The sequence below is a fragment of the Astyanax mexicanus genome, chromosome 2 (genome assembly GCF_023375975.1).
Source record: "Astyanax mexicanus isolate ESR-SI-001 chromosome 2, AstMex3_surface, whole genome shotgun sequence".
NCBI classification, from domain to species: Eukaryota; Metazoa; Chordata; class Actinopteri; order Characiformes; family Acestrorhamphidae; genus Astyanax; species Astyanax mexicanus.
The window spans coordinates 26,389,647-26,533,825 of record NC_064409.1 but is presented as its reverse complement, the minus strand read 5'-3'; the positions used below and the strand labels follow the sequence as shown (position 1 = coordinate 26,533,825).

At 41.2% G+C, this 144,179-nt stretch overlaps 5 protein-coding genes across 5 annotated transcripts in view; 2 read left to right on the top strand and 3 right to left on the bottom strand.

The window, feature by feature from the left end:
* LOC103034868 (cAMP-regulated D2 protein) overlaps window positions 1-12,192 on the bottom strand; it is a 24,627-nt gene extending 12,435 nt beyond the window's left edge. The window contains exons 1-7 of the mRNA XM_049474104.1: window positions 11,497-12,192; window positions 11,121-11,319; window positions 10,886-11,019; window positions 8,562-8,689; window positions 1,615-1,733; window positions 1,394-1,534; window positions 481-653 (exon numbers count right to left, since the gene is read on the bottom strand). Coding sequence (XP_049330061.1) covers window positions 481-653; window positions 1,394-1,534; window positions 1,615-1,733; window positions 8,562-8,689; window positions 10,886-11,019; window positions 11,121-11,319; window positions 11,497-11,895 — 1,293 coding nt within the window. The 5' untranslated portion in view covers window positions 11,896-12,192. The remainder of the gene's footprint in view (window positions 1-480; window positions 654-1,393; window positions 1,535-1,614; window positions 1,734-8,561; window positions 8,690-10,885; window positions 11,020-11,120; window positions 11,320-11,496) is intronic.
* Window positions 12,193-13,965: 1,773 nt separating this feature from the next.
* krr1 (KRR1 small subunit processome component homolog) lies at window positions 13,966-23,951 on the top strand. The gene is made up of 10 exons (XM_022674288.2): window positions 13,966-14,094; window positions 15,681-15,853; window positions 16,259-16,393; window positions 16,491-16,616; window positions 17,548-17,631; window positions 18,354-18,410; window positions 18,773-18,943; window positions 19,093-19,170; window positions 22,238-22,334; window positions 23,077-23,951. The coding sequence occupies exons 1-10, from the start codon at window positions 14,007-14,009 to the stop codon at window positions 23,226-23,228; spliced, it is 1,161 nt and encodes a 386-aa protein (XP_022530009.2). The 5' UTR covers window positions 13,966-14,006; the 3' UTR covers window positions 23,229-23,951.
* Window positions 23,952-37,283: 13,332 nt separating this feature from the next.
* glipr1a (GLI pathogenesis-related 1a) lies at window positions 37,284-43,034 on the bottom strand. The gene is made up of 6 exons (XM_022674289.2): window positions 42,753-43,034; window positions 42,308-42,547; window positions 38,467-38,585; window positions 38,225-38,310; window positions 38,114-38,140; window positions 37,284-37,999 (listed from the first exon to the last, which is right to left on the bottom strand). Exons 1-6 carry the CDS (start codon window positions 43,017-43,019, stop codon window positions 37,845-37,847), a joined length of 894 nt encoding a protein of 297 aa, XP_022530010.2. The 5' UTR covers window positions 43,020-43,034; the 3' UTR covers window positions 37,284-37,844.
* Window positions 43,035-46,142: 3,108 nt separating this feature from the next.
* cmah (cytidine monophospho-N-acetylneuraminic acid hydroxylase) lies at window positions 46,143-95,473 on the bottom strand. The gene is made up of 14 exons (XM_049474103.1): window positions 95,278-95,473; window positions 91,510-91,601; window positions 90,257-90,366; window positions 89,981-90,171; window positions 79,746-79,826; window positions 79,556-79,622; window positions 79,123-79,204; window positions 73,269-73,406; window positions 72,656-72,791; window positions 65,871-66,008; window positions 61,925-62,096; window positions 61,508-61,624; window positions 48,279-48,394; window positions 46,143-47,495 (listed from the first exon to the last, which is right to left on the bottom strand). Exons 1-14 carry the CDS (start codon window positions 95,466-95,468, stop codon window positions 47,318-47,320), a joined length of 1,809 nt encoding a protein of 602 aa, XP_049330060.1. The 5' UTR covers window positions 95,469-95,473; the 3' UTR covers window positions 46,143-47,317.
* A 30,127-nt stretch (window positions 95,474-125,600) lies between these two features.
* On the top strand, window positions 125,601-135,288 carry ccdc107 (coiled-coil domain containing 107). Its single transcript, XM_007239445.4, has 6 exons — window positions 125,601-125,877; window positions 127,375-127,586; window positions 130,411-130,483; window positions 131,231-131,321; window positions 131,595-131,704; window positions 134,294-135,288. The coding sequence occupies exons 1-6, from the start codon at window positions 125,760-125,762 to the stop codon at window positions 134,632-134,634; spliced, it is 945 nt and encodes a 314-aa protein (XP_007239507.3). The 5' UTR covers window positions 125,601-125,759; the 3' UTR covers window positions 134,635-135,288.
* Window positions 135,289-144,179: the final 8,891 nt, after the last annotated feature.

The following is a 144,179-nucleotide window of genomic DNA, read 5'->3' as shown; positions in this document are numbered from 1 at the left end:
GTGATTGGCCGCTGTGAGCTCGATTAGCTCTGCGCTTGATTGGTCATTCTGTGTACCCCGGATGTTTCCCTGAAATTTTTCGACCTGAATTTTTACAACCTGAATTTTTACAACCTGAATTTTTATAACCTGAATTTTTTCGACCTGAATTTTTATAACCTGAATTTTTACAACCTGAATTTTTAATCCCTGAATTATTTTTTTGCTACATGATTTTTTTTTTACTTAAAAATTTTGTACCTGAATTTTTTAAAACAGTCCTTATCTGAAATTTCAATACCTGAATTTTAAATATCTAAATATTTGAAGGTAAATTTTTCAAGAACACCAGATTACACACTCTTTATTTTCAAGAATCATGTTTTTTTGTTTCAGGTTCTGGTGACACTGATTTAACTCCATATACCACTATTCCACTCATCAGCCTTAATAATCCAGACTTTTCAATCAGAACACACATTTTTACACATCTACTCTCACCTGTGCGAGCAAGTGGCGGTGGTCTGGGTGGGGGTACAGGGGGAAGTACTTGTGCAGGATGCGGAGTGTGTGATGTTTGAAAATGGCAGTGGTGTAAACAGAACACTCCAGCGCCGACACTGCCTTTCTGAAAACCCCATACACAAACACCACCCCCTCCGCAGCGGTGGTCCCTGCACTCACACACACACACACACACACATGCAAAGAGGAGAAACATTTTTAGTTAGCAACCTTATAATTAGATTCAGCAGTGTATGTAGGTCAAGGGTCAGTGAGCTCACCAAACTAATTTTGTGTTCCAATAATTGCTAAATATATTCAAATCAATAAAACAACAAGGGTGCCCAAATATATGCACCTGCCTGATTTTGTTTAAATAATTATTGCACACTTTTTGTAAATCCTATAAACTTCATCTCACTTCTCAATTTTTACTGTTTTCATCTGCTATATGATATATTTTACTAAAATTGCTGATCCGAGCAACCAATGATTTATAATTGAAAATCATGAAAATTATCAGGGGTGCCCAAATTCTTCATACCACTGTATTTATTCTGTGTTTTATTGGGCCACAGAAAGCTCATAATCTATACACATCAGTCATCATGGTTCAGAACTCATGAGGACAGTGAAGTATTTTGTAGTCAAAAGGGGAATGATGTTAAAATGTATGTGTGTCTGAGTGTGAGTGTGTGTGTGTCTGTATGTGAATGTGTCTTGAGTGTGGGTGTGTGAATATGTGTGGCTGTTCGCTTGTGTGTATGTGTGTGAGTATGTGTATGTGTCTGAGTGTGTCTGTATGTGGCAGTGTGTGTCTGTGTATGTTCTGAGTGTGTATGTGTGTCTCTGTATTTGTGTGTATGTGTGTGTCTGAGTGTGTGTCTGAGGGTGTGTTTGTATGCATTACCCAGAAGCACTGGTTTGTCAGTCTGCCAGTGTCCCCTCTGGAAGGCACTGACCGCCTGTTCCTGGATCAGCTCTCCATCTAAATATGGCCCCCAGGTCTCAAACACTTCCAGGAACCGGAATGGGTTCACCAGCTTGGAACCTCCAGAACCACAAATCACAACAATAAACAAACAACCTACAATACATCACAACAAGTGAGTAATAAATAAACAGGCATACTGCACTGGATCTGAGCGCTGAGGACCGTCTGCGCACTGAGAGCCTGGAGACACAGCAGATCCTGCAGAGAGCAGTTCACCAACTTAGCAAAACTCCGTCCCAACTTCAGAGACTCCCGCCTACAAACCACAGACCATATCACCATTCACATGTCACAATGACTACATTTATACTATTAATATATATTCACCCTACATTTAGAGTGTTATTAATTCAAGATTCAAGATTTGCATTGTCACGTCACATAGTACAGGTGTACGTGTGAGGAATAAACTTCCCACTGGTATGCAGACAACAATATTTACAAGTATAGTAATAAAATAAAATAGAAATATACAGATAACTGTACAGTATACACAATATAGACAATAAAAATACACACAATAACTTACACTGTTATATACATATACATATAGACAAGTGGTATTGCATGGATATATGTTGAATATGATTAAATATATAAAAATACACTCCTGTATAGATGTCTAGATATGTGGAGTATGTGTGTAGAAGTCAGGAAATAGTCCAATAGGTAGATCCAATAGAGTAATTATGAGTGGGAAGTGCAGGGGGCAGAATGCTGTATGTAGGATCATATGGGAAAGTCTGATAGGTGCAGTGTAAAGTAAAGTGCAGGGTGCAGAGTTTGTATAGATGACAGTGGGGTGGGTTGGGCAGAACACTGTTCTACTGGCTGGTCCACAGCCTGGTCGCCTGGGGGAAGAAGTGGCTGGTTTTGGTCTTTAAGCTTCTGAGCCTTCTTCCACTCTGAAGCTGTGAGAACAGGGAGTGGCTTGGATGGGAGGGGACTTTTATTATTGTTCTAAATTTCCTCAGGCAGCAGTTGGTGTATAAATCCAGAAGGTTATGGAGCTGAACCCCGGTGATGTACTGCGCTGTACGCACTACCCTCTGTAGGGATTTCCACTCCAGAGCAGTACAGTTCCTGTACCAGGTGGTGATGCTGCCAGTCAGGATGCTTTCCACAGTGCAGGTGTAGACAGTCCTGAGGATGGTGGGGTTCAGACCAAACCTCCTCAACCTTCCTCCTCAGGAAGTAGAGGCGTTGTTATGCCTTCTTCACCACCTGTGTGGTGTGTTCTGTGCATGTCAGATCCTTGGTCTTGCTGACATTTAGAGAGAGGTTGTTCTCCTGGCACCAGATTTCCAGGATGTTAACCTCCGGTTAACACGGTGGTATACCGCTTCATACGGTATACTGTAGGGGTAACTAGAACTGATATGCATTTTTCACATATCGCCATACCTCTGGAGGTGCTGTGGAGCGATGTGTAGAAGTGTAGAAGAAGCACAGTATCGGCAGCTGAGCTCAGTTAGCTGAATGCAGCCTCCGGGCGAGCATTCATCTGCTTGTCGGTGGCCTCATGTAGCTTCCTGAGTGCGAGGTCCAAATCAGTCAGCGGGTGAATGTACACCGCTGCTAGACATAAGGTGTCATGGCAAGGACAACTGTCCTCAGCCCTGCTAACTGACCTCCCGGCCTGCGTAGTAAAACCACTCCAGATGATTCAGAATGCAGCAGGACGTCTGGTCCTCAACAAGCCAAAAACGGGCATGTTACCCCACTGCTCACTGAGCTCCATTGACAACCAGTTGCTGTTCGTATCAAATTCAAAGCCCTTACAATCGCCTACAAGGTGATGACAGAACAGGTTCCTTCCTACCTGCATTCACTCCTGAAAGCTTACGCTACCTCCCGGCCGCTGCGCTCCTCCAATGAACGTCTCCTCGCTTTACCAAACAAACATTCACACAAAGCAATCCAGACTGTTCTCATACAGAGTTCCCCAATGGTGGAACAAACTACCTTTCACTACCAGATCAGGTGAATCTTTAAGAAACTCCTAAGGACAGAGCTCTTCAAAGAGCACTTACTCTCCTAACACCTCTAACAAACTAACTACTTCTAACCTTATTTCCTTCATCCCCTTCTTTACTCCTCTATCCCATTATCTCACTTTGACCTCCTTTAAGCCCTATCTAAAGAGGTTTTAACTTTAACTTCTATTACTTTTGTACTTCACTATTGTAAGTCGTTTTGGACAAAAGCGTCTGCCAAATGTAATGTAATGCATGGGCGCAGATGGCACTGGGGACGGGGGGGACATGTCCCCCCCCAGATTTATAGTGACCTCATCCGAAATCTAGCATCTACAAGCATAAACATTGGAGTTTTAATTTAATTAACTGTACGTTTGTGGAGTTCTGTGTTCCACAATGCCCTCGTTTTTAAACTAGGAAGCGTTCAGTTCAGAGGTTACATTGTTCGGAGCTCCGTGTTCCAGTTCCAATGTAAATTTAACGCACCTTCTCAAGTCCGGGGTTCTAAGGAGCTGGTAACTGCCTGTAGACTACAGACACAGGCAGTTACCAGCTCCTTACGGTACGTGTCCACTGGCACTTTTTTTCAACGCAATCCGCTGCGCTGGATCTCCTTGCTCGTTTTTGAATTAAAATGAATAAGTCATAAGTTTAATATTTTTATTTTTTTACCAACCTCACTGTAACCTATAGCTCTATAAATCCATATTCTGCCGCTTTCAGCTTCTCTTCTGTGGTTGAAAGGCGCCTGATCTGTGTGTGTGTGTGTGTGTGTGTAAGAGGCTTGTGTGTGTGTGAAGACGCAGCCTGCTCTTCCCTCATTGGCTGGACGCAGCCTGCTTTTCCCTGATTGGCTGGACTGGACACAGTGCGGCGGCCGGATTTATTTGAATAAAGTTGAGCCGGAGGGCGGAGCTGCGTTAAACGCAACGCAACGCGGCATATGAAACGCCAAAAGGCCCAAAAAACGCCTGGACCAGACGCCTTTTATCGAAAAGAACGGCGTTCTGTGTGGGTTTTACGCCGTAATATACGCCGTATGATTTCAAGACGCCGTAATATACGCTGTATGATTTCACGACGGCGTTAAAAACGCCGCTAAAAGCACAGAAGACTCCGTTTCCCACGGCGTTTTTCGACCCTTTTGGCGCGCCGTACAGAGCGCCGTCTCAGTGCAATGAGACGGCGTAAAAAGCGGCGTTTTAGTGTCTCTCTTGACGCCGTAATTAGCGGCGTAAAAAGCGGCGTTTAATAATAAGATAATGAGCTCCACCTTCCAGTTTTGAAAGCCAATACATTTAAACTCTGTTCAGCCAATGCTCTTACAGAGAGACTCAGTCTAAAGCAATTCACTGCAGATCCGAGCTCCTGAGCTCGTCAGACACAGTTTTTTAGACACAATTAACAATATACCATCTATAGACATTCCCGCTGGAGCTCATGCCTTTTATTAGTCTAATATTTATGCTGTATCAATGTAAAAATAAACTCTAGGTTTAGGTGAAAGCAAAATGCTGTGCAGCTCCCCACTTTTTTTTTATCCAGACGGAAATCACATCACCTTGTCAGTATATCACACAAGAAGAACCCTATTGTTGCAAAAACATCAGGGTTTCAATAAATGAATTTATTAATTTATTAAATTAGTTACAAATTATATTAGGAAGCTGATTCTTCTTATTTTTATTCTTATTAAAATATTATAATTATACAGTATAATTATAATATATATATATATATATATATATATATATATATATTGTATTATATAAAATTATATATTATAATTATATAATATTATTATTATTATAAGATGTAAATTATTCTTAATTTACTATGAATATTATTGTTTTGTTGTTGTTTCAGCATAATATTATTAATATTAGTTTTTATGCTTAAGCAGATCCGGTAATTTTTCTATTTCCATAAGGAAACAAGTAATGTCATTTACAGACATAGACTTACAAGTTACATATTTATTATATTTATATTTATTATTATATTATATTTACTTCAGTCGCTTAGAAACCTTCATTAAATTATTAATCTGGCTCTTTACTTTGGAAAATCTATTCAATATCCAAACTCATTGGCAAGCCCCACGCACATTATGAGTGTCAACTTATCTCATCATATTCTATTATTATGTAACATCAATTAGCTGATACACATACAGGCAGTACAATACACAGTATTTATTATAAACACACAAACTGACCAACAGCACCACAGCTAGCCTAACTCACTCCAGTCTAAATGCTGGACAGCCTGGATCATTAGCTTAAAGCTCACCTTCCGCGAGAATCCGATTTTTCTTGTTTTTTGTGGAATACAGTAGGTCTCTCCGAGTTGAATGTGTACACCTGCACATTAAACTGTTTTGCAGCCCCCATTGTCTGCAGGAGCTAAGCAAAGAAATCCCCCCTCCGAAAAACGGGTGAATTTTGAATTATCTTTCTGCCTACGTAGGCAGAAACTCACAGACCAGCCCACCTTGGCTCGAGAAACTCCCAGAGGCGGAGCTGAAGCGACGCAGGTGGGAGGCAGTGAGCGGAAGAGCGGTGGAGGGGCGTCGCAGTGCTCCTAGCCAATCAGAGGAGAGATATTTGCATGCTGTTTGCATGTATGAATATTCATGAGCAAAGCTGGAATCCGGTCATTTTGGACACACCCCTAAAACAGTCAATTAAAAAAGAGCTATAAAGAGACACCTGAGCACTTTTTTTTTACAAAAACGGCTCACATGTCATTCATTCATACTAGAGACCACAACTAGACATTTTAAAATGAAAGAAAAAACGACGGAAGGTGAGCTTTAAAAAAGCGCTGTTTAATTTTGCGTGCGTGTATGCATTTTTCTTGACGCGGCTCCGAGACAAAGTGGATCAGATCTTTCGTGCTGCGTGGGGAGATTGATTTTGTTACTAAAATTCTTTAATTGTAGTATACTTTAAGATTTGAATATTTTTAACATATTAGAGAGACACTTCTGTAAAAACAATTAAAACATCCCTATTTTTTTTTATTATTTATTCTTATTAATTCTATTTTCTTACTCAATGTTGTCAGTCCCTTTTAAATTGTAAATGCTCGGCTACACTGGAAATGATGTACTCCCGAGAGGAAAAAAAGGTTTATTGATTGAATGATTGAATGATCGGTAAGTTGAGCTATCCAGTGATTGAGAGTGTTCTTCGTGGAGTATAAATTTAGCCGTCATCCTTCTCTCTACCAACACCTCCGTGTCCTTGAATATTCAGCTGTCGGGGTGTTTTTTTTAAAGTGTTTTTTGGTTTATCACTGTATATCTTATAAACATTTACGTTTCCTTACATTTTATGATTACTAACACTCCTGTTATTTAGATCCTTCAAATAATATAAATACTGATACAGTACCTGGCCAAATATTTAAGAGCTAATAAACCGAGAAACTCTTGTAATATAGCAGAATGACCCTATTCGCTATCATTTACCAAACGTAGCCTAAAAAGAAACACACTATTAATTAATAAAATTCATGCACAAGGGGCGTCCCTACTACTATTAATTTTATTTAAAATACATTGAACAGCATAAATATTAGACTAATAAAAGGCATCAGCGGGAATGTCTGAAGAAGGTATATTGTAAATTTGTATTTAAAAACTGAAGAGCTCTGGTTCAGGAGCTCTGATCTGCAGTGAATTGCTTTAGACTGAGTCTCTCTGTAAGAGCATTGGCTGAACAGAGTTTAAATGTATTGGCTTTCAAAACTGGAAGGTGGAGCTCATTATCTTATTATTAAACGCCACTTTTTACGCCGCTTATTACGGCGTCAAGAGAGACACTAAAACGGCGCTTTTTACGCCGTCTCATTGCACTGAGACGGCGCTCTGTACGGCGCGCCAAAAGGGTCGAAAAACGCCGTGGGAAACGGCGTCTTCTGTGCTTTTAGCGGCGTTTTTAACGCCGTCGTGAAATCATACGGCGTATATTACGGCATCTTGAAATCATACGCCGTATATTACGGCGTAAAACCCACACAGAACGCAGTGTTTTACGCCGTTCTTTTCGATAAAAGGCGTCTGGTCCAGGCGTTTTTTGGGCCTTTTGGCGTTCCATACCGGCATGCACCGAGGCATGCAGCGGCTCTCTCCATTGATTTTATGTATGATGTTATCATGATGTTATTTTAGTAAGCATTTGTTCTGGTTCTTATAATCTTATAATCATTTACATGAAGGCATGTTTGTGAATCATTTCAATTTTATTTTGTTATTTTTTGTTATTTTGTTATTATTATTTTTGCACATAGGTTCTTTGATTTTTTGTTATAATACAGTTTCTTTCAGTTTTTTTCAAGTTTCTGTGCTGAGATTGAGATTTTTCATCTTGTTGACATCAGCAAATGTTAAAATAAAAATTTGCAGAGGGCATGAAGTTTTGGTTTGTGATATGGAATAGTAGGCTGTCAGTGATTTGGCATCATGGTGAAAGAATGCGCGCAGATGGAACTGGGGACATATTGACATACCAGACCAATAACAGTTTCAGTATGGCTAGTGTTGATCAGAAAAGTGAATATTCTAAAGTTTATTGCAGCATATATATATATATATATATATATATATATATATATATATATATATGATTTTACAACTTGGTCCCCCCCAGTTCAAAATTTCCATCTGCGCCCCTGATGTAATGTAATGTAATGTAGACCCCATAATCACGGGGTAGCCACACTGGCGACATCTCAGCCTAATGAGCACACTTGCTCTTCTGCCTCTTTTCTGGCATTTTGTGCGTGGCCGGGCGACCCAGGTGAATGGAACTTCACAGATGTTTGCAAACAAAATAAAAATGAACTTTTTTATTTTAGTAAATGGCTGCAATTAAACAAAGAGTGAAAAATTTAAAGGGGTCTACATACTTTCTGTACCCACTGTATATTCACCCTATTAATGAGTGACTATTGCTCCACCTCCTCAGTGTATGATATCACAATACCTACATTTAGAGTGTTATTAATATATATTCACCGTATTGAGAGACTGTAGCTGCAGCTTCTCTGTGTATATCATCACAATACCTATATTTACAGGGCTGTTAATATTTACATACCGTGTTTTCAGTGGAATAGAGAATGGGAGGCTCTGGAGGATGGCCCGGTTGAACAGGGGTTTGCTGCTCTGGATCATCAGATGTAGACTGACAGACTGAGCTCCAGCACTTTCACCAAATATTGTCACCTGGAGAATGAACACACACACACACATCTAATTATTTAAGGAATTGGTCCATACTGGTGTATACTGTCCTGTTCTGATCTATATTCATGGGTGTGGTAGTGGGGGGAAAAGTGGACCTGACTACCCAGGGCCCGAGTAGGGAGAAGGGCCCATGAAAATCCAGATTTTTTTTTTCGCTCACCTTCCTTGTATACTGGCATGGATAGGGGCCCACTGACATTGAGAGTGTACAGGGCCCAGCATTTGCTGCTACACCCCTGTCTATATTCATCTATGCTGGTGTATACTGGCCTGTTCTGCTCTATATTCATCTATGCTGGTGTATACTGGCCTGTTCTGCTCTATATTCATCTATGCTGGTGTATACTGGCCTGTTCTGCTCTATATTCATCTATGCTGGTGTATACTGGCCTGTTCTGCTCTATAATCATCTATGCTGGTGTATACTGGCCTGTTCTGCTCTATAATCATCTATGCTGGTGTATACTGGCCTGTTCTGCTCTATATTCATCTATGCTGGTGTATACTGGCCTGTTCTGATCTATATTCATCTATGCTGGTGTATACTGGCCTGTTCTGCTCTATATTCATCTATGCTGGTGTATACTGGCCTGTTCTGATCTATATTCATCTATGCTGGTGTATACTGGCCTGTTCTGCTCTATAATCATCTATGCTGGTGTATACTGGCCTGTTCTGCTCTATATTCATCTATGCTGGTGTATACTGTCTTGCTCTGCTCTATAATTGTATATGCTGGTATATACTTCACACACTGTAAATACCAATGTTCTTCACCACATGTTTACCCTATTCATTTGATTGAGCTGCCCTGTACTGCTCTATATTCGTCTATACTGCTGGATACTGTCCTGTTGTGCTCTATGTCCGTCTGTGCCAGTGTACACTGTCCTGTTCTGCTCTATGTTTGTCTGTGCTGGTGTATACTGTACTGTCCTGCTCTATGTTTATCTGTGCTGGTGTATACTATACTGTTCTGCTCAATGCTTGTCTGTGCTGGTGTATACTGTCCTGTACTGCTCTATATTCATCTATGCTGCTGTATACTTTCCTGTTCTGCTCTTTGTTCGCCTGTGCTGGTGTATACTGTCCTGTTCTTCTCTATGTTCGTCTGTGCTGGTGTATACTGTCCTGTTCTGCTCTATGTTCATCTGCGCTGGTGTACACTGTCATGTTCTGCTCTTTGTTTGTCTGTGCTGGTGTACACTGTCCTGTTCTTCTCTATGTTCGCCTGTGCTGGTGTATACTGTCCTGTTCTGCTCTATGTTCATCTGCGTTGGTGTACACTGTCACGTTCTGCTCTTTGTTTGTCTGTGCTGGTGTATACTGGCCTGTTTTGCTCTATGATTGTCTGTGCCGGGGTATACTGTCCTGTTCTGCTCTTTGTTCGTCTGTGCTGGTGTACACTGTCCTGTTTTGCTCTATGTTCGTCTGTGCTTATGTATACTGTCCTGTTCTTCTCTATGTTCGTCTGTGCTGGTGTATACTTTCCAGTTCTGCTCTATACTCGTCTGTGCTGGTGTACACTGTCCTGTTTTGCTCTATGTTCGTCTGTGCTTGTGTACACTGTCCTGTTCTGCTCTATGCTCGTCTGTGCTGGTGTATACTTTCCTGTTCTGCTCTATGTTCGTCTGTGCTGGTGTATACTGTCCTGTTCTGCTCTATGTTCATCTGCGCTGGTGTACACTGTCCTGTTCTGCTCTTTGTTCGTCTGTGCTGGTGTACACTGTCCTGTTCTTCTCTATGTTCGTCTGTGCTGGTGTATACTGGTCTGTTTTGCTCTATGTTCATCTGCGCTGGTGTACACTGTCCTGTTTTGCTCTATGTTCGTCTGTGCTTGTGTATACTGTCCTGTTCTTCTCTATGTTCGTCTGTGCTGGTGTACACTGTCCTGTTCTGCTCTATGTTCGTCTGTGCTGGTGTATACTTTCCTGTTCTGCTCTATGTTCGTTTGTGCTGGTGTACACTGTCCCGTTCTGCTCTATGTTCGTCTGTGCTGGTGTATACTGTCCTGTTCTGCTCTATGCTCGTCTGTGCTGGTGTATACTGTCCTATTCTGCTCTATGCTCATCAATGCTGGTGTATACTGTCCTTTTCTGCTCTATATTCATCTATGCTGGTCTATAATGATCTTGGTTTATGCTGGTCTGTTTACAAGTATGTGTGTGTTCTTGCCTTGCTGGGATCACCCCCAAACACTGCAATGTTCTGCTTGACCCAAAGCAGAGCAGCCTGCTGGTCCAATATCCCATAATTTCCCACTGAATCTGATCTGGGGTTTGTCCCTGTAACCAGAAAACCAAAGGCTCCTACAGAAAAAGTGAGAGAGTTAGCCAGAGTAAAACTAATGTAACATGATGTATTGTGTGTGTGTGAGAGAGAGTGCGTGGTGGGTAAGGGGGTTTGCTACCCAGTCTGTAGGCCACGCTAACCACCACGGTGTGCGTGAAATTGCTGATGAGCCGAGAGTCATACAGCGGTTTGGAGGCGGAGCCTGCAATGAAGTCTCCACCATGAATCCACACCATTACTGGCAGCTGCAGCAGGGGGGCGCTAAAGTTCACACTCAGAGGAACAAACACATTCAGATACAGACAGTCCTCACTCACCTGCAGCCAAGCACACACAAAAAATTAAAATTAAATAAATAAATAATTAAATTAAATAACACTGCTTGTGTAACAACAACAACAATAATAATACTAATAATACTACTACTAATAATAATATTAATAATAATGTGTCTGTAAAATCTATAAATATGCCACACACACATGCCCTCTGACCGTTTTCGGACACTTGTCTGTGATTGGTCCAAAGCAGCGCTGCATGCAGGCCGGTCCGGGGGCCGAGGCGCTCCGCTCTCCTCTCCAGGGTGTGACCGGTCTGGGGTATCTCCATCGGTATGCCCCCACAGGCGGGTCAGCAAATGGGATTTTGTAGAATATGTGAGCGGAGTCAGCGGTCAGTCCTCTAATGATCCCATCTTTGGTCAGGACTCTTGGCCCAGTGGTCTGCGGGTCCCCAAGTGGCCGGCCTTGGACCAGGACCCCCGCGGTGACCCTGCGAATCACAGCGGCCACACTAATGTGCTCTTCGGAACCAGACACGGTCCTGTCCGTCACACACATCGCACACACCATCACACACACCACCAGGGCAGGCCAATATACCCCCATAGTCATCACAGGAACAAAGGTCAGCAGTGTTCCAGCAGATGCAGCAATGCTAGTGCACTCTGCGCTAATGCTGGTCTTCCACAACCTTCAGTGTGGGCTGGGTTAGCATCAGCGCGCATGATTCCAATTACAGATGGGGCAGTGCTACTGCACGGTGTGTGTGTGTGTACTTGTGTACATGTGTGTGTTTGTTGAGCATGTAATTAGTAGCACATGCTCTGTTTTACTTAACAGACTAAAGCAGATTCTCATGATCTCCAGGCTCAGTTCTGTTTCTGCAGATCGGCTCTGTTACTTAGTCCTCATCTATCTATCTATCTATCTATCTATCTATCTATCTATCTATCTATCTATCTATCTATCTATCTATCTATCTATCTATCTATCTATCTATCTATCTATTATTATTATTATTATGTTACTAAGAATATAATCTTGTTATTATAATTGTTATTATTGTATAGAACTGTTATTATCAATGAGTAATCTGCTATTTATGAGAGATCAGTGTGTTCAGCTGGAGCTGTTTAGTTCTTGACCAGTGTAGTTAGTGTGTACGGCCCCTGTGTGGGATAAAGTAAAAATAAAAAATCCCTGGTGTGACTGTCATAAAACTAAAACTGTCAGTTATTCACAAAAGTCTGCAGAAATTCTGTGTTCAGGTATACTAACATATATAATACATAGGAATGGATATCGCCACTAATTTCCTGAATCGATTTCAATCTGTCTGAGCAACAGGTTCCTATCATGGTGTTGTTCAGCTTTGTGTCCTTCATGAACACAGCAGACAGTCCTTGTGTTTCAAACAATCCTTAAGTGTTCTAAAGTCTGTGAGAAGATGAAACGGAGGAAAAGAGTGGATGGAAAGATCTTCTGGCCTGTGTGCGACTTTATACCGTGTAGAACAGGCAAGCGCTGGCTATCTGAGGAGAGGTTCCCAGCACTTCACTCAGATAGCTTGTTGTCTCCTAGTTCATATACACTGGTCCCAGAACAGCAGTGAAGCTTCTCTGCCACTCAGGGTCACGTCCTCCTCACAGCTCTCACTGTTGATGAAAACATTCTGACCTTCCTGATTCCTGAAAAAGTACAAACAACCTCCAAAGCTTGGTGTCATTGAGACAGTTAAGCTAAGCTCATTTATTAAGTAAACAGTAAAATAATATATGTATATATAAATGTATAAAAAGAGTATTAAGGTCTAATCAGCTGCTTGGGATTAAATGATGGATTTGTAAAAATAAATAAATAAATAAATAAATAAAAACAAATCACTAAAAACTATTTAAGTAATTAGAATAAAATAATATAACAATAATAAAAAGGAGAAAAGTTAATTGATAAAAAAAGTAAAAGAAAAAAAGTTGACATTAATATAATATTTTAAACTTAATAAGGAAAATGGCTTGTGATTTAATAAATTAAATTTTAATTTTTAAAGATATGTGTATTGTTTGTATTATGTTTAACATTGACGGTTTTAGGCTAAATGCAAAAACATAAACTGTGTGTACATCTTATTTTTTATTTATTATTTATTTTGGGTTTTCATTTATCTCCTCAATTTTCTAGTTATTAATTTATTAATAATTGTCTGCCCTGTACAATCTGAAATTCAGAGAAAATGTAAAAAAAAATATGTATATTAAAATATTTACTCAATCATCTAATGTTTCATGTTTGCATCTGGAAACAAACGTTTTCTGGATTATACCATTAGACTGGAAGAGAAAATAAGGAAATTTAGTAAAGATTTCTGTATTTTTTTAATGCAATTCTGATTGTGAGTGAGAGAAATTTGGAAAAATAATATATATATTTTTTTTCTTATTATGCTTAGCCTTAAACATTACACACTGCCCTTCTATCTGATAAGAGTGAAATCAGTTTAGTAAATAATTAATTTAATAACAAAATATTACTAATACAAATTCACACAGAACACAAATAAAATAAAATAATAATTTAAAAATATATAACACTACTACTACTACTACTACTTATAATAATAATACATAGTAGTTTGTCCTCTGACCTGAAGGGTCGCTGTGAGTCTCACTGCGTTCAAACACGCAGCAGCGCTAAAGGAAGCAGCAGAAGAAGAATCAGCAGTAATGGCGGCGCACGCAGAGGGCAGCGTGAGAGAGAGAGGCGATCAGAAACTCAACAGAAACAGAACCAGAGCCAACCAGCAGCCCTCCGGTACCGCTGCACACACACACACACACACACTACACCTCTACTCACCTGTACTGACCTTTACTGACCGGTACACACAGGGCCGGAGCAGTGTGCTGCTCTGTGTCCCCACTGTTTACCTGACAACATCTATTTAATTAAATTTAATCTATCTTTAAATTATTTTTATTCTTTTACTGATGATTTGGGCGTCTAGAGAAGGTTCTGTATAAATATTTACAGTTAGATCAGAAAATTTTCAGCAAAAGCTTTGCAGTTCTTTTTGGAATTGTCCGTTCCACCTTAAATTCCCTTAGCCTGACCCTGGAGAATTTAAGGTGGAACGGACCATTCTCAAAAAAAAAAAAACAAGCTAGGTCAGAAAGTTTAGTTAAATTGTATACCGAATTAGATGCAATATTATTAAATATAGTACTAGTAATCGATAAGCAATAATAATAATAATAATAATAATAATAATAAAAATAACAATAATATTAATAATAATAGAAAAGCTCAAACACGTCGTAATTAAAATAAATGTTTTTACTTGCATGTATTACTTATTTTGACATTTAATTGTATAATAACATAGTAGATCGTAGTCTGTATTTTCCTATAGACCAACACCAGCAGATGACATGGTTCTCCAAACCATCACTAACCATCAGTAACTTTCATTTGGAAATCAAGAGTGTCTGTAGGAAGAGTGGAGAATCACACAGTCCATGCTGCTTGAGGTCTTGAGTGAAGTTTTTACAATCAGTGATGGTTTGGAGAGACCTGTCATTTGCTGATGTTGATCCACTGTGTTCTATCAAGTCTAAAGTCAGTGCATTGTTTTCCCAGAAAATCTTACAGCACTTTATGCTTCACTCTGCTAACTGCTAACTTTTTTCATTTTCTAACAGGACTTGGCACACTGCCAAAAGTACCAATTGGTCTTATATAATATTCTAAGTATTAATTATTAAGACACTGATTTTGGTGTTTGATTGGCTGTAAGCCAACAATAAAATAAATAAATGCTTAAAACAGATCACTCTGTGTGTAATACATCTTTATAATATGAGTTTCACATTTTGAACTGAACTACTTAAGAAAAAAGTAACTTTTCAAACATATTCTATTTTTTAGATGCACTAGTATATTAAGAATGAGGTGGAAATCATTTTTGGTATATTAGAAAATATTGTTGTAGTTTAAGTTGCATTTCTCTATTATAAAAGTCCTTATTTGATCTGATTGTGATCAGGATAAAAAATAAATGATAAATTTACTAACACTTTCTAATAATTTTTACCACAATTGTATCTATTAAATGTGAATGATAATATTTTAACAGCAACACAATAAAAGTGCCTTTTTTGTATTTTCTGCCCAACATTTGCAGATGCTGAATATTCTGTGCATCTTTATTAATGAGGGGAAAACATTTATTTGTGTGAGCCAGATTGTGGACTATCTGCATTTTATTTCATTCTTTTTTAGATATTTAAACATTGTTATATTTCAATTAAATGTCTATAACTGCTCTTTAATAGAGTATAATTTTATTATTAGTTATTATGAAAGTAAATGAAATCTTCTGGAATATTAATGTGTAATAGATGATTTGGAGCTGTTGACTGTTCCGGATGGATGGAAGGAGCCGGAGTTTACGTGGGCGGATAACCCCCGGGGGCTGCTGGAGGAGAGCAGCTTCGCAACCCTCTTCCCCAAATACCGCGAGGCGTATCTGAAGGAGTGCTGGCCGCTGGTGCAGAAAGCTCTCGGAGAGATTGTGAGTGACCCAAAAACATGGATACCCGTTAACTGGTACAACATAGAACCAAAGCTATGAGGCAAATCGAGATACAAGATACAACGGAACCTTATATGACACTAACAAGCTTTGTTGTCACCTGTTGTGTAGTTTCTCATTTACCAACTGTTTAGTTATTTTTTTATACAATATACATTAGATAACACTGTGGGACACTAGGGTAGATGTGTGGTTAGTGTAATGGTTAAATGAGCTTTAGACACATTATTGCCAGCTTTAAGAAGGTGTAGAAAGATGGAGGATGTGCGGCTGTGTGTGAGGCAGATGCACTGCATTATTTAAGGTGAATGTGCTGCAGTTTGAAACTCGATCTTTAGAATGATCTAAACTGTGGATTTTTATTAATCTGATACTTTGCTGCAGTTTATAAATGCTTCACTGGATCTGATTGAGGGCAGCATCACTGTCAGCACCACTAAAAAGACCTTTGACCCGTACGCCATCCTCAGAGCGCGGGACCTCATCAAACTGCTGGCCAGAAGCGTCCCGTTCGAGCAGGTCAGTACACTCTGGATGCATTCAGGACTTTACACAGTAACTGCAGCTTATTTATTTTTAATGTTTCTCTATTAATATCTGATATCTGAATGTTCAGGCTGTGAGGATTCTGCAGGACGACATGGCGTGCGATATAATAAAGATCGGGACACTGGTGCGGAACAGAGAACGCTTTGTGAAGCGCAGACAGAGACTGATTGGACCTAAAGGCTCTACGCTAAAGGTGAGCTAAGTACTGTAACTTTGGACCTATGTGCTCTAATATAGGATTGAGCAGATATTAGTGTTGTAATATTGGACTTAAGGGTACACCATATAAACCACTTGGATAAATATTACTGTGTAATATATATATATTAGTGTAATATTACTATTATGCAAGGGATCTTTTTCTCAGCTGTTCCAAAGTGGTCAGTGCAAATGACAGTCAGTATAATTTCAAGTCATGACCCGTTAATTTTAAATCCAATTTATTAAATAAACACACCCAATGATAACAGTAATAATAAAAAAAAACTAAAAATGAGTTTCAAAACATTATATATGTTCTGCAAATGGTATTTTTTTTATTTGAAGCATTAAGTGGTCACATTTATTGAAATCAAAAGCTATTTCAATCAAAAATATCTTAACAGGCCAAGTTACATGTTAACATAGGAACTCTTCTTTAATATCAGCTTCACAATTCTTGCATCCATTGAACTTGAGTTTTTGGGGAGTTTCTCCTAAATTTATTTGCAGGATGTTAGAATCGCCTCCCAGAGCTGCTGTTTTGAGTTGAACTGCCTCTCACCCTCAGATATCTTGTGCTTGATGAAACTCCAAAGGTTCCCTATAGGGTTGAGGTCAGAGGAAGATGGTGGCCACACCATGACTTTCTCTCCTTTTTTGCCCATAGCAACCAATGACGCAGAGAAGAAAGTGATCAGTCAGAACGTTTTTGTACTTTGCTAAGGTCATTTTCACATCTTTAGGGACCCTAAAGAGGCTACCAGCTCTCTCTCCATGATTCTGGTCCAAAACACAACTCCGGCCCAAAACATGACTCCGCCCCCTTCTTGCTGACATCATGGCTTTGTTAGGACATGGTGGCCATCCACCAACCATCCACTACTCTGAAGGAAATAAATATGTTTGTTTGTTGTAATGTTTAGGCACTGGAGCTGCTAAGCAACTGCTATGTACTGGTTCAGGGAAACACAGTCTCTGTACTGGGACCCCACAGCGGCCTGAAGGAGGTACACAAACACACACACACACACTGTTACTGTGTAAATATGTATATTAAATAATAAATGGCGCACAAGCAGAGAGCTCATGCAAAAACGCAGATATAATTTGGCTCAGACTCTCTCTTCCTGTCCCTCTCCATCCCTCCCTATCTCTCTCTCTCTCTCTGATATTATAATACAGCACAAAATGCTCTAGTCTGCCAGACCTAAACCACCGAACCGTGAATTTTCTCCTACTGCCTAGATATTATCAAGAAACAGCAAGTCATTTAGGATAGCTGAAAGCAACTGTTTGTCAGTGTTTTTGAAAAGAATATCAACCACTTGGCAACCAGAGAGGCAAACAGTTGATGTTCTTCACAGTGTAAAATTCTAATAAAGCCAATTCCAGCCTGGTGAAAAGAGGAACCAGCTGCTCCATAATGATTCATAACGAGTCATAATGATTCATAACAGGCATGTTTAGGAACTGTGACCGCTGTACTGGTCTCCTCAGATCATCCCTCACTTCCCCTCGTTCTGTACAGTCAGCACTTTTTTCCTGCCCTATTTATAGGTTTACTCTTTAAACCTACACAGTACAGGTCATTATGATTTTACAGATAAATAATGTGATTGCTCATTGATAAAATAAACGTCACACAATTATTTGGGAAAATGTGAATAAAGCTGCAGATAACCGCACAGATAATGTGATGGTGTGTGTGTGTGTGTGTGTGTTACTTTAGGTGAGGAAGGTGGTTCTGGACACGATGAAGAATATTCACCCCATTTACAACATCAAGGTACACAAGCATTTCATTGAGATCATAAAGCTGTAGAACATCCTATTTCTTCCAGCACTCCCTAACAATCACAGATGATGTAAAATTATATTAAAACATTTAAAATCACCTTAAATATTGACAGTATTGTATCAGGTGATTGTTGGATCTTGTTGCAACATTTAAGGTGGAATACAAATGTGATTTTAGATAATTTACTGTATTAATTGAACCCTTTAAAGAAAATTCAGTTATCTCTAATAGACCTGAATATGTGGGACACGCTGTAATTCAGTTGACAATAGTAAAGCTATTGATCTATATTTTTAGATGTGTTTCACACGGAAATCCTATAATCTTTCTCTCTCTCTCTCTCTGTGTAGACCCTGATGATAAAGCGAGAGTTGGCGAGTGATCCTGAGCTGCGCTCTCAGAGCTGGGACAGATTTCTCCCCAAGTTCAAACACAAAAGTCTGGCCAAACGGCAAAAACCCAAAAAGAAGAAGGTTAAGAAGGAGTACACTCCATTCCCTCCACCCCAACCTGAGAGCAAGGTCAGTACATCTCCTATTTTACATACCTCATAACTATAATGTTTATCTGATTCATTTACTCATTGTGACCGACTGTAAAGGTAGCGCTATTATGCTATAATGGTCATATGAACCTGATTGTGTGCTGAGTGTTTGACTGTGATCTGCAGGTTGATCGTGAGTTGGCGAGTGGAGAGTTCTTTCTGCGGGAGAGCGAGAAGAGGAGGAGGAAACTGAATGAAATCAAGGTGGGTGGAGCATCACACCACTAATCTCACCACTATTTTCTCTCACTTTCACCTTACAGATGTGTTTAAGGATAATTTTTATTTAAACCTAACTGATACAGTGAGTAGCTTTTCTTTTGTTAAGCAACCATGACGTAATCTGTTACAGAAGGAAACAAAGAATGAGCATGTTTGCAGCATTTTATTAAAAACACACACCACAGCATTACTTGTGATTTGAGCTACAAATATTTTTTCCCCTAAGAAAATAGCTGGATGCATTTTAGTTTGTAAGAGTTTTAAGGATTATCAGCATTAAATTGGCAAAATTAAAATATATTTATATTGGTATGGTTTACTTCTGGCAAACTAGTAGGGGTGTCACGATTCTCTAAATCCTTGATTTGGTTTTATTTCCGATCTTATGGTCACGATTCGATTCTCGATTTTAGATTAGTCTATGGTCAATGGTTACAATATCTTATTTCAAAAGGTGGGCTTGATATAAGTGATGCAAAGTGATATTAGTGTTCTGTAACACAACACTAGAGGCACTAATGGTCAAATTTAAATAATTTAATTAAGATATATATGTAATGCCATCTAGTGGCTTTTTTTGGTAGCAGCAGTGTGCGCATAACAAAATAAATAATAATAAAAAACAGGAACAGTCATATAAAAAATAATGGAACAATTAGAGCCTTAACAAACTGAACTCTATCCTGCTATAACAGTTAAACATGAAAAATAAGACTTTAAGACTTTTCGGTTCCTGAGAATGACAAGTTTTTTCTTTAATAAAGATATATTATTAACTTTATCTGAGAGAAAGATGCTCCTTAAGGTACCAAAACTATTAACATATTTGAGGCTAGACAAAACAACTGTTCTTTTTATATTTTCAAGTTTTTCTTTAAGAAGATGAGAATGTCCACATTCTCTGGAGAAAGGGCTGCTCTTTGAGCTACAGCGTGCTGCGCCATTTGCGTAGCATGCTCTCACATTTTGCACCAACTTTAACTGTGAAGTGGAGGCCTGACCAACACCAGCATAAGGGGCATTACAATAATCCAGTCTAGATGAAAGAAAATCATAACCCTTTCAAAATCCTTAAAGGATAAGAAAGGCTTCACCTTGGTTAAAAGCCTCAGCTGGGAGAAGCTAGACTTGATGACCAAATTTTTTTGTTAATTCATCTTAAACTTGCTATCCATCACCACACCAGGATTCATCGCACAGGGTTTTACATAGTTGCGCAATAAACCCAGATCTACAGGGGGCGCCTCAGTGACCCCACTCGGTCCAAAAATCCAAATCTCAGTTTTACTTTTATAAAAAAAATAAATTATAAGAATAAAAAAATCAGTGCCATCCAGGCTTTAGTGTCCTCAAGTAGTAGCAGTGGAAGGGGATACCATATTTCTTTAGGATAGACCACAATGGAAGGATGTACAATGAGAATAAAACTGTCCTAAAAATGGAACCCTGAGTAACCCCACAAATAGGAGGTGCAGAGGGTGAGACAGTATTCCCAAGGCAGATGGAGAAACTTTTGTCTGAGAGATCTAAACCAGTCCAAAGCAGTGCCTTGAAAACAGACCAATTTTTTCAACCAAGAAATGAGGATATTACGGTCTATGGTCTCAAAACTCACCATAAGGATAGCAGAATCAACTAAGTCAGCAACTAATAGCAAATCATTAAACCCCCCTAATAGTGCAGTTTCCTTTACTGTGGCGAGCCTTACACCCAGACTGGAACTCTTCTAGAATACAATTTCTATCTAAAAGTCTTGTAACTGCATGAGAACAACCTTCTTTAAAACCTTTGAAAGAAACAGGAGCTTCGAGATGGGCCTAAAAAGAGACAGATGGATCCAAATTTGATTTCTTTAACAGTGGTCAGACTATCGTATGCTTGAGTTTAGCCGTTACATCTGCTGATGCAAGGCTACTGTTTACAATATCATAGATGCTAGGCCCAAGAGAATCAAGTACCTGTCTAAGAAAACTGCATGGGATAACGTCTAAGGGTGAATTTGAAGGTTTTAAATGACCAATAATACGCTCTAATGTCGAGAGAGACACCGGCTGGTTAAAAACAGCAGAGCATGTAACCTCTTTGGATGGGTCAAAGGAGGGACGTATAATAGAGTAACAAATACTTGCAACTTTATCTACCAAAGAAGTGTTGAAATCTTTCATAGGTTCCTAAGGAGACAACAGAACAGTTAGAATTGGGGGCATGTAGGGCAGCGTTTATTATATTAAAAAGAAATGTAGGCTTGTGGCTTGTGACCATTGTAAGCTACAAGAGCAGCTCTCTTTTCAGCTCTCACCACTGTCTGATATTGTTTCCAACTTTCTTTTAGAGCATCAAAAGATACCTATATTTTTCCACCTGCGCTATGCAATTTTTAAGAGCAACCATATCCAAAGACGATACACCCGAAGAATAAATACAGAAGTTAATCCATCAGTATTTAACATTTACATTTGTTAAATGCAGCCAGGAAACCTTGCAGCGTTGGAAGCATTGAAAAATATATTTATGGTTTCTCTTCTATTGAGAACATCTTTAACCGTACGTTATAGGTGCACAGCACCAGCTTCCAAATGCAAATGCCACACCTGGAATCAGCTCCAGACATTCTTACCTGCTTAACTGATTAATGAGGGAATTGCCCATACAGTCAATAAAATAGCTTTTGAAATAATTTGTCTAAGTACGTTTGAGATCCTGAATTGATGAGGCTTAGTCGAAAAATAACGGTAGTTCCTACATGCTTGAAAATATATTTTTGTTCAGCCTTCTGAGTTATTTATTTTAAATGTGGTCGTGTGCTAAGCCCAAATTATGAAGATTGTGTCACTGACCAAATATTTCTGGGCCTAACTGTACATGACACAAACATAATAGTGATTTTGTTCAAACAAAATTCAGTTAAACAGGATTGTAATGTTTCACCATGAGTTATTAAAGCATATGAAGATAAGAACTTTTGACAATACAATGAAATATTGTTATAGTGCCCAGCTCACAGTTACCTGAGTGATAGATCTTTGATGCTGTTCTTTGATCTCTGCAGGTGAAGCAGGCTGAAGCTCTGAGCCGAAAACAGGATGAGAGGAAAAAAGCATTTATTCCTCCCAGAGAGAAACCGGCCACCAAGAAAACGCCCAAAGGTACACATCGCCTTAACCACACTCACAACTACTATATCCACTATATACAAGTGTTTAACCCCACCTAGCCATTTAGCTTATGGCAACATATCTCCGCCTCACAAAGACCCCACAACAACATCCAAAGAACTGCAGACCTCATTTTCCTCAAGTAAGGTCAGCGTTCTTGATTCCACCGTAAGAAAAAGACTGGGCAAAAATGACCTGCATGGCAGAGTGCCAAGAAACCATTTCTGGGGAAAAAAAACATTATGGCTCATCTCAATTTTCCCAGAAAACATCTTGATGGCCCCAAGACTTTTGATATCCCTGCTTGGCTGGACACAGCACGGCAGCTGGATTCATTTGAATAAAGTTGTGCTCTGCTGAACTTTTTCACCGGAGGGCAGGGCTGCCTTTAAAACAATGCAAGCCAGCATGCAACAGGGCATGTGCTGACTCTCTCTATTGAAATGAATAGGATGCGTTGTGCTAGTGGACGGGGAGATGGTGTGTCTTTCTTGCGGCTGCACTAACACTAAAATTTCCTTTCAAGTACCGGGCCATGAAATATCATTCTGCTGGCCACAATTGGCCCGCGGGCCGCAAGTTTGTGACCCCTGCTGTAGAATTACCTTAAAATGGGAGCTTATGCTCAAAAACTCTTCAAAGTGGAGGAATTAGAACTATTCTACAAAAAAGTGGAGCCAGAAACATTTCACACCATTGTAAGTGTGAATTAATATTTAACCCTTTTTTTCAGCTCCTGCTGAAGAGAAACTGGACATCCAGGCCATTAAGGATAAAGTAAAGAAGGCTAAGAATAAGAAGCTTGGAGCTCCTCCCCAACTGAGCTCTGTGACCCCACCTTTTGACCTTGAGAAGAAGAAGAAAATAACGAAGAATAAAAGCTGATGCATCTCTGCAGGATGGACTGTTGTTTCTCTAATGGACAAATATGGCAATGGTGGAAAATCCAGGTCCTGAAAGCAAAAATCCATCTATGGACCTGGAGTAACCAACTCTATATTTTGTATGTTATTGATAGATGTTTGTTGTTGTTGTTTTTTTTTTTTTTTTTTTATGTAAATGTTCTGATGTGTGTTGTGCTGGTACAAGTTGATTAGACACAGCAGTGCTGCTGGAGTTTTTTAACACCTCAGTAAATATATTTATCCTTTCCTGTCTTGTGAGCATTGATGAGGGACTAGATGAAAAGCAACACAAACTGTGCAGTCCCAGATTCAGAGCTTCTGTCTCTGACTACATCCACAAGGTGGAGCTACAGGTACTGCTGTGTCAGATCCACTCATGTAACACCACAGCACACTAACACCTTGTACACCAGCATCATGCTAATCAGTGTTACTGCACCCAATATGCACCCAAATAATTATAGCTGCTCTTTGGTGATCTATCCTGTGGAGTCACGAGGGTCCTAAACATACAGGACTAGAGTCTGTTATAGAACTCCTATATGATCAGTGGATCTGATAAGTTTTATAATGGGTGCAGTAACACAGAGGTGGTCATAATGTCATGAATGTCTGGTGTATATACATGTCCGTTGTACTGTTCAGATGCTGGCTGTAATCTGAAGTGGTGGAGATTAAAGCTGAAGTGGTTTGTTTAGTTTGATTTGATTTTGCTTTTTACCTTTCTTTTGGAGCAACAGTGCAACTAATGGCTTTATTAGTGACCAGCAACCGCTTTTCACTAGGGTTATAAAAGAAATATCTGTATATCCAAATATTGAAATATTGGTGTCAGACGGTGGGTAATTTTCTTAGTACTATGCCCTGTCCACTAGATGTCGCTAGATAGCTCACTCTTTATGTACAAACTGTTAATAAGAGTTACTGGACTTTATTCAATCCGCGCCCATGTTAAAACAGTAGCGAGGCTGGGGGAGGCTTTTAAACTGGAAATTCTAAGGCAGGGAGGGAGCCGGCAGAATATACACCAGTTTAAATGGCAGCAGGCCCAGTGTGGCTAATCGGGAGATTCGGGAGGATTCCCGATGGGCCGGCTCATGTCAATCTCGAATTTGGGCCGGTTGGACGGAGAAATTAATTGACACTTATCTGTCCCTTATCGAATCTTATTCTTGCATTAATTTCCATTTAACTACGTATGCATTCTCTATTTATCTGACAGCACAGCCCCTACTTCACAGTAGATTAGGTGGCAGCGTATGTGTGGACAAATAATCTCCCTGAATTAATGATGAAAAATGGGCAGGATATCAAGATTCCCCAGGCTGTTTTACTAAAAGCCTACAGTAACTGGAATAAGAGTTATGTGCAGGATGTGGAAGGTCAGTAGGTTATTGCCTTTGTTTGCTGTATTGAAAACTTCCATGTTAGTTAGCTTGCTTGCTAGTTAGTTACTAACTTAGTGACTAAAAATACCTTGTAGTTTGTCTAACTATAGTCCTGTTTACAAGCTTCACTGAACCATCTGTTTAGGCAAGTAACATGGGCACGATATTGAAAAAAATTGACATGGCATTGTTTTTTTTTCGGTTATATATTGCAATATTAAACAATGCAGTACACGTGACAGCATTGGCGTAGGAACCGGGGGGATGTCCCACCCAATATTAGAAACAGGTGGATTTGTCCCCCCCCCCAAAAATTATATCGTTTCGCTCAGATCAGCTGTACTATTAATGAGGAGACAGAATCGACCAATCACGAAGCCGGTTGTACTTATTAAGTCCCGCCACTCAGTAGAAACAGCCAATCAGCTTGCTGGTTTTGCGGCGCGCGGAGGAGAGGCAGTTTGCTGTTGGGAAGCCCCTCCCCCTTGCTGTGAGATTTAGCAGCGGGATCGGGACACGCAGCCGCTTCAGCTGATTTTAAAACAGAGATGGATATAGACCGCTTCAGAGGAATATTCATGAGCGTAGGAATTGATGTAGCTGTTCCTAGGACACTGCCGTTTAGCGGTAAACAGCGTTCAAAATAGTGGATGTAACTTTTTAATTTAACATGAATGCAAACTACACCTAATCTGAGAGTCACAAACATTGAAAATCAGGTCAAATTGTTTTTTAAACAAGTAATTAAACTATGGAGGCCCAAAAATTACATAAGTAAAAATTAATTCACATATAAATGTATAGATACATAAATAAATAAATTAATAAATTAATTAATGTTGAAATGAATAAATATATAAATAAATTCACATATAAATGAATAAATATATAAATAAATAAATACATGCACAAATAATTGAATAGGTAAATAAATTAATAAATCCATTTCTTATTTATGTATTTATTTATTCATTTATATGTGCATTTATTTATGTCGACATTTATTTATTTATTCATTTATTTATTTATACTTATTTCATTGTTGGTCCTCCATAATAAACACACCTGCTTTCGTTTTTCACACTGCTAACCTGCCATGCAGTTACAGTGTCCGCTCACAACTTCTCCCTCCTTCTTAGCTACAAACCTACAAATATTCCCAACTTTTCCACTGAGAAAGTAATTATATGCGCCAAAACTGCAGTGCGCTTTCACTGCCTCCATTTTAACAAGGCAGTGATCAAATCTGGGTAGTTCACCTCTGGCAAGCATTTTAAATCAGAGGAAAAAAGTCCCTCTTAAATCCTTATCAAAAGGATCAGGAGAAGAGGTTTGATCACTTTTTACTAATTTTTGACCATATGTTTGCTCTGTTGTCGGGAGACTTGCGAAATATGCGCTCGTCATTTTGACAGCTGTATACCTGAAAATAGCTCCACCGGAAGCGTCGAAGGAACAGACATGCGCAGTAGCTTTGTTATTGTTTTCCTCATTGAAACGTCTATACAGAGACTTTTCTAAAAGAAAGGTAAGGATAGGCTAACCACGTCAACTGTGATGATATGTTTCTGATAGCTGGTTAACAATACACGTCTCTGAATCTGCACACAGTTTAAACCCACTGTGATTAATAAACTGCAGCTGAGTTAGTGAGTTAGCTTAACTTTGGAATTAGCTAGATTGGGAGTCAGGGTTAAAGAAAAAAAAAAAAAACTATATATGTAATGTTCAACTTGACCTGTACCTGATCAACTAATCACTGTTTCATTTTCAATTAATTTAGGATTACAGGACTTACTGTGAGCTATAATGAACGGAAATTCATTTAGCTAACTAGTTAGCTAGAAGCCAGGTGTAGTGGATAGCCAGAATTTAGTACAGTACTTTATGTTTGAAGTTTAGAGCAGTTTCTTAACCCTGATCACTGCCCCAAGTTTTCCACCTGACCCAGCTGATCAGCTAATAAACAGTAGTTTACTGAGTTTACCTGTTAAAATCCTTTAGACCCTATATGGAGCCTAAATAAATCATTATGTATATCCAGCAGTGTGTTAGACACATCATACCACCACTTACTTTATTAAATGCCTTTAAAGCAGAGGAAGCTCTGATATGCAGTGTTATCAGTGTTAATATGCAGTAGAATATGTAAGAACAGGGCTGAGAAACACTGCTGTAACGTGACTTCTGTTCATTTGTAGTTCACAGTGTCCTGATGTTTATAAAAATCTCTATGAAACGTAAAGTTACATTCTTTTACATAAAATGACACCATCTTAAGAAGAGCTCTCAGTAAAAAAAATAATTAAAAGTGCGGGAGAAAATGTAAATATACAACATAATTGAAATGACATAATAATAATAATAATAATAATAATAATAATAATAATAATAATAATAAACTAATCTGTTATATTATTTTAAATATTAGGTGATAACTGATTATTTTTGTCGTATGTATATAATTCAGACATTACATGCATATTTTTTTCAGTAACTGTAACGTGGAGTAACATGTTTAGGTTGTAAAATCACCCTATAATAATAATAATTTACTTTTAATTAAAAGTAAATTCCACAAATGTTGTTCTAGGAAACTATAGCGTGGGCTTGGGTTCATATTGGCAAATGTGTCCCCCGTCCAATATCAAGCAGTGTTGCCAACTCCTCAGTAAAAATGTCCTAAAAGTCGCTAGAAGTCGCTAAATGACGTCATCGCCTAATTTGCATAATACATGTTTTTGAAGCTGTAAAGGATTAGGGTTGTGGGAGAGAAAAAAGTGAGTAAAAAACACCATAAATATGTTAGACATGTTACAAATAAACAACTTCTGTTGCTTTTTAAATAGGATGTCACTTTTTTTTTTACAATAATTTTTACGTGAATTACATAAATTAGTTTTTTGACATGTCCTTAAATGTTATTATAAGAGCAGCAGTTAGCCGGAACTGTTATTCTACGTTTTTTTTTTTTGTTGTTGTTGTTTTTTTAGTTAGTTTGTTTTATTTTATTTATATATATTTTTTTACGTTTTCTTAAGTTTTCTTTATTTTTAAACCTATCATAGACACATTGTTGAATGGTTCAATAGATATTTATCTTTGTTTTATTTTATTTTATTTTTTTAGCTTTGTATTTAGCTTTGTTTTTATTTTATTTTTTTTACGTTTTCTTTATTTTTAAACCTATCATAGACAAATTGTTCAATGGTTTAATAGGTATTTAGCTTTTTATAAAGAGGCAGACACTGTGGAGGAGGTGAGTGACAGGCTATGTGGTGAATGAGGTAAGTGACAAAGTGAGTTAAATTCAGTGATTTCTTTTCGTGTCACACTGAAGACACAGTTATATTTATACTTCTGCTCTGTAAATACAGAGCGGGGTCAGTCAGCGGCGGCTGTGGGCACGCGCGATTCATTTACATTACATTACATTACATTACATTACATTACATTTGGCAGACGCTTTTGTCCAAAGCGACTTACAATAGTCAAGTACAATGTAAAATAAGTTTAAAGGAAAAACATCTTTGGATAGGGATAAAAGGAGGACTAAGGGTAATAATAGGATAGAGGAGTGAAGGAGAGGAAGAAGGAAATGAGGTTAGAAGTAGTTAGTGTGTTAGAGGTGTTAAGAGAGTAAGTGCTCTTTGAAGAGTTGTGTCTTCAGGAGTTTCTTAAAGATAGTGAGAGATTCTCCTGATCTGGTAGTGGAAGGTAGTTTGTTCCACCATTGGGGAACTTTGTATGAGAACAGTCTGGATTGCTTTGTGTGAATGTTTGGCAAAGCGAGGCGACGTTTACTGGAGGAGCGCAGCGGCCGGGAGGTAGCGTAAGCCTTCAGGAGCGAGTGCAGGTAGGAAGGAGCCTGTTCTGTCATTACCTTATAGGCGATTGTAAGAGCTTTGAATTTGATGCGAGCATCAACTGGTAGCCAATGGAGCTCAATGAGTAGCGGGGTGACATGTGCCCGTTTTGGCTGGTTGAAGACCAGACGTGCTGCTGCGTTCTGGATCATCTGGAGTGGTTTTACTACACAGGCCGGGAGGCCAGTTAGCAGGGCATTGCAGTAGTCGAGGCGTGAGATGACGACCGCTTGCACCAGGAGTTGGGTGGCCTGTTGCGTCAGGAACGGTCTAATTTTTCGGATGTTATAGAGCGCAAAGCGGCAGGACCGAGCAACTGAGGCCACATGGTGCGTGAAGGAGAGTTGGTCATCAACCATAACACCCAGGTTCCTAGCAACCTTTGTCGGTGAGAGAGAGAGAGAGTCGATACTTATAGAGAATTTGTGTTGAAAAGATGGTTTTGCTGGTATAAACAGAAGTTCAGTCTTTGAGAGATTTAATTGAAGGTGATGCTCCCTCATCCATGAGGATATGTCAGAGAGACACTGCGAAATCCGTGCAGAGATTGAGTGATCTTCAGGTGAGAACGACAGGTATAGCTGGGTGTCATCAGCAAAGCAATGGTAGGAAAATCCGTGTGAGCGGATAACCTGACCAAGAGAGGTGGTGTATATGGAGAAGAGAAGGGGTCCCAGTACCGAACCTTGGGGAACCCCAGTGGATAAGGAGCGGGCTGAGGACAGCTGTCCTTGCCACGACACCTTGAACGAGCGCCCAGTGAGGTATGATCTGAACCATGACAGCACATTATCTGCGATCCCCATGTTTGAGAGTATAGTTAGGAGGAAGTCATGGTTGACTGTGTCAAATGCGGCCGAGAGGTCCAGCAGAATGAGCACTGAGGACTGACCTGCAGCTCTGGCAGTTTTCAACGCTTCAGTCACAGACAACAGAGCCGTCTCGGTAGAATGTCCTTTTTTGAATCCAGATTGGTTCTGGTCCAGAAGGTCATTCTGGGAGAGGAAGCCAGAGACCTGATTTAAAACTGCTCTTTCTAGTGTTTTAGAGAGAAAGGGTAGCAGTGAGACCGGTCTGTACAGTGTGTTCGTGGAGCGGTGTGTGTGTGTGTGTGTGTGTGCTCTGAGTGTGAGAGAGTGGGTCTGCACTGTGAGTGGTGTGGGGCGGGGCTCACGGCAGCGCCCGCTGCAGCGCGGAGGACAGTAACTGAAGAGCGCGTGTTCATCTCAGAGTCGCCAAAAGTCTCCAATAACACCACAAAAACTCGCTAGATTTGTTGCTAGTCGCTTTTTTACCAAAAAAGTCGCTAGAGGGTCTGAAAAGTCGCTAAATATAGCGTCAAAGTCGCTAAGTTGGCAACACTGATATCAAGCCCGCTCCTACACCCTTGCGTGACAGCATCAACCCCGCCCCCACCCACGTGCTGTCTCACTACAGAGATCCAGGGGCTGGTTTCACTAGATGCGACGCTTAAGGCATTTTATTGAGCGCTTCACAAAGAAATTGCAGTAAATGAGCGCAAATCGCAGTTACATTTAACGTCTTAATATGAGCTGTAATTACTTTTTAACAATCAAGTCACTATTGTCCCAGCTGGCCGCAGCGTGAGTGTATTTCCTCCACGGCGGTGTACCGTGACCGGCCTCGGAGAGTGTTGCCAACTCCTCAGTAAGGAAAATAGCTATTGGCTGTCCTAAAAGTCGCTAAATGACGTCATCGTTTCTTTTTCAGAGTTTCTTTTCAGTGATTTCTTTTTGTGTTGCACTGAAGACAGTTATATTTATATTCCTGCTCTGTAAATACGGGGCGGCGGCTTTGGGCATGCACAGTTCCTTTACAGTGTGGATGTGGAGTGGTGTGGGTCTGCTCTGCACTGTGAGTGTTGTGGGACGGCAGCACCCGCTGCTTGCTTAGGACAGTAACTTAAGAGCATGTGTGTTCATCTCAGAGTCGTCAAAAGTCTCCAGTAACACCACAAAAACTCGCTAGATTTGTCGCTAGTCGCTTTTTTACCAAAAAGGTCGCTAGAGGGTCTAAAAAGTTGCTAAATATAGCGACAAAGTCGCTAAGTTGGCAACACTGGCCTCGGATTGTATATTGTATTGTATTGGCTTGGAATTATTGGTGTCAAGAGTCAAAATTACCGCAAGAGCGCAGCGACGACTCCTCCAAGAGGTCAAAAAAGACCCCACAACAACATCCAAAGAACTGCAGGCCTCACTTGCCTGAGTCAGTGTTCATGCCTCCACCATCAGAAAGAGACTGGGCAAAAATGGCCTACATGGCAGAGTTTCTAAACAAAAACCACTGCTGAGCAAAAAGAACATTAAAGCTCATCTGAACTTTTCCAGAACACATCTTGATGATCCCAAAGACTTTTGGGAAAATATTCTGTGGACTGATGAGACAAAAGTTGAACTCTTTGGAAGGTGTGTGTCTCAGCACATCTGGCGTAAAAGAAACAGTGCATTCCAGAAAAAGAACATTATACCAACAGTTAAACATGGTGGTGGTAGTGTGATGGTCTGGGGCTGTTTTGCTGCGTCAGGGCCTGGAAGACTTGCTATGATAAATGGAACTATGAATTCTGCTGTCTACCAAAAGATTCTGAAGGAGAATGTCCGGGCATCTGTTCATGACCTCAAGCTGAACTTGGGTTCTGCAGCAGGACAATGATCCAAAACTCACTAGCAAGTCCACCCAGTCAAAGTCCTGACCTGAATCTGATTGAGATGCTGTGGCATGACCTTAAAAAGGCAGTTTATGCTCGAAAACCCTCCAAAGTGGCTGAATTACAACAATTCTGCAAAGATGAGTGGAGCCAAAATTCCTCCACATCACTGTAAAAGACTCATTGCAAGTTATTGCAAATGCTTGGTTGCAGTTGTTGCTGCTAAGGGTGGCCCGACCAGCTATTAGGTTTAGGGGGCAATCACTTTTTCACACAGAGCCATGTAGGTTTGGATTTTTTTTCTCCCTTAATAATAAACACCTTCATTTAAAAAAATAATTTCGTGTTTACCTGTGCTGTCTTTGAGTAATATTTAAATTGGTTTGATGTTCTGAAACATTTAAGTGTGACAAACATGCAAAAAATCATGATATCAGGAAGGGGCAAACACTTTTTTACACCACTGTAACTGCTGCCAAAAATCTATAAAACTTAAAGTTACATTCTTTTAATAAAAGGACACAATGGTAAGAAGCAGGGGCGTAGCAGCAAATTCTGGGCCCTGTACACTCTTAATGTCAGTGGGCCCCTATCCATGCCAGTACGCATGAAACGTGTGTAAAAAAACAAATGTGTGAGTGGAGAAAATATAAGTACAGAACAAAATTAACATGCCAATTCATAATATTAATAATAACAAAATCTGTTATTATTTTAAATGTTAGGTGATAACTGATCAGTTTTTATCATACATGTATTTAATTCAGACATTGCATGTTTAATTTCTTCTGACAACAGTAAATGTAATGTGGCGCAACATGTTGAGGTTGGAAAGTCATTTTTAGATTGAATTAATAATAAACAGAAGTACATAAAAAAACTAGTTTTTTGTGATTACTATAATTCCAGGGTGGGCTTTGATTTATTTTAGCAAATATGTTCTTGGATTAACAGTGTGATTCTGACTGTAACTAGAAATATCTGCGCAAAACTGTGCGGAACTGAGGTGCAAAGCTTTTGACAGGCTGTCTGCGAGTCTCTCCCTCCCCCTCACGCTCCCCCTCGTCCTTCTCAGCTGTAGATGTATGTAGAGGAGGTGTGAGCGGGGGTTGCGCTCACTGTTCTGTTGAAACAGGAAACTGACAGAAATCAGCCACAGTGTCAGAACCTATTAATATCTGTCCCAACAAAACCTCATATCTCCACAGAACAGCTTTACAGAAAAACAAAACTATATAAAGAGATTTAATTATGCGTGAATTTGGAGTATTTCCATTGGTCAATATAAACAAAAACTGCTGTTCACATTACAAAGAAAAAAAGCAAGACCAGAGATTCATAAATGAAAGCTTTTAGGTTTTAAAGGTCTACATCAGGGGTGTCAAACTCATTTTGGCCGAGGGCCACATTGGCATATTGGCTGTCCTCTGAGGGCCAGATGTAACTTATAAATGTAATAAAATGTAACCAGATGTAATATAAAATTAATGTAATTACTCCTTAATGTTAAATAACTCTCAATATATTATTTATTCAATCAAATATTACAGTTGCATGGAAAAAAATGTTTGCTTGTTGCTCTATTAACATAAATCCTTTTAATTTGTCATGTTATGAAATCCAAAAACTCCACCAATCAAGAACCAAACTATTCAAGTGAATAGAAATGACATAAAATACAAGTTATATTAACTTTGATCAAAACGTTTAATACTGAAATAAGGCTTAATAAATATAAAATCAAAAATTGTGAGCTGTTAAGAACATGTGACAGATTTAGCATTTCCTCAGATTTAGCAGTTCCTCATCCAACCACTAGTGGGAGCTGCAGCAGCACAAGCCCACAGTCTTTACTGAGTCAGAGCTACAGCCCAGCCACGGGCTACAGGGCTCAGCTGAGCCAGTCTGGAGCGTTTTTACAGTTTTTAAAGTTCTTCTGTATAGGAAATAAAGGTTTTAACCGCACTAACCGGATAATACAGCTCTCTACAGTTCATCTTTCAGCCCAAGCAGCTAACAGCAGCAGGTTAGAACAGCCATCCCGGAGTCACTGCTCGGATTACATTATAAACAGGTCAGTTAGCGCGCTGCTAACCTCAGGATGTTTATAACTACGGAGTTTAGAACACACCACGGCTGCAAGGTTAGACTATAGAAGGCTCCTGAAGACTATTAAAGGCTATTGGAGGTTATTGAAAGGGTATTGGGGGCAGAAATCAGTACAGGCTGGTTAGATAAGTGATTCACCTCCTCGTCCTTTGCTGGGTCACAGTGATGTTTATTAACATCATTAAAACAGATTGTCAGGTATTGTCTTATAAATATTTACACATAACTTATATCTCTCCTAAAAAGCGTTTATTTTGGTCAGTAACACTCTTCGTAACACAAAAGGCATACCTGTCTTTCGCCTTGAAGCACAGCCGTCCGTCTGCATCAGCTTCTTTTTTTCTGGACATTATGGGATAAACATGTCTCAATTCCACCCGCGAAGTTACACCTTCCCTCCGGCAGGGTTTCCACATCAATGACTACACTGCCGTGTAGTGGCAGTAAGCCGTAACTTTGCGGGTAATACAATCGACAAGCATTGTGGGAAATGTAGTTTTTGGTCAAAGAACGCTTCTGACCTATTTATTATAGACACTAAGATTTTACAAGCTCTCGCGGGCCACATAAAAGGACGTGGCGGGCCACTTTTGGCCCGCGGGCCTTGTGTTTGACACATGTGGTCTACATATTTCTGTAGTGTAGTAGTACAGTACTACTACTAGCAGACTGGATGACAACACGTGCTGTCCTCGGTGCAGGTGCGTGGAGGATGTCCACACCACCAAAACTGTGAACTAGAAATCCTGGCTGAAAGCAAAGGTGTGTTCTCTGCTGAAAGCCAGTGATGCTGCCTTGGGTATTGCGACACACATGAATTCAGGAAGGCTAGAAGAGAGCTGAGGGCTAAATCTACATATGCTTTGAAAATCCAGGGATGCTTTTCCTCCCAGGATCCACAGATCATGTGGAAGGGCATCAAGTGCATTAATAACTATAAATCCAGTGTTGCACAAAGACACTTTACGAGGACAATCACATATTTAAAATAACACTGACACTTTACCCACACTGATGTTACTAACATGTTACTGCTCTTCATTCATACTCATTCACACTGCTACAGCATAGGTGAGCTATGCACTTGCACTTTGCATTTGCATTGCACAACTGGCCCCCACGTTTATGACTGACCCTTCCAAACCTGAAAAATCCACCAAAACTGTACTTACAGGCGGTCTATGAGCAGAGCTGAGCGCGCTACATCTGCTAAGATCCGCTGCATTTCCTGAGCCTACCAGCTGGAAGAGGGTTCCCCACAAGAGGTGCACAAGGAGCCGGAAGCGCGGTAATAGAGCCGGAGGCCGCGCTAAGCTTATGGCTAACTCCAGCTGGCCAGCGGTGCCATCCATCATCCTCTCCAACGTCCGCTCCCTGGAGAGTAAGCTAGTCTATTTCCGGTTCCAGTGGACAACCCAGCACGAGTTCAGGAACTACTGTGTGTTTGTTTTCACAGAGACGTGGTTAACTGACTCCATCCCGGACTACGCCATTGAGCTGAACGGCATGATATGCTTCCGCACAGACCGCGACGCCGACCTCTCCGGTAAGATCCGCGGAGGCGGGCTGTGTGTTTAAATCAACACAGCATGGTGTAACAACGCTGCGCTGGTCTCCAGCTACTGCTCGCCGCTGTTGGAGTTCGCTGTAGTCAGAGCCAGGCCATTCTACCTGCCCAGAGAGCTTAGCAACGTGTACATAATAGCAGTGTATGTAGCACCCAGTGCTAATGCTAATGCTCATGGTGCTCTGCAAGAACTGTTCACTGTTATCTCCAAACTCCAGAACTCACACACCGACGGATTGTTTATTGTTGCTGGTGATTTCAATCACAGGAACCTGAAGGCTCTGCTGCCCAGCTTTCACCAACATGTGGATTTTCCAACGCATGGAGTTAACATGCTAGATTGTGTTTACACTAACCTTCCTGGTGCATACAGAGCCCCGCCCCCACTACGGCTACTCGGACCACATCTCTGTGATGCTCATTCCACCATACAGACAGCTCATCAGACGTGCCAAATCAGAGAAGAATCAAGTGACAACCTGACCTCCAGGAGCCATCTCTGCTCTTCAGGACTGTTTTGAGCACACTGACTGGGACATGTTCAGAGAAGTCGCTACTTCTGATGACTCCATCAACCAGGAGAAGTACACAGATTCAGTGACTGGCTACATCAGCAAGTGCATTGATAATGTTACTGTCTCCAAAACCATCACAACCCGCCCCAACCAGAAGCCGTGGATGACTTTAGAGGTGCATGTGCTGCTGAGAACCCAAGACAAGGGTTGTCAGGGGACAAGGCTGGCCTCAGAACAGCTAGAGCCAAGCTCTCCCGGTGGATCAGAGAGGCAAAGCGTAACTTTCCTCCAAACAACCAGGTACTGTGCCTGTCCTCAGCTGATGTGCGGAGAACTCTACTCAGAGTCAACCCACGGAAAGCCCCAGGACCAGACAGCATACCTGGCAGAGTGCTCAGAGGATGTGCAGACAAACTCACGGATGTTCTCACGGACATTTTCAACATTTCTCTGAGCACTGCGTTCGTGCCGATGTGCTTCAAGATGATCACCATCGTCCCTGTGCCAAAAAAGTCCTGCCTCAATGACTACTGTCCCATTGTACCTACTCCCATCATCATGAAGTGCTTTGAGAAGCTGGTCATGAGGCACATCAAAAACTAGCTCCCCTCCTCACTGGACCCTCTGCAGTTTGCAGATCATCCAAACAGATCAACAGACGATGCCATCTCAACTGCATTCCACATGGCTCTCACCCACCTGGACAACAAAGACTGCTATGTTCGAATGCTGTTCATCGACTTCAGTTCAGCATTCAACACCATCATCCCTCAGCATCTGATCAGAAAACTGAGCTTGCTGGGCCTGAACTCCTCCCTCTGCAACTGGGTTTTAGACTTCCTGACTGAGAGACCACAATCAGACAGGATTGGAAACAACACCTCCAGCACCACTATACTGAGCACCGGCGCCCCCCAGGGCTGTGTGCTCAGCCCACTGCTGTTCACTCTGCTGACTCATGACTGTACTGCAAAGTACAGCTCAAACCACATCATCAAGTTCGCTGATGACACAACTGTAGCTGGCCTCATCAGCAAGAACGACGAGTCAGCATACAGAGAGGAGGTGCAGTGGCTGACGGACTGTTCGCTTGTGGTGAGAACATGATCTGGTCTCTATCCGACCCAGCTATCAAACCCCTGCTACTCTCAGCTGAAATGCAGGTGTTGATTGAAAGTTAATTATATCATGTAAGCGTATCTCCACCCCTCGGCTTGATTTTTAGCATCTACAGACTAAAATATCTCCAAACACACAACACTTTTACCGAAGGTGCTTAATCAAACTGATTAAACTGATAAAACATTAATGCTCTGTGCTTACTCTGAGACTGAAGCTGCTATGGACTGATGGTAAGCTGTGGAACTGGAATCCAGACTGATGGTGTGTCTCGTGTTATCTTTATGTTGGGTTTATGGTCCAGTGTGACCTGCATACTGGAACCTAGATTGGTCTGATATCTGATATTGGATTGGTCTACTGTCCAGAGAATTCTTTCTACTAGCATAAAGGAGGTCAGAATGTTGGATATTTACCACACATACTTTATTATTGGACGGAGCCCCACCATTCCAGACAACACAGTTCTACTGCTTCACAGCTCAATACTGGGAGTTTATACCCCTCTAGACCACACCCGGCATTAGGCATAGTGCCAAATTCTTCATACTCATTTACCTGAGACCTATTCTGTTGGCAATACAGGAGCTAGAGAAGTTGTGTTTGTACACTTACACATCTGTGTCAGCAATGGATGCAAGTAGCTGAATGCAACATTCATTACAAGGTGTGTCCACAAATATTTGGACAGATAGTGTATCTGACACATACAGTGGTGTGAAAAGGTGTTTTGCATGTTTGTCACTGTTAAATGTTTCAAATTTAAATATTAGTCAAAACCAATACAGATAAACACAAAATGAAGTTTTTAAATGAATGTTTTTATTATTAAGAGAGAAAAGGATCCAAACCTACATGGCCCTGTGTGAAAAAGTGTTGGCCCCCTATACCTAATAACTGGTTGGTGTTTACGGTAACTTGCAATAGTTCTGGGCAGTGTATATCTGAACATACACATTTGTAAACATGGTTATCCACCATTATGTCATATATATATATGACATACAAAGTGGGAATTATTTTTCCTTGTCATGCTGAAACGTGTTTTTCCTTTTTTTTTTTTCTCACACATTAGACAGAATGGTCTTTGTGTGTTTTGTGTATGTACGCTATATGAGCTCGTGTTAAGTGATTTTAGGGCAAATTAGGTGTGACTTTGATCGAGAGACTACAGCTTAAGCAGAGTTACACAGGGCAGGATTTTGTATCTGATATAGAGTGCAAAAAATGTCTACATTTTTAAACATATCTGGACACATGTGGACAGAGATATAAATAATGTTGACTAGTTTTAATTTTGATCAGCTGAAATGTCTCAGTAATCAGATGAGTGAATGATCTTGGCCGAGTATCTTTGGGTATCAGGTGTAGGCGAAGAGGTCCGGGTAGCGGCGCTGGATGCAGTAGACAGAGATGAAGATAACGAGCAGAGAGACAGGTCGAGTAATCAGAACAGCCTTACAAAGAGACCCGCACTCAGACAGGGCCGGGTCCCAGTCCGGGGTCCAGTTATAATCTGCACACACACACACACACACACACACACACACACACATATACATGCTGTGAGAGGTGTGGCCTTCTGTCAGAATCTCTGATTCTTTTATAGAGGATTTAAAAATGGACTCACTTCTCAGAGCGTCTCGATCAGTGTTACCTGCACAGACACACAGAAACACGGTCAGCATGGGTCAGACTGTACGCTGGTCCAACTCTGCTGATTTTATATCATTTGACTTACGGCAAAGCCGGTTCTCACACAGTTCTCCTGTGCAGTCTCTGCACTCTGGGCCGGTCCGGTACGGCTTCTGGTTGAAGACGTTTCCTCTGCAGAACACAGAACCGTTACATTGTTCCTCCAGCAATGAACCAGAACCACAGCCTCACAACAGACACTCTAAACACTCAAGATCTAGATGTGTAGTATTTAAGTCAATACCAAAACACTGTAGTAGTGTCTGTAAATGTACACTGTATACTTACGCTGTTCCATAGTTACACACAAATATAAATGCTTGTCTGGGATAGAAAGGGGTTTGTTCCACACCGTTCGGACAGTACTGGACAGCACAGCCCACTTTATACGTGTTCGCCCAAACAACCTGCAACACAACCAGATACATCACCGTCCGGAGCAGGTACAGTTCTCATTAGGGTGAAAATACATTGCTCAAAAAAATCCACCTCGATCTTGATAAATGAAAAAATTAGGATTGAAATTCTATATTAGTAAATTGTGTAATTAGAACAAAATAATATAACAACAGGCAAAAGAACCAAAATCATCAACCTGTGGAGGTCTGGACTCAAATTCATAATGGACATCAAAGCAAAAAAATTTAATTAACCAGACTCATCCTGTTTTCGTCAATTTCATCACAGCAGCTCATAATGTAGCTCAGCAGTGTGTTTGACCCTGATGTGTCTGGGCAAGCTACCAAAATGACAACGGATGCTCTCCTGTGGGATAATCCACCCAGACCTAGATCAGGGCCTCAGTGAGCTCCGGGGCAGAGTGTGAACGACTTAGCAGCGTCCGATGCACCGCTGATAGACAAAGTCCCAGAGGTTCTGAACTGGATTCAGGTCTGGGGAAAGTGAGGGCGAATCAGTGGCATCAGTGGTTTCATCGTTCAGGCCATGCCTATGTAATCAGGCTACATGAGGAACCGAGGACTCACTGCGTCAGCGTAAAACTGCTCATTTTCAATCACTGTGGGAGAAACAGCAAACCTTCTTGTGACAGTATGTTTGGAAGTACCATCCTGGAGGAGTAGGACTTCCTGTACATCCCCTTACAAAAATAAGTTTATTTAAGTGTACACATCTTTTAGTTTTAGTTTTTTGTACTTGACAGTTACATACTAAATATAATTACAGTTGTATGAAAATGTTTGGGCACCCCTTATCATTTTCATGATTTTCCTTTAAAAATTATTGGTTGTTCAGATCAGCAATTTCAGTTAAATATGTCAAGTCAAGTCAAGTAGTTTTATTGTCAATACTGCATGTACGTTACTCTCCTTCCTAAAAATTACAGCAAGTACAGAAAATAAGGTTTATAAATATAAATGAATAGGAGACACTATATGTACAATACAATAGGGACACAGATAGACCAAGTTTCAGATTTAAAAATAAGGGATATTTCCTCTGTCCGCATTAAGTCGTCCCACCAGCCCAACGAAGGTTCAGTATCCCTTACATTTTAAGACAGGTTTACAAAAAATCTAAAATAACCACATGTGATCCACTTATAAACTACAGTTAGATCATCAGAATCTGAAATGTTGTGGACATTCTTACATATGTCATCCTTTTAATACAGCCAAATTAAAAACCCTTTTCTAGATATTTGAAAAAGTGAAGATTTCATGTCTTTTTTGCCATAAATTCACTCTTTTCTATTATATATTTTTTATTTATTTAATAGATTTAAAATTGAACAAAGGGTGCACAAATTCTGCAAAATGACTGTAGGTGACCTAAAAATAGTATCATGAGCTTTTACTAAAAGGACATGGACCAGATATATTCCATCAGTAAAAATGAGTCCTAAGTGGCCTACACAATTAATAATTTTTAATTAATACTTCTTTCTTTTGATCACTCCTGATCAGTTAATTTCGGTCCTCTCCACATTTCTAGTTAAACTGAGTCACAAGCTGTATTTTTTTTATTTTAAAAGGTTTAATCTGTGTGTATTTTTAAGCAGCTATCAGAAAAATCTCATCACAGTTTACATGATTAGCTTACCGTTACCTTTCTTTTAGAAAAATAGCTGTATATCCAGATCTGTTTTAACATCAGCTGCTCCAACTAGCTGCCTGAACTCACAGCGACGAGGGGCTTCCCCACACTGACCCTCCTTTGCAAGCTGATTGACTGTTTCTCCTGTAAGGCAGGACTTTCTCTTTGAACCGGCTCCACGATTGGTTAAGAGACACAGAGCGGTCAGTGCCCTGTCTCCTCAATAATATATATTTTTAAATTTTAATATAATACGGGAAATTTACGGGAAAATACTAATACGGGAGGACGGCGGGAAAGAGGAGTAAAATACGGTAGTTTCCCGGCCAAAACAGGAGACTTGACAGGTATGAGATAGACATATGTGAGACAAAATACAATAGTGCACTGGACAACCTGACGAGTTAAGTAAACTCAAACGATTTGAGGAAACCGATTGCCTTAAACCATTTAAGGTTAATAACTCAAACAATTTGAACATAAATTATTATCTATATAATTATAATCATTATCTACATAGAATTGAGTGAATCAAGTGACTTGTACTAACCTTGTTCACAGTGAAAGTGTTTGGACCCATGTGCATGGTAAACCCAAATAAGTTAAGTCTACTCAGATGATTTGAGATAATTAATTGCCTCAAATCAATTAAAGTTTTTAAAAATCACTTTTTTATTTATTATAATACTGTGTAGAGTTAAATAAACATTCATTCTTAAAATCATTACTTCACATAAATAAGCTATAGAGTGAAAAGTATTAAGAGCACAGCCAACACAGAGTTACTGCAGCTCAGAAATGATGCTTGCTCTTAAAGCCAACAACACAGAGACCAGGCAATTAATCATAAAATATGATCTACAAGTTTACCTAATGTAGCCCGAGGTGAATCACTTTGTGCACCCCAACAGAAAAATACATCAATATTTAGTAGATCCTCCTTTTGCAGAAATAACAGCCTCTAAACGCTTCCTATAGCTTCCAATGAGAGCCTGGCTCCTGGTTGAAGGTATTTTGGATCATTCTTCTTTATAAAACATCTCCAGTTCAGTCAGGTTTGATGGTAGCCAGCTGATGAAGCCATCTTTAAATCAACAACTGCTTCTTGAACATTGTTCTCAAGAATCTGCTGATATTGACTGAAATCCATGCGACCCTCAACTGTAACTAGATTCCCAGTACCTGCACTGGCAGGTACCGGCAGCACAGACCCACAACCCCAATACATTTTACTGTGGGTAGAAAGTGTTTGTCTTGGAATGCTGTGATCTTTTTCTACTGTACCGCCCTCCAAATAACTCAATTTTAGTTTCAATAATCCACAGCAGTTTATTCCAAAATGAAACTGGCTTGTTTAAATGTGTTTTATCATACCTCAAGCAACTCTGTTTGTGGCATGTGCACAGAAAAGGCCTCTTCTGCAATACTCTGCCCTACAACCCAAATATATGCCTAATTTTGTTTAAAGAATTATTGCACACTTTCTGCAAATCCTATAAATTTCAATTTACTTCTCAAATATCACTGTGTTCGTCTGCTATATGATATATTTCACTGAATGTTCTGATCCGAACAACCAAAGATTTATAAAAAAAAATCATGGAAATGATCAGTGGTGCCCAAACATTTTATACCAGTGTAGACTAAAGTATACAGACTTGTGCTTAATCTTCTGATCTAGATATACTTAAGCAAAGTACAATTAGTACTTTAGTAGTATTCTTGCCTTAAAAGTAAACTTGAAGTGTACAAGTAGTAAACTTAGAGTACATTACTAGTTTACACCTAAGTTTTATTTTTGCCCATATTAGTAAACTTGTTGTGTACACCCAAAGCATATGTAAAAGTGTACTTTTATATACTACAATCGGGACAATTTATTCAATGAATAAGTATTGAAATAGTACATAAGTCTATAGTACATAGGTTCTACATAATGTATATTTGGGAAATTCATACTTCAACTTTACTTAAGTATACGTATTAAAATAAACTGTAAGTATTCTTTTTCTTCGTAAAGAGCTGCATGTACTGCATCATGCTGCCAGTAGTGATAAGGACAATGTAAATGTACCTGAGTATAGTGACCGCAGACCTGTTTGCAGGTCATGGTGGAATAGCTATAATCTTTGACCTCGTCAGCCCAGCTCTTGATAGCTCCTTGTACAGAAAAGTGTGTTCCAGCCCAGAGGTTTTCTCCGACCGAACTAAAGACTGGATGGACTCTACCTCCCTCCTTCAGGTGAGTATTGTGAATGAAGAGGCACTTTCTGGCCCAGGCTCTTGCCGTGACCGCCAGGCCTTCGTCCCAGGTCTGAAAACACACCCGCCAAACAACCCACCAGAAACATCATCATCAATGAGCAACACTGATTAGCTCATTATAATAGTGCTATTTACTAGTAACAATGTACAATATTCACTATAGTATAGTAACTACTCTTTTAATTGAGTTTAACTGTGAAAAAGTACCATAACTTTTCTACATTACAGTTGGAGTGTGTTTGTGTGTGTCTCACCATGTAGCGCATGTTGCTAGCGGCTGGTTGGACGTTGGCCCGGTGCTGGTTGTGTTCTGTAACACAGGTTTTGATGAAGGGAAGGTCAGTGATGTCGGTGGTGAGTGCTGGTGTGGCCAGCAGGAGAGTCAGACAGGTTAGAGCTCGGCTCCAGGCACCCATCATGCAGCCAGTGTGTGTGTGTGTGTGCGTGTGTACTTTAAAGCTGTATGTTGTCTTCCCCGCAGACTCCACCCACTTGGAACAGGAAGGATGTGAAGAAATCATGCTGACTTCTGCACACACACACACACACACACACACACACACACACACACACACACACTAAACCACAGCACCTCCCAATGCAGATCAGGAAGAGAGCGAAGAGGCGGGGCACCTGCTGACAGTAATGTAAATAATAAGGCTGTGTCCAGAAACATTTGTTACTCCTTCTCCTCCTTTCCTACTCCTCCTTTCCTCCCATGGAAAAGGTGGAGGAATCGAGAAAATGAAAGAAGGAGGTGGAATGGAGAGAAGGAGCAGTAATTGAGGAAATGGGACAGCTGATCTCTTTTAATAGGATGTAAACTGAGCCAATCACAATGCTCATTTTTAGCTTCCCCTAACACTGCCCACCCAATCACAGTTGCTGCAAACAGTCAGCAACTATATGTGTTATATATTTTCCATGTGTTTTTATAAAGTTGGATAATTTCTACACATATACAGTTAGAAAAAATAAATGAATTAATAAGTAATTCATAAAAAATATTATGAGTATGAGTAATTTATGAGTAAAATATTTGTGCTCAGGTGCTTTGTAGGCATGGCCACAGTGATGTCACTGTTTTTCAAACGTTTTCTGTGTAGGATACTGTGGTGTATCCTCTGTTACACCATAGTAGGGCTGCACCATATATATATATATATATATATATATATATATATATATATATATATATATATATATATATAGTTTAAGCATTGCAATACTCACATTTCAGGAAGTACAATGTCACCTAATACACTTAAATCAAAAACGTCCTGTTGCAATGTTTAAATTTTTGACACAAGAAGTAGATACACAGAGTTGTAATTTTCTGATTGAGCAGCAATGTCTCTGTCTTTGTACAGTCATATGAAAACGTTTGGGCGCCCCTATTATTCTTAATCATTTTTAGTTCTAAATATTTGGGTGTTTGCAACAGCCATTTCAGTTTGATATATCTAATAACTGATGGACACAGTAATATTTCAGGATTGAAATGAGGTTTATTGTACTAACAGAAAATGTGCAATATGCATTAAACCAAAATTTGACCGGTGCAAAAGTATGGGCACCCTTATCATTTTATTGATTTGAATACTCCTAACTACTTTTTACTTACTGAAGCACAACATTGGTTTGGTAAACTCATTGAGCTTTGAACTTCATAGCCAGGTGTATCCAATCATGAGAAAAGGTATTTAAGGTGGCCAATTGCAAGTTGTTCTCCTATTTGAATCTCCTCTGAAGAGTGGCATCATGGGCTCATTAAAACAACTCTCAAATGATCTAAAAACACAGATTGTTTAACATAGTTGTTCAGGGGAAGGATACAAAAAGTTGTCTCAGAGATTTAACTTGTCAGTTTCCACTGTGAGGAACACAGTAAGGAAATGGAAGACCACAGGGACAGTTCTTGTTAAGCCTAGAAGTGGCAGGCCAAGAAAAATATCAGAAAGGCAGAGAAGAAGAATGGTGAGAACAGTCAAGGACAATCCACAGACCACCTCCAAAGAGCTGCAGCATCATCTTGCTGCAGATGGTGTCACTGTGCATCGCTCAACAATACAGCGCACTTTACACAAGGAGAAGCTGTATGGGAGAGTGATACGAAAAAAGCCATTTCTGCAAGCACGCCACAAACAGAGTCGCCTGAGTTGTGCTTTTGAATTTGTGACTCTGTTTGTGGACTTTTTGTATCCTTCCCCTGACCAACAATGTTGAACAATCTTTGTTTTTAGATCATTTGAGAGTTGTTTTGATGAGCCCATGATGCCACTCTTCAGAGGAGATTCAAATAGGAGAACAACTTGCAATTGGCCACCTTAAATACCTTTTCTCATGATTGGATACACTTGGCTATGAAGTTCAAAGCTCAATGAGTTTACCAAACCAATTTAGTACTTCAGTAAATCAGTAAAAATTAGTTAGGAGTATTAAAATCAATCAAATGATAAGGGTGCCCATACTTTTGCACTGGTCAAATTTTGGTTTAATGCATATTGCACATTTTCTGTTAGTACAATAAACCTCATTTCAATCCTGAAATATTACTGTGTCCATCAGTTATTAGATATATCAAACTGAAATGGCTGTTGCAAACACCCAAATTTAGAACTAAAAATGATTAAGATTAATAGGGGTGCCCAAACTTTTTCATATGACTGTATGAGTAACAGGCTGCAGCTGCCTGAGAAGCACAAGGTAGCGGGCATAAACAACAAAGTTACTGCATTGCCTTCACATGGCTGGGCACATATTTGAAAACACAGTGGCTTACAGCCTGTCGAAAGCTGTGCACCTCAGTCTAGAACAGTTTTGAACAGACAGATAACAGATATTTCCAGTTAAATCTGATATCATGCTTTAATCCCAAAAAAACACTCTTATTTACCTTTTAAAACACCATTTAAATGCCAGATTAAAGGGCTGATTATTGTTGTCTTGCTGGTTTCCTTGGGTTTTGAGTGATTGGCTGACTCTAAAGTGCTGATTCAGACAGCACTCGGGTGGACATGGGTCCTGCATTATTTTAATCATGATACATATGGTTAAAAAACAAACATTGCAATGTCATTTTTTTCAATATTGTGCAGCCCTACACCACTAACTCTTTGAGGAGGATTTTAAGTGTATTCTTTTGTCTCCTCCAGTATTCGGACAGGTGACAAGATGGCATCCCAAAATAGTTCTAGATGCAGCCTAATACACTCTCATTCTGCGGGGTGTGGCTCTAATTACAGCTGCATTTACCATTTACTGCTGTTTACATTCAATAGGATGTGGAAGGAGGAAGAGCTGTGCTGTTTCGGGGTGGGAGGCTGTTGTGCACAGGGGTGTGGATAGATGGTCAGGCTGTGTTGTGAGGGGGCAGGGCTTTCCTGCCTGTACAGTAACTTGTGGAATATGGAGTGGGACTGTAATCTGAGAGTGGGCAGGACAGTGTTCAGCATTTTATGTAAAATAAGTAAATGTAGAATTATAAAAATGAATTAATAGAAATTGTGTTTAGACCCTGTTACAATTATAACCTAATAAAATAAACAATATATATATTATAAAACAAAACATTAATACATATATTTAAATAAAATCTTATAGAAGAAAAAACTCAAATTCAGAGTAAATATGAATCACTTTATTTTAAAGAAAGAAAAAAATACATTCCGTATGAAATCCCTGCCGTCTGAGAAGAGTTACAGTACTACAGTTCTAGAGAACATTGTAGTGTTTTGATTTAGGCCTCAATTTAAGTCAGCATAAACACATTAATTACAATCAATATTTATTAAAGTCAATAATATTTTTAATAACATAGCAGTGCACTTATATTATTTCATTTGAATGATTTTAATCACAGTAAACTAAATCAAAACTTATAAAAATACGATCAGATATTGGAACATCACCGTAGTTTTGGGAACAGGAGTTTTATGACCAAGATGGTAACAGAAAGAGTACGTTAAGACAGCGTTGTGTTAGGATGATTTAAAATGATAATTTTTATGTAAAATTCCCTGATAAAGTCAGACAGTCCAGCCCAGATAAAAATAAATATTTAAGAAATAATTAAACTGTTAAGCTCTGTAAAGTCACTGATTTATTTCTGCATTAGCATATGGTGTGTGTTTACTTCACAGTGTCAGCTCACTAACCACTAGCAGTAGCAAAAACAAGAGTGATACAAAACCTCAGACTAAATAAAAGAACGTAAAAGTAAGTAAATACAAATTTCTCTGTTCTAAAACACAGTGTTTACACAGCTAAAGGATTAGCACACTGACACTGGCGATGACAGTTAAAAACATTTAAAACTGATTAAAATCATCAGCTGAGAGAGTAAACACTGAATACTAATAATTAGAGTTTATTGATCTTCAGACCCAGATAGTAAAATTATGAATCCTTCTTTAGTTTCTTTAATTCACTGAAATAATGATAATATCCGTTGTGTTGTATACTTAAAGTCTGTACTGTGTCCTTACAGTATAGAAAGGGATATAATAATAATAATAATAATGATAATAATAATAATAATAATAATAATAATAATAAATTCTTCTTCCTCTTATTCTTCTTATGCAGTTTTCGTCTAAAGGTATTGTGGGATACAGAGCCCCAACAATTAAAAAACTTAAAAGATGTAATACAATTAATGTTCTTTACTTTCAGGAAACTGAATCTGTTAAGAGTTTTTACTATTTTTTTTAGGAATAATTAGAATATTTCTGTGGTCATTTGTGTTTATATTAAACTCGACTATTATATTAGATCAGGTTATTAGCTTAGCTCTTTGGCTCAGCTTGATATAAAGGCTTTACCAGAAGTAGTGCCGCACCTTTTCCACCCACCACAAACACACCACCCAGAGCTGAGAGAAGAGGGGTGGGAGGAGCACTCTCGAGGGGGCGGGGTGGAGGGTAGGGCGGTCTCTGAGGAAGGTGTTCCAGTCCGGTGCTGAGAGAGGCAAATCCGACTGGAAGTGAGTCCAAAACCTGCAGGACAGAACCAACATTACAGCCCTGAACTCACGCTGTAAACACATTACAGTTTATTCATAATATATAAACTAATATTAAATTAAAAGCCTTAGTCTGAAGCATATTAGAATATTAAATTAGAAATTAGTCTGAAGCATTCGTTTATAAGGCATTGTAAAGGTAGTTATAACTCGGAAATACAAATTTGTTTTAAGTATGATTATAAACTCCTGTAATACATCATAATGCTCTATGTTTTAACACAGGTGTTATAATTATTTATAATTCGTTTAAAAAAATAGTTTTACACAATTAGAAATGACTCATGTTACTTATAACATTTCTAAACATATTATGGACATTAAAATGTCTTCACTGCATGATTTAAGTAAAGTCATCTATCATTAAGTATCCATAATTTTTTCAATTTAAATATATGTAAAATTACACAGGATGCACAATAAGACAAAAGTAACAAAAAAAGACAAAAAACTAAAGTACAATCACTCCAGTAGTGATTTACCACGCTGTTCGTTCTTCGACCTATTAGTGTTCTTATGTAGTATTATAATAGTAATTAGAATGCCTGTGCTAAAACATGTTCATTAAGTAATTATAAGGGCATTATGGAGCATTACAGGAGTTTATAATCATGCATACAGCGCATTATTAAAGTTATAATGTGTTATGACTGCATTTATAAGAACTTAATACAAGCTTTTAAGAAAGTGTAACCACATGTTAATTTAAAAATAATTATTTGTTATTAATTACAACCAATCGGAATAAGAAGTGTACCGATGGTGGTAGATATCCGGGTCTCTGCTGATTCTGTTGTTGAAGCCGATGTACAGATCGTCCCACAGCAGCCCATTCAGAACCACGGTTCTGACCACGCCCACTCTGTTCTGGATCTACACACACACACACACAGACTCTGCTAGGGTCACTAGTTTCTGTGCACACAAACTATTCAAATCAGAAGCCACCGGTCTCTATCATTATTCCTACTCTGAAAAAAATAAATCTGAGCGTTAGTAAATGTAACGTAATTAAATCTGTGTTATTAACAACAAAAAAAAAATATGTTTCTTACCTTTATATGAATATATCTTGTTTTTAATTACTCCACATTTGTTTTAAATACAAGACATTGTGTATTTTTTCCTTAATATAATTTATTTATGTAATCCCAACAAATCTTTTTAGGTACACCTGCACAACAAACTAAAGTCTTGTTATATTTACTAGGGTTTTAGTCACTACCTGTGTCAATGCTCTTTCCACAGTGTTGGTTCATGCAGCTTTCCTATAGGCTCCTAGTACCATATATTTGCATATTGGGTGTGGTCTCTCCCTAACTTACCATCTTTGTGTTGTCTGTTGCCCAAAGCTATCTTATCCTGGGTGTGCAGTAATTATAATATACGTGTTGACTGGCAGATCTCAGTGTTGTAGAGCTGTAAGAGCACATTAACTTTGTTCTGTGTTTCTAGTGATCACAGTATGCTGGCTTTGAGCTACAGAGCTCACACTTTACTGAGTTTACTCCTGTATTGCTCCATTATTATACTGTCAGTATTAGCAGTTAAATAATAATATACTAAATATGTTGAGAATACCCATGGTTAACTTAAAATGATAAGTTATGTGAATATTATTAAAGTTTTATTAACTTGAAAGTGTGTGTTAAAATAAAGATGAATTGTTAGTTTATTTGACTAAACAGATCATTTTTTAAAAAGGACAAATTAAACACTTAAGTTGAGTTAACTCAGCTTTTTAAGGCATCAGTGTACAAGAGAAAATTAAGTTGACAATACTTAAACTTCCCATGTAGTGTCAATGGGTTCTTTTAAGTTGACACTACCTAAAAAAGTATGTTGGCCCTACTTGAGAAAATTAAGTTGTAACTATTTGAAAACGTATGTTAGCACTACTGGAGAAAATTAAGTAGTAAATACAATGACTACTCTTGCTTGATCTACCTAATTATCTGATGCAAAAAGTTGACATGATTTTTTTAGTAGATCAAGCACATTATTTTTTTCAGTGTACTGCACTGTCCACTGTTGCTGGTACGGAGATGTTCAAAAGTCTTTGGTCATTAGTCCGAGATGAATCTCAGTGTTTGGTCATGGGTCCGAGTCGAGTCTTAAGTCTCTTCTGGTTGTAACACGTTCTTGATCGTCTGCTCTTTAGTCTGCATTGAATTTTTTTTTTTACGTTTTTACACTGTAAACCCAGAAGTTGTTTGAACTTTTCTTTCTCTAATCGCGTGTGGGAAGGAGAGAGAGAAAACAGAGAGGGTTCTGATTGGCCTGTTCTCTGCAAAGAGTCTGTGAGAAAGCCAATCAGTTTTTAGTGTGGGCAGGCAGTGTTTTTCCCCCCTCCCGGACGGGATTTATTCAGTGAGTGAGAGGAAGCAGATCATGGCGGAGGCAATATTAATAATTATTGTAATATGATATAAAATGTTTTTGATGTTGTGCAGGGTGGTAACCTCCCTGAAATCAACTTTTGCAACTTGGGATGTCTGAGAAACCCACAAATGCAGTGTCATGAGCAAATGTCTACAATGAGCAGTTTCCAAGAACGTATAGTGATTTCTAGCTTGTAGTGTGAAAAAAAAGTATTTATTTAAATATCTCACGAAAAAAGTAAAATTAACTCAACTTTCAACTAGTTCAGAATTAAAATTGTGAAATTTGAACGTGAACTGTTCACTTTGAGCATGTATGAACTGAACTTGAACTAGTTCAGAAAAGCTGTGAACTGGCACAACACTGATCATAACTATCTCTGTTATTTAGTAATAACAGTCTACTGTGTATATGTAAAAAAAATATATATATATATATATATGTATATGCTTACAAACAGGTCTTTATCTAACGTATCTCCATTCACATCAATCATATCTTTGTACATATATGATAAGGGGGTCCACCATACAGGTGTAAAATAAACATATGTAGCCTTATAAACATGTCTTTATCTAACGCATTTGTGGGGCTTTAAGTTTCAGGGCTGCTTTACTGTAATAATTATTATTTCTTTAAACACTGTTATGTTCACAAGCATTTATTCCTGTTTTATGGGTCTTGTGGCCTCTTTTTTTTAAAGGTATTTGTCCACTGGTGCTTTTCTTCAACCCATGTTGCTGTTCCGGATCTCTTTCTCGCCGCGTGCGGGCGTGACATTTTTTAATTCAAATACACCAGCAGAAGAAGTCAATTATGAGAGAGGGGCTGCGTTCAGCATGAACCGCGGGATGCAGCAGGTCTGAAAGGGATGCAATGCAGCTGTCTATAGGGCGTGGCTATGTTAATTAGATGTTTAGTTTAGAGGGCTCACCATGATGTAGTTTCATAGTAGTTTTATCCACCTGGCTGGGTTTTAGATGGTAGACTTACTACTGGAGTGCAGTTTAATACTGTAAATGAGCATCTGTTAGTAAAGTCCTTTCTTAAAAAAAAATTGCAGCCTATCACTGTATTTTCTTGATAACTGCTTTAATGTAAAATAAATCAAATATGTGTTAATTGTGTGATAGAAAGCTCAGCACTTAAAAGGCTTTTTCATTTATAAAGAAATTAAAATTGATATTTCATCTGTATATTTAAAGGACAAATTTACTTTTTTTTCTTTAGAAGACATGTAATTGGATATGTACATGCTGTACATTGTTTCAATAATTCTATTAAGTAACATAATTACACCGTCATTTAAATTATGTCAACCTTTAGACTTCTAATGTAATTTATCATAAGTTGACTGTAAAATTTTAATTTAATTATAGGACAGTTAATTAATAATTATTCAGTTTTATAAGAAGTGTTTGACACTTTTTTGACAATTAAAATTTGTTGAAAGTGAAAGATTTCATGTAATTATAGGACAAGTTCTTGTAAAATGATAGTAATAGTTATGAATAACAGTAAATACAATAACTTTTTACGGTTTATATCTGTTTTAAATGTGACAGTATTTTTCTGTTTTTTTTTTTTCAGGCATTTATTGGCGGCCCCTGCTGTGGGAAAATTACCCTTTTGTTCGACTTTTTTTTTAACAGTGAGTGTATATGACCTATTCATAGACAACTGCCACACTGCATTGTGCAATATTTTATATTATCTTTATTTTCTCATTTTAACCATTTACATATGGACCTTAGTCTTATAATTGAATATTTATAAAAATATACTCCTTTACGTTATATTTTTGTTCAAAATAAGAAAAAAATTAACGCAATTCCGCATTGATCTAAACTTTGAGGTGCATATCATGTTTACTTTACAGTATACTTGATCTACAGTATATACTACAGTATACTTAACACAGAGACAGTCATCCTGGACCAGTAAAAGGTTTATTTTCTTAATTCATGAGTGGAATTTACTATATTTAGGTTCCTTTGGTCACAAAACTGATCTAGAAGGCAGCCGAAATCTCCTTGCAGGAGATTGCATCCACTCCACACATGGAAGGCTCCTCGCAGCGGGGGAGGCAAAGGCTCGGCTACCGGGACGCCACCATGACAAAATCTGCACACTGTATTATCTAACTGTAACACTAGAGCATTCATAATCAGCAGGTTATTAATGTAGATAATTGATGGTCATCAGCCCTGTAACATATAAAAGGTGAAACATGCTATTTTTTCTCTGCTCTGCTCTTAAACTGCAGCCCAAGCAGTTAGAAATACATTTCCCTACCATCATTGGTGTAGGAACCAATATTAGAAACAGGTGGATTTGTCCCCCCCAAAAATGACATCGTTTCGATCAGCTCAGCTGTACTGTTAATGAGGAGACAGACCGCTGACCGCTGTGTAAAGGGAAACCAATCACGGTGCCGGTTCTGGGAGAAAGTCCTGCCTTTCTGAAGAAACAGTCAATCAGCTCGCTGGTTTTGCGAGGCGAGTCAGTGTGCTGGTGGGGGAGAAGCCTGGTTAAAAAGACTCGTCTCTGAATCAAAGCACACAGATTAAACCCACCGTATGATTAATAAACTGCAGCTGTGTAAGTCAGTTAGCTTAACTTTGGAATAAGCTAGATAGGGTGTCAAGCTTTAAGAAAAAATAAACTATATATGTAACGTTCAGCTTGCCCTGTACCTGATCAGCTAATCACTGTTTCATTTGCAAATTATGTTTATTAATTTAGGAATGCAGGACTTACTGTAACCTATACTGAATGAAAAAACTAGTTAGCTAGAAGCTGGATGTTGTTGGTAGACAGAATTTACTACTATACTGTTACAATTCCTTATCCCCCTATTGAGCATAAATCATTATGTAAATCCAGCAGTGTGTTAGACACATCATAGCACCACTTATTTTATAAAGTGACTTTAAAGCAGAGAAAACAGTGGGAATATGCAGTAGAATATGCAGGAACAGGTCTGAGAAACACTGATCTAACATGATTTCTGTTCATTTGTAGTTCACAGTAACACCACGTCCTGAGTAAATAAAGGGATTCCGGGCAAATCCAAATGTTTATTTTAACATCTGTCAAAAATCTACGTAAAGTTACAGTCTTTTTTCAAAAAAGGACACCATCGAAAAATTGCTTTCAGTAGAAAAAATTAAAAACGCAGATGATAACTGATCAGGGGTGGGTTTCCCGAAAGCTTCGTAACGCTAAGAACTTCGTTAACTCGTACTTAAGATTGATCGTTAATTAAAGAGTGTTTCCCAAACCCGTGCGTAACTAAAGTACTGCGTAAACTCGCTCGCAGATTAACGAGTGCCCTCACCCAGTCGTTATTTTTAGAGAGCTTCTTTAGGGGATCTCTACTTGCAGTTCAGCACCTTAAACACCAGGGACCACCAATGTTGAGGAAGAAAAATTATAATTTCCGTGTTTGAAGCAATTATATTATATTACTATTAATTATATAATCAATTATATTACTATATAATTATTAATATTATTATATTATATTACTGTTAATTATAATCAATTATATTACTATATAAATATTATATTATATTATATTATATTATCTCATCTCACCTCATTGTCAACCGCTTTATCCGTGAAGGGTCGCGGGGGGGGGGGGGGGGGGGGCTGGAGCCTTATATTATATTATATTATATTATATTATATTATATTATATTATATTATTTCCCGTGTCTGCGGGTCCTCCGGTTTTCTCCCACAGTCCAAAGAAATTAGTTCAGGCTAATTAGATGTCGGATAAAAATTGCCCCTTAGGTGTGAGTGTGTGAGTGAATGTGTCTGTGTGTCTGTCTGTGTCTGTCTGCCCTGTGATGGATTGGCATCCTGTCCAGGGTGTATACTGCCTTCAGCCCGATGCCAGCTGACTCCAGCCACCAAGCACCCCAGCCCCCCACCCCCCCCCTCCCCCCGCGACCCCCCCCCCCACCCCCCCCACCCCCCGCGACCCTTAACGGATAAAGCGGTTGACGAGTGAGTAAGTGAGTGGATAAGTTAGATTATATTATATTATATTATATTATAATGCCAACTGTGGCTTGTAGTCTAACTGGGCATATTGGAATTGGCCAATCAAACCCACGAGTAAATTATTAAAATCCAGATTAGCGATGACAGAAGTCTTGACATTAATTACTCTGGGGTGTCAGCTCGCAAATATCAGTCAAAAGTTGGACACGTCTCATTCCATGTTTTTCTTTTTTTTTTTTACATTGTCGATTAATATTAAAACCATGAAAACTAATTGACGCAAATGGAATTAGTAGACAAAAAGGTGCATGGCCTTGACAATCCCCTGACATTAACCCAACTGAGATGGTGATTTAGGATGAGCTGGAGCTTCACAGTATAAAGTACAAAACATATTTCTGTTGGTTTAAAATGTAATATATATATATATATATATATATATATATATATATATATATATATATATATATATATATATATACATATATATATATATATATATATATATATGTATATATATATATATATACACACACACACACACACACAAACACACACAGGAACATACGTATATGTATTATTATATTATTTTTATAATATTAATAATTAGAATAATAATAATAAATTAATATTACTATCAATATTACTATTAATAATATTAGTATACTATCTATTAATATAATATATATCAACGATAATAGTTTTAAAAATGTAAAAAATAAGTTTAATGTTTTAAAATAGATTGGATTTTCGAGTATTTATTTAGTCATATGTATCTTTAGGAGTATAATGTTGTTAATTACAACACATTTCTACGTTTTTATGGTGTAATAGTGAATAAATACTGCATATTGGCAGTGTTGAATCGATATTTGTGGATCGATTGAGTACGCTGTTTTGGGGGAGGAGTCAACAAAGACGTTCTTTAACCTCGTTCGTTAATTTTCGCGTTGCGATGCTCTTTGGGGAACACTCGCAGAACTGGCTCGTTCTTTACTCACGTCATTCGTTAGTTCGTTCGTTATTCGCTAAGATTGATCGTTTTTGGGAAACCCACCCCTGTTTTTGTCATATGCATGTAATTCAGACATTTCACGCATATATTTTTTTTAACAGTGAATGTAATGTGGAGTAACATGTTTAGGTTGTAAAGTCACCTTTACTTGGATCTGACTAATAATAAACAGAATACAGAAAAAATGGGTTCTTTGTAATGAACGTAATTCCACAAATGTTGTTCTAAGACACTATGGGGCAGGCTTTAACTCATATAAGCAAATTTGTACCCCCTTGTCCCCCTCTTGCCTGCTATGATATTATGACTTTATTCTTGAATCTCGCAGTGAACTGTTTGTTTGTTTTTTAAGAGTGGCCCTAAAACACTGCCGTGAATTACACTGCCTCAAAATGTAAATGTTAAACACAGAAAAATACTGTCACATTTAAAACAGATATAAACCGTAAAAAAGTTGAATTTACAATGATCAACAACTATTACTGTCATTTTACAGGAACTTGTCCCAGGTTTACATGAAATCTTTCCTTTTCAACGTATTTTAATTCTTAAAAATGTGTCATACACTCCTTATGGAACGAAATAGTTAGTAATTTTACAGGAACTTACAGGAACCTATAATTACCTGAAATCTTTCACTTTCAACAGATAATTCTTAATAATGTGTATATACATTATATGATATCCATTATCTGAAGATTGCCATCATAAAAATAACAGTGTATTTTGATATTTGAGAGAGTTATTCAAACAATGTGCAGCATAAAAATGTCAAAATACACATATTTTGAAGTAAATGAAAGTAATTATACTATTTTTGTCAATAAGGGTCTGTTTTTTTTAAATTTACAGATAAATATTTTTTTTTCAACAAAAAGAAGCTCATTTATTTGCTGTTTTTCACTCACAAGCTTTATGAGCCATATACCTAATGTGAATTTTAATCATCATACACTGTGGCTATCATCAATAATAAGTGCCAATAGACCACATTACCTGCAAAAGCTCATGTTTAACAGATTTACTACTCACTTACAGCACTGAAATGCTTAGAAAGTGAAACCATTTACATAACCACACTTTGAAACCCAGCCAGGTGGATAAAAGTGCTATGAAACTACATCATGGTGAGCCCTCTAAACTGAATGTCTAATTAACATTGCCACGCCCCACAGACAGCTGCATTACATCCCATTAATTTCAATGGAGAGAAAGCCCCGCTCTCTGGCCACGCTGTATTCAGCCAATCAGGGAACAGCTGGCTGTGACGCCACACACAGGCGAGCCTCACCGGGGCGTAGCAGCAAATTCTGGGCCCTGTACACTCTCAATGTTAGTGGGCTCCTATCCATGACAGTACACAAGGAATGTGAGAAAAACAGAAAAAAGAAAAAAATAAATAGGATTTTTCATGGGCCCTGGGTAGCCAGGTCCACTTCACCCCCCCCCCCCCCCCACTACCACGCCCATGAGCCTCACACACACAGAGCCCCCTTTTAACCACAGAAAAGATGCTGACAATGTCGGAATATGGATTTATAGAGCTATAGATTACAGCGAGGTTGATTACAATTTAAAAAATATTAAACTTATATTTAACTTCTTCTATTGGTTTATTTAAGATAAAAAAATGTCACAGACACACCAACACGTGGCAAGCTGAGAGATCCGGCACAGCAACATTTATCAAAGAGGCCACAACACCCGTAAAAACACGAACACTCCTGCGCTGCCACAATACACTGCAGCCAAAACTGCAGTATAAATGGGAATAAGTTTGTGGGGCCAGCGTGGGCACAGTTCTGGGTGCAAGGTCAGGGAGCCTAGGAGAAGGCCTGGGAGCACTGAGCCTGGTGCTAAACACTCTCCTGGGAGCGGGAACAGGAGCTGCTGGAGCTGCAGTGGGGCCTGAAATTGCAGGTGCTGCAGTGTATGCAGGTTCCGCGGCTGCGGGAGCAGCGTTTGCAGGTTCAGAGGTGGCAGGAGTCGTGGAGTGCGTCACGGAGCGCGGCGTTTTAGCTGAGGGAATTGTGGGAATTAGCTGTGCGGCCGAGAGCCGGGTAGAGTACAGTTTATTCTACGAATTATAAAATAAACCAAGAAAGAGGGACATAAACCCAAACGAGATATACTGAAAAGTAAACAAACTGAAAGGCTAACAAGAGGAAACAAAACTAGAAACAAAACTAGGCTGAATAAACAAAAACATGGTACTAGAAATAAATGACAAATAAACCTGAAACAAACAAAGAGAAACAGGGAGCAAAACACTAGGGCTATAAACTTGAAGAAACGCAGGGGTAGACAGCTAACACATGAAGGTGCAAAGACCCACAAACACGGACTGAACACCAGGGGCAACATGTACTAAGACTTGCGTGGACTTCCTACTAAAATGTTCCGTACGCTCAGACCTGAAATGTTCTGTACTCACAAAAAAATCCAGATTTATCAAACCGTGCATAGACAGAATCCCACACACTTTCTCTTAGTACATCACAATCAACCTGAAATCAAGCGCAAATGCACGAAAACATCACACCTGCCACGTCTCCTCCCTCAATTACGCAGAGCATTATGTTATAATGATAATAATAATTATTATTATTAATATTATATACGCGTAGCGTAATAACTAATAATTACCCAGGTTTTAAATGTATTATTCTAAGAAGGATAGTAAATGCACTCACTTAAATGCTTTAAATAAGTTGCTTACCAAGAAGCCACCTGTCACGCACTCAACTTGTTTTCTTATCCTCTTATGCTCTTGGAAATCTGAAACGGCTTATAAGCCAGTCATCATCATGAGCCAAAAAAACATAATGGTCACAGAAAATACGCTCTCTATGAATCTGGCCATGAGCAATATTTTCCAATAATGCCAACGCTGCCATCTTCAACAACTCCAGCACAAACTTTTATGCATGTTTATATAATCTAGGCTAAGTGGAAACACGTTAAACGATTATTTCTGTAAGCCAATGAAATTATCTGATTAATTTACTTTATTTTACCCAATAATGCTTACTACAATGTGTGCATAAAGGAAATCTTATTAGTTGTAATTTCAATGCATCACCTCGCCAAATGACAAAAACAATACAATACATGTTTTACAAGTTACAAGTTCCAAAAAAGGCGTACGCCTTGAGGGAACACACTTTCTCACGTTCAAGTCAAATTAGTACATCTGACAGTGAGCGTGAAATGGCGTACACAATGTTTTTGTGTTTACGCACCTTTAGTACATGAGGCCCCAGGGCTATATAAACACACATGAAACACAGAACACCTGGAAACACAGGTAACGAGAGGGCGGAGTTACAAATAGACACAAGGAGGTACACAAGGGCTGCGTCCAGAAACTTTTGCTACTCCTCCTCTCCTACTCCTCCTTTCCTACTCCTCCTCTCCTACCCCGGAAGAAGGTGGAGGAATCGAGAAGAGGAGAGGAGGAGAAGGAATGGAGGGAAGGAGCTGTAATTGGGGAAATGGGACAGCTGATCCCTTTTAGATAGGATGTTGACTACCGATGAACTGAGCCATTACATTACATTACATTACATTACATTTGGCAGACGCTTTTGTCCAAAGCGACTTACAATATTGAAGTGCAAATAATAGAAGAGGTTAAGTACAAAAATAATAGAAGTTAAAAATAAAGCATCTATAGATAGGGCCTTAAGGAGGTCAGAGGGAAATAATGGGATAGAGGAGTAGAGAAGAGGAAGAAGGAGATGAGGTTAGAAGTAGTTAGTGTGTTAGAGGTGTTAGGAGAGTAAGTGCTCTTTGAAGAGCTCTGTCTTCAGGAGTTTCTTAAAGATAGCGAGAGATTCTCCTGATCTGGTAGTGGAAGGTAGTTTGTTCCACCATTGGGGAACTCTGTATTAGAACAGTCTGGATTGCTATGTGTGAATGTTTGGCAAAGCGAGGCGACGTTCATTGGAGGAGCGCAGCGGCCGGGAGGTAGCGTAAGCCTTCAGGAGTGAGTGCAGGTAGGAAGGAGCCTGTACTGTCATCACCTTGTAGGCGATTGTAAGCACTTTGAATTTGAGCCAATTTGAGCCAATCACAACGCTCACTTTCAGCACATGCCGGATACTCCCAGCCAATCACAGCTTCTGGATAGAGCTCCGCATACAAAAATAAAAACGAGAAATCAATAAACAGAATTCCACATTTCAGAGATCAAGCTTCAAAGAGAGTGTACGGTATTCGGACAGGCAGCAAGATGGCGTCACGAAATCAGTTTCCGGGTCACGGAGGAGAGGAGGAGGATCGGTAGGAAAAAGGAGACACTTTTGGGGTTTCTGGACGCAGCCAAGGAGGTACAGACCTCACTCCAACTCCCATAATTCACCTGCACTCACTATCAGACCTCACTCACACTCCCTTAATTCAGCCGCACCCACTATCAAACCTCACTCCAACTCCCATAATTCACCTGCTCCCACTATCAGACCTCACTCCAACTCCCATAATTCACCTTCTCCCACTATCAGACCTCACTCCAACTCCCATAATACACCTGCACCCATTATCAGACCTCACTCCAACTGCCATAATTCACCTGCACTAATTATCAGACCTCACTCCAACTCCCATAATTCACCTGCTCCCACTATCAGACTTCACTCCAACACCCATAATTCGCCTGCACCCACTATCAGACCTCACTCCAACTTCCATAATTCACCTGCACTCACTATCAGACCTCACTCCAACTCCCATAATTTACCTGCTCCCACTATCAGACCTTACTCCAACTCCCATAATTCACCTGCACCCACTATCAGACCTCACTCCGACTCCCATAATTTACCTACACCCACTATCAGACCTCACTCCAACTCCCAAAATTCACCTGCTCCCAACATCAGACCTCACTCCAACTCCCATAATTCACCTGCTCCCACTATCAGACCTCACTCCAACTCCCATAATTCACCTGCACTAATTATCAGACCTCACTCCAACTCCCATAATTCACCTGCTCCCACTATCAGACCTCACTCCAACTCCCATAATTCACCTGCACTAATTATCAGACCTCACTCCAACTTCCATAATTCACCTGCACCCACTATCAGACCTCACTCCAACTCCCATAATTCACCTGCTCCCACTATCAGACCTTACTCCAACTCCCATAATTCACCTGCACCCACTATCAGACCTCACTACAACTCCCATAATTTACCTACACCCACTATCAGACCTCACTCCAACTCCCATAATTCACCTGCTCCCACTATCAGACCTCACTCCAACTCCCATAATTCACCTGCTCCCACTATCAGACCTCACTCCAACTCCCATAATTCATCTGCACCCACTATCAGCTCTCACTCCAACTCCCATAATTCAACTGCACCCACTATCAGACCTCACTCCAACTTCCATAATTAAACTGCACCCACTATCAGACCTCACTCCAACTCCCATAATTCAACTGCACTCATTATCAGACCTCACTCCAACTCCCATAATTCAACTGCACCCACTATCAGACCTCACTCCAACTTCCATAATTAAACTGCACCCACTATCAGACCTCACTTCAACTCCCATAATTCACCTGCTCCCACTATCAGCTCTCACTCCAACTCCCATCATTCAACTGCACCCACTATCAGACCTCACTCCAACTTCCATAATTAAACTGCACCCACTATCAGACCTCACTTCAACTCCCATAATTCACCTGCTCCCACTATCAGCTCTCACTCCAACTCCCATAATTCAACTGCACCCACTATCAGACCTCACTCCAACTCCCATAATTCAACTGCACCCACTATCAGACCTCACTCCAACTTCCATAATTCAACTGCACCCACTATCAGACCTCACTCCAACTCCCATAATTCAACTGCACTCATTATCAGACCTCACTCCAACTCCCATAATTCACCCGCACCCACTGTCAGACCTCACTCTAACTCCTATAATTCACCTGTATACCTGGATCATAAGCACACTGGCCAGTGTACAATAAAGCTTACTTACAAGATAACACCTCACTACTACAGGTAACACCTCACTACTACAGGTATGGGTGTTACTATGTTTTATAGGACAATCAGATCAGCTGAGCTGTGGGTGAGATGGTAATGCTGGTGGAATAAATGCTGCAGTTCACTGTAATATTAATTATATTGTTTTGGAACCTGAACTACCAGGTTCTGTCTCTAGCCGGAACTCAGTGTTCATTTAAATGGGCCAAAGACGTTATTAATAGGTAAGGAGCCCCTGGCTGAAATATAACTGGTTGAAATGGTAACTAGAGCTTCAGTTTAGAGTATTTTGGTTAGATAGGAGGCTGGTCTCATATGAGTGGGTATAACTGTATGATAGCAGATGACAACTGTATGATTCACAGATGGCCGCTGAGTTAACTGACTTTCCTTGTAAGGACTTTGGTTTCAGTCAGGTTTGTGGACGGTGGAGTGGGTGGATATAGTGTTTCAGGTTAAGCTTGTGTCTATGCTACCTCCTGGCTCTCTCCCTTTCGTTATGCTGTTATATTCAGTCTTATTTGGTGCTGGATGAAGTGAGAAGTTGGTGTTTACCTCTAGGTAGGAGTGCTCTCTCTGAGGGCGGGTGGAGGGAAAGGACAGGTCCAGGAAGTCCACCAGGTAATCATACCCATCGTCTAGCGGCTGGAAATCATCATCCGTCTCTATCATCTAATCCACACAGAGCAGAGTGACATTTCAATCCTGCAGAGATCACTCTTACTCCGATTAGTTAGCACTAACATCTAAACACTGTGAATGAGTCCTAGTTGTGTTCAGACCTGTGCATTCTAACCCATTCAATTTCTGAACAGTGTGTTCCTAAACAGGTTCTGACCCTTGTGTTCTAAAACAGGTTCTGACCCATATGTTCTAACCCGGGTTCTGACCTGTGTGTTTTAAACCAGGTTAGGACCAGTGTGTTCGGTGTCCCTGCGTGTTTGGAAAAGTAGAGCTGAAGGTGTTTCTTACCCGGATCACCAGATTGTAGTTCTGGAACCCGGCCCAGCTGTAGTAGAACGGGATCCAGCGTCGGTCCGTAAACACGTCAGATAAGACAGAGGTGTTCAGCTTATCCACATACAGATCAAACTCCCACTGCTCCTTATATACCGGAACACCATCTGGATCACTGACTGCTTCCCTACACACACACACACACATTAAACCTAACATTCACACATACAATAACACACATCAACGCACAATTATACTAATATTCACACATACAGTTGAAACCAGAAGTTTACACACACAATATAAAAAGACACATATGTTTTTCTCATTGTCTGACATGAAATTAGAATAAACCTTTCCTAATGTTTTAGGCATTTTTATTACTTTCTAAGTCAGACGTTTACATGTGTCACCTATGACCCTGGTGTTGCTCCTCCTCGCCTCATGAGGTCGCTCTCACCTTAGTACTAGCACTTTACTCACCTGTTGCCTGTTAGTAATCGGTATCTGTAAATATACACACCAGTCTGAACTTTCTGTGCGACGTCTTTTTATTGGCAATATCTCCTAAAAAACACTGATCGGCCCAGGAGGTGTAAAAAAGGAGGTCAATTTTGGCAGTGCATCTGTGATTCTTTTGCTCTCTGCCCGTTTCTTTCGTTTAGCAGAACCACTTTCATAACTCCGCTTCATTTTCACTGTGACAGCTGTCACTCTAGTCGCGTACAGTTCCCGCTGTTTTGGTTTGAAGTCACGTTGTGTGGCACATTGCTACGTCATCATATTATGGACTAGTTCAATGCAAGTAACGGAGGTGGGTATGTGTGTTTGGACAGTTAGTATTTAGACATTAATTCGGTATTCTACTGATATTTCTGTTGTTTTTTTTATATAAATATGTTTTTTCTTTACTTTACATAAGTAACAAATTATAATTGTTTTGGTGTATTTACTGTAGCTGGAATGGTCAGATTTGGGGGCCCCTATGCAGGACAGATTTGGTCGAGGCCCTAGGCAAATGCCTAATTAAAGAACCGCCTCTGCCTATACTGTATCCACATGGGCTGAAAGGCCACTCTGCCAGGAAGAAGCCATTACTCCAAAAGAAACTGTTACGTGCAAGTCTAGCCCTAGGGTGCTGGATATGTTCTGTGTGCTCTCCCTCTCTGTGTGTGTGTTTTTTCATGTTTCTCTGCAGGTTGCAGTCCACCTGACCTTCATGGGAGGAGCCATGGGCTATAAAAACCTGCAGTCACCACCAAGATGGTGGCTAGAGCTCACACAGGAAGTGGGGCCTACTGTGTGTGCTTCTAGTTCCCCTGCTACCTTCACTACCACCTTCATTACTACTATCACTGCCATATGCTTTATTTTGAGTGTTTGCTTTTGTAGTCATTCCTTAGGGAATATCTTTCAGTCCTGTTTGTGCCATACAAACTTATACCAATTTGAGGAGTCCAACAGGTAAGGTTAAGGCGCCTTATACATTTCCATCATGTAGCTGTCTTTGTGTATAGATACATTAGGTTAGCAGGCGGGTGCTTCTTTTGTACTTATGTTGTTAGTTTAAGTAGTAGATTTTATTTTGTTCTTTTGTTTAGGATAAATAGTTTAGATTAAGTTTATGTTTTGTTTCTTTCTTTCCTTTGGCACCGTTACCATTGGCTCCTCTTAGGCCTTAAGACTCTTAGGCCTTGGTATTGTTTTAAGTTGATGTTTGGCAGTTTTAAAATAAATCACTGATTGTGAAACATCTAATTCTGGTCTGGTCTCCTCACTTCCCTTCTGTTCCCTTTGTTGCAACCATTTTTAACAACGAGCCAACTTGGGTTGTAACAGAAACATAAAAAGCCAGATTAACGTTTGCAAATGCACACAGGAACAAAGACCTGGAAACTAAAATTTAACTATTTAGCCGTAATGACCATCATAATTTTTGGAGAAAAAAGGGAGAAGCTTGCAAGCCTGAGAACCATTCCAACTGTGAAACACGGGGGGTGGTGGCAGCATCATGTTGTGGTGTTGTTTTGCTGCAGGAGGGACTGGTGCTCTTCACAAAAAAGATGGGATCATGAGGAAAGAACACTATTTGGCAATACTGAAGCAACATCTCAAGACATTAGCCAGGAAGTAAAAGCTTGGCCAAAAATGGATCTTCCAAATGTACAATGACCCTGAAGCATACTGCCAAACTGGTTACAAAATGGTGTAATAAGTAATAAGTAATAAGTCAATGTTTTTTATTTTCTTCGCGAAAAACCTCGCGAGATAAACAGGGAAAATGGGCTATTTCTAAAGATCGATTGGGGTTTATATGAATCAATATTGGATCATTTAAATGAAGATCAATTTAAATCGATAAATCAATTTTTTAAACACACCCCTAATACCATTCATAGATGGTATAGGAGACTGTTTCAAATATATTTATTTGAAACTGACTCATCTGACAATGCACAATATTGTCAAGGACAATGATATGTTTTACACAATCCTAATAGCCCTTAAAGGGACCCAGAATCAAACTTGAATGGGAATTGGTTGGGTTTGTCTATATTGTGTTTAGACACAGTAATGCTGTGTCCAGTAGCCAGAGGTACATCCTCTATGGGACAGTGGGCAAAACCCATTAACCTTTCCACCCTTCTGTCTGAGATGCCCTTTAGCAGAAGGCATATAAAGTTTCCAGGGGAGAGCTGCTCCCAGTTTGTGTGGGAGATGAAGGTGCCACAGCTTCTGGTTGGCAGATTTTTTGGACACAAGTATGTATCTGGATAACTGTATAGCTCAACCACTGGCTGTATAGTACCATTAGTGGTTGAGCTATACAGTTATCCAGATGCCTACTTGAGTATCTGGAGAAAAACAAAAAATTCAAGGCAAATTTATGCACTAGATTTTTGAGTTTCTTTTTGAAGAAAATGACCACCAGTTGAGACAACTAGAAATCTGCAGTTCAAATAATTAGTTTTCCATATGTATAAAAACTTCAAATATTAAAACTCACAAACTTAAAAATCCACTTCTATAAAATGAAACTAAAATGTTTTACATTTATTAATTTAAGTTAGCAACTGAGAACTAGGAATTAATGCCTATTACATGTCTTACTTGTGGTCAGTCATATAAGCTTGCAGAAATTCAGCATATGGTCACATATGCCAGGCAGTTCACTATTATATAACTCGTATAGAAATCACAAAAGAACACAGCCTGTACAGAAAGATTACACCCTGATGATGAGTGACAGGTGACAGGACATGCCCCATGTGCAAACAGATGTTACCAGGAGCCGATGGGAAGGATGTACGTTTTTTTTCTCAAAATGACTGTAGTGCACATAAAACCAACTGCGGGACCAGCATTAGGTGGAAACCCCTGCAGAATTGTTCAGTAGACCCCGTTCAACTAAAAAGTAAAAATGAGCATGTGTGAAGTAGTTGGCCTGGCCTCAGCTACAATTTGTAAATTTTGCCACACACACAATCAAAAGCATTCTTATGCTGTTACTGTCTGACACTTATTTACTTTAGTAAGATTTATGTGCAGGCTGATAATTAGACACTGGAGTGAGAGATGCTGTCATTCAGTCTGTGTGTTTATTTTAAAGGAGAGATGCTAGACTAGTACTGTCTGTATGTGTATCAGCTAATTAATGTTACAGAATAAAAGAAGATGTGGCCAGCCAGTCATACATGGAAATTAGGTTGCTCTTCCAAAAGTAAACAGCAGGTTCAGGTTAGAGAATAATGTTGAAAATGTATATGATGGAATTTTATTGTCCAGATTGAGCAGATGCCTTAAAAAATACAGTAGTGTTTTTGAGTTTTGAGTAGCTTCCTGCACATCTGTGCCCTGTGCATAATAGTTTGTGTGTCAAAATCGTCCCTGGTTAATCTCCAGTATGAATCTCTAATGATGTTAATATCCAGTATGAAAATGTGCTAAGTGGTGGGCTGACCTGTGGTTGGTCAGGGCCTTGGCGAGGTCCAGTGTGGATCCGGGTCGGGGGGTCCAGGTTAGTATATTGGGACATTTTTTCTGGATCAGAGCATTGAGTTCCACTGGGCTGTTCTTCAGGTTGATGTTTTTAATGTACCTGCCAATTATATGTTTATACAGTAATTATTTGACAGACCATGTCAATGTCACAGAAAAGACAGTCAAAACTGTCACAACACTGTCCTTCAAAAGATTAAAATATTCAGGTACATGCATGTGAAATGGTTCACTCAATTCCAGTTCAGTTATGCGCTGCATTCCAGAAGATACAAAATGACTTTTCTGAATTTGATTTATTTTAATTCTGCAGAAGATACAGCTATGTGCACATATGATATGTTCTTTTCTAAAGCCACTGCTGTTTTGTACAGGTCATATTTACTGTACACTTGCATTGATCACGCATAACATGCCATAACCTGTTTGGTCCTACACTGAAAAAAATAATGTGCTTGATCTACTAAAAAAAATCATGTCAACTTTTTTCATCAGATAATTAGGTAGATCGAGCAAGAGTAGTCATTGTATTTACTACTTAATTTTCTCAAGTAGGGCTAACATTCTTTTTCAGGAAGTGTCAACTTAAATTTCCAATGCAGTGTCAATGGACTCGTTTTAGTATTGTCAACTTAATTTTCTCTTGTACACTGCTGCCTTAAAAATCTGAGTTAACTCAACTTAAGCGTTTAATTTGACCTTTTTAAAAAATGATCTTTTTAGTCAAATAAACTAACAATTAATCTTTATTCTAACACACACTTTCAAGTTAATAAAACTTTAATAATATTCACATAACTTACAATTTTAAGTTAACCATGAGTATTCTCAACATATTTAGTATATTATTATTTAACTGCCATTACTGACAGTATAATAATGGGGAAGTAGTTAACTCGGTAAAGCGTGAGCTCTGTAGCTTAAAGCCAGCATACTGTGATCACTAGAAACACAGAATAAAGTTAATGTGCTCTTACAGCTCTACAACACTGAGACCTGCCAATCAACATGTATATTATAATTACTGCACACCCAGGATAAGGTAGCTTTGGGCAACAGACAACACAAAGATGGTAAGTTAGGGAGAGGCTACACCCAATATGCAAATATATGGTACCAGGAGCCTATAGGAAAGCTGCATGAACCAACACTGTAGAAAGAGCATTGACACAGGTAGTGACTAAAACCCTAGTAAATATAACAAGACTTTAGTTTGTTGTGCAGGTGTACCTAAAAAGATTTGTTGGGATTACATAAATAAATTATATTAAGGAAAAAATACACAATGTCTTGTATTTTAAACAAATGTGCAGTAATTAAAAACAAGATATATTCATGTAAAGGTAAGAAACATATTTTTTGTTGTTAATAACACAGATTTAATTACGTTACATTTACTAACGCTCAGATTATTTTTTTTCAGTTTAGATCTGTTACCCATTTTTAGCTCCACTGAGCATATAGTAGTCCAAAACATTAGGTTATGAATATAACCCCTGTTCCCTGAAGGAGAGGAACGAGGTACAACACATAATGTATGGGATATCACGCCCTTGCGTGTCTGGCTGAAGACACCTTTAATCACGCCTAAAAAATGGAGGATGAGAGAAAGAATTAAGCTCAAAGGCTAGTGAACTATAAGACATAGGCAGCACCTTTGGCACATACGCTGCATTAGGGTGTAATGTAACCTTGATGTCCCCTGGTGCAAACTAGGTACATGAGGGGTGCACTGACAAAGCATGAAGATCACCCACACGCTTAGCAGGGGCTAAAGCAAGCAGCAGAGCCGTCTTATACGAAACGTATTTCATGTCCACAGGCTTAAATGGAGGCCCAGACAGGGCTTCGAGCACAATAGTGAGGTCCCAGGGAAGAAAGGCTGGCCTAGATACAGGCTTTAGATGTTGCACTCCCTTTAAGAAACGTATAGCTAGGGGGTGTGCCCCAGGCGACAATCCCCCAAAACCAATATGACAGGCTGATATAGCCGCCAAATAGACTTTTATTGTCGAGAATGAGAGCCCACGCTAAAGTAACTCCTGAAGGAATGTCAAAACATCCACAATGGAACACTGGAAGGGAATCAAATTTCTTCCCTGACACCAGTGCTCAAATGCACACCATTTATAAGCATACAAACCTCTTGTAGAGGAGGCCCTTGCACACTGAATGGTAGCCACAACATTAGCGGGCAAACCGCTGGCCATCAAGGCAGACTTTTCAGCGGGTAGGCATGGGGGTGAACAATTTCCCCTCCTGCCTGAGACAGGAGATTCGAGTGAAGTGGGAGAGCCCATGGATCTCCTGCAAGGAGACTGATTATTTCTGCATACCATGGTTTTGATGGCCAGCAGGGAGCTACAAGTATCAGAGAGAGGTTCCCCTGGTGCACCCTCTCCAGTGTTGGCATGATCAGCTCCACCGGGGGGAATGCATAAAGCAGAGTGTTGGGCCAGAGGTGTGCCAGTGCATCCACTCCCAGGGGAGCACCCTGGTCTGCTAGAGAGAAAAACAGAGGACAATGCGTGTTTTCTCTGGATGCGAAGAGATCTACGTTGGCCCTGCCAAACCGATCCCAGATCTGTTCCACCACCAGGGGACTGAGTCTCCATTGTCGAGCTGGAGGACCTCCCCTGGAGAGGAGATCCGCCCCCAAGTTCAGGCGGCCTGGCACATGTGTCGCCCTGAGTGAAAGTAGGTGAAAACTGCTCCACATTAGAAGGGAGTGGGACAGATTCAGAAGCGGGAGTGACCACGTGCCCCCCTGCCTGTTTATGTAAGACATCACGGTGGTGTTGTCTGTTCTGACTAAAACATGCTTCCCCCTCAATTCTGAGAGGAAGCGCTTTAGGGACAAATGGACCGCGAGCAACTCCAGACAGTTTATATGGAGGGAGCGCTGCGCTGAAGACCACGCCCCCTTCACAGCTGCTCCGCACCCCAGCCCATCAGGGACGCATCTGTTGACACCACCACGCGGGGCTCTCTCCAAGGAGATAGTGCTTTCATACAACCCTGAGTCACAACTATCTTTTTCTGGAGATGGTGTGAGGCATTCAGGCGGGGTGACAATAGCCAATGCTGAAACGCATGCATTAGAAGTAAACCCAGCGGAACTACCGCTATCATTGACGCCATTTGACCCAACAGCTGGAGAAATTGGCGAAAACGTAGACTGCGCGCCAGCTGAAACTGCGCAAGGCAGTCGCGGAACGCACATATTCTGCGCTCTGACAGACGCGCTCGGCTGGTGAGAGAGCATATTTCCAACCCCAGAAAAGACAGCTTCTGGCTGGGAATAAGAGAGCTCTTTTTTAAATTGACCGAGAAGCCCAGCCGCTAAATATGGGATAACACAGCCCCCGTGTGCGCTAAAGCTTCGTCCCTCGACCGTCCAATTAGAGCCAGGTCGTCTAGATAAGAAAGCACTCGCACTCCTCGCATCCGCAGAGGAGCGAGAGCTGCTTCCACACACTTCGTAAAAGTGCGCGGGGCCAGAGAAAGCCCGAACGGGAGAACGAGCCACTCGTAAGCCACGCCCTCGAAGGCGAATCTGAGATAACGTCTGTGATCTGGAAGGACTGCAATGTGAAAATATGCATCCGTGAGATCTATAGATGTGAACCAATCCCCCGGGCCGACCGCGCGAAGGAACTGGCGAAGTGTTAGCATTTTGAATTTGAAAACTCTTAAATGCTTGTTTAATGTTCTTAAATCCATAATTGGACGTAACCCCCTGCCCCTCTTCGGCACCACAAAATAATGGCTGTACCAGCCTCTTTGTGCATCGGCCTGAGGAACTACACGGACTTGCGTGTACACCACGCTGGAAAAGCGGGGGGGCGCTTTCGAAACTGCAAGCGGTAACCCATGGCAACAGTCCGCTCTACCCAGGGCGAGACTGCGCATGCGCGCCAGTTTGCTGCACGTGCAGCGAGCCGGCTGTGATGATATGCTATTCGTGGAGGGGCGGAGCTGAAATTGGGAGTGCAACACATTTTTTTTTTGGGCTGGACATATTTATTTTGCCCTGAGTTACAGGATGCAACTTTATTATTAGGGCTGTTTGGGCTGCTGCTGCTTGGGGCGGGGGATTCCCCGCAGTAACCGTAGCAGCGGGCCTCTTCATCGGAGGAAGCGGCGCTGCAGGCTTGCGGGCAGTCAACTGCGGCTTCTGCTTCATCTCCCGTCTTGGCAGAATAGATCACAAAGCCTCCGTCTGTTTTTTCCTCAGCTCGAACTTGGCTTGAATGGCTTTGAGTGACTGGCCAAACAGACCTGCCGAGGAGATCGGCTCGTCCAATTAAGTCGCCTGGTCTCTGTCTGGCATGTCAGACAGCGTTAGCCACAAGTGGTGCTGTGCCACAACAGTTGACTCCATTCCTCTGCCCAGCGAAAGAGCCGCGCAGCGAGACATACGCAGGATGTAATCTAAGGCAATTCTAACCTCATTTAGCAGAGCTGTTAGCGGGCTGTCCGCGGGTAGCTGGTCTCCGAATTCGGCTAGACACATCGCCTGGTAAGTCTGGAGGAGAGTGACTGAACTCATCGCTCTGGCCGTGCCTGCCTGCGCGCGATAAACCTTGTCCAGCTAGGAGAAGGAGAACCGGCAGTGCTTGGAGGGAAGCACGGCTGGTCCCGCAACTCCCTGATTATGAGATGGAGCCAGGTACGCTGCCAGCGAAGGCTCCATCGGAGGGGGGTTTAGCAGCCCCGCCTCCCCTGACCCTTCCAGCTCGAGAAACTGCGCATAACCAAGCACCGTTGTTGCGGGTTGACAGCGGTTTAGCCCATGACGACGTCAGCTCTGTCATGAAGTCGGGGAAAAGTGGGAGATGATGCTTCACCACTTGCGGAGCCGGGGGAAGGAAAAATCCCGCGAATCTGGTCGCTTTTTTGGACAGATGAGGAGCAGGCCACTCCACATCCAGCTTTTGCGCCGCACGACGGTAAAGGGAAAAGAAATAGGTGTCAGCCTCATCTTGTTTACCCTCCGCAGCCGTCGGGGCTGGAAGAACCTGCAGCTCCTCCTGCTCGTCTTCGGAGAAATCAAGCTCGTCTACACCGAGACCGAACGGGTCGTCGTCCTCGAGCTCGGCTGCAGGCTCAGAGAGCTGTGGCTGACACGGAAGAGTCAGCAACGGTGAATTCATTTCACACATCTCCAGACTCTCCATGTGCTCAGCCCAGTTAAGGCAAGGTTCCCCTTCGTATTCGGCTTTCTTGACGTCCGAACAGGACGGCCCAGCCTTTCCGGAGATCAGGGGATCCTCGCGTGCCACTGCTGCTTGTCCGAGAACTTTCACAACGAACATCACACGGCGTTCGAGGGTCGACCGCCTGAGCTGGCGACAGAGCGCACATGCATCAGGTTGGACCAAGGCCCTCCTAGCATGGACGATTCCCAGGCAGACTGGACATGCATCATGTCCTTCTCGTTAATGGCAAAACCACATCCCTGAGGACAAGGACCGGAGGCTTTCTTGCCAGGCTGAGAGGTAACGTTGGCTTGCGAGCTCATTTTAGGCAGCCGTTAGCGAGGCTAAACAGGCTAGCCCAGAGACTTTGCAAAGCAGATTTAAAAGCAGCAAAATCCTTTAAATAACGCTCTGCGGGAAGACGACTCATCAATGTGAGGTTGTTGTCGTGCTTGCCTAATGGAACACTTAAGTTATCCAAAGGATTGCTGAATTGTGCTAACTAGACTAGCAGAAAAGGTGTAAGGTGTTCTCAGCGAAGTGAAGAGCATAAGAACTGAGGAGTGATGCTGGTGACGTGGGGTTATATGCAGGGGGCAGGCCCTCCTGCCCTCGTCACTATGCATCATCTGCCTTTTAGGCGTGATTAAAGGTGTCTTCAGCCAGACACGCAAGGGCGTGATATCCCATACATTATGTGTTGTTTTACTATCTCTCTGGTTCTGACCCTCACATGTATTACGACTACGCTTTCTGTTTTTGACTCTTTAATTAAAGCCTCATCTAGTTTTTTACCGTGTGCGTCTGACTCCGCTCTGTAACGTTACAGTGTACAGTGCGTTGTACAGTGCACTGTTGTGTGAAAAGTACAGTTATTGTGTGAAGGTTTTACTGCACACACCCCATCAATCTGTTTCCATTCCTTATTAGTGTTAGATGGTACAGCCATTTCACTCTTTATCTGGATTATATTTCTGACTGAATGATTGGCTGAATGTATTGGATATCAGAGATTTTTTCTATAATAATCACAGTCTGTATCTCCCAATAGTAGTATTAGCTATGGCCATGTTACAGATGAGAGAACAATTTATTTATTAATCTCCCAAACATTCAGCTGCAGCCTTTGACCAGCCTCGACCATTGTAAGGCCATGATTAATAATGTGACACTTATTTCATCTGGAACATGCTCACACTCTTCCCATTGTTAGTCATGATTTTCCTGAGAGCTATTTACCCAAACACATCCAATGCCATGTTCTCACTTAACTAGTGAGTTGTCAGTTATTGTGCTGTAATCACAAGTCCTTCAGTTGTGGTGACTTTCACACTACATGACTTTTCTGTTATCCAGGGTCAACAATTACACGTTTTTTTCAACCACAGGAAATTGCGAACTCACCCGGCTGCTTTCCAAAAAGATGTTTTGTCATGAGAACATGCTAAAACTAAATGCAGAAGAGAACTAGTGATGCCATGCCAGAGAATATCTAGGGGGGAAAAATCTACTTGAACTGAATCCAAAATGAATGGGTTCATCAGACCTGTCGGAGGGGTGGGCCTCGGTGAAGTACCCGGCGAATGGGCAGTACACTCGTGGCTGTAGAGACTCCACCAGCTTGGCTTTATAGTGCAGCAACTTCTTCCTCTCCCGGCTGATAAACTCTATCTTCCAGCTCTCTGCAGGACACACACACCCAGTTCTCAACCAGACCTGACCGGACCACAACGCTCTACTCTCTAATTGATAGGCTGATTGACTGACTGACTAACTAACTGACTGTTTGACTAACTGACTGATTGATTGATTGACTAACTGACTGATTGATTAACTAACTGATTGACTGACCAATTGATTGACTGACTGACTATCTGACTGATTAATTGGCTGAGTGATTGACAGACTAACTGACTATCTGATGAACTAACTAATTGACTCAATAACTGATTGAGTTTCTCACTGAATGACTGATTGGATGACTACTGAATGACTGACTTATTGACTGATTTATTGACTGACTGACTGATTTATTGAATATCTGACTGATTGACTGACTGACTGATTAATCAATTGACAGACTGAATAACTGAATGATGGAATGACTGATTGGTTGATTGGTTATTGATTATGTTGTGTATTACAGTTGACAAGCTCACCAGTGTATTTTCCCTGGTGGAAAGTCATGGGGAATCCCGAAGCTCCTCCTGCAAAGTCGCTCATCATCAAATCCACTCCACGGGGGAGGCGGCCATTATTCGGACGTGTGCAGTCTACCGTGTTTAGGATCCTGTGACCTAAGGGTGTGTGTCATAATAATACAGTTCTGTATCTCACTTAAATACACTCATTACACTATAGATAGTACACAATTATAGTATAGATATGACAGCAGAACTGAAAGCTCTGCGCAGGTTCTAGCGGGAAAATCGAAATCACGCCACTTTTCTCAGCCAATCACCAACTCCCACCTGTCCTTAAAAGACCTCCCTCATACCTGTTCTCCCCTGCTTGCAGACGCTGACATACGTTTTCACCCTCCTCCTTCCCCACCGCCTCCAGTTCGGTCCCGCCGGTTGCCCAGGGGATAGGCTCCGCCCCCGCCGTACAAGTACGGCAGGATCTGCGAGGTTCCAGATGCTGCGGACCTGGGCTTCGACGGGGCTTTCGCCAAAGACTCTATATACACTATATTCACTATTACTAATTGTCATACGTGTTTATTGGGAATAAATCTTTCTTGCTGCACTTTGTTTCTAGAGTTTTCCTGCTAGAACTCCCCTTTCCAAGCAAATGATTCAGAGTGAGAAAATTGTGTCACTGCACCTAACTGTATATAACTATAGATCAATTTATTATTTATTATTATTATTATATATTTATTCCCTATGCAGCAAAACAATTATATTTCTGCATCCTTGTGTCCACGTCTCTGCGCTCTGCAATTTAAATCACGAAGCCCGGAATATGTGGGTGGCTCAAGCGGACCCATTACAGGTGCTACGTTCTGGGCCTCATAGTAAATTTTCTGGGAGGTGTACTTCAGACTTTTGTATAAGCTATTGTGTAGGGTCTGCATAGGCAGGGACGGACTGGCTATCTGGGATACCAGGCATTCTCCTGATGGGCCTCGGTGCTATTGGAGCTGAAAATCCTGACACTTTTTTAAAATTGATATATCGGTATGACAGACCCCTAAAACCAGTAGATCAGCGGCCTAACTGACACTGGTAAACACTAGGGGTGTAACGATATTTCATTGAAATCGATCGAAATTATGTCATGGTATGTCAAGCCTCGAAGTCAAAAAGAGGATCGATGATTCCTCCCTCTAAGCTACGCAAGCACGCGCGCGCTCTATGCAAATGGCGCAGCACGCTACGCAAATGGCGCCGTGGACATTGTGACTGCTCAAAGAGCAGCCCTTTCTCCAGAGAATGTGGACATTCTCATTTCCTTAAAGAAAAACTTGAAAATATAAAAATAACAGTTGTTTTGTCTAGCCTCAAACTGTTTTGGTACCATAAGGAGCATCTTTCTCTCAGATAAAGTAGATAATATATATTTGTTAAAGGAAAAAACTTGTCATTATTTGTCTTATTTTTCATGTTTAACTGTTATAATAGGATAGAGTTCAGTTTGTTAAGGCTCTAATTGTTCTATTATTTTGTACATGACTGTTCCTGTATTTTTTTATTATTTATTTTATGTTGCACATTGCTGTTTTAATAGTGCACACTGCTGCTACCAAAAAAAACACTAGATGGCATTAAATATATAGCTTAATTAAATTATTTAAATTTGACCATTAATGCCTAACATGGTGTATTACAGATCACTTGTATCACTTTGCTTCACTTATATCAAGCCCACTTTTTAAAATAAGATATTGTAAATTTGATGGCCAATGGCCGACCATAGACTAATCTAAAACTGGCATAGGTCTCTCTGCTGTAAAAAAAAAAAAAGAAAATCGAGAATCGAATCGAATCGTGACCCTAAAATCGGAAATAAAATCGAATCGAGGATTTAGAAAATTGTGACACCCCTAGTAAACACCAACCCATTTTCATGTTGGTCCTGCCTGTGTAATGCATTCAGCAAAAAAAGTCAGTGCAAGAGTGTGTTTCCTAACCACCAGCCCTTGTCTGTTATGATCTTGAGATAGAAAGAAAAACACCTATCACATTTAGGTAGTATTTTACTGTAATTATTACACTATTATTGTTTGTTGGGTGATTAGCAGGCTGAGCTACAATGTTAGGTGGTTATGGTCAATGTACAGAAATGAAAAAAAAAAATTACACTGTTTATATCACATATTATATTAAAACGGATGGAAAGTTAGTGCCTGGCCTCAGTCATGGTGAATATCACTGTGAATATCACTCAAATGTCACTTTGTTATCACTGTGAATATCACTCAAATATCACTGTGTTATCACTGTAAATATCACTCAAATATCACTGTGTTATCACTGTGAATATCACTCAAATATCACTGTGTTATCACTGTAAATATCACTCAAATATCACTGTGTTATCACTGTGAATATCACTCAAATATCACTGTGTTATCACTGTGAATATCACTCAAATATCACTGTGTTATCACTGTGAATATCACTCAAATATCACTGTGTTATCACTGTAAATATTACTGTGTTATCACTGTGTTATCACTGTAAATATCACTCAAATATCACTGTGTGATCACTGTAAATATCACTGTGTGATCACTGTAAATATCACTCAAATATCACTGTGTGATCACTGTAAATATCACTCAAATATCACTGTGTTATCACTGTAAATATTACTTAAATATCACTGTTATCACTGTAATTATCACTCAAATATCACTGTGTAATCACTGTAAATATCACTGTGTTATCACTGTAAATATCACTCAAATATCACTGTGTTATCACTGTAAATATCACTCAAATATCACTGTGTTATCACTGTAAATATCACTCAAATATCACTGTGTTATCACTGTAAATATCACTCAAATATCACTGTGTTATCACTGTAATTATCACTCAAATATCACTGTGTTATCACTGTAAATATCACTCAAATATCACTGTTATCACTGTAAATATCACTCAAATATCACTGTGTTATCACTGTAATTATCACTCAAATATCACTGTGTTATCACTGTAAATATCACTCAAATATCACTGTGTTATCACTGTAAATATCACTCAAATATCACTGTGTTATCACTGTAAATATCACCTAAATATCACTGTGTTATCACTGTAAATATCACTCAAATATCACTGTGTTATCACTGTAATTATCACTCAAATATCACTGTGTGATCACTGTAAATATCACTGTGTTATCACTTTAAATATCACTCAAATATCACTGTGTTATCACTGTAAATATCACTCAAATATCACTGTGTTATCACTGTAAATATCACTCAAATATCACTGTGTTATCAGTGTCACTGTGAATATCACTCAAATATCACTGTGTTATTATTGTGAATATCACTTAAATATCACTGTTATCACTGTGAATATCACTCAAATATCACTGTTATCACTGTGAATATCACTCAAATATCACTGTGTTATCACTGTGAATATCACCCAAATATCACTGTGTTATCACTGTAAATAACACTCAAATATCACTGTGTTATCACTGTAAATATCACTCAAATATCACTGTGTTATCACTGTAAATATCACTCAAATATCACTGTGTTATCAGTGTCACTGTGAATATCACTCAAATATCACTGTGTTATTATTGTGAATATCACTTAAATATCACTGTTATCACTGTGAATATCACTCAAATATCACTGTTATCACTGTGAATATCACTCAAATATCACTGTGTTATCACTGTGAATATCACCCAAATATCACTGTGTTATCACTGTAAATAACACTCAAATATCACTGTGTTATCACTGTGAATATCACTTAAATATCACTGTGTTATCACTGTGAATATCACTTAAATATCACTGTGTTATCACTGTGAATATCACTCAAATATCACCGTGTTATTACTGTAAATAACACTCAAATATCACTGTGTTATCACTGTAAATATCACTTAAATATCACTGTGTTATCACTGTGAATATCACTTAAATATCACTGTGTTATCACTGTGAATATCACTCAAATATCACTGTGTTATCACTGTAAATAACGCACACTCAAATATCACTCTGTTATCACTGTGAATATCACTTAAATATCACTGTGTTATCACTGTGAATATCACTGTGAATATCACTCAAACATCACTGTGTTATCACTGTAATTATCACTCAAATATCACTGTTATCACTGTGAATATCACTGTGAATATCACTCAAACATCACTGTGTTATCACTGTAATTATCACTCAAATATCACTGTTATCACTGTGAATATCAGTGTAAATATCACTCAAACATCACTGTGTTATCAGTGTCACTGTGAATATCACTCAAATATCACTGTGTTATTATTGTGAATATCACTTAAATATCACTGTGTTATCACTGTGAATATCACTCAAATATCACTGTGTTATCACTGTGAATATCACCCAAATATCACTGTGTTATCACTGTAAATAACACTCAAATATCACTGTGTTATCACTGTGAATATCACTTAAATATCACTGTGTTATCACTGTGAATATCACTCAAATATCACTGTGTTATCACTGTAAATAACACTCAAATATCACTGTGTTATCACTGTGAATATCACTTAAATATCACTGTGTTATCACTGTGAATATCACGTGAATATCACTCAAATATCACTGTGTTATCACTGTGAATATCACTCAAATATCACTGTGTTATCAGTATCACTGTGAATATCACTCAAATATCACTGTTATTATTGTGAATATCACTTAAATATCACTGTGTTATCACTGTGAATATCACTGTGAATATCACTTTAATATCACTGCGAATATCACTCAAATATCACTGTGTTATCACTGTGAATATCACTCAAATATGGTGCAGGACCAGCATATTTATCTGATGTGCTCCAGAAATATGAGTCGAGCTGAACTCTCAGATCATCATGAACTGGTCAGTTAATGCCGCTACTATGCTGCTCTTAAATTGAACCAGTTGACGGAGAGCGTTAGAAGAGCACCAACACTAGACACCATCAGGCCTTCAACTCAGTTTAAAACACTGCAGCTCCACAAACTTTTATCCTGTAACAGAACTTTTATTCTAGTTCATTTAGTTAACTTTTTTCGTATTTAAAAAATATATTTTTAATCATGTTTGAGTCATGTTTTATTAATGCTTTATTCTTATTTTTTTAATTAACATTTATATTGTTATTCTTTTACATGTTTTTTCATTTGACTTCTCTTTGTATTTTCACATTTGTAAAGCACATTGAATGAATGTTGTGTATAAGAGGTGCTATATAAATAAACGTGCCTTGCTTTGCCTTGTGTTTGTCTGCTATATGATATATAAATCATAAATGTCCATTGTGTTTAATATATCTTTGGCTCCTGGTTTGGTTTAGTTGAGGGGGTTGGTTAGTTTGTTGTCATTTATCTTGCTTCTTTTACTTTTAGGTAAATGAGTTAGTTTTCGGGTTCTGTTTTCAGTTTAGCTTTTTAGATGTCAATTTGAAATGAGCTTGGTGTGTTTTTCTTAGGCTTTAATTTTTCTTCCCCCTCATTACTCACAGTTTTACCATCCCTTCGATTAAAATGTAACAGTAAACAACTTAGAAATTCACATTATGGAGAAATATGGAGATAAAACAATTTGCTCAGCAGCAGCAATTTGCTAAAAAAGTTGTTTTCGTTAGATGTGCTGCCCGGACTTTTTCTGACCCAAACAAAGACAGCACAAACCAGATCACATACATGGCCCCAGTACACATCAGACCTGTCATCTGATAAAGCCAGTCTCTCAGTTTTAACAAATGGAATTGCCACCTTTGTTCTCCAGTATGAATTTGAGCTCCCCCACCAACCAACACTTAGCTTACCTTTATACTCAACAATCAAACACGTGTCTATCTCTGGGTGAACTCCATCCATCAGAATCATGAATCGAAGATCTCTATCCACCTTAAACCACAAAAACACACCTTACTCCACCTTACACTGGTGTGTTAGTGTCTGTTGTGCTGATATGAGTGGATCAGATGCAGCAGTGCTGCTGGAGTTATTAAACACTGTATTTAATCACTCACTGTCCTTCACTCTTTTACACACTCCTTCCTACAGCTGAGACACCTTGTAGTTAAATTGAAATCAGAGACAGAATCTCTGAATCTGTTGCTGCACAGTTTGTGCTGTTAACACTGTAAATGTAATTATTGTGAAATAAACAGTAGTGTAAGTAGAATGTATTAGTGGGTGGAGCCTGGAGTGAGTTGACAATTTCTTTGCTCTAAATAAGGAGTATAAACTACTCACATTCTGCCAGATGCCAAATGGGACAATGTTAATATTAGTAAGATTCACTCCACTTCTGTCCAGATACCTGCACACACACACACACACACACACACACCAGTGGCCCGTGAGTGGATGCACAAGGTATGGTAGGTATTTCCAAGAAAAGTACAGCAGATGGAGGTCAGGATGGAGTAGGATAGAGTTTTACCAGAACACCGGCCGTGATGTGTTGCCCACAAAGATCGGCACATCAGGCCTCTTCTCCGACAGCAGCTTCAGGGTTGGATAGCTGAGAACACACAATATCAGAAAAATAAAAAAACAAAACAGTAAACACCAAAAGAACAAACAGAGCAATAAAACACCAGAAGAAAAAACACCAGAACAATAAAACACCAGAACAATAAAATAAAATACCAGAGAAATAAACATCAGAACAACAAACACCAGAACAATAAAGCACACAACATTAAACACTGGAACACAAAACTCCAGAAAAACAAAACAAGAATAACAAACACCAAAACAATAAAAAACACCAGAATAACAAACACCAGAACAATAAACTCCAGAATAATAAACACCAGAACATTAAACATCATAGCAATAAAGCACCATAACAATAAAACACCAGCACAATAAACTCCAGAACGTTAAATACCAGAACTATAAAACCTCAGAGCAATAAACACCACAACAATAAACCCCACAATATTAGACACCAGAACAATAAACACTGGAACAATTAACACCAGAACAATAAACCCCACATCATTAAACACAAAAACATTAAACACCAGAACAAAAAAACTAAAATAATCCTGCTTCGTACCAGGCTAGAGTTAAATCTGCTCTCTAGGCTAGTGTCACGTCTGGTGCTGAAAGCGCTCCTGTTCCTCACACTCAGCTCTAACGGAGGTTCTCAGTCTAACAACTACACTACCCAGAATGCACCACCCACTGACATCACACACACACACGATCACGTGACACATCACCTGCTTCCTCCAGGAAGTCCTGAATACTGATTACCTGCACTTTATAAGAGCACCCCACGCATACACCTGTGTCGAGTATTGTTTGGTTTATCCTCTTTACAAAGCGTTACTTTCTCTGTCTCTGTATTTTTTGTGCATGACCTTGCCTTTTGTTTTTTCGACGCAGATTTCTGCCTGTGCCTCTGATACTGGATTTACCGTGTTTTGGCTTGGACTGTTTATCGTTTTTCTGCCTTTTGGATTGTCTCTACTGCTGGCTTCCCTGTGTATGATTCTCTGAAATGTCTCTGGTTATGGTATGCCTTTGTCCACGTGGTTCTTGATTGTGGTGATTACCTTGTTTGCATTTCTGACAAACCCTGTACCACCCTGTCAAGGTGTCTGAGTCCTGTCCCAACTATGACAGATAGAGTTTACCTATTGTACCAGGCTAGAGTTTAACATGCGCTGTACCAGGCTTGAGTTAAACCCACTCTGTACCAGACTAGAGATGAACCCACTCTGTACCAGGCTAGAGATGAACCCAATCTGTACCAGGCTAAAGTTAAACCTGCTCTGTACCAGGCTAGAGATAAACCCGCTCTGTACCAGGCTAGAGATAAACCCACTCTGTACCAGGCTAGAGATGAACCCACTCTGTACAAGGCTAGAGATAAACCCACTCTGTACCAGGCTAGAGATAAACCCGCTCTGTACCAGGCTAGAGATAAAGCCACTCTATACCAGGCTAGAGATAAACCCACTCTGTACCAGGCTAGAGATAAACCCACTCTGTACCAGGCTAGAGTTAAACCCACTCTGTAGCAGGCTAGAGATAAACCCACTCTGTACCAGGCTAAAGTTAAAACTGCTCTGTACCAGGGTAGAGATAAACCTGCTCTGTACCAGGCTAGAGATAAACCTGCTCTGTACCAGGGTAGAGTTAAACCTGCTCTGTACCAGGCTAGAGATAAACCTGCTCTGTACCAGGCTAGAGATAAACCATCCCTGTACCAGGCTAGAGATAAACCCACTCTGTACCAGGCTAGAGATAAACCCACTCTGTACCAGGCTAGAGATAAACCCATTCTGTACCAGGCTGGAGTTAAACCCACTCTGTAAAGTTAAACCTGCTCTGTACCAAGGTAGAGGTAAACCTGCTCTGTACCAAGGTAGAGTTAAACCCACTCTGTACCAGGCTAAAGTTAAGCCCGCTCAGTAGCAGGCTAGAGATAAACCCACTCTGTACCAGGCTAAAGTTAAACCTGCTCTGTACCAGGGTAGAGTTAAACCCGCTCAGTAGCAGGCTAGAGATAAACCCACTCTGTACCAGGCTAAAGTTAAACCCGCTCTGTACCAGGGTAGAGATAAACCCACTCTGTACCAGGCTAAAGTTAAACCTGCTCTGTACCAGGGTAGAGTTAAACCTGCTCTGTAGAAGGCTAGAGATAAACCCACTCTGTACCAGGCTAAAGTTAAACCCGCTCTGTACCTGGCTAGAGATGAACCCACTCTGTACCAGGCCAGAGATAAACCCACTCTGTACCAGGCTAGAGATAAACCCACTCTGTACCAGGCTAGAGATAAACCCACTCTGTACCAGGCTAGAGTTAAACCCACTCTGTACCAAGCTGGAGTTAAACCCACTCTGTACCAGGCTAGAGATAAACCCACTCTGTATCAGGCTAAAGTTAAACCTGCTCTGTACCAGGCTAGAGATAAACCCACTCTGTACCTGGCTAGAGATGAACCCACTCTGTACCAGGCTAGAGATGAAACCACTCTGTACTAGGCTAAAGTTAAACCTGCTCTGTACCAGACTAGAGATATACCCACTCTGTACCAGGCCAGAGTCAAACCCACTCTGTACCAGGCTAGAGTTAAACCTGCTCTGTACCTGGCTAGAGATAAACCCACTCTGTACCAGGCTAGAGATAAACACACTCTGTACCAGGCTAGAGATGAACCCACTCTGTACCAGGCTAGAGATAAACCCTCTCTGTACCAGGCTAAAGTTAAACCTGCTCTGTACCTGGCTAGAGATAAACCCACTCTGTACCAGGCTAGAGATAAACACACTCTGTACCAGGCTAGAGATGAACCCACTCTGTACCAGGCTAGAGATAAACCCTCTCTGTACCAGGCTAAAGTTAAACCTGCTCTGTGCCAGGCTTGAGATAAACCCACTCTGTACCAGGCTAGAGTCAAACCCACTCTGTACCAGGCTAGAGTTAAACCTGCTCTGTACCAGGCTAGAGATAAACCCACTCTGTACCAGGCTAGAGATGAACCCACTCTGTACCAGGCTAAAGTTAAACCTGCTCTGTACCAGGCTAGAGATAAACCCACTCTGTACCAGGCTAGAGATGAACCCACTCTGTACAAGGCTAGAGATAAACCCACTCTGTACCAGGCTAGAGATAAACCCGCTCTGTACCAGGCTAGAGATAAAGCCACTCTATACCAGGCTAGAGATAAACCCACTCTGTACCAGGCTAGAGATAAACCCACTCTGTACCAGGCTAGAGTTAAACCCACTCTGTAGCAGGCTAGAGATAAACCCACTCTGTACCAGGCTAAAGTTAAAACTGCTCTGTACCAGGGTAGAGATAAACCTGCTCTGTACCAGGCTAGAGATAAACCTGCTCTGTACCAGGGTAGAGTTAAACCTGCTCTGTACCAGGCTAGAGATAAACCTGCTCTGTACCAGGCTAGAGATAAACCATCCCTGTACCAGGCTAGAGATAAACCCACTCTGTACCAGGCTAGAGATAAACCCACTCTGTACCAGGCTAGAGATAAACCCATTCTGTACCAGGCTGGAGTTAAACCCACTCTGTAAAGTTAAACCTGCTCTGTACCAAGGTAGAGGTAAACCTGCTCTGTACCAAGGTAGAGTTAAACCCACTCTGTACCAGGCTAAAGTTAAGCCCGCTCAGTAGCAGGCTAGAGATAAACCCACTCTGTACCAGGCTAAAGTTAAACCTGCTCTGTACCAGGGTAGAGTTAAACCCGCTCAGTAGCAGGCTAGAGATAAACCCACTCTGTACCAGGCTAAAGTTAAACCCGCTCTGTACCAGGGTAGAGATAAACCCACTCTGTACCAGGCTAAAGTTAAACCTGCTCTGTACCAGGGTAGAGTTAAACCTGTTCTGTAGAAGGCTAGAGATAAACCCACTCTGTACCAGGCTAAAGTTAAACCCGCTCTGTACCTGGCTAGAGATGAACCCACTCTGTACCAGGCTAGAGATAAACCCACTCTGTACCAGGCTAGAGATAAACCCACTCTGTACCAGGCTAGAGATAAACCCACTCTGTACCAGGCTAGAGTTAAACCCACTCTGTACCAAGCTGGAGTTAAACCCACTCTGTACCAGGCTAGAGATAAACCCACTCTGTATCAGGCTAAAGTTAAACCTGCTCTGTACCAGGCTAGAGATAAACCCACTCTGTACCTGGCTAGAGATGAACCCACTCTGTACCAGGCTAGAGATGAAACCACTCTGTACTAGGCTAAAGTTAAACCTGCTCTGTACCAGACTAGAGATATACCCACTCTGTACCAGGCCAGAGTCAAACCCACTCTGTACCAGGGTAGAGTTAAACCTGCTCTGTACCTGGCTAGAGATAAACCCACTCTGTACCAGGCTAGAGATAAACACACTCTGTACCAGGCTAGAGATGAACCCACTCTGTACCAGGCTAGAGATAAACCCTCTCTGTACCAGGCTAAAGTTAAACCTGCTCTGTACCTGGCTAGAGATAAACCCACTCTGTACCAGGCTAGAGATAAACACACTCTGTACCAGGCTAGAGATGAACCCACTCTGTACCAGGCTAGAGATAAACCCTCTCTGTACCAGGCTAAAGTTAAACCTGCTCTGTGCCAGGCTTGAGATAAACCCACTCTGTACCAGGCTAGAGTCAAACCCACTCTGTACCAGGCTAGAGTTAAACCTGCTCTGTACCAGGCTAGAGATAAACCCACTCTGTACCAGGCTAGAGATGAACCCACTCTGTACCAGGCTAAAGTTAAACCTGCTCTGTACCAGGCTAGAGATAAACCCACTCTGTACCAGGCTAGAGATGAACCCACTCTGTACAAGGCTAGAGATAAACCCACTCTGTACCAGGCTAGAGATAAACCCGCTCTGTACCAGGCTAGAGATAAAGCCACTCTATACCAGGCTAGAGATAAACCCACTCTGTACCAGGCTAGAGATAAACCCACTCTGTACCAGGCTAGAGTTAAACCCACTCTGTAGCAGGCTAGAGATAAACCCACTCTGTACCAGGCTAAAGTTAAAACTGCTCTGTACCAGGGTAGAGATAAACCTGCTCTGTACCAGGCTAGAGATAAACCTGCTCTGTACCAGGGTAGAGTTAAACCTGCTCTGTACCAGGCTAGAGATAAACCTGCTCTGTACCAGGCTAGAGATAAACCATCCCTGTACCAGGCTAGAGATAAACCCACTCTGTACCAGGCTAGAGATAAACCCACTCTGTACCAGGCTAGAGATAAACCCATTCTGTACCAGGCTGGAGTTAAACCCACTCTGTAAAGTTAAACCTGCTCTGTACCAAGGTAGAGGTAAACCTGCTCTGTACCAAGGTAGAGTTAAACCCACTCTGTACCAGGCTAAAGTTAAGCCCGCTCAGTAGCAGGCTAGAGATAAACCCACTCTGTACCAGGCTAAAGTTAAACCTGCTCTGTACCAGGGTAGAGTTAAACCCGCTCAGTAGCAGGCTAGAGATAAACCCACTCTGTACCAGGCTAAAGTTAAACCCGCTCTGTACCAGGGTAGAGATAAACCCACTCTGTACCAGGCTAAAGTTAAACCTGCTCTGTACCAGGGTAGAGTTAAACCTGCTCTGTAGAAGGCTAGAGATAAACCCACTCTGTACCAGGCTAAAGTTAAACCCGCTCTGTACCTGGCTAGAGATGAACCCACTCTGTACCAGGCTAGAGATAAACCCACTCTGTACCAGGCTAGAGATAAACCCACTCTGTACCAGGCTAGAGATAAACCCACTCTGTACCAGGCTAGAGTTAAACCCACTCTGTACCAAGCTGGAGTTAAACCCACTCTGTACCAGGCTAGAGATAAACCCACTCTGTATCAGGCTAAAGTTAAACCTGCTCTGTACCAGGCTAGAGATAAACCCACTCTGTACCTGGCTAGAGATGAACCCACTCTGTACCAGGCTAGAGATGAAACCACTCTGTACTAGGCTAAAGTTAAACCTGCTCTGTACCAGACTAGAGATATACCCACTCTGTACCAGGCCAGAGTCAAACCCACTCTGTACCAGGCTAGAGTTAAACCTGCTCTGTACCTGGCTAGAGATAAACCCACTCTGTACCAGGCTAGAGATAAACACACTCTGTACCAGGCTAGAGATGAACCCACTCTGTACCAGGCTAGAGATAAACCCTCTCTGTACCAGGCTAAAGTTAAACCTGCTCTGTGCCAGGCTTGAGATAAACCCACTCTGTACCAGGCTAGAGTCAAACCCACTCTGTACCAGGCTAGAGTTAAACCTGCTCTGTACCAGGCTAGAGATAAACCCACTCTGTACCAGGCTAGAGATGAACCCACTCTGTACCAGGCTAAAGTTAAACCTGCTCTGTACCAGGCTAGAGATAAACCCACTCTGTACCAGGCTAGAGATAAACCCACTCTGTATCAGGCTAAAGTTAAACCTGCTCTGTACCAGGCTAGAGATAAACACACTCTGTACCAGGCTAGAGATAAACCCACTCTGTACCAGGCTAAAGTTAAACCGGCTCTGTACCAGGGTAGAGATAAACCCACTCGGTACCAGGCTAGAGATAAACACACTCTGTACCAGGCTAGAGATGAACCCACTCTGTACCAGGCTAGAGATAAACCCTCTCTGTACCAGGCTAAAGTTAAACCTGCTCTGTGCCAGGCTTGAGATAAACCCACTCTGTACCAGGCTAGAGTCAAACCCACTCTGTACCAGGCTAGAGTTAAACCTGCTCTGTACCAGGCTAGAGATAAACCCACTCTGTACCAGGCTAGAGATGAACCCACTCTGTACCAGGCTAAAGTTAAACCTGCTCTGTACCAGGCTAGAGATAAACCCACTCTGTACCAGGCTAGAGATAAACCCACTCTGTATCAGGCTAAAGTTAAACCTGCTCTGTACCAGGCTAGAGATAAACACACTCTGTACCAGGCTAGAGATAAACCCACTCTGTACCAGGCTAAAGTTAAACCCGCTCTGTACCAGGGTAGAGATAAACCCACTCGGTACCAGGCTAAAGTTAAACCTGCTCTGTACCAGGCTAGAGATAAACACACTCTGTACCAGGCTAGAGATAAACCCACTCTGTACCAGGCTAAAGTTAAACCCGCTCTGTACCAGGGTAGAGATAAACCCACTCGGTACCAGGCTAAAGTTAAACCTGCTCTGTACCAGGCTAGAGATAAACCCACTCTGTACCAGACCAGAGATAAACCCACTCTGTACCAGACCAGAGTCAAACCCACTCTGTACCAGGCTAGAGTTAAACCTGCTCTGTACCTGGCTAGAGATAAACCCACTCTGTACCAGGCTAGAGATAAACCCACTCTGTACCAGGCTAGAGATGAACCCACTCTGTACCAGGCTAGAAATAAACCCTCTCTGTACCAGGCTAAAGTTAAACCTGCTCTGTACCAGGGTAGAGATAAACCCACTCGGTACCAGGCTAAAGTTAAACCTGCTCTGTACCAGGCTAGAGATAAACCCACTCTGTACCAGACCAGAGTCAAACCCACTCTGTACCAGGCTAGAGTTAAACCTGCTCTGTACCTGGCTAGAGATAAACCCACTCTGTACCAGGCTAGAGATAAACCCACTCTGTACCAGGCTAGAGATAAACCCACTCTGTACCAGGCTAGAGATAAACCCACTCTGTACCAGGCTAGAGATGAACCCACTCTGTACCAGGCTAGAAATAAACCCTCTCTGTACCAGGCTAAAGTTAAACCTGCTCTGTGCCAGGCTTGAGATAAACCCACTCTGTACCAGGCTAGAGTCAAACCCACTCTGTACCAGGCTAGAGTTAAACCTGCTCTGTACCAGGCTAGAGAATAACCTGCTCTGTAGCAGGCTAGAGATAAACCCACTCTGTACAGGCTAAAGTTAAAACTGCTCTGTACCAGGGTAGAGATAAACCTGCTCTGTACCAGGCTAGAGATAAACCCACTCTGTACCAGGCTAGAGATAAACCCACTCTGTACCAGGCTAAAGTTAAACCTGCTCTGTACCAGGGTAGACATAAACCCACTCTGTACCAGGCTAAAGTTAAACCTGCTCTGTACCAGGGTAGAGTTAAACCTGCTCTGTACCAGGCTAGAGATAAACCCACTCTGTACCAGGCTAGAGATGAACCCACTCTGTACCAGGCTAAAGTTAAACCTGCTCTGTACCAGGCTAGAGATAAACCCACTGTGTACCAGGCTAGAGATAAACCCACTCTGTACCAGGCTAGAGATAAACCCATTCTGTACCAGGCTAAAGTTAAACCTGCTCTGTACCAGGCTAGAGATAAACCCACTCTGTACCAGGCTAGAGATAAACCCACTCTGTGCCAGGCTAAAGTTAAACCCGCTCTGTACCAGGGTAGAGATAAACCCACTCGGAACCAGGCTAAAGTTAAACCTGCTCTGTACCAGGGTAGAGTTAAACCTGCTCTGTACCAGGCTAGAGATAAACCCACTCGGTACCAGGCTAAAGTTAAACCTGCTCTGTACCAGGGTAGAGTTAAACCTGCTCTGTACCAGGCTAGAGATAAACCCACTCTGTACCAGGCTAGAGATAAACCCTCTCTGTACCAGGCTAGAGATAAACCCACTCTGTATCAGGCTAAAGTTAAACCCGCTCTGTACCAGGGTAGACATAAACCCACTCTGAACCATGCTAAAGTTAAACCTGCTCTGTACCAGGCTAGAGATAAACCCACTCTGTACCAGGCTAGAGATAAACCCACTCTGTACCAGGCTAGAGATAAACCCACTCTGTACCAGGCTAAAGTTAAACCCACTCTGTACCAGGCTAGAGATAAACCCTCTCTGTACCAGGCTAGAGATAAACCCAATCTGTACCAGGCTAAAGTTAAACCCGCTCTGTACCAGGGTAGACATAAACCCACTCTGAACCATGCTAAAGTTAAACCCACTCTGTACCAGGCTAAAGTTAAACCTGCTCTGTACCAGGGTAGAGTTAAACCTGAGTTCACCTGATGTTTGGTAAAGCACATTTGAACAAGCCAGCTTCATTTTGGTGCTGTGAAGTGATGAGTTATTTGGAGGGCGGTATGTACGGTGGAAAAAAGACAAACACTTGCTACACACAGTAAAATTAGGTGGTGGTTCATCATGCTGTGGGGCTGTGTGACCTGTGCAGGTACTGGCAATCTTGTTAAAGTTAAGAGTTACATGTATTCCAGTCAATATTAGCAGATTCTTGAGAATTGGTGACTAATTTAAATTTGGATGGATACTTCAACAAGATAACAAGCCTAAACACTCATCAAAATCTACTAAAGCATTCATGCAGTGGAACAAGTACAATGGTCTGGAATAATCTTATCAGTCCCCAGACCTGAATATTATTGAAAATCTGTGGTGTGATTTAAAGTGAGCTGTTTGTGCTCAGAAACCATCAAACCTGACTGAACTGGAGATGTTTTGTAAAGAAGAATGATCCAAAATTCCTTCAACTAGAGGACAGACATTTGAAGCTATATGAAGAATTTAAACGCTGTTATTTCTTCAAAGGAGAAATAACTACTAAATATTGATGTATTTTTCTGTTGGGGTGCCCAAATTTATACACCTGTAGCTCCAGTATTAGTGGGCTACAAGATTCTTTTTTTTTATAATTTTATTACTAATTATTCCCATTTTCTCCCCAATTTACACAGCCAATTACCTAACCCATTCATTAGGACTCCCCCTATCACTAGTGATACCTCAACACACCAGGAGGGTGAAGACTAACACATGCTTCCTCCGATACATGTGAGATACACTTTTCAAGCTGCTGCTGATGCAGCATTGCCGATATGCCAGCGCGCTTGGAGGAAAGCACAGCGGCTCGGCTCTGGTACATCACAGACGCCCTGTGCTGCAGACATCACCGTAGGAGTGGCAAAAGCTGGCAAAGCTGCATGAGCTGGGGTTCGAACCGGCGACCTCCTGCTCATAGTGGCAGTGCTTTAGACCGCTTGACCACTCGGCGCCCCTGCGGCTACAACATTCTTAATGGGATAGCTACAGTACATTAGCCTTGTATCTTCTTTACTTATTGGTTAGGTTTTACACGTTCATTACACACAGGTCCAATGTTATCAAGGATTCTATAAGAGTACCACTACATGTTAGGTATGTTAGATTTTTAGCTCCAGTACTAAGTGTTGGGGTATAAGCTACCATTGCTTTTGTAAACTAACCTGAGGTGGTCGGAATGCATGTGACTGATGTAGATGAGGTCAGCTCGGCACATTCGCTCCACAGCATCTTCTGGAGGCTCATGCTGGAGCCACCATCCTCGAGCAAATGCCGGGCCAGTTAGCCACGGGTCAAACATCATGCTTTTACCCCCTGCCTTCAGCTCCATACACGCATGGGTGATGTAGGTCAGCTGACGACAAATAAACACACACATTGCTTGTCAGCTTTCTGGCCACTTCATTAGAAACACCCTAGTGAGTGTGTCTGTTTGTTACCATAACTTCTCCAGGCTGTAGTTCCTGTACTGGTCTGGGATCAGCAGTCCAGGGGTCTGATGGGTCCAACTCCAACAACTTCAAACCTCCATCTGCAGACCTCTCCACCTCTATACAGGACAAAGAGAAAAAAACAAGCATCATTAACTAATCAGAAAAGAAAGAACAAACATCATCCAACCAATCAGGATAAGGGGGACCGAAACACCAACATCCAACCAATCAGGACAAAGATAAAAGACACATCACCAACCAATGAGATGAGACAAATATAATCAACCAATCTGTGACAAAAAGACAGGTCCAATAACATCCAACTAATCAGGACAAGGAGCCAGAACCTACCCAACGAATCAAGACACAGAAAAAGGACACATATAACTAAAAAATCAGGAACAGAGTCAGGACCACCAACATCCAACCAATCAGGACAAGGACACAGGACCTTTATAAAACAACGGATCAGGACAAGGAGACAGAACCTACCAAACCAATCAAGACACAGAGAAAGGACACATATCACTGAAAAATCAGGAAAAAAGACAGGACCACCAACATACAACCAATCAGGACAAGGACACAGGACCTTTATAAACCAATGAATCAGGACAAGGACATAAGACTTTCATCACCCAAACAATCAAGACTAAGAAAAAGGACAAATATCACCATCCAACACATCATTAACAAATCAGTAAAAAGGGAAGGGACCATCAATCAGAGCAAGGAGACAGGACCTTCATCACCCAACTAGACAAGTGGCCAGGACCTTCGTCACCCAACCAATCAGGACAAAGAAAATAGGACCTTCATTAACCAACCAATTAGGACAAGGAGATAGGACCTTTATTAACCAACCAATTAGGACAAGGAGACAGGACCTTCATCACCCAACCAAACTATATAAGGACACAGGACCTTCATTAACCCACTTATCAGTACAAGGATACAGGACCTTCATCACACAACCAATCAGGACAAGGAGAAAGTACACATATGACTAACACATCAGTAAAAAGAGACAGGACCACCAACATCCAACCAATCAGGGCAAGGAGACAGGATCGCAAGCAATTACCCAATCAGGACAAGAGGACAGGACCTTTATCACCCAAACAATCAGGACAAGAAGACAGGACCTTCATCACCCAACCAAACTGGACAAGGAGACAGGACCACTGAAAAAAGTGTCCTCGTTTTGGGAATTGGGTTTTGAGGGAAAAATTGAATATTTTTATGGAACAGATTCTCACCCAGCTCATCCTGCATAAAGCTGTCTGGAGGATTAATGTACTTCATCGTTGCTACATTCAGCTTCCAGTTGTGCTTCGTACAGCGCACTGTCCTACACACACACACACACATGCATGCACACACACACACACAAAAACATGCACAGCACCAGCTTGATGGGCAACAGTTTAAGGACTTTGGAATAGGGTATAGTTTAACTATAGAACTGGTTGTAGTGTAACTATAGCATTAAATGTAGTTTAACTATAAAACTGTTTGTAGTTTAACTATATCATTGGTTACAGTTTAACTATAGAACTGGTTGTATAATTATAATACTCTAGTGTAGCTATATAATTGGATGTAAGTTAAGTATACAAACAAATGCAGTGTAATTATAAAATTAAGTGTAGTGTAACTAATAATTAAGAGTAGTGTAACAATAAAATGTATTCTAGTGTAACTATAGAAATGGGTGTAGTGTAGCTATAGAACTAAGTGTAGTTTAACTATACATTTGAGTGCAGGGTAACTATAGAATTGAGTGTAGTTTAACCATAGAGCTGAGTATAGTTGAACTATACAATTGAGTGTAGGGTCACTATAGAATTTGGTGTAGAGTATCCATAGAATTTGGTATAGTGAAACTATAGAACTGAGTAAAACGTATCTATAGAACTAAGTGTAGTTTAATTGTAGAATTGAATGTAGTTAACCCTATAGCTGAGTATAATTTAACTATAGAATTGAAAGTAGGGTAACAGTAGAAGTTTAGTGTAGTGTGTCTATAGAATTAAGTGTAGTTTAACTATAGAACTGAGTGTTATCTATACAATTGGGTGCAGGGTAACTATAGATTTTAGTGTAGGATAACTATAGAACTGAGTGTAGTTTAACTACAGAATTGATTTAAATTTAGCCCTAGAGCTGAGTATAATTTAACTGTAGAATTTGGTGTAGTGTCTATATAGATTTTGGTGTAGTGTAACTATAGAACTGATGGTAGTTTAACTATAGAACTGAGTGTAGTTTAACTATAGAATTGGTTGTAGTGTAGCTATAGAACCGAGTGTAGTATAATTATAGATTGGAGTGAAGGGTAACTATAGAACTAAAAAAGTATAAAATTAGTGTAATTTAACCATGAAGCTCAATGTAGTTTAACTACTGAAATGACTGTACTGTAACTATTGAACTGAATGTAGTTTAACTATAGATTTGGGTGTAGGGTAACTATAGAACTGAATGTACTTTTACTATAGAATTATGTGTAGTTTACCATAGAGCTGAGTGTAGTTTAACTGTGTGTAGGGTAGCTATAGAATTTGATTTAGGGTAACTAAAGAAACGAGTGCTTGGTAGCTATAACATTTGGTGTACGGTAACTATAGAATTGAGTGTAGTGTAACTATAGAATTAGGCATAGTGTAACTATAGAATTAAGTGGTTTAACTGTAGAAATGAGTGTAGTTTTACTATACAGTGTTGTTTAAATTTACACTTGAGTGTAGGGAAACTATAGAATTTGGTGTAGTTCAACTATAGAATTGGGTGTAGTGTAACCATTTAATTGAATGTAGTGTAACTGAAAATTGGGTGTAGGGTAACTATTGAATTGAGCATAAGGTAACTATACAATTTATTGTAGGGAATTTATAGAATTAGATGTAGGTTATTCATAGAAATGGGCGTAAGGCAACTATAGAAACAAGTGTATTGCAACTATAGAATTGGGTGTGGTTTAATTAAAGATTTAAGTGTAGGCTAACTATAGAACTGAGTGTAGTTTAACTGTAGAATTGAATGTAGTTAACCCTAGAGCTGAGTATAAAAAACTATAGAATTGAGAGTAGGGTAACAATAGAATTTGTTATAGTTTATCTGTAGATTTGGGTGTAATGTAACTATAGAACTGAGTGTAGTTTAACTATAAACTTGGGTGTAGTGTAACTATATATTTTAATATAGTGTAACTATAGAATTGTGTGTAGAGTAACTATGGAAGTTGGTGTAGGGTAACTGTGTAATAGAGTTTTGAATAACTATAATATTCTGTAGTGTAGCTATAGATTTGGGTGTAAGGTAAGTATACAAACAAACAGTGTAATTATATAATTGAGAGAAGTGTAACAATATCATTTATTCTACTGTAACTATAGAATTGGGTGTAGTGTAGCTATATAAGCTATTTCAGTGTAGATTAACTAGATAGATTTGAGTGCAGGGTAACTATAGAACTGATTGTAGATAAACTATAGAATTGGGTGTAGGGTAACTATAGATCTAAGTGTAGGTTAACTATATATTTGAGTATAGTGTAACTATAGAACTGAGTGTAGTTTGACTGTAGAATTGAGTGAAGTTTAACCATAGAGCTAAGTATAATTTAACTATAGATTTGGATGTAGGGTAACTATAGAACTCAGTGTAGTTTAACTATAGAATTGGGTTTAGTGTAACTATATATTTGAGTGTAGGGTCACTATAAAACTTACTATAGTTTAATTATAGATTTAATTGTAGGGTAACTATAGAACTGAGTGTAGTTTAACTGTAGAATTGAGTGTTGTTTAACCATAGAGCTAAGTATAATTTAACTATAGAATTGGGTGTAGTGTAACTATAGAACTAAGTATATAATAGGTTTGAGTGTAGGGTAACTATAGAACTGAGTGTAGTTAACTATAAAAATGAGTGTAGTTTAACAATAGAGCTCAATGTAGTTTAACTATCGAAATGACTGTACTGTAACTATAGAATTTGGTGTAGTGTAACTATAGAACTGAGTGTAGTTTAACTATAGAATTGTGTGTAGTTTAACTACAATTATAGAATTTATGCAATTATAGAATTTAGTGTAAGGAATTTACAGAATTAAGTGTATGGGGAGTTATAGAAATGGGTGTAAGGTAACAATATAAAGAAGTATAGTGTAACTATAGAACTAAGTGTAGTTTAACTGTAGAATTCAATGTAGTTAACCCTAGAGCTGAGAATAATTTAACTATAGATTAAGAGTAGGGTAACTATAGAATTCGGTGTAGTGTATCTATAGAATTAAGTGTAGTTGAACTACAGAACTGAATGTTGTTTATCTATACAACTGGGTGTAGTGTAACTATAGCACTGAGTGTAGTTTAAATATAGATTTGGGTGCAGTTCATCTATAGAACTCACTGTAGTTTAACTTTAGATTTAAATGTAGTGTAACTATAGAATTGGTTGTAGGGTGACTATGTAATTTAATTTAGTGTTGTATAACTATAATATTCTGTAGTGTAGCTATAGATTTGGGTGTAAGGTAAGTATACAAACAAATGTATATGCAAAGAACTGAGTGCTGTTTAGCTTTAGAATTGAGTGTAGGGAAACGATAGATTTGAGTTTAGCGTAACCATTTAATTGAATGTAGTGTAACTGAAAATTGTGTGTAGGGTAACTATTGAATTGTGTGTAATGTAACTATAGAATTGGGTGCAGGACAATTATAAAATTGAGCATATGGCAATTATAGAATTTAGTGCAGGGAATCTGTAGAATTAAGTGTAGGGGAATTATAGAAATGGATGTAAAGTAACTATAGAAATGAGTTTAGTGTAACAATAGAATTGGGTGTAGTGTAACTATAGAAACGAGTTTAGTGTAACTATAGAATTGGGTGTAGTGTAGCAATAGAAATGGTTGTAGGCTAACTATAGAAATACTATAGAGGGGTACTATAGAATTTTATGTAGGGCAGCTATGGAAGTGAGAGTAGTGTTGCACTAATTGCAGCACTGATCACATACCTGCGGTCTATGTCCTCGATGTCTGTGATGAAGAGCCCCCCCTGGTGTCTGCACTGGTTCCTGCAGGCTCTGAAGTTGTCTTGGTGTCGGTAGATGATGAAGCAGTGTCCAGCTGAGAAGTTTATTCCTTCTTTAAGGTTCTGAGTGGCTGAAGCGTCCAGTGACAGCACAGTCTGACACACCTGAGCCATCCTTAATCTGCCAGAGGAGGACACACATCACTCTCACACAGATTACACCACTGAATAACACCACAATTACACCTGCCACAACAATTACTCCAGTTCCATCAGCAGTCACTCCAGAAAAAGACAGTTCCTCAGCAGTCACCCCATACACACATATGACACCAGATACAATAATCACTCCAGTCCCTTCAGCAGTCACTCCAGACACACCAGTTCCTTCAGCAGTCTCTCCAAATTCACACTTATGACACCAGATACAATAATCACTCCAGTCCCTTCAGCAGTCACTCCAGACACACCAGTTCCTTCAGCAGTCTCTCCAAATTCACACTTATGACACCAGATACACTAATCACTTTAGTCCCTTCAGCAGTCACTCCAGACATACTAGCCCCTTATCAATCACTTCAAATATACCAGTCCTTTCAGCAGTCACTCCAGACATACCAGTTCCGTCAGCAGTCACTCCATATACACCAGTCCTTCAGCAATCACATAGATAACAGCAGATAAATTAATCACTCCAGTTCCTTCAGCAGTCCCTCCAAATACACACATATCACTCCAGATACACTAATCACTCCAGTTCCACCAGCAGTCACTTTAGACATACAGTGGTATAAAATCAACCCTGATCATTTTCATAATTTTCCTTTATAAATCATTGGTTGTTCGGATCAGTAATTTCAGTTAAATATATCATATAGCAGATGAACACAGTGATATTTGAGAAGTGAAATGAAGTTCATAGGATTTACAGAAAGTGTGAAATAATTATCTAAACAAAATTAGGCAGGTGCATAAATTTGGTCACCCTTGTCGTTTTATTGATTTGAATACCTTTAGCACTAATTATTGGAACACAACATTAGTTTGGTAAGCTCATTGACACTTAACCTACATACACAGGTGAATCCAATTATGAGAAAGAGTTAAGGTGGCCAATTGCAAGTTTTTCTCTTCTCCTCTTCTCTGAAGTGTGGCACCATGAGAGCCTTAAAAACATCTCTAAAATGACCTAAAAACAAAAATCGTTTAGGGGAAGCATACAAAAGGTTATTTCAGAGATTTTAGCTGTCAGTTTCCACTGTGAGGAAATGAAAGACCACAGGCACAGTTCTATTCAGTTATTTAGTAGATCTGTTTAACTGAAATCAACTGACTGTAGGTACATTTTGTTTATATAGTAGAGTATATGTGAGTGTAAATTGTTGAGTGTTCCATTTAATTTACATTTTTGTCCAATTGCTAAAACACAATTTTGTAAACTAGGCTGGTTTTATAAAAACATCCTAACACACTTCACAAAATCACACACCCAAACTGCAAAATACCTTATTTAGGATCGCTAACAGTAAGTTAATTTAAATAATGAATGCAGTCTAGGGTAAAATATGGTGTCTCACTAGAATCAATACTGGGTCCACAACTCTTTACTTTTTACATGCTACCGCTGAGTAAAATAATTCCTAGGCATTGAAGAGTAACTGTTTATTATACCTTGTGTCAGGTGCGGGTGCAGGGAGGACGCGGAGGCGGACGCAAATGCAAACAAAAAGGGATTTATTAACGAAAAACAAATACAAAATACACAGGGAACTACCGAAAACAGGACTGAGGAAACTGGGGAAAACAGACAGGGTACAAGGACTGGACAAAAGACTGGACAGGGGGCTGAGACTTGGGAACAGGGACGAGGACATTAACAGGGACTAACACGAACACAGTAACAGGGACAGGAACAGAAAAACCACTGGGGACAGGAACTGGAACATGGACAGACACGGGAACCATGACAGGGAGAGACAGGGGCACAAAAAAACACAAGAGGGTGCCCAGGACCAGCAAAAGTCTGTGGGGTTAGCCTGGGCACATTACTGGGGGCAAAGTCAGGAGGCCTTGCTGGCCTAGGGACACGGGGCCTAGGGCCAAACATTGTTCTTGGAGCAGGTACAGGAACAGGAGCGGCGGGCACCGCTGGCACTGGAGCTGAAGCAGTGGGTACCACGTGGGTGGCAGGCACTGCAGACACAGGAGCGGCGGGCACTGCTGGCACTGGAGCTGAAGCAGTGGGTACCACGTGGGTGGCAGGCACTGCAGACACAGGAGCGGTGGGCACCGCTGGCACTGGAGCCGAAGCAGTGGGCACCACGTGGGCGGGTGCAGCTTGGGCAGGCGCGGCGGGTGCCGCGGGCACAGAGTCAGAGGCGGCCGGAGCTGCGGGCACAAAGTCAGAGGCGGCCGGAGCCGCGGGAACAAGGTCAGAGGCGGCCGGAGCCGCGGGCACAGAGTCAGAGGCGGCCGGAGCCGCGGGAACAGGGTCAGAGGCGGCCGGAGCCGCGGGCAGCGCTGGTACAGAGGCGGCCGGAGCCGCGGGCAGCGCTGATACAGCTGGCGAAGACGCCGATTCAGCGGGAGCTGAGAGTGCGGCTGCCGCCAAGATCCGGCCTGGAACCGCAGATTCAGCAGATTCAGCCGATTCAGCCGCGGGGGTCTCGGAGCGCGGAGCCTCAGCCGCGAAATACTCGGAGCGCGGCGTCTCGGCCGCGGGATTCTCGGAGCGCGGCGTCTCGGCTGCGGGATTCTCGGAGCGCGGATGAGCCACGGGAGTCACAGAGCGTGGCGTCCCATCCGATGGCTTCACGGCGCGTGTCGTCTCGGTCGCGTGATTCTCGGAGCGCGGCATCTCGGCCGCGAAAGTCACTGAGCGCGGGTAGAGTACAGCCCCTGGGGGAAACGGCAATGGAGTACGGGCTGGTGCAGGGTAGAGCTCCTCCTCCTCCTCGGAGCTACTGGGCGCACATCCCAGGTAGTCCCACGGGCTGCGCGCCACTTGCCTCGGGTACTCATGTCTACTGCCAAACACGGGATGAGACCCGAGGCTCAACGCACCAGCCCTTAGCGCCCCCCCAAGAAAATCCTCCCCCGTAAAGGGATCCTCTTCATGCTGGCGGGACCCCTTAGAACGTCTACCCCGAGGCCTGTGGCGTCCTTTAGGCCTCGGGGATTCCAACGCCAGGGTCCCGCATGGTGCATGGCGGATCGCCAACCTGGAGCCGGTCCACTTGTTTGTTGCGTCCATATTGAGGTCGATCCTTCTGTCAGGTGCGGGTGCAGGGAGGACGCGGAGGCGGACGCAAATGCAAACAAAAAGGGATTTATTAACGAAAAACAAATACAAAATACACAGGGAACTACCGAAAACAGGACTGAGGAAACTGGGGAAAACATGGAGCACTGACAGACGATAAACGTACAAGGATCGACACCGGGGAAATGGAACACGGACCTTAAATAGAGGTGCACACACACAGGAAACACCTGGGACGAAGGGGCGGAGCTACAAATGAACACAGGTGAGTGGAAAAACACTGGGAAAGAAACACAGACCTGAGAATAACACAGACATGAGAACCAGACAGACAAAAGACCTGACACCTTGGGTGTATTGACAAATATCTTTCAGTTATGATTACTTAACTTAGTATCTATAATTACATAATCATTGTGTGAAACCTTGTATTTTATATGCATTAACCAATACTCACATTGTATTTGATCATTTTTATTACTCACAGTGTATTTTATACGCATTTATATAGAAGATTAACCAATAATCACAATATATTCTTTACATATATAGTAAAACAATGTTTGATCAGGCATGTGACTAACACAGACTTTATTATGACAAATTAACCCACATGATACATAAGGCATTTACTAACACATAGGATTTATTGTATGGCGGACTAACCACGCATTACTAACACATTAACATATATTATATGAAATCTATTGTGTGACTTGCGTAGCTCATGCTTGAAGCATTTCGTTCACTGCATGACCCTAACTAACGGCCATCAATCATCGGCTGGTACACTTTGTGTGATTTCGACTGGTACGCTCGGTACGGGGCTAAATTGCTACAGAAGAGGCTCTTAGATCAAAGCGGCCTTTTGGTGAGTGAGTGCCTCCCTAAAAACTGCTGCTTCAAAGCGGGGGGTGATGCACACTCAGCAACGCCTCATCAGCAGGTTTCACGTCATTTGGGGTATAAAACATGGAGTCAGATCAGAGGGGGTCAGAACTTATACTGGGACGGCTGTTAGACTTTCATGTGTGGGTTCTCCTGAATATTCAGTACTTTGTAATAAATACTTGGTTTGCTTTCAACTTCACTCCACCTCTCTATCAAACGAACACGTAGGGGAGTTGTACCCCGGATGAGGGGTGGGTGTAAACCCACCTTTCATTTATTTTCTACAACAGCATGGTATTAACTTTCACCGCTATGCCAATAACACTCAACTTTACATATCTGCTAAACCCAATGAGGACTAAATCAAAGAACAGACTGCATTAAAGAGATAAAAATTTGGATGACACACAACTTTCTCTTCCTTAATCCAGGGGCCATCTTTGACATAGTTCTCTCGTTTGATGCACACATATGTAGCATAGTTAAAACTGCACACTTACATTTACAAACAATAGCTAAAATCCGCAGTATACTCTCTCTAGAAGATGCTGAGAAACTGGTGCATGCATTCATAACCTTGAGGCTGGACTACTGCAACGTGTTGTTGGCTGGAAGTCCATGTAAATTACTTCATAAACTCCAGCTAGTTAAACTGTGCACTGGGCAACACAGTGGGAGAGATCTGCGCTTTCATGGGTTGGCAGCACAGAAAATGACTGAAGTTTCCTTTCAACATCTGAGTTTCCTACAGTCACAACCTGATTTTAAAAGCCCTCACTTCAGCGTACATGTCTGTGATGATGTGGCCCGACTTCTGAAACTGCAGTTCGAGCACATCGAGATGGCTCAGGATATCACACTGAAAAGCCAGCTCACACAGAAACTTTTCACCCCTATGCTCTGTTGTGTTTTTTTTTTTTTTTCTACAAACTGACAGATTTCCTCACGCAGATGCATTAGAGCTAGAAAATTCCATCACATTATTATGTCATCCCTACACAGGTTACCTAGATCATAAAATACTTCTTCTGACATATAAATCTCTCAGTGATCTGGCTCCACATTATCTAGCCCATGAGACTATATTAGAGTTATATATGTATATTAGAGTTGAGCCGCCAGTATATAGCACATGCACAGCTAATACTACAAATCCCAGAATGCTTTGTTAATGCATCTGCTTGAGGAAATCTGTCAGTGGAAAGCAAAAGGAAAGACACAACATAGCTCAGGGATGAAAAGTTTCTGTGTGAGCTGGCTTTGCTTTGTGATATCCTGAGCCATCTTGATGTGCTGCTCAACTTGCAACTTCAAAGGTGGGGCCACATCATCACAGAAATGTATGGTGTACGGTGAGGGCTTTTAAAATAGGTTGTGACTGTGGGAAACTTTTTTCTGTGCTGCCAAACCATGAAAGCACAGATCTCTCCCACTGTGTTGCCTAATGCACAGTAATTCGGTTGAAATAAAAAGCGCACCAACCAACCTCAAATGGACTTGATTGAACTCCAGTGTAATAACAGGCTCAAGTCTAACTATGACTGATGATTTGATTAGAATACTGCAAAATGGAGCACTGCAACTAAAGCTACATATCGCATAACAATCAAACGTTTACCCCAAATAGCACACACTTTCAAAATGTACATTACCAGATCTTGGTGTAACCAACTACACAGTGTTTGGCATTTTGAAAATCACTCTTTAGTAAGCTTTCCCATAGTCCTAAAATAGTTCAAATAGTAGAAAATTCTTTTGATTGTTTGCATGCACAGAAAAATTAGCAGATTTACAGACACACACACATATGCTGCTGTAATTTTTATTATTTTTTTTACCAGTCAGTGGAACATATTTACAGCAGATATATTTACAGTGTAAATGTCTGGGTGACAGAGGCGACAGTAAAATGGCTGCGCGCTGTCAGCACATGGTTGGTGCTACCTCTCACTCCCCTCCCCATCTCACTCTTCCTCCCCTCTCACTCCTCCTCGACCAACTCTACCCCTACCTCTCACTCCCCTCCCCATCTCACTCTTCCTCCCCTCTCACTCCTCCTCGACCAACTCTACCCCAACCTCTCACTCCCCTCCCCATCTCACTCTTCCTCCCCTCTCACTCCTCCTCGACCAACTCTACCCCTACCTCTCACTCCCCTCCCCATCTCACTCTTCCTCCCCTCTCACTCCTCCTCGACCAACTCTACCCCAACCTCTCACTCCCCTCCCCATCTCACTCTTCCTCCCCTCTCACTCCCCTCCCCATCTCATTCTTCCTCTACCTCTCACTCCTCCTCTACCAACTCTACCCCTACCTCTCACTCCCCTCCCCATCTCACTCTTCCTCCCCTCTCACTCCTCCTCTACCAACTCTACCCCTCCCTCTCACTCCCCTCCCCATCTCACTCTTCCTCTACCTCTCACTCCCCTCCCCATCTCACTCTTCCTCCCCTCTCACTCCTCCTCTACCAACTCTACCCCTCCCTCTCACTCCCCTCCCCATCTCACTCTTCCTCTACCTCTCACTCCCCTCCCCATCTCACTCTTCCACCCTCTCACTCCTCCTCTACCAACTCTACCCCTACCTCTCACTCCCCTCCCCATCTCACTCTTCCTCTACCTCTCACTCCCCTCCCCATCTCACTCTTCCTCTACCTCTCACTCCCCTCCCCATCTCACTCTTCCTCTCCTCTTACACCATCTCTATCAACTCTACCCCTACCTCTCACTCCCCTCCCCATCTCACTCTTCCTCTACCTCTCACTCCCCTCCCCATCTCACTCTTCCTCTCCTCTTACACCATCTCTACCAACTCTACCCCTACCTCTCACTCCCCTCCCCATCTCACTCTTCCTCCCCTCTCACTCCTCCTCGACCAACTCTACCCCTACCTCTCACTCCCCTCCCCATCTCACTCTTCCTCTACCTCTCACTCCCCTCCCCATCTCACTCTTCCTCCCCTCTCACTCCTCCTCTACCAACTCTACCCCTCCCTCTCACTCCCCTCCCCATCTCACTCTTCCTCTACCTCTCACTCCCCTCCCCATCTCACTCTTCCTCCCCTCTCACTCCTCCTCTACCAACTCTACCCCTACCTCTCACTCCCCTCCCCATCTCACTCTTCCTCTACCTCTCACTCCCCTCCCCATCTCACTCTTCCTCTACCTCTCACTCCCCTCCCCATCTCACTCTTCCTCTCCTCTTACACCATCTCTACCAACTCTACCCCTACCTCTCACTCCCCTCCCCATCTCACTCTTCTTCTCCTCTTACACCATCTCTACCAACTCTACCCCTACCTCTCACTCCCCTCCCCATCTCACTCTTCCTCCCCTCTCACTCCTCCTCGACCAACTCTACCCCTACCTCTCACTCCCCTCCCCATCTCACTCTTCCTCTACCTCTCACTCCCCTCCCCATCTCACTCTTCTTCTCCTCTTACACCATCTCTACCAACTCTACCCCTACCTCTCACTCCCCTCCCCATCTCACTCTTCCTCCCCTCTCACTCCTCCTCGACCAACTCTACCCCTACCTCTCACTCCCCTCCCCATCTCACTCTTCCTCTACCTCTCACTCCCCTCCCCATCTCACTCTTCTTCTCCTCTTACACCATCTCTACCAACTCTACCCCTACCTCTCACTCCCCTCCCCATCTCACTCTTCCTCTACCTCTCACTCCCCTCCCCATCTCACTCTTCCTCTCCTCTTACACCATCTCTACCAACTCTACCCCTACCTCTCACTCCCCTCCCCATCTCACTCTTCCTCCCCTCTCACTCCTCCTCGACCAACTCTACCCCTACCTCTCACTCCCCTCCCCATCTCACTCTTCCTCTCCTCTTACACCATCTCTACCAACTCAACCCATACCTCTCACTCCCTCCCCATCTCACTCTTCCTCTACCTCTCACTCCCCTCCCCATCTCACTCTTCCTCTCACTCTTCCTCCCCTCTCACTTCTCTTACCCCTACCTCTCACCCCACTTCACCCTCACTCTTCCTCCTCTGTCACTTTTCCCTCCTTCTGAATCTTCCTCTACCAACTTTACCCCTACCCCTTCCTCTACCTCTCACTCCTCCTCTACCAACTGTACCCCTAACCATTAGTCTTCCTCTCACTCTTCCTCCCCTATCTATTGGTATTTAGCTGGTAAATACTAGGTAGAATATATGCAAATTGAGAGGTACAGTATATGCTCATATTAACCAAATAAAAGTCTTACAATAGGGTAAGCAAACTTTTAAGTAAGATTTCTCAAAATAAAGTCTAGTAAGACCTAAATCTTATTGTCTGGCTTAAAGAATTAGAATAGCTTGACTGGTGAATTGTTGTGCCTATTTCGATTCAAAGTACTAAAAATAAGAAGAAAATTCAAAGTGAGACTGATTAAGGTTTAACACTTACAATACAACACAACAATTCTCTTCAGAGAAAAAATAAGATTTCTTGCCCTAAAATAAGATAAATTCACTAAACAATATTAAATATAGTTGTGTATTAGGGGTGTCACGATCTCGATATTTTATCGAAATCGAATCGAAATGAGGTCACGATCTCGAGTATCGAAGTCAAAAAGAGGATCGACGATCCCTCCCGCGCGCGCTACGCAAATAGCGCAGCACGCTACGCAAATGGCGCGGCACCAACACAGCGCATCCTATTCATTTAAATAGAGATAGGCACTGCATGAGCGCAGTCGGCGGGAGTGTGATCACTGTTTTTATCTGTCCAACGGGGGAGGGGGGGCGGGGGGCGGGGGGAGGGCGCGCAGGTTTTGTATCTGTATCTAACGGAGGGGTGGGTGCGCGCAGGTGAGAGCGTGTGAACTCGCTGAAATGCGTGTGTCAGTCTGACTTGAGAACACTGACTATAGATCACAGTGAGGTGGATTAAAAATCTTAAACTTATAATTGACTACACCTGTTGCTTTCCATTGAATTAAAAAAACATCTTTCTCTCAGATAAAGTAAACACAAGCGTGTTTCTGACTAAAATAAAAGCTTTTCAGGAGAGATATAAGTTATGTGTAAATATTTATAAGACAATACCCACATCACTTATCTAACCAGCCTGTACTGATTTCTGCCCCCCAATAATGCTTTCAATAACCTCTTGTAACCCCTGGGAGCCAGGGGTTACACTCTAATAGCCTTTAATAGTCTTCAGTAGCCTTTAAAAGACTTACCTGGCGGCCGTGGTGTGTCCACTAAACTCCGTAGTTATAAACATCCTGAGGTTAGCAGCGCGCTAAGTGACCTGTTTATAATGTAATCCGAGCAGTGCCTCCGTGTCGGCTGTTCTAACCTGCTGCTGTTAGCTGCTTGGGCTGAAAGATGAACTGTAGTGAGCTGTATTATCCGGTTAGTGGGGTTAAAACCTTTATTTGTTTACAGAAACAGTAAAAACGGACTGGCTGAGCTCTGTAGCCCGTGGCTGGGCTGTACTGAAGTAGTGACTGAGTGAAGAGAGCGGGGCTTGTGCTGCTGCAGCTCCGACTAGTGGTTGGATGAAGAACTGCAGCTTCATGTAATGAGCAGTTTCACCAGCCATCCACACACAGCTCTGATAAACTGCTTGTTTTAATAGTGCACACTGTTGCTACCAAAAAAAGTCACTAGATGGCATTACCATATATATCTTAATAAATAATAATAATAATATTTATAATATTTATAATAATAATAATAATAATAATAATAATAAATATATTATTTAAATTTTATGAGGCATAAAATAATAACAAGAAAAAAAAACAAGAAAATCGAGAATCGAATCGAATCGTGACCCTCAAATCGAAAATGAAATCGAATCGAGGATTTAGAGAATCGTGACACCCCTATTGTGTATAGTTGAGTTTAATTAAGTATATTTCAGTGTAGTTGAGTTTAGCTGAGTGTAGGTAAGTATATTTAGTATAGTTTAGTTGAGTTTAGTTGAGTGGGTTTAAGTATGTTTCAGTGTAGTTGAGTTTAGCTAAGTGTAGTTAAATGTGTATAAGTGTATTTTTAGTGTGTTTGAGTGTATTTAAGTTGAGTTTAGCTTAATGTATTTAAGTTTATTTTAGTATAATTTAGTTGAGTATTGTTAATATAATCGAATAATTTAAAGCTGGTGGTGATCAGAAATTGGAAAGCTCTTACCTGCTCAGAGCTGCGTCAAACTTCAAATGAAAGTAAGTGTGTGTGTGTGTGTGTGTGTGTGTGTGCGTGCATGCAGAGTGTGTGTGTGTGTGTATATGTGTGTGCAGAGTGCGTGTGTGAGAAACTGTGAGAAAGTTATCTGATTGTAAATGTAATATGAATGCAGTTATGCATTATTCCGTGAACTAAGTGTTAATCAATCCAGAATATGTTTTATACTTTAGATTCTACCACAGCTTGCACACTCTTTTTTTATTTTATTATTACGTATTTTCTCAGTGTCTTCATGAGATAGCGTTTCTGCTGAACAGTAGTTGCTGCTTTTTCTCCAGGTTGTGAGACTTCAGCTTCCGTAAAATCACCATCTCAGTTGGGTTTAGGTCAGGGGATTGTGGAGGAGAAACACCTTTTTTACAATTTATTACCTAATTCCAAATGTGTCTCTCAATTGTTTTCATGTCTTTAATATTCTATATAATATTCCATTATGTACATTGTAGAAAATAAATAAATAAATAACTGTGAATTGAATGAGAAGGTGTGTCCAAATTTTGACTGGTACTGTATCTTTCATGCAGGACAAACCAAGGACAGACAAATGCAGATACCAATATAGCAGTTTATTAACACAGAGGATAGGCTTACAAAGGTGGTCAAAGACAGGTAATCAGAATAAAAATGACTGAGATAGATCACAACATATTAGAGTGAGAGCATATAGCAAATATTAGACTATACATTACTGAATTGATTTTAACATTTTAAAATTACAAAATAAAGGCATTGGTCGTATCACAAATTTAATAAATCATTAATGTTTCATACAGTAGTTATGACTGTAATAAACAATGTTAAATGGTTTAGTAATGTCTCAACAAATTATTTAAGACACAATTGAACATTATTTAAATGCTACATAAAAAAAAATCATAAACCAAACCATTACAGAATCATTCGTTATGGTTTCAGCACTAGGATTATACACAAAAATAATAACCGCTTACAAAGGTGGTCAAAGACAGGTAATCAGAATAAAAATGACTGAGATAGATCACAGCATATTAGAGTGAGAGCAGGCAAAAAGTTTAATACATGGAATTAGAGGTCTGCACTCCGCGGGACTCAAGGGACCTGTCAGAATATGTTGTGGTGCGGGACAGAACTGAATAGTTATTGGCGGGAGCGGGAGTTTAATCAATCCAGGCGATGTGGGATGTGGGACCATGTAGTCCCGCTCCCGCAAATTGATAAATAGTTAAGAAAATAATACTAATCATGCAATGATTCCCATGCAAGCAACAAAAAACCCTAAAAAAATATCTCAAAGCAGAGGATGGACCAACACACACACACATACCGATAGGAGATTTTCAGCATCTCCAATTCACCTGACGGCATGGGCTTGGACTGTGGTAAGAAACGTGACAGCACTATTCAGCACTTATTTGCTGTTTTAATAAATACATAAGTACATTTGAAGCACTAAATGTAACTAATTCAATTCCTATAAGGGCCGCGGGGCGGAGGCGGCAGAAATGTGTATGTGGCAGGCAGGCAGGCGAGGGATTAAAAGAAGTGATTTTTGGCGGGTCATTAATAAGTGTCGAGGGTTTGCCAGGCAGGGAGACGTGGAGGAGGACGTAAATGCAGGTGAGGGAATTTATTTATAAATAAACAAATAAACACACAAAGGAGGAGAACAACCAGGAGGGAAAATAAGGAAACAAATGAGGAACTAAAACAAGACTAAATAAACTAAACAGGAAAAGAAAATTAACAAGTATAAACAAGAAATAAACAATGGGCAATAAACTAAGAGAAACAAGAAAGCAAACGTTGGATAGAATAACTGAGGTTAGTGCAAAGGCCGACAAAGACACAGGAAACAGGAAACACACACACAAAACAACATACAGCTGAGAAGGTAACAAGTTACAAATGAGACAAGAGGAGAGAACACGTTAATGAAAAAGTACAGGTGAGCACACACGGAGATGGGAGCATGTGGGAACAGTAAACAAAAACACAAAAACGACGCAGACGAGAGAGGAGACAGAGGAGGACACGAGTGTGACAATAAGTGGTTAATTACCCTTGAGATAACGTGGGTATGGATATAATCTCTGCTGGGTCGCCATGTTCTGGCCCTGGGCTGTATAGAAACAATAGATATGTTGAATATAAACAGCGGCACCGTCTGTCTGATTACAAATCACATACACCCAACACACACCAGCAAATACTGAATGTAACTCAAAGTTTCTTACATTTACTTTAGCATTTATCTGACTGCAGACAGCATGGAGCCAATCAAAGATATTTCAGATTTTATCTGCTCAACTTTATTTATTTTTTTTTAAATAAACATCCATTCCTGCATTTCAGACAAACACACAATACAGCATTTTTAAATTCATTAAGCAATGTTTAGACTTATAGTTAAACAACATACAGTTACAGTTACAACATACAGTCTTTATTATTTGGGTTCTTCAGGCCATAGCACTGGATTTAAACTGAGGTGCAACTAAAGTGTACACTTCTATGTTTCATTTAAGAGGTTGCACAAAAAATGCTATGAAGTGTTTTGGAATTACAATATTTTTTTCTAAATAGGCTCTACATTTCAGGGCTTATAATAATTGGACACATAAATGTAACCATAAATAAAATGTGCATATTTAATACTCCTTTGCAGGCGATGACTGTGTGAACTCCATGGAATCCATGAACATCACCAAACACTGGGTTTCCTTTTTTATGATGCTTTATTTCAGCTGTCTTCAGTTGTTGGTGGTTTGTGGGCCTGTCACATGTTTAAACACAAATTCTATTAATGATTTACAGCTTGTGGTATACACTCTGTATTTGCTCTCAGAAAGACTTCTCTTTATGGTAGACTGAGTTATTGATACTTTGACTTCATGGAGAGTGTTCTTCAGCTGGGTGGATGATGGGAAGGATTTTTCTTCATCATGGAAAGAATTCTATGATCATCCACCACTGTTGTTTTCAATGGACATCCAGGTCATGTTAAGTTCCTGAGTTCACCACCGCAAGCTCATTGTTTTTCCCCCAGAATGTACCAAACTGTTAATTTGGCCATTTGGTCTGTTCACTCCTATTAAGAGCGACTTGTGTTATTGGTTCACAGCAACAGCTTCCAAATGCTAATGCTACACCTGAAATCAACTGCAGACCTTTTACCTGCTTAACTGATGGTGGATTAACGAAGAACACCTTAAAGGTGCATTATGTAAGACCTGAGAGCGAGTGTGTGGAATGGCTACAGCAGTCCAATTTCAAAAGTACTGCTGAAGTCGTGCTGACAAGAGCTGCCAGTGCTTTCACTCAACATGTTTCCTTAATATCTGATGATACATCCTGATCATTTTATCATTTACTACTGAAAATTAGTTACATAGTGGTCCTTTAACTGCCTCTCATTTATTTCATTTCAAATCCAGTGTGGTGGCATGCAGAGAAAAAATTATGAAGATTGTTTAACTGTCCAAATATTTTTTCAAAATTGTATCAATAATGTAGCAGTATCTGATCATTCTGATCAGATTCTACTTAATGTACATAATACATTAACAGAACATCATTAGTATATTTATATAAGTTGTTAACATGTTACTAAAACTATGATAAAAATGTATTAACGTTTACAAAGGGCATTCAGGATAAAGTATTATCCACGTTCCAAATACTGGTGGGATGTGGTGAGTTTAGGAAAAACAGGAGAATCATTTTTTTTAAATATTGAAAATCTATCAGGTTACGTCAATATATGATTGTCTTCTGTTCTGTTCTTGCATGTTCTGCTTGTGTGAGGCGGACTTTTGTAGGTAGTGTGACTCGTGGTTAATGATATGCATTGTGTTCTTCAGAGAAGGAAGGAAGCCTTTTGCTCTCACCCACAACACGTTACAAATTCCTTTATGAGTGTGGCCATAAACACAAATGAAAAAGAATGACTAAACATTTCAACATTATGAAACATTATTTTCTAATCAAGAAATACAATTGTATTTTTTTTCTTCATATGGAAGCTTTAGGTTTTTTTTTTTTGGGGGGGGGGTGATTATTCAAAATCATTCAAAAAAGTTTTAGTTTTCACTTTAGAGTGTCAAGTGGCTGCTTTTAGCAGTGCGTTACACATGATGTAAAGTAACATATGCCATTGCAAAGAGGTTTATTAGTGTAAAACGACTTTATTTTAAAAAGTTTCCAACTGTTGTCCGTCTCGCTGCCTCGCAGTGCTGATATGTTTGCATGTATGAACATTCATGAGCAAGAGCCGAAATCCTGTCGTTCACTCCTCCACAGAAAAATACGCGGGTTATACCGGCTCAACGGAGCTCACATGGCATTCATTCATACTATAGACCACAACTGGACATTTAAAAATAACTAAAAAAACAACAAAATGAGATCTTTATTTAATTAATTAATTATAGCTGTTAAAAATAAAGTTGAACCGTCAGGTACAATTACTCTTTGGCTGTGTCTCAAGCTTCATACAGCTGCACAAATTAGTCTGTAAATTTAAATAGTGTGTGAATTTACAACATAGAAAATCTAAAAGTGCTTACAGTAAAGTGGTCCAGGTTCTGAGAATCTGTGTTAATTGTGAAACTCACCTCTCAGTGGAAAAAAAGCATCTAAAACTATTTTCAGCCCAGTAGCACCACACACATACACACATACACACACACACACACACACACATACACACACACACATACACATGTTCAGAGAGATGACTGGTTTCTATATTTCCTGTGAATGACACACTGATCACTAAGCTGTTTGTCACTTCTGTAAACTCAGCAGATGTTTTTATTGTATGCTGTTTGCTGCACTAAATTCAGTTTATTAGGTATACTACTTATTACTATTATTACTATTAGTGGTAGTACTATTAGTTGTTTTATTACTATTTCTACTATTATCTACTACTACACTAAAATAGCAAAAATGGAATAAAACTGGCATCCACAAACCTAAAAGAGGAGAAAAGGAACAACAGAAAGCAGCAACAATGGAGAAACAAATAATGAGGGATGTAATGACAAGATCCATGTGGGGAATGATGGAGTGGTGAAAGGGCTGCATCATGCAGAGAGCTACTTTGGTTGCATCATTAAGGTGAAGAGAGCTGCATTTGCAGCAGTCTGTGTCATGCAGAGGGATGCATTAGCTGCGTGGTGTGAAGGAAGCTGTGTCCCAAGCTCCATACAGCTGCACAAAATAGTCTGTGTTTTTATTTAAATAGTGTGTACATTTAAATTTTTTGTACATTTAAAACATAACATTTTTGGAAGTGCTTTCAATAAAGTTGCAGAGGTTCTGGTCTGTGTCATGTAGGGTGACCAGACGTCCTCTTTTTCCTGGACATGTCCTACTTTTGAGACCTAAAAAAATGTCTGGAGCGAATTTCAAAATTGTCCAGGATTTTGCTTGACTGCCTCAAACATAATACATGTACAGTGCATTGTGATTAGAATTGCATTTTTACTTTCTGGACCTGGGTTACTCACCTCTAAATTCAGTAAAAAATGATTAAAAGTTATTTGCCTAGTGATCTTTTGTGCCTCAGTGTCATGGTGAGCACAGAATTGCAGACACGTGCAGATACTGATAAAACAATTTGTTTATTATAAAAATAAACAGATGTGAGACGTGGTTGATACAGAAAATGGGTAATCACCAGAAACCAGAGCAATGTAGACAAAACCATACCATAAACGAGAGACAGTCCAGAGTTCATACACGAGAGATCCAATGTCAGAGGTAATCCAAGAGGCAGTAGTGAAAACACAGTCCAGGTAATACACAAGCAATCCAATATCAGAGGCAAAGGCAATAATCAGCGTTGAGAAAACAAAAGCAATGTCATACACAAGATAAACTGAGACAAGAGATAAAGTAACGCTTTGTAATGAGGAGAACCTACAATACGCGGCGTGGGTGTTTGTGTGGAGTGCTCTTATATAGTGCCAGTAATCAGTATTCGGGACTTCCTGGAGGAAGCAGGTGAGGTGTCACGTGATCAGGTGAGTGCGTGATGTCAGCGGGTGGTGCATTCTGGGTAATGTAGTTGTTGACCTGAGAACCTCCATTAGAGCTGGGTGTGGAAGGGACAGAGGAGCTAACAGCACCAGACATGACAGTGCCTCCCCCCAAGGGAGTCGGAACGGAGCCGGAACGGAGACGACCACGACGACGTCCACCCGACGGGCAGGGAGTACCGGTGGGAGGACCAGGCGTAGCCTCAGAGGTGCCGGGCAGGCGTGGGTTGCGAGGCTGGGGACCCCGACGCACCGGAGCTGAAGAAGGGAGTGAGCGCTTGGGATGCCCACGGGGTCGAGGAGCAGGTTTTCCAGGGTAACGGGCATAAAATTCGGCCAGTAGAGCAGGCTCCAGCACGTCACCGGCGGCAACTCAGCAACGCTCCTCAGGGCCGTAACCCTCCCAGTCTATGAGGTACTGGAGCACACCGCCACGCCTGCGTGAATCCAGCATAGGTAGACGAATCCTCCCCCTCCACTGCCGCGGGCGGCACGTCATCAGGAACACCCTCAGCAAGCGGACCTGGGACAAGAGGCATAAGCAGAGAAACATGGAATGAGTTATGCACTCTGTACTGAGCAGGTAACTCAATTTTATAAGTCACCTCGTTAACCTGAGACAAAACCTTAAACGGGCCAATATACCTAGGCAGCAGTTTCTTACAGGCCCCCTCAAACCTCAAGTCCCGGGTCAACAACCACACCCTGTCTCCGGGCTGGTATTGGGGGGTGGTACCTCGGTGTCTGTCAGACTGCTCCTTATACTTGCGTAAAACCTCCGAAATCTGTTGATGCGTCTCTTCCCACACCTGCTCACTCCGCTCCATCCAGTCGTCAACAGCAGGTATCTCAGTGGACGACGCTGTCCACGGAGCCAACGGAGGCTGGTAACCCAGAATGCACTGAAAAGGTGTGAGACCAGATGTAGAGTTGACAAGAGAGTTTTGAGCTATCTCAGCCCAAATGAGGTACTGAGACCACTTAGTAGGGTGTTTAAAACAATATAACCTCAGAAATTTTCCTAATTCCTGATTTACCCTCTCACATTGCCCATTACTAGTGGGATGAAACACAGAAGTGAGACTGACGTGGACACCTAAGTGTTCAAAGAAAGATTTCCAAACTCTGGAGGTAAATTGTGGGCCTCTATCCGAAAGAATGTCCTCTGGGACACCAAAATGTCTGAAAATGTGAGTATAAATAGCCTGGGCTGTCTGAAGAGCATTAGGTAGTGCAGGAACAGGGATAAATTTAACCCCCCTAGAAAATCTGTCCACAACTGTTAGAATAGTAGTGTACCCTTCTGATTCAGGTAGATCAGTAACAAAATCTATGGCAATGTGAGACCATGGTCTTTCAGGAACAGGCAGAGGACATAGTTTACCAGCTGGAAGGGCTTTGGGTGTTTTGCATTGTGCGCAGACTGAACATGAAACTACGAAAGCTTGTATGTCAGCTCGCATAGTCTCCCACCAATAACGAGCTGAGATCAGTTGTAGCGTACGTGTAACACCAGGGTGACCAGAAGTAAGGGCAGCATGTGCCCAACCAATGAGTTGATCGCGAAACTGTTCAGGTACATAAATCTTGTGAGGAGGACAGCCCTCCGGAGGTGGTGTGTTAACTTGGCTCTGATGAATGAGATCATCAAGCTCCCATCTAATGGCAGCCACTTTAACTGTGGGTGGCAGAATGTACTCTGGTTCAGAAGCGCGGCATGTGTCGTCTGGGGGACTAAAGACGCGAGACAAGGCATCAGCCTTAGTATTGCGGTTACCTGGTCGAAACGAGATAGAGAAGTTGAATCGTGAGAAAAACAATGACCAACGAGCTTGACGGGGGTTTAGGCGTTTAGCTGTACGGAGATATTCCAGGTTTTTGTGATCAGTTAGTACGGTGAATGGGTGTGCAGCCCCTTCCAGCCAGTGACGCCACTCCTCTAGAGCAAGTTTAACAGCCAACAGCTCTCTATCCCCTATCCCATAGTTACGCTCTGCAGGTGACATTTTGCGTGAGAAGAAGGCTAGGCGGTGAACCGCTGCGTTGGGAGAGAACAGCTCCTACGCCAGTATCAGAAGCATCGACCTCGACTATGAACGGTAGTTCAGGTTTGGGGTGCATGAGAACGGGGGCAGAGACGAAGGCGGCTTTTAACTTCTGGAACGCTTGGTCAGCTTCAGGGGACCACTTACGAACTTTGGTGGCATTCTTAGTGAGCGCTGTAAGCGGGGCAGCTATACTGCTGAAGTTACGTATGAAATGTCTGTAAAAAATTGCAAACCCTAAGAAACGTTGGAGGTCTTTGATGGATTGGGGAACTGGCCAACTAGTTACGGCATCTACCTTAGAGTCATCCATGAGAACTCCCTGGGAGCTGATGACATAGCCGAGAAATGCGACTGTCTGAAGGTGGAACTCGCATTTCTCGGCTTTGGCATAGAGATTGTTCTCCAACAGTCTTTGAAGAACCGAACGAACGTGCTGAACATGAGATTCTAGATCGGGGGAATAAATTAAAATGTCATCTATAAAAAGAGTGACATGCTTTCCAATCATGTCCCTGAAGATGTCATTCATAAATGACTGAAATACTGCGGGGGCGTTAGCGAGACCATAGCTCATAACTAAGTATTCATAATGGCCATTAAGGATTCAAGGATTCAAGGAGATTTTATTGTCATTCGCATCACATGTGGTACATGAGGTGGAACGAAATTGTGATCTCACGATCCAGTTTTACACCCAAAGAGCTGTTATTAATAGATATATAGATAAAAAAAGAATACAATAAAAGAAATAGAATATACAAAATAGATAGATAAATATCCCAAAGAATAAAAAAAATATAGAGAGTAGAAAGGTTCAGCAACATGAAGTCCAGAGTGCAAGTGTGCTATAGCAGCATGATAATGTGAATTAGAGCAGTGGAGATAAAGTGTCTCAGTGCAAGTAAAGTGACCATGTTGGTAAACAGTAAACAGTAATTTGTCCGTGGTGTCAGTGCAGTGTGTTGTTAAGTGGAGTTTAAGAGTCTTACAGCTTCCGGAATGAAGCTGTTTCTGAGTTTTGTTGTTTTGCACTTAATGCTCCGCAGCCTCCGGCCTGAGGGGAGTGGGACAAAAAGTGCGTGTGCTGGGTGGGTGGGATCCTTCCTGATGCAGGTGGCCCTTTTCCTGCATCTGGAGGTGTAAATGTCTGTGGTGCTGGGGAAGCTAACTCCAACAATCCTCTGTGCAGCCTTCACCACCCTCTGCAGTGCTTTCCTGTCTGCAGCAGAGCAGCTTCCATGCCACACATTGATGCTGGAGCACACAACGCTCTCCACCACACATCTGTAGAAGGAGGTGAGGACTGCGCTCCCGAGTCCAGCTCGTCTCAGCCTCCTGAGGAAGTAGAGCCGCTGATGTGCCTTCCTGACCAGAGTGGAAGTGTTGTTGCTCCAGGTGAGGTTGCTGGTCAGGTGCACACCCAAGTACCTGTAGCTGTCAACCACTTCCACCACAGATCCTCCAATGTGCAGGGGGAGGTGGGCATGCTTGCCCCTTCTGAAGTCCACAATCATCTCCTTTGTCTTTTTTACATTGATGCAGAGGTTGTTTTCTCTGCACCAATCCTCCAGGTGTTCCACCTCCTGCCTGTAGCTGGACTCATCTCTGTTCGTGATGCATCCAACCACTGCCGTGACGTTCGCAAACTTCACAATATGACAGCCTGGATGGAGAGGTGAGCAGTCATATGTGAGCAGTGTGAACAGGAGGGGGCTCAGCACACAGCCCTGAGGGGAGCCAGTGCTGAGGGGGAGGAGATGTTGTGAATCCTCTCAGACTGCGGCCTGTTGGTCAGGAAGTCTAGGACCCAGTTGCACAGGGAAGAGCTCAGTCCAAGTGAGGAGAGTTTGGTTATCAGTGTCTGAGGAATCATGGTGTTGAAAGCAGATGTGAAGTCCACAAAGAGCATCCGAACGTAGGAATCCTTCTGCTCCAGGTGGGTGAGGGCAGTGTGGACCACGGAGGAAATGGCATCCTCTGTGGATCGGTTCTTCCTGTATGCGTACTGGTGTGGATCCACAGTGATGTTGATGGTGGCTTTGATGTGGGTCTGAACCAGTCTTTCAAAGCACTTTGTGACTATCAGAGTGAGGGCTACTGGCCGGTAGTCATTCAGACCTGTCACTGTGGAGCTCTTGGGGACCGGGATGATGGTGGCGGTCTTCAGGCAAGTGGGGACAGCTGCCTGGATGAGGGACACGTTGAAAATGTCGGCCAGGACGTCCGAGAGCTGGTCTGCTCAGTCTTTTAGCACCTGTCCGGGGATGTTGTCCGGGCCGGCAGCTTTCCGGGGGTTAATCCTCCTCAGCGTCCTCCTTACTTCTGCTGGTGTCACGCTGAGGGGCTCCTCTCCTGGTGAGTGTGGGAGTCTGGTGCTGGGGTGTGTGTCAGGGTTCTCAAAGCGGGCGTAGAACGTGTTGAGAGCCTCAGGCAGGGATGGGTCTTTGGAGCTTTGTGCAACGTTAGATTTGTAGTCCGTGATGCACTTGATGCCCCTCTACATGCTCGGTGGATCCTGGGAGGAAAAGTGTCCCTGGATTTTCTGAGCATATGCAGCTTTTGCCCTCTTAACTCCAGCAGTCAGCTCTCTTCTAGCCCTCCTGAGTTCATCCGAGTCACCAGATCTGAAGGCAGCATCCCTGGCTTTCAGCAGGGAACGCACCTCTGCGTTCAGCCAGGGCTTCTGGTTAGGGTAGCAAGTCACAGTCTTGGTAGTAGTGACATCCTCCACACACTTGCTGATGTACCCGAGAACACCAGATGTGTATTCCTCCAGATCCAGCTCCCCCTCACACTCAGCAGCCTCCCTGAAGACCTGCCAGTCTGTGCAGCCGAAGCAGTCCTGCAGCACAGCGGCACCGTCACTGGGCCACACCATGATGGTTTTCTGTGTGGGTTTTGAGCGTCGCAGTGGGGGGTGGTATGCGGGGACCAGCATGATGGAGATGTGGTCCGATAGCCCAAGGTGGGGCCGGGGGAAGGCTTTGTAAGCGTCTTTCACAGAGGAGTAAACACGGTCCAGCGTGTTATTACCTCGCGTTGGAATGTTCATGTGTTGGTAAAACCTCGGCAGCATGTTCTTCAGTTCTATGTGGTTAAAATCCCCCACTACCACGTAGAACGCGTCCGGATGCTTGTTCTGAAGCGAGCTGATGTTGTCATAAAGCTCCTTCAGCGCGTTGTTAGCATTAGCATCCGGTGCTATGTAAACAGCAATCACGAACATCGCCGAAAACTCACGAGGCAGATAGTGAGGACAACACTTCAGTCAGCTGTTCTGTCGCCTCGGAGCAGTGGCTGTTTACCAACACGCAGTTTGTGCACCAACCTTTGTTTATGTAGACGCACAAGCCGTCCCCCCGGGCTTTCCCGGATAGCTGGCTGCGGTCCGCTCGGAAGAGCTGCCGGCCGGCGAGCTGGAAGGTTGAGTCCGGCATGGTCTGGTTCAGCCAGGTTTCCGTGAAACAAATCACAGCGCAGTTCCTCATCTCCTCAGAAACATTCATCCTCAGCCGCAGCAGGTCCAGCTTGTTATCCAAAGAGCGGACGTTAGAGAGGAAAAGCGACGGAATCGAGGGTCGGTTAGCATTAGCCTTTAGCCTGGCTAGCACCCCAGCGCGTTTTCCTCTCTTCTGACGCTGCTCGCAACGCCTCCTCCTTTTGCCCTTTGTTTGCAGCGATCCGCTCCCCCACGCCGGAGCGAGGAGGAGCTGCAGCTCGCCCAGCGTAGCTCGGATATTATTGTCCATAGTTGCTGTTTTACTGACCAAACTGTCCTTAATCCTCAGAAGTTCGGTTCTGCTGTAACTCACACGGGTGGGGCGCGTAAAGTTGGGTTCAGAACCGACGTAAAAACAGCTCAAAATAGGGTGTTCGCTAGGAGTGTGAGAAGCCGCTGCACTACTGTGCCGCCGTTTAAACCTCTGTAATCTATACAGGGTCTCAGTCCCCCGTCCTTTTTCTTCACAAAGAAGAAGCCAGAACCGACAGGGGACTTCGACGGGCGAATGAATCCCTGAGCAAAAGCTTCAGTGATGTAATCATTCATAGCCTTCTCCTCATCGAGAGTGAGGGGGTAAACTCTAGCTTTGGGTAAGGTGGCACCCTCCACTAGATCAATAGCACAGTCACAGGAGCGATGAGGAGGCAACTTAGTAGCGTTATCTTTACTAAACACTTCTAGAAAATCTGAATATTCAGTGGGAATAACAGGGGAATCAGAAACTTCAGGGCTCTCCACAGAAGTGGACTGAATGATAAGGCTGTCTAAAGCTAAACAGTTCTTATGACAATGAGAAGACCAAACCGTGATATCCCCATCGCGCCAGGAGACAGTGGGATCGTGGGTCTTGAGCCATGGCATGCCCAGGATAACAGGATGCTCGGTGCTGGGAAGCACGAAAAGTGGCAGTTCCTCAAAATGAAGAGCGCTGGCTTGTAGGGTGATGGGTAGCGTCTGCAGAGTAACAGGCTTTGAGCGAACCGTCTTCCCGTCCACAGCATGAATGGATAACGGATGCAGAAGTTCTCGGGTGGGTACGCCATGCTCTTTAACCAGGTCCAGACTGATGAAGTTCCCTTCCGACCCGGAATCTATAAGCGCTGGGACAGAGAGCATACCATCAGTCAACATAATATTCACAGGTAACGAGAAACATTTGGAACGAAAAATTGTGTTTTGCTTACGTACCACGTTAGTAGTGCTCTCCACGCGCTGTCCCAGGGCTGGAGCTTTCACAGGTCGGGTCAGGAGACCACACTCAGCCTTGAAATGACCAGCCTCCCCACAATAAAGGCACAAACGAAGCTGGATCCGGCGCTGTCGCTCCTCTGGAGTTAGCCGGGTTTTCTGGATGTCCATGGGCTCTGGGGCAGACAGCGCAGCTTTCTCTGGTGTGGAGGTGCGGGGCAGAGTCACAGGAGTGTGCTGAGTGCGAGAGCTGGTCTTGGGGCGGCGCGAGAGAAGTTGATCCAAACGGATCGACAGTGAGATGAGCTGATCCAAAGTTAGCGAATCATCTCTGCAGGCTAACTCCCTCTGTATGTCAGGGTTGAGTCCGCATCTGAATACGTTAATCAAAGCTGCATTATTCCAACCACTACCAGCTGCAAGAGTGCGGAACTCCAAAGCGTAGGAAGCCACCGGCTTCTGACCTTGCTTGAGAGCCAGCAAAAGTTCTCCATTAGACTGTCCATAACGAGAATGATCAAAAACCGAGCGAAAAATAGCCAAAAAATCAGCGTAGCTAGCCCCAGAAACTTCCTCCCAAATAGCTGTAGCCCACTCAAGTGCCTTACCAGAAAGCCGGGAGATAATAAAACCAATCTTAGCATTATCGGTTGTGGGCGGTGAATTACTAAAAAACACGGAGCATTGCAAAAGAAAACCGCTGCATTTTTCCGGATCCCCATCAAAAATCTCCGGTTTAGAGACAGAAAAACCAGGCACAGATGAAATAGCGTTGGGCAAACGGGGGGCAGCTAACGGGCTAGGGCTAGGCTCAGTTAAGCCTCTGAGGTGAGCTAGCAGCTCCGAAAGCTGCTGTGTAGCTTGTTGGCTGGCTAGCTCAGAAACAGCTTGGGTCACACCAGCGAGCGTTTGCTGGTGCTGACCGAGTAGCCTCCCCTGGTTGGCTAAACCAGATCTAATAGCCTCAGTATCTGCTATCTGATCTTGTACGGCCACGTATTCTGTCATGGTGAGCACAGAATTGCAGACACGTGCAGATACTGATAAAACAATTAGTTTATTATAAAAATAAACAGATGTAAGACGTGGTTGATACAGAAAATGGGTAATAACCAGAAACCAGAGCAATGTAGACAAAACCATACCATAAACGAGAGACAGTCCAGAGTTCATACACGAGAGATCCAATGTCAGAGGTAATCCAAGAGGCAGTAGTGAAAACACAGTCCAGGTAATACACAAGCAATCCAGTATCAGAGGCAAAGGCAATAATCAGCGTTGAGAAAACAAAAGCAAGGTCATACACAAGATAAACTGAGACAAGAGATAAAGTAACGCTTTGTAAAGAGGAGAACCTACAATACGCGGCGTGGGTGTTTGTGTGGAGTGCTCTTATATAGCAGGTGAGGTGTCACGTGATCAGGTGAGTGCGTGATGTCAGCGGGTGGTGCATTCTGGGTAATGTAGTCGTTGACCTGAGAACCTCCATTAGAGCTGGGTGTGGAAGGGACAGAGGAGCTAACAGCACCAGACATGACAGTCAGTTTCATTATTGAACCAATTAAGTTAGATAGCAAGCAAACTCTACAGACAGGTGATTTATTTTGAATCATAAAACATCTGATAAATTTTCTTCTTCTTCTGCAATTACCAAACACAATTCTGGTTGTGTTCACATAAACATAATACCATCTTTTGCAGCATGACAAAAAGCAAATCTATTATTTTGAGTGTATGAATGTATAAATGCTCTCAGCTCACTCCCAAATTTGACATACAGTAAGTGCTCGATTAAATAAATAGGGTAAACATATATTGGTATTTAAATTGTGTGAAACTGACACCAATAAATTCATAATTCCTGCAATTTACTTACTCAATAGTATTTTTTTCTCAGTAACATAGTCACTGTGAAGTGTGGAGTTATGTGATATAATAATTATCGCTGAATGGCAGTTTTGAGATATCACCGTTATAATTAATTTACCACAGCTGAAAGGTGCTGGAAAAACTTGAAATTGGGCCTTGAAAGTGCTTGAAAAGTGCTTGAATTTTACCCTGTAAAAGGTGTATGAACCCTACATAAACAGCTGTGGTACCGTCTTTAAAAAGGCGAGCTTCCAGCAGACTGATGTCGCAGACTTAATGCCCTGTGACCGGTAAATGGTAGCTCCACAGAGCAAAACAGCTGAAAAGAAAAAATAAAGAAAGCCTGCAAGGCTGAGAGCAAAGAAATAAAAGAAAGCTTGCAAAGCTGAAAAGAAAGAATAAAAGAAAGCTTACAAAGCTGAAAAGAACAAATAAATTAATAAATAAATAAAAGAAAGCTTGCAAGGCTGAAAAGGGTAAAAAAAAAGAAAAGAAATAAAAGAACAGAAAACTAAAGAAAGCTTGCAAGGCAAAGAAGAAAAGATAAGGGAAAGCCTGCAAGGCTGAGAAGAATAGAAAATAATTTTGTTTCTTTATTCTGTTTCTATCGTCTTTATTTTATTTCAAACAGAGGCATTATTTAATTAGCTTTGTCATGCCGAAAGGGCGTTCTCTTGTTTATTTTACCCTTTGTCTTTTATGCACACACTCACTTTATAAATAAAGAAGAAGGATACAAAGATCATAAAACCCTTTTGGTTATATCTCTGCACTTGGCTCCTCCCACACCCCAACCATGACAGAAGTCTGCAATCAAAACATGGAGCCAGCAGAGATAGAACACCTTAGAGCAGCTGTGCAGCGTCAGGGGGTCTCCCTGGGTCGCCATGAAGACCTGCTCCCGAGCAGGTTCATCAGCTGGTATCGGCCATATGGTGCGACCAAGGTGATCTAGGGAGAATCAACCCACCCGCACCCCCCAAGCAGATGAATAACCCCAGCCTCATGGTAGGCCATGGGGATGCCCATGTGGCTACCCCAGAGCACTAGAATGGTAGTGCAGAGAGCTGCGGAGGATTTCTCCTCCAATGCTCATTAGTATTCGAGCAGCAGCCTTCTCACTTTCCCACAGAGCGCTCTATAGGGTTGCCTACATGGTTTCCCTGCTGTCTGGGAAGGCCCTAGCCTGGGCCACGGCTCTTTGGGAGCAGGGCTCCCCTGAGTTTGCCTCCAATGGGGAATTTTCGGCAGCTTTGCGCTGTACGTTCCATCAGCCCCCTGGAGGAGAGGAATCCTCCTCCCAATTGATGGCTCTTAAGCAGGGGTCGCATTCGGTAGCCAATTACGCCATCGAATTCCGTACATTAGCTGCCGAGAGCAGTTGGAATGAGGTAGCATTATATGCCTTCTACCTACAAGGACTTAATGGACAGATCAAAGATGAATTGGCCACTAGAGAGCTCCCCCTGAGGCTAGAAGATCTCTATGACACCTGCATACGGTTAGACAACCATATGCGCCAACGAGACTGAGAGCGTCAGGAAGAAATCCGCAATAATGCCCCCACGGCCATCTTGGCATCTCCGGCCTAGTCCTAACCCTGGCGCCGGGTCAATCCATCCTAAAGAGGAGCCGATGCAACTTGGGGGTACTAATGCCCCAGTAAGCAAGACCTGGGCTACCAAGCAGCAATATTAGGGAAAAGACTAGGTCCCGCATGCTCAGGGGTGGCATGTAGGGACCCACATATGCCCCCAGTAGTCTGAGGAGTCCAGCTTAAGGCTCAGTTGTCTTGGGCTTCAATTTAAAAGCAACCTTGTTAGCCTTTGTGGATTCTGGGGCTGCTGGACACTTTATAGATCAAGACCTAATCAATCAGCTAGGAATCCTGGCGGATGAGTTAGATAGACCCCTGCCCGTCACTGCCATTGACGGACGACCCCTAGGCTCTGGACCCATCACCCACCAGACTGCCCCATTCCAGATGCGCAGATGCGTGTAGGCTCCTATCAAGAGGAGCTCACATTTTATGTGACTAGGGTTCCACATTTACACAATCCTCATTTGGATTGGGCTAGGCAGTCTGTGTATGCCTGGGGGCCACAATGCAGGGGTCACCGTTTAAAAACCTTACCCCAGCTCAGACACCTCCCAATACCACATCACCAGTCAGATCAGGGGTACTGGAGGTATATTGGGACCTTAAGTAGGTGTTTAGTAAGGAGAGGGCTAAGGTTCTTTCCCCCCCACTGGGAGTATGACTGTTCCATTAAGCTTCTTCCGGGCATTACTCCACCTAGGGGATGGCTGTTTGCCTTGTACCCCCCGGAAAGGAGAGCAATAGATGATTACATTCGGGAGGCTCTGGATCTAGGGTTTATTAAACCCTCCACCTCCCCAGGGGATGCAAGTTTCTTCTTCGTTAAGAAGAAGGACGGTTGCTTGCATCCCTGTATTGATTATAGGGGTTTCAACAGCATCACCGTTAAGGACCGCTACCCCCTACCTTTGATGGCATCAGCGTTCGCGGTACTACAGCAGGCCACAATCTTTACCAAGTTGGACCTGCGTAATGCTTATAACCTGATCGGCATCTGGCAGGGGGACAAATGGAAGACGGCATTTATCACACCTAGTGGACACTATGAGTACAAAGTTATGCCCTTCGGGCTTGTTAACGCCCCAGCCGTCTTCCAGCGGTTTATTAACGAGGTGCTGCGTGAGGCCCTAGATCACTACGCATACATTTACCTCGACGATATACTGATTTACAGTCGGTCCCTCAGGTAACATGTAGGGCATGTGCAGCGGGTTCTCCAACTACTGTTGGAGAACCGGCTGTACGTTAAGCTGGAGAAGTCAGAGTTCCATGTGTCCAGGGTATCCTTTCTTGGATTTGTTGTCTCCAAGAGAACTGTCTGGCTGCGTCCCACCTCCCTCCGGTTGGTAAAGCAGTTCTTGGGGTTTGCCAACTTCTTCCAGCGCTTCGTGCACAACTACAGTTCTGTAGTTGCACCTATCACAGCGCTAACCCGGAAGACCCCCGGAACCTTTCGCTGGACCAGCAGAGCTCAGAGGGCGTTAGAGGAGATGAAGACGCGGCTGACATCCCCTCCTATTCTCCAGCTCCCTGACCCTGAAAAACCCTTTATCGTCGAGGTGGACGCATCAGAAGTTGCTGTGGGTGCAGTCCTATCCCAACGTCTGGGTCCAGCCAAGAAGCTCCTCCCTTGCTAACACCAGCAGAGAGAAACTATGATGTAGGGGATAAATAACTTTTGGCTGTGAAATTGGCTGTGGAGGAATGGCGGCACTGGCTGGACAGACCCCAAAAACCTGGCCTATATACATCAGGCAAAGCGGCTAAATGCCCAACAAGCTCGACTTCATACTGTCATATAGGCCAGGCAGCCAGAACGCCAAGCCTGATTCACTGTTACGCATCTGGACCCCTCCAGAGTCAGAACTCAGGATTGCACCCGTCCTGCCGGACTTCCGGATTGTGGCACCTCTCCAGAAACGATAAAGAATCAATTGAATTACGCAGAGCAGACAAAAATGTTGGAGTTCACAATAGACAAAACAAAAGACTAAACTTCTTCTATTTAACATGTTGATACATTATGCTTCTCTGTAACCCCACATACATAAATTACAAGTCAGTTGTGCTCCGCTAATTATGAGGGGCCGGTCTAAACCAAAAATGCCAAGGTTGTGATCCGTATGAGGCAGTGTGCTTGACGTGTAAGGCAGGCACTTATGTGCCTGTGGCAAATAAAGATGCCAATGACCTGCAGGTGCACATTAATTCAACAAAGCACGCAAAAGCAGCCAGGGGCAAAACCTCTTTGGCTAAAGTCACAGATTTCCTTGTGACAAAGTCAAACAGTGTAGCCATCACTGCAGCGAAAGGCAGCTTTGCTTTTCATACAGTTAAGCACCACAAAAGCTACAGGTCAATGGACTGCACATCTGGCCTGTTGTTATACACCGATGACCCCCGACATCAGCTGCATTTACTGCGTCATGTGGAGGAACAGGACTGTGTCATGCAGAGGAAAAGGGCTGCGACCTGTAGAAGAATGTGTCTGCTTTCATAGAATTATAGGGCTACATCAAGCAGAGGAATAGGTCTGCAGCATGCAGAGGAAGAGGGCTTTGTTGTGCAGAGGCAGACGAGGAGTGTAGGGTGTCTTGCATTTACTTTAGCTTTTATTTTATTGCAGACAGTATGAACCCAAGATATTTCATGCTTTATCTAATTATATTTAAGAATTGAAATTAAGTTTATAGGATTTACAAAAAGTGTGCAATAATTATTTATTAGACAGATACATTCATTTGAACACCCTTTTTTATTAATTTTAATAATTTTAGCATAGATTATTGTAACACAAAATGTGTTTGCTTAGCTCATTGACACTTGACCTACATACACAGGTTAATCCAATTATAATAAAGGGTTAAGGTGCCAATTGCAAGTTTTTCTCCTTTTTGCATATTCTCTGAAAAGTGTCAATATGGGAGCCTAAAAATAACTTTCAAATGACCTGAAAACAAAGATTATTCAACATCAAAATTTAAGGGAAGGATAAGTAAAGATTTCAGAGATTTCCGATGTAGCAACATGCTACAAACAGAGTCACTTGAGGTTTGCTAAGGCACATTTGTATAAGCCAACTTCATTTTGGAATAAGGTTTTGTGGACTTGAAACTAAAATTGAGTTATTTGAAAACGTGTTGTGTTTGTTTGCAAATAGTTTTAGACTAAGTTTCAGGGCACCAGCAGTTAGTCCAAAACCAGCTGACAAATGGAGATTCAAGGGGATTGCCTTTTTCTAGGCCCTGCCCACCCGTAAAAACTGTGCCAAAACTGAGAAGCAAAAAAACTGAAAAAGAAGCAAACGATAGATTCCAGAAGCAAAAGTCCTTAGCAGAAAAAAAAATCCACAGACAATTCACAAAAACACATAAATAAAAGCAAAGACTGGCAAAATCCAAAGTGAGCTGATTTTCATAGAACTGCAAAGGATAATACATTTACCAAGTATATTTAAAAATATATATTTGCTGTATATTATTTCTCTTTTGAATTTGCAACATACAGTTTTTTGCTTTTTAATTTAATTGCGGGTTTTATTTTTTGGTGTAAAACTTTTGGCACAAAATTCACTCCATATATATCTCATTTATATCTGTATGAATATGGGCATTTAAATTCCTTACTACTCTGCGCCCCCTGTCATGGTTACTAAATAAAACAGTCAGAATTACACTGAGCTGCAGTGCGCGGGCGGACCAGCAGGGGGAGCGGGCGGTGTGGGAGTCAATGGTGAGCGCGTCCAGCCCCGCAGCAGAGGAAGAAGAAGAAGCAGCAGCTGCAGCAGAAGGAGGAGGAGGAAGACAGTAGTCTGTGCGCTCTCAGGTGAATCCGCGCGTTCCCTCACCTGGATTCTGGTCTCGCGCTTCTCCCCCCCGCGGCCCCATGGTGTCTCCGGCGCAGCAGCTCGTGCTCGCCTTCACCGCCGCGCTCTGCTGCTTCATCGTGGTGCCCCGGATGTTCGGCAGCGGCGCGCGAGAGGAGCGCGCGGCGGCACGCAAAGGTAAACAGTGTTTATATTTGCATGCAGAGAGTTTTGTGTTTAAATGCACCAAGTTTAGCTCAGGGAGCTCGTGCACGCGCTTGAACGTGTGTGTGTGTTTATGTGTTTTTGTATGTGTGTGTGTTTTATATGGTGCAGGTGCACATGTGCGCGTTTCATTATGGTAACAGTACAGCACAGTACAGCACAGCACAGCTTACCGCATCACTGTTTATGCCGTCACCCGCGCTCAGGACCGGGGACTGACCGCTATTAACGGAACTGAATGTACTGCTCTTTATTTCTGAGAGAGACTGCACTGACCGGATTTATGTACTGAGACCTTACAGTCCTGGGAGCAAAGGAAGACTCGAGTGAACACAGAGGTGTCTATTAGCCCTATTAGCCAATCACACCTGCTCCACACACACCTGCACAATCCCCCACTGTACACAAACCTGCAAAAGTAAACACCTATCATGTGACGAGGATACAAAAGATCAGCATCATTATCATAATTCAGCACAGATGTACAATAATACAAATACATTCTGTTGTTTTAAGAAAACATATTGAATTCATGGTCAACTTTACCAAAATTTTTATAACAATATACATCATATTTCCAAACATTCGCTCATCTGTCTATACACATAGGAACCTGAGTGACATCCCATTCTTAATCCATAGAAATCCATATCCACATCCACTCTGTAGTTGTATGTGGTCTATCACTTCATGGCTAAATTTCTGTCATTGACTGTGGAATAGTAGCAGTGAAATTTCACGACTAGACTTGTTACACAGGTGGCACATTGGGTGTAACAGTACTGCGTTCTGTTGACTTCTGCACTCTGTCTCTGCCTCACATCACTACTGCTGCTTCCACTTCACCGGAACTTCAGAACACAGCTTTCCCTTCACAAAATAGTAAAAGCAGATGGATGTTTGGATGGATGTTGTAAATGTAGCTCCTTCAACCACAGACGCAGCTCCTTTTCTTTGAAAGGTGGTTGATATGTTCGCCACTTATATAACCTAGCTTGATCTATGTGATTTAATTGGCTGCTGAGCTGTTCCATATTTAGCTACTATGTGATTATGTCCACAGCAGTAGCTACTTTAGACTGTGTTTACTTTAAATGCGATATGACCAGGGACAATTTATTATGAACGTTTACCGCGGTAGAATTCAGCACAACACCTGGAATTGCAACTCTCCGAACTGACAATATTCTACAAACCAATCAGTGTTGAGTATAGAGAGATTTTGCCCACGTAGGGGATGATGACAGGATGTAGTAAAGATGTTGGGAAAAAATGTACAGAACATTTTGGTTTGAATGTTCAGGTGTGTAAACATTGAGCACTCAAACCAGGGTTTATTTTTAGTCAAACTTTAGCAGACCAGTACAAATTCATACAGTAGATGGTTCATGGTTCAGGGCAGTAGCTGGCTGTAAATGATGATTGCATGCATTATATTGACGGGATCTGAAAGCTCTTTGTGTGCTGCAGGTCCGCCACTGACCCCCGGGGGTCTGAAGGGCGCGCTCCCGCAGCCACCTCAGGCCTTCAGCAGCGCGGAGAACATGCAGCAGATGAAGAAGCTAATGGAGCAGGAGTTGCGCAGCGACAAGTACAAATCCAACAGCAAAGGATACGTCTTTACCCTCATGCCCCTCTACGCCATCGGGGTGGGCATATTTGCTGCATACAAGTTCCTTAAGGTACAGGCTCCCCCTCTGGTAACCCTGTTATCCTCTACAGAATCTCACAAAAACAAGTGCACCCTTCACATTTTTGTTATGATTTATTACATATTTTATGGGACAACACTGAAGGTATGACACTTTGATACAATATTAAGTAGTCAATGTACATCTTATATAATATTTGCTGTGGCCTCAAAGTCTGGCCACCATTATTTTCAAGCACTGCCTTAAAGAGCTTCACAGGTTGCCACTGAAATCCTCTCCCACTCCTCTATGATGACATCACAGAGCTTGTGGATGTTCAAGGTTTTGCACCCCTCCACCTTTCATTTGAGGATGACCCAGAGGTGCTCAATAGGGTTAAATCTGGAGACATGCTTGGCTAGTCCATCACTATTATCTTTTGCTTACTTGGCAAAGCAGTTGTCACCTTGGATTTGTAAAGTTTGAGGTTGTTATTATATGGGAACATGAACCTGCTGTGCTTTAGAAAGTGCTTTTACATACCGCCTTGCAGAGTGTCGAATAGAACAGCACCAAAAAAAAACAGATACAACTTGCTAGCTAGTTAGCATAACAAGCTAATGCACTATGCACTAATGCACTAATGGTGGCTCAGCTCTGTGGAGTCAAATGCTTCTCCCTGCCTGGAGAAAAATTAAAACAGCACTTTATCTGAGGAGCTGCTGCTGCTGCTGTTCTTCTGAGTTTATATCCAAGTAAAAAAAATATATATTTATTCAAAATGTCACAATCGATCCACAGCTCGGAGAAAAGTTCCTCTCGTTTCCTATATGAGCCCAGAATTGGTTCAAGTACAAAATCATTTATTCAGCAGAAGAGATAAAGATTTAAAGTCTGAATTTATTTGTTTAACTGGAGCAAAAAGGGAATTGAGGCTGAGTTTAATACTGTAATGCCTCTAATGACTCCAAGAATAACATATTGTAAATTGATATTAAACTTGTCTTATTTGTGCAATAGAGTTTTTGAGAAATATTTACATTTTCTTTTATAGGTATTTAGCAGCTGCCCTTATTCAGAGTGACTTACAACAGTGCTTCGTTGTTACTTCAAAATATCCATAACTAGTTTGTAGACAAGAATCAAGAGATACACAAAGCTTGATAATGTTTAAAACCCTTTTTTATGATTAGTTTAGGAAATTATTTGAATAGATGAGTCTTCAGTCGGTGTTTGAAGACTGGGAGTGACTTTGCTGTTCTGACACACAGTATAAATTAATTGGTGTTGGCCTAACATCAATCTGGGGTTGGTCAAACATCTGTCTAATGCCGGTCTGGGGTTGGCCTAAATTTGGTCTTGTGCCAGTCTGATGTTGGCCTAACATCAGTTTGATGCTGGTCTGGGGTTGGCCTAACATCGGTCTGATGCTGGTCTGGGGTTGGTCAAAAATCGATCTGATGCTGGTCTGGGGTTGGCCTAACATCGGTCTGATGCTGGTCTGGGGTTGGTCAAACATCGGTCTGATGCTGGTCTGGGGTTGGTCAAAAATCGGTCTGATGCCGGTCTGGGGTTGGCCTAACATCGGTCTGATGCCGGTCTGGGGTTGGTCAAACATTGGTCTGGAGTTGATCAAACATCAGTCTGATGCCGCTCTGGGGTTGGCCTAACATCAATCTGATGCCACTCTGGGGTTGGTCAAACATTGATCTGATGCCGCTCTAGGGTTGGCCTAACATCGGTCTGATGCTGGTCTGGGGTTGGTCAAACATCGGTCTGATGCTGGTCTGGGGTTGGTCAAAAATCGGTCTGATGCCGGTCTGGGGTTGGCCTAACATCGGTCTGATGCCGGTCTGTGGTTGGTCAAACATTGGTCTGGAGTTGGTCAAACATCAGTCTGATGCCGCTCTGGGTTTGGCCTAACATCAATCTGATGCCACTCTGGGGTTGGTCAAACATCGGTCTGATGCTGATCTGGGGTTGGCCTGACATCGGTCTAATGCTGGTCTGAGGTTGACCTAACATCGGTCTGATGCCGGTCTGGGGTTGGTCAAACATCGGTCTGATGCTGATCTGGGGTTGGCCTAACATCGGTCTAATGCTGGTCTGAGGTTGGCCTAACATCGGTCTGATGCCGGTCTGGGGTTGGTCAAACATCGGTCTGGAGTTGGTCAAACATCAGTCTGATGCCGTTCTGGGGTTGGCCTAACATCAATCTGATGCCACTCTGGGGTTGGTCAAACATCGTTCTGATGCTGGTCTGGGGTTGGTCAAACATCAATCTGATGCCGGTCTGGGGTTGGTCAAACATTTGATCTGATGCCGCTCTAGGGTTGGCCTAACATCGGCCTGATGCTGGTCTGGGGTTGATCAAACATCGGTCTGATGCTGGTCTGGGGTTGGCCTAACATCGGCCTGATGCTGGTTTGGGGTTGGTCAAACATCAATCTGATGCTGGTCTGGGGTTGGTCAAACATCAATCTGATGCTGCTCTGGGGTTGGCCTAACATCGTTCTGATGACTGTCTGGGGTTGGTCAAACATCGTTCTGATGCTGGTCTGTGGTTGGCCTAAGATCGTTCTGATGCTGGTCTGGGGTTGGTCAAACATCATTCTGATGCCAGTTTGTGGTTGGTCAAACATTGTTCTGATGCTGGTCTGGGGTTGGTCAAACATCGTTCTGATGCCGGTTTGTGGTTGGTCAAACATTGTTCTGATGCTGGTCTGGGGTTGGTCAAACATTGTTTTGATGCTGGTCTGGGGTTGGTCAAACATCGTTCTGATGCCGGTCTGGGGTTGGTCAAACATCGTTCTGATGCCGGTCTGGGGTTGGTCAAACATCATTCTGATGCTGGTCTTCCATGTTTGATGAACAGATAAAGTCGGCGGAGGATACCCGGGCCCAGAAAGAGAAAACCGCCAGAGGCATCAAGAAGTCAGAGGAAACTGGTGGGTGGTATATATATATATATATATATCATACACATGGTACTTTGTATTATTATTGTATAAATGTTTATATATTTAATATTGTGTGTGAGTGTTTGTTTGTCTGCTCCCGCCAATAACAATTCAGTTCTGTCCCGCACCTCAATGTTGCCTAGTCAAAATCATAACCTGAATCCTATTGAGATCAGAGTTCAAATTAGAGAGGGTATTGGTCAGACCCGCCAAGACTTTAACCCCCCAAAGGGGTAAAAACAATAGTTTTTGGGGGTCAAAACATTTAAATATATTTCTTACATATAATGTTAAACAATGCAGTATCTATGCATGGAAGAATATTGTGATTCGATTTCAAGCACCCCTAAAGTGGATCATACCATTCCATGTTAATAAGCAATCCCCCCCAATCACCCCCAACCCCCCTTCTCAGTTGATAAAACGTCAGACAGGTGCTTGAAGGGATTCTTAGGGTGGAGGATTTCACCCCTTTCCCTTGTAACTCTATTCCAAGTGAAAGGGTTGCACTCGAAAATAAGGGGTAGGGGTAAGTGGTAGGGCCAAGGCTTTGTGTTTTGCTTGTGTTGTTTTTAATATTTAAATTAGTTTGATGATCTGAAACATTTAAGCGTGACAAACATGCAAAAAAAGAAATCATGAGGGGGCAAACACATTTCCACATATGTGTATATATATATGTGTATATATATATATGTGTATATATATGTAAATATATGTACTATGTGTGTTCAGAGAATCAGCTGAATGAACTGGAGCAGCGTTTGGCTCAGACAGAGAAAATGCTAAACTCTATACTGACCCAACTGGACCCACTGACCAACTGGTGAGAACACACATACACACACACTCTCACACACACTTAAGTTGTCTGCTCTTTTAATCGGTTAAAAGTTATTGTAAGCAGAACATTAGACAACATTAATATATTTATTAGTAGTAGCAGTATAATAATAATAATAATAATAATAATAATAATAATTATTATTATTATTATTATTATATTATTATTATTATTATTATTATTATTATTATTATTATTATTTTATTATTACGATTATTAATGATTACTATTTTATTATTTTTGGTTGTGTGACAGTGTGAAGTCGGTGGCAATGGAGCAGAAGAATGAGATCATGTCGCAGCTGCAGTGTATCAGAGACCTGATGAAGAAACGAGGCATGCAGTGTCCACCCACCAACACCACGGGTACACACACACACACATGCACACAAAGAGCATACAGTGATCACACAATAATGTGTGATCTGTTAAAAATTAATATGCATACTACAGTAAACAGTAATATGTGTTATATATTTAAAATATACATATTTTAATGCCAGGGGGCGCTAGGGCCAAGGAAACAAGTCAGAGGCCGTGTGGACCGAACACACTCCAAGGGGCAATTTTATTTATAGCTATATAGAAATGACAGCTACTGTCATGTAAATAAAATTGTTTATTTATGACCAGCATCCAAACAAAAAAAAGACAAAAAAAAAAGGTGCAGTCCAACCAGGCTTCCAAAAGCAGAAAGGAAGTAGAGCCGGTCAGGGAACTCTTGCTACCCTGCTAGGGAACCGCACCCACAGATGTACAACTGTACCCACAGATTAATAAACTGTACTCTCAGTTTAGGAACCGGTGGCCAGTTGTCACTAGCTCCCACAGCATCTCTGCTTCATAGAACACATGTATAACATCACGTTCATTAGTAATAATGGACAGTTTCGTGATGTGTCTTAAAGAGAACAGGTGGTGGTCGCACTTCCTGGTCACACCATCTTAACTTAGAAAGTGCTTGTCATGCTATTAACACCAAAAGTTACAGTGCGCGTCTGAACAGCGTCTTGTGGTAGCCGCGTGCATAGCGGAGCTGGAGGAGCAAAGGCTCACGCTTCTCCTGCAGAGACTGAAAATGGAACAGAAACTAGTTTTACAGCTAAATAAATAATGGAATACTAAACCAGATTTTAGAGTCCTAGAAAACCAGCAAAATAAACTGTTATACAGTCACACCAAAAAATCCTTGAGCACATATCATACTATTAATAACATTTATCAAGTGACACTGTATAGTTTTGGTGTAATGGAATATCAATCTTAGGAAAAGTCTCCATTCATTTTTGTATGAAACAGATTTGGGAGTTCTATAAAACTGTTATCCAATGGTACCAAGAAATTTTACAGAAACACATTCCATACTATTAATCATATACTTAACAAGTGATAGTACTTATTCATTTTGGAGTAATGAGATGGCAAATTTAAGAAAAAAGGGTATTTAACTATGCATTATCACATCCCTGAAATCTTTAACAGTTTATCTAGTCATCTTATGAGTTACTGTTTTACACTGGGTCCTGCCATAGACCACATTTTAGAGTCCTTTTGAAAGGGTGAAGAAGCTGTTAAAGTGATAGTTTGTAGTCAATCTGCCGAGGCGGGTTTGATTTCTGTTAGCTTCTTTAATTTCACACTAAAGCTGCGAGTGCTAGTGGAGTATAAGCTTTATTGCTGGTTAGCTACATTAGCCTCAAAGCTCCAGTGCTAATTTAATTTTTTTTTATAGGACTCTAAAATCTGTTTGATGCAAAAGCTATTATCTTGAAAACATGAATAAGAAATCTTTAAGAATTTAGTGGTGTGATACAACCCATTGATGTTTCATTGCACTCAAAATTATGATTTTTGAGTATTATTAGTATGATTTACATAATTCTAAAATACATATTGAATGCAATTGACAGTGTGCTTCAGGACTTAAGTGGGATCATTTGATAACCATTTGATTTGCTTATTTTATAGCACACACTTTATTTCTTAAAATCTTCTTAGATAGGTGGTTGTCTTTCTGGTGTGTAGTAGCTGATTAGTCCTGCTAAATTATGTTAATTTAGCTATAAAACTAATTTCTGTTTCATTTTCAGTCTCTGCACAAGAAGCGTGATCGTTCTCCAGCCCCGCCGAGCATGCACTACTGTACCAAGCACTTTTTAAGTGCAGATGTTGTGACAATGAAGGCCAAACACCTGTTCTTGCCTGTTTCTTGAAATGAAATATCAAGAAACTGTTCATTATTTCTAATAAACGTGACGTTATTTAGTGTTCTATGAAGCAGAGATCCTGTGAAAGCTAGTGACAACTGGCCACAGTTTCTTAAACTGCAGGTACAGTTTAAGTTTAAGTTTGTGAGTGTAGTTTATTAATCCATGGGTACAGTTTGTAAATTTGTGCATACAATTTATTAATCTGTGTGTTCAGCTTATATACAGAAAGTACTGAATACTCACTGTTTTTCGCTAGTGACCATAGGTTCCTAATGGAGTCCTGTGATAATCTATTTCGTGCAGCTCCAATATTCTCACACAGTTCCTGCAGATTGTGCAGTAGGGGTGTTGATAGAGCGTCCAATAGCACTCAACACATTTTAAGTCAGGGATAGGTCTAAAGAGAAGAAGCTGGACATGATATAGTATCTGTATCTTCAAGGAAATCTCTTGAGATGCCAGCAGTATTTGGACAAGCATTGTCCTGTTGGAATAGTGCACAAGAATGTGTGTTTATTAAAGGTGGTCCCACTGGTTGCAGGACCTCATTATTGTAACATTAAAGAAGACCAGAGGCTCTAGTTTTATAGAAAGCACTCCACTGATTATTTACTATGTTAATTAAGTCAGTAATTAGTATTAGTCTGTTTAATGATGCAACTTGGTCTGAGAGATGTTTTTCCTTTGGGTGTTTTTAACTGCGTGTTTGTGAGGCTTCCTGTTTTCCTATTCCTGTTTTTCACAGATGCAGCGTGTGAACGAAACCTTGACAACCTCATCGAGTCGCTAACGGCAATGGAAACACTCGGGCAGCGGAAACCACACACACACCCACCTCAAACACTGCGCACCACAGAGGAGCAAGAGGAAGACAAAGAGATGGAAGAAGAAGAGCATGAGGGACAGGGCGAAGAGGAGGATGAGGGGCAATGCGAAGAGGAGGATGAGAGGAGGAGTGGAGTGGAGGACGGGTGTGAGAGCGACTCCAGCATGCCCTCATTGGAGGAGTTGGAGGTAGTGGGCGTGGTTCAGAAAGTACCAGATGAGCTGGGGGCGGGGCTACGCAGAAGAAACCGACCTGACTGAGGGTGAAGAAGCTGTTAAAGTGATAGTTTGTAGTCAATCTGCCGAGGCGGGTTTGATTTCTGTTAGCTTCTTTAATTTCACACTAAAGCTGCGAGTGCTAGTGGAGTATAAGCTTTATTGCTGGTTAGCTACATTAGCCTCAAAGCTCCAGTGCTAATTTAAATGCGTTTTGGCTGATTGATTCTATGTTAATTCTGTTATTGAGACAAACTATCGCTTTAAATGTGACCTCACCGAACCTTGTGTATTTGTTTATTTATGTATTTATTTATTTGATATTACACTAAAGATAGGTTTTTATTGAATTGTCTGAACTGAACCATGCCTCAGCAGTCTATGCGGTATGAAATGCTTCGGGCTGAGTACAGAGGCATGAACATGCTTGAGTAAGTGGGCGGAGTTAAGAGCGTGGGTGCATGTGCGGTCTTTGCTCTGCATGTGTGTTTTTTAACCCTTTGCATAACTGCATGCCGGTAACTGAAGGAGTGAAGGACAATCAGGATGGTGGAGTTTGGTATGCGGGACGGTGGGCTACCTCATTAAAGTGAAAGTGCATGTAAACAAAATATTGTAAATGGTATGATCAAAATCCTTATATTCTGAGTTTTTTTGCTACAAGCCTGTATAAATATAAAGATCTGCTCATGTCCATCATTATCTGTTTTTTTTTTTACATTTACTCTCAAATTAATTTAGTTTTATATTTTCAGTGAGTATAAGTGGGAGCGATTAACTAAAAAAATAAAGATTTTATTGTCTTTAAATTTGGATGTTTTCTATGCTACAGGTGCAGAGTGTAGTTTTAACAGCTGATCTTGTTCAGAGCTCAGAAATAAATTATTTATCAGAATCCTGAGAAGTTTTTAGTTCAGTTCCTGATGATAAAAATGACACATTAAAATGTTACAACTAATAATTTAATTCTAGCATCTTAAAATAAATGAATAATATTTTAATGTGATGATTATTTGTCCTGAATTAGAACAAATTATTATAAAAGAAAAACTGTTGACCTGATTATTTTTTTACATAATTAAATTCATTCTGGTGCATGCTTATTTGGAGTAAATTTACAGTACCAGTCAAAAGCCTGGATACATCTTCTCATTCAGTGTTTTTTTTTTCCCGTTGTGCCACTTTTAGCTTTGAAGAATCTAAAGTATAAAACATTTTGGATCATTTCACACAGTTTTTATATAAAATAATTCCACATGTGTTCCTATAGAGTTTTAATATAATTTTCTATATTAAATTTACAATGAAAAAAAATGAGGTGTGTCAAACTTTTGACTGGTATGTCTTCATGGTTTAGGTTCAGGTCTGACGTGATTATTCTCTGTATATTCTCTATAATTATTTCTGTGTTTAATTAACATTTAGGGGGAAAAATGAATTTGTCTAGTTTTAAATGAAGTCATTAACTATATTAACCTACGTTAGCCTATTATCTTAGTGCTAATCAGTTCAGTAAATGCTCCCATTACAGCAACATTAGCCTTTTAGCTTCAGTGCTAAATAGTTCAGTAAAAAAAGACATTATTTGGTATCTATATTAGTGAAAAAAAAAAAAAAAGGTAAAATTAAAATTCACTAGTTTTTCTAATTCTGATTAAGAACTTGATATATTAAATGTAATTCTAATAAACAGGTTCTGTGGATGATGGGTGTGAGGTGCTGTTTGGCTGAACTACCGCTTTAATGTGTTTGTATCCTGTAGAGAATCTCTGAAGGTCTGTTAGCAATAAATGCATAGAGTTAGCTTTGTGTCGCTCAGTGTATTTTAATGTTTATTCCTGATCACTGTAATCATTTTCATGTCTGTAATGTATACACGCACATATTTACAGTCCTCTTTGAACTTTTTAGTTTTTTATTCTTATTAATATATTAATAATTTATTTTATTAAAGGAACTATTTTATTGTGATAGCTGCAGCAGAAGCAGCACTCTATGCCTTAAATCAAATAAACCAAACATTACCACTCAGTATCTAAATATTGTTTGTTTCACCTGTTTAACATTTTGTTCCTAAAACCTAATTGTGTTCTAGCAATATGTAAAATTATAAGATTTGAATTTGTAACTGTTTGCTGTGATGTAAGTTATTTTTTCTTACTTAGCTATGGTAAAAAGAAAAGAAATATATGTAAATATATCTGTAAAAAAGTATGAAAATTGCTATGAATATCTACTTCCGTAATGTACTGCAATTGAAAAACATATTCAAATGAACCAAAATATTAAAATGTAATTAACATGTATACAAATACATTTCCACTGAACATTTTGGTAAAATTACTTTAAATTAATATCCTGTAGATGGCGCCAAAGCCGAGCTAATGAAACTGTCTTATAACTTGTGAAGTTTGTTGACTAATGTCACTTCCTCTTGGTATTTAATAAATGAATACATTTTAAAAAATAAAAATAATAAAAATGACTCATTCTCAGCAGTGCTGCTCGAGTTTAAACACTATTCAGTCACTGTCCTCCACTATTAGCCTGCTGCTCAGTTTGTGTTGGTCATCCTGTAGTCTTTCATTAGTGGGCACAGGGCGCCACACAGGTTACTGCGCACACAGGACGCTGTTAGTGCACAATTCCCAGTGTAGCAGTGACACAGATGTTTTAAAACTCCAGCAGCACTGTTGTGTCTTCGATCCACCTGAACAGTGAAGAACAGGGTCAAAGGAGGATAAAAAAATATACACAGAAATACAGTCCCCTCCAGAAGTATTGGAACAGTTGGGTTTGACATTAAAAGACAAAAAATCAAAATGTATGTTTTTACTTTCAGGTGTTTACATTTGGATCTGATAAACAATTTAGAGGGTGCCACCTCCTATCTGAACCCACCCATTTTTAGTGAGCAAAAGTATTGGAACAAATAAACTTAAAGTGAACTAAAATTAATAAGAATAATAGATATTTACAATGGTATAAAAAAGTTTGTGCACCCCTGATCATTTTCCTTTATAAGTCCTTGGTTGTTTGGATCAGCAATTTTAGTTAAATATAATATATCAGATGAACACAGTGATATCTGAGAAGTGAAATGAAGTTTATAGGATTTACAGAAAGTGTGAAATAATTATTTGAACAAAATTTGGCAGGTGCATAAATTTGGGCACCCTTGTTGTTTTATTGATTTGAAAATTTTGTTACAAATTATTGGAACACAAAATTAGTTTGGTAAGCTCATTGAATCTTGACCTACATAGGAAATGGTTAAGGTTAAGGTGCCAATTGTAAGTTTTTCTCCTTTTTGCATCTCCTCTGAAGAGCAGCAACATAGGAGCCTTAAAATTACTCTCAAATTACCTGAACAAAAATAAACAAAGATTGTTCAACATCATGGTTTAGGGGAAGGATACAAAAAGTTGTCTCAGAGATTTCAGCTGTCAGTTTCCACTGTGAGGAATATGGTGAAGAAATGGAAGACCACAGACACAGCAAAAAAAAATCTCAGATAAGCAGAGGAGAACCTACATCATCATCTTGCTGCAGATGCAGTCACTGTGCATTGTTCAACCATTTAGCGCACTTTGTACAAGGAGAGACTGTATGGGAGAGAAATGCAGAAGAAGGCTTTTTTTTGTGCACACGCCACAAACAGAGTCAGCTTTAGGTTTGCTAAAGCATATCTGGACAAGCCAGCTTCATTTTGGAATAAGTTGCTGTGGACTGATGAAATTAACATTGAGTTATTTGGAGGGCGGACACAGCAAGTCAAACACTTGCTAACCACAGTAAAATTTGGTAGTGCAGGTACGAATCTGAAAGATAAGGGTTGCATGAATTTCAGTCAATATCAGCAGAGTCTTGAGAACAATGTTCAACAATGAATCAGAAAGTTGAAGTTGCGCCGGGGCTGGATTCCTCAACAAGACAACGACCCTAAACACTGCTCCAAATCTACTAAAGCATTCATGCAGAAGTACAATGTTCTAAAATTGCCATCTCAGTCCTCAGACCTGAATATTATTTATGTTCAGAAACCATCAAACCTGACTGAACTGGAGATGTTTTGTATAGAAGAATGCTCCAAAATACCTTCAACTAGAAGCCAGACTCTCCCCATGGCTGACGTGTTTGCTCGCTCTGATTTAGTTTGCCTCTTTGCAGTACACAAATGCCGTGCACTGCTAGTATATGACAGACAAACTGTTGGACATCGCATCACTGTAGCCCCCCTCCGCTGCATCTCGCCCACAATGGAAGCGCCACAGACGGTGTGAGAGAAGGCACAGGTAAGGGCAGAGGTATCTGAGGCTAGCGGCTAGCCTACACAAGCCAGCTATCCACACCATGATTCTGGCCAACGTACGCTCTCTGGACAATAAACTGGACTACATCTGCTTACTTCAGTCAACTCAGAAGGCCGTGAGAGATTGTTGTGTGTATGTTTTCATGGAAACCTGGCTCAACAACAGCGTCCTGTACCACGCCGTTCAGCTTAAGCGGCTAACATGCTACAAGTGCGGACCGATCACTCGCTGAAGGAGGTTAGACAGCACCAAGTTCCTGGGTGTGCACGTCACAGAGGACCTCTCCTGGAGCAGCAACTCAGCATCACTGGCCAGGAAGGCAAATCAGCATCTCTACTTTCTCCTCAAATTGAGAAAAGCTGGAGCGCCCACCCCCATCATAAGCACCTTCTAAAGAGAGGCCATCGAGAGAATCCTGACCAGCTGCCAACACTTTGCCAAGTGTTAGGGGGCCTGCACAGCATCCTGCCGCAGGACCCTCCAGCGCATCGTGAGAGCAGCTGAGAAGATCATTGACACTTCTCTCCCTTCCCTTCAGTACAGCTCCTGTCTCACACGGAAAGCCCTCCGTCTGGCAGGAGATCCCCCCCACCCACTACATAGCTTCTTCAGCCTGCTGCCATCAGGGAGGAGACTGTGGAGTCGGGTCTAGGACTGTGAGACTGTGAGACAGCTCCATCCTTCAGGCTGTGAGGATGCTGAACTCTCTTCCTGCTCTACCTTCCATCCCAATCCTGCCCCCAGCACACACTCACTCAGCATCCTGCCCATCCAACAAACACAGTACTGAAACTCTGAAGAACACACACAGTAATGGAACTTTTTCAAAATGGACATGCTCTTACACACCCCATACCTGCACTACTGCTATACTCGCACTGTCATACACACTTCAATTCCCCATAAACCGTGAACTTCAGGGAATTTAGGCACTCATTCACTTTACCAGCCTTAAGCTATTATACCATATTTGCACTACTGTTTATTTGGGTTCTGTATATACTTGCACTGTCATTCCATCGTAACCACCCCCATCACTATTAAACTATTGTCTCACGTATGTATTTGTGTCTTTGTTGTATTGTACATACAGTGTCTCCCATTCTTTTATATTTATAATTGTCAGGCCCGTCCAGCCAAGCCAAGCAACACACACACACACACACACACGCTCTGAGAGGCACTCCATGCCCAAAAAAGGACTTCCTCTCATCAGGGCACGCACTTGCAGCCATCCAGCCCTGATTAGAGATCAGCTTTACCTGGGCAGAGTTGCTTAAAAGCACACTGCTTCTCTCTGCTGTCGCCGAGTATTGGTCGCTCTCATGGTCTGTGTTTCCTTGTGGTTCCAGCTTGTTTGCTACTCTACAAAGTGTTCTTATTGACAAGCCTGTCCTCCCTAGTTTCGGGTGTGTCCCTGGACTCCTCCCTGCCTAAGTATCCCTGTTTAATTTCTTGTTTTGTTTGTTTGCCCAGTTTACTTTTTAGTCTATCCGTTTTCCTAAGCTCTGCTTAGCAGTTTTCTGTTTGCCATTTTTTAGTCTAGTGCTCCCTGTGTTTTCCCCCATTCCCTGTATTACTTCCTGGTTATATTGTTTTGGTAGTTTCACTTTTTCCTTGTTTCTTTAGTCCCTGTTTCTTTTGGCCCAGTCCAGTTTACTTTGCCAAGTTTTTGTTTGTTTCATATTTTGCCCTACTTTAGTGTGTTGCTCTCACCCCTTTGATTATTGTTTATTTTGTAGTTTAGTTGTTTATTTTAATAAAATGTACTGCTTCGTTTTACATCCAAGCAGTGTCTCTTATTTCCTCTCTGCCTGTTAACAGTCAGGCATTACAATGATCTTATTTTCTGTACTTGCTGTAATTTTTGGGAAGGAGAGTAACATAATTAAAATTTTCTATATGTCCTGTACATATGCAGTACTGACAATTAAAACTACTTGACTTGACTATGCTGAGCATGTGTCCAGCTACATCAGCACTAGTGTGGAAAACATCGTGCCCACCATACAAGTAAAGAGATTCCCCAATCAGAAGCCCTGGATCAGCAGTCAGGTACGACGCATGCTGCGTGCTCGCTCTCTTGCATTTAAATCAGGCAATGAGACTGAGTACAAAGCTGTCAAGTACAGACTGAGGAAAGCCATCAGAGCAGCTAAGAGGCAGAGGCAGACCACCATCAGCAGCTTCAGCTCCACAGACACCCTACTAGATGACCTCAACACTTTTTACACCCAATTTGAAACCTCCAGCACTACCACCAAGAGGCACACACACACACACAGGCCTCATCACCACTGCCCTCCACTACTCCCTTTCCCACCTGGAAAACAAAGACTCCTACATCAGGATGCTCTTTGTGGACTACAGTTCTGCCTTTAATACGGTCATTCTCCACAAACTCACAAACAAACTGTCCGTACTCGGCCACCCTTTGCAACTGGATTTTGGATTTTCAGTCTGTCAGGATTGGAGACAGGACTTCAGCACGAATAAGCACCTACACAGGCACCCCACAGTGATGTGTTTTCAGCACTCTACACCCTTTTCACCCACGACTGTGTCGCTTCTCACAAGCACAACGTAATCCTGAAGTTCGCAGATGACACCTCAGTGATAGGATGTATCAGTGGTGGAGAGGAATCGGCTTACAGGGGGGAGGTAACAAGACTGGTGTCATGGTGTGAGCACAACAACCTCGCCCTCAACACAGACAAGACAAAGGAGTTGATAGTGGACATGAGGAGGGAGAGGAGACCTCATCAGCCACTGTTCATCCGGGATCTTGAAGTGGAGAGGGGGGATAGTTTTAAATACCTGCTTACACAGACATTAAACACCACACAGCTGGTCAAAAAGGCTCAACAGCGGCTGTGGAGGCTGAGGAAGTTCGGGATGTCTCCCAAGATACTCTGCAACTTCTACAGCTGTGTCACTAAGAGCCTCTTAACCAACTGTATCACCGTGTGCTACACTACTGCGACGGACCGTACAGGGCTTTTTGCACTTTTTCATATTCCACTGCTGTAGATAATCATGTACTTACTTGTAAATAATATCCATAACACATTACTTTTATCATGTACATATTTCTATCCTGGATGTAAATGTAACCCCTATTTAATATATATATTTAGTTAGTTTACTTCTTGCTTTATTGTATATTTTCTACTTTTATCAAATAAAGAACTTCATTGTTCGAGAAAACTTTTTTCTTACTGTTCACATGAAAATAAACGTTTTGAGTCTTGAATTGGAAGCTATAGGAAGTTTTTAGAAGCTGTTATTTCTGCAAAATGAAGATCTGCTAAATATTGATATAATTGTTCTGTTGGGGAGCCCAAATTTGTTCACCTGCCCAATTTTGTTTAAATAATTATTGCACACTTTCTGTAATTCCTATAAACTTCATTTCACTTCTCAAATAAAAATGTTTGTCTGCTATATATAGTGCTGGAAGATATGGCCAAAATTTATATTGCGATATATTCCTTAATTTTGGTGGATCCGATATAATTTTGATATCGATATAAATACTTTGATAGCCTCAGAAAAACTACTTAGAACCTCTGCAATGGAAATCTGTACATACTACTGTCTGAAAATTTAATTTAAGTCTTTAAAACCTCCTTTTAAAAAAACTTCATAATACTTTAGAAAATCAAAATAAATCAATGCTCACTTTCACCAAAATAAAAACATGACATTCCTGCAGGGCTGGACTGGGACAAAAAATCGTCCCTAGCATTTTTGGTTTAGACCGGCCCCTCATAATTAGCGGAGCACAACCAACTTGTAATTTATCTTTGTGGGGTTACAGAGAAGCATAACGTATCATTAGAATATTAAAAATAAGAAGTTTATTGTCTATTATTAACTTTGCCATTTTTGTCTGCTCTGTGTAATTCAATTGATTTTTTTTTATTGAAATCATCTCTAATATGTATTTTTTAAATTTCTCTGATATAACAGTTCAATTCTATTTTTTCAGGTTAAAGGTGCTTCCTCCTTTAAACAGCAATAACATGTATTTGTATCAGGCTACAAACAGGGCATTCTGTATAGCCTCACCATTATCAACTTCATAATAAAAATGGAACTTTATTATAATCATGTTTTGTTTTTTGGGATGAAATGTTGTAACGGGGCTCGATCTCTTTTATTAATGCTTGGAACCAGGGTTCTCTCCTACTCTCATCATGAGAGGATCTTTTGATCTAGGTGGAACAAACAAACAATGAGCCTGCTGGTGGCGCTTTATTAAAAACAAAAATAACAGCATTACTTTAACTACAAATATTTTTTTCCTTATTGCTGGATGCATTTTAGTGTTCTTTTTAAGAAATATCAGCTTTAAAATGATAAAATTAAATTATATTAGTGGTGTTAATCACTTACATCAGAGAAAGAGAGCGAGAAAAAGAGAAAGAGAGCGAGCGAGAAAAAGAGAGACACAGTCTGAGACAGAGAGAGTGAGTGAGAGACAGAGAAAAAAGGGAAAGAGCGAGAAAAAAAGAGAGAGACAGTCAGAGAGAGAAAGAGAGCGTGCGTGATTAGGCGAGCGAGGGAGCGAGAGAGAGACCCCCTCTAACTTAGCATCGGCCCCTGAGGACTGTCGGCCCACCGAGCCCTGCATCCCTGTCAAACATAAACGTATAACCTATATACATATTACCAATATAAATAACTTTAAATTACAACAGAGGCAGAGCTTCTTATTCTTTTTTAAACAAATTTAACAGATTAAAACAAAAGTGCTTCAACCAGGATAAAGAATACAAGAAGCCTTCATTTACATAAAAGCAACATATGTGCTTCCTATGTGCTTCAACTATAAGCAACATAGTTACAACATAAGCTACAAAAATGCTTCAGCCAGAATAAGGAAAATATTGAATATAGTGGAATTGCTTGAGGTGGTGGAACAGATTAGATTAGTATTACCTCTAGTTACGGCTAGTCGGCTTCACTCTCTGGCACAAGCTGAATCTAAAGTTTGTCAGACTTTCGAAAGCCACACCAGACCACTGAATAAGACCTTCCTCCTTAAACTATGTCTTCTGCTTAATCACCTGTATATTGCCGTCAGCGGCACTCATTCTGCATCTAAAATGTCCCGCGCTGGAGCCGAATGGAGCCAAGCCTAACCGAGCTTCTGTAGATTCTTTAAATAATACATATCAAAACACCACAAAATATTATATTACCATTACTGAAACATTTCATCACGATACATACCGATATCGAATTATAATCCAGACCTAGCTATATGATATA

What these genes read in the sequence shown, in the direction of transcription:
- ccdc107 (XM_007239445.4), top strand. Translation starts at nt 125,760, where the DNA reads ATGGTGTCTCCGGCGCAGCAGCTCGTGCTCGCCTTCACCGCCGCGCTC. An exon ending in GCGCGCGGCGGCACGCAAAG is followed by an intron (nt 125,878 to 127,374) that starts GTAAACAGTGTT and finishes TGTGTGCTGCAG; the next exon opens with GTCCGCCACTGACCCCCGGG. An exon ending in TCCACCCACCAACACCACGG is followed by an intron (nt 131,705 to 134,293) that starts GTACACACACAC and finishes TGTTTTTCACAG; the next exon opens with ATGCAGCGTGTGAACGAAAC.
- cmah (XM_049474103.1), bottom strand. Translation starts at nt 95,468, where the DNA reads ATGGCTCAGGTGTGTCAGACTGTGCTGTCACTGGACGCTTCAGCCACT. An exon ending in CATTTGGCATCTGGCAGAAT is followed by an intron (nt 79,205 to 79,555) that starts GTGAGTAGTTTA and finishes TTGTGGTTTAAG; the next exon opens with GTGGATAGAGATCTTCGATT. An exon ending in CCACCAGGGAAAATACACTG is followed by an intron (nt 72,792 to 73,268) that starts GTGAGCTTGTCA and finishes TGTGTCCTGCAG; the next exon opens with AGAGCTGGAAGATAGAGTTT.
- glipr1a (XM_022674289.2), bottom strand. Translation starts at nt 43,019, where the DNA reads ATGATTTCTTCACATCCTTCCTGTTCCAAGTGGGTGGAGTCTGCGGGG. An exon ending in GTGTGTAACTATGGAACAGC is followed by an intron (nt 38,311 to 38,466) that starts GTAAGTATACAG and finishes TGTGTTCTGCAG; the next exon opens with AGGAAACGTCTTCAACCAGA. An exon ending in GTGTGAGAACCGGCTTTGCC is followed by an intron (nt 38,141 to 38,224) that starts GTAAGTCAAATG and finishes GTGTCTGTGCAG; the next exon opens with GTAACACTGATCGAGACGCT.
- krr1 (XM_022674288.2), top strand. Translation starts at nt 14,007, where the DNA reads ATGGCGGCGCACGCAGAGGGCAGCGTGAGAGAGAGAGGCGATCAGAAA. An exon ending in AGAAAGCTCTCGGAGAGATT is followed by an intron (nt 15,854 to 16,258) that starts GTGAGTGACCCA and finishes ACTTTGCTGCAG; the next exon opens with TTTATAAATGCTTCACTGGA. An exon ending in CACCAAGAAAACGCCCAAAG is followed by an intron (nt 22,335 to 23,076) that starts GTACACATCGCC and finishes CCTTTTTTTCAG; the next exon opens with CTCCTGCTGAAGAGAAACTG.